This window comes from Panicum virgatum, chromosome 5K, assembly GCF_016808335.1.
Source record: "Panicum virgatum strain AP13 chromosome 5K, P.virgatum_v5, whole genome shotgun sequence".
Classification (NCBI taxonomy): domain Eukaryota; kingdom Viridiplantae; phylum Streptophyta; class Magnoliopsida; order Poales; family Poaceae; genus Panicum; species Panicum virgatum.
In genome coordinates, this window is record NC_053140.1 from 52403268 (window position 1) to 52537226 (window position 133959).

At 47.4% G+C, this 133959-nt stretch overlaps 19 protein-coding genes and 2 long non-coding RNA genes across 30 annotated transcripts in view; 8 read left to right on the top strand and 13 right to left on the bottom strand.

The window, feature by feature from the left end:
• The first annotated feature begins 5584 nt into the window (after nt 1–5584).
• On the top strand, nt 5585–7565 carry LOC120708444 (non-specific lipid transfer protein GPI-anchored 2-like). The gene is made up of 3 exons (XM_039993686.1): nt 5585–6173; nt 6553–6651; nt 7194–7565. Exons 1-3 carry the CDS (start codon nt 5804–5806, stop codon nt 7316–7318), a joined length of 594 nt encoding a protein of 197 aa, XP_039849620.1. The 5' UTR covers nt 5585–5803; the 3' UTR covers nt 7319–7565.
• A 606-nt stretch (nt 7566–8171) lies between these two features.
• LOC120708441 (type I inositol polyphosphate 5-phosphatase 10-like) lies at nt 8172–13571 on the bottom strand. Of its 4 annotated transcripts, none has more exons than XM_039993684.1 (12): nt 13026–13571; nt 12562–12635; nt 12405–12480; nt 11738–11797; nt 11565–11631; nt 11373–11477; nt 10428–11064; nt 10161–10354; nt 9965–10073; nt 9372–9520; nt 8713–8915; nt 8172–8591 (listed from the first exon to the last, which is right to left on the bottom strand). In XM_039993684.1, exons 2-12 carry the CDS (start codon nt 12589–12591, stop codon nt 8557–8559), a joined length of 1665 nt encoding a protein of 554 aa, XP_039849618.1. In that variant the 5' UTR covers nt 12592–12635; nt 13026–13571; the 3' UTR covers nt 8172–8556. The 4 variants fall into 4 exon arrangements, with proteins under 4 accessions (XP_039849618.1, XP_039849617.1, XP_039849615.1 ...); XM_039993683.1 differs by having other exon boundaries at nt 8719–8915; nt 11565–11634; nt 13026–13551; XM_039993681.1 differs by having other exon boundaries at nt 11565–11634; nt 13026–13550.
• A 150-nt stretch (nt 13572–13721) lies between these two features.
• LOC120708440 (putative pentatricopeptide repeat-containing protein At5g40405) lies at nt 13722–16470 on the top strand. The gene is made up of 3 exons (XM_039993680.1): nt 13722–14977; nt 15298–16171; nt 16291–16470. Exons 1-2 carry the CDS (start codon nt 14021–14023, stop codon nt 16123–16125), a joined length of 1785 nt encoding a protein of 594 aa, XP_039849614.1. The 5' UTR covers nt 13722–14020; the 3' UTR covers nt 16126–16171; nt 16291–16470.
• Nucleotides 16471–16563: 93 nt separating this feature from the next.
• On the top strand, nt 16564–17172 carry LOC120708445. The gene is made up of 2 exons (XM_039993688.1): nt 16564–16819; nt 16919–17172. The coding sequence occupies exons 1-2, from the start codon at nt 16564–16566 to the stop codon at nt 17155–17157; spliced, it is 495 nt and encodes a 164-aa protein (XP_039849622.1). The 3' UTR covers nt 17158–17172.
• Nucleotides 17173–17272: 100 nt separating this feature from the next.
• Nucleotides 17273–20382, bottom strand: LOC120708443 (dentin sialophosphoprotein-like). The gene is made up of 3 exons (XM_039993685.1): nt 19766–20382; nt 18736–19163; nt 17273–18227 (listed from the first exon to the last, which is right to left on the bottom strand). The coding sequence occupies exons 2-3, from the start codon at nt 19126–19128 to the stop codon at nt 17628–17630; spliced, it is 993 nt and encodes a 330-aa protein (XP_039849619.1). The 5' UTR covers nt 19129–19163; nt 19766–20382; the 3' UTR covers nt 17273–17627.
• Nucleotides 20383–22272: 1890 nt separating this feature from the next.
• LOC120708446 (cysteine synthase-like) lies at nt 22273–30684 on the bottom strand. Its single transcript, XM_039993689.1, has 13 exons — nt 30266–30684; nt 28499–28608; nt 28356–28413; nt 28012–28275; nt 27763–27900; nt 26982–27033; nt 26813–26862; nt 26658–26717; nt 26460–26540; nt 25259–26378; nt 23534–25174; nt 23279–23444; nt 22273–22823 (listed from the first exon to the last, which is right to left on the bottom strand). The coding sequence occupies exons 1-10, from the start codon at nt 30512–30514 to the stop codon at nt 26289–26291; spliced, it is 1152 nt and encodes a 383-aa protein (XP_039849623.1). The 5' UTR covers nt 30515–30684; the 3' UTR covers nt 22273–22823; nt 23279–23444; nt 23534–25174; nt 25259–26288.
• Nucleotides 23316–25515, bottom strand: LOC120710228 (F-box protein SKIP24-like). Its single transcript, XM_039995876.1, has 4 exons — nt 25259–25515; nt 25001–25174; nt 23573–23696; nt 23316–23444 (listed from the first exon to the last, which is right to left on the bottom strand). The coding sequence occupies exons 1-4, from the start codon at nt 25513–25515 to the stop codon at nt 23316–23318; spliced, it is 684 nt and encodes a 227-aa protein (XP_039851810.1).
• A 258-nt stretch (nt 30685–30942) lies between the features above and the next one.
• Nucleotides 30943–37128, bottom strand: LOC120708447 (NADH--cytochrome b5 reductase 1-like). The gene is made up of 9 exons (XM_039993690.1): nt 36878–37128; nt 35810–35951; nt 35624–35714; nt 35438–35515; nt 35167–35247; nt 34990–35079; nt 31985–32050; nt 31449–31535; nt 30943–31322 (listed from the first exon to the last, which is right to left on the bottom strand). Exons 1-9 carry the CDS (start codon nt 36987–36989, stop codon nt 31230–31232), a joined length of 840 nt encoding a protein of 279 aa, XP_039849624.1. The 5' UTR covers nt 36990–37128; the 3' UTR covers nt 30943–31229.
• A 7711-nt stretch (nt 37129–44839) lies between these two features.
• On the top strand, nt 44840–47052 carry LOC120708450. Of its 4 annotated transcripts, XR_005689373.1 has the most exons (5): nt 44840–45057; nt 45189–45526; nt 45609–45666; nt 46188–46350; nt 46451–47052. It is a non-coding gene; the product is annotated as an uncharacterized LOC120708450 (long non-coding RNA). The 4 variants fall into 4 exon arrangements; XR_005689371.1 differs by having other exon boundaries at nt 45189–45666; XR_005689372.1 differs by lacking the exon at nt 45609–45666.
• Nucleotides 47053–50731: 3679 nt separating this feature from the next.
• LOC120708448 (uncharacterized protein At5g19025-like) lies at nt 50732–52229 on the bottom strand. Its single transcript, XM_039993691.1, has one exon. It carries the CDS (start codon nt 51618–51620, stop codon nt 50967–50969), a length of 654 nt encoding a protein of 217 aa, XP_039849625.1. The 5' UTR covers nt 51621–52229; the 3' UTR covers nt 50732–50966.
• Nucleotides 52230–69656: 17427 nt separating this feature from the next.
• On the bottom strand, nt 69657–71550 carry LOC120708459. The gene is made up of 3 exons (XR_005689375.1): nt 71201–71550; nt 71017–71078; nt 69657–70189 (listed from the first exon to the last, which is right to left on the bottom strand). It is a non-coding gene; the product is annotated as an uncharacterized LOC120708459 (long non-coding RNA).
• Nucleotides 71410–75189, top strand: LOC120710229. Its single transcript, XM_039995877.1, has 6 exons — nt 71410–71535; nt 72508–72865; nt 73127–73167; nt 73242–73361; nt 73908–74611; nt 74715–75189. Exons 1-5 carry the CDS (start codon nt 71410–71412, stop codon nt 74211–74213), a joined length of 951 nt encoding a protein of 316 aa, XP_039851811.1. The 3' UTR covers nt 74214–74611; nt 74715–75189.
• A 163-nt stretch (nt 75190–75352) lies between these two features.
• LOC120708458 lies at nt 75353–76004 on the bottom strand. The gene is made up of 2 exons (XM_039993702.1): nt 75926–76004; nt 75353–75832 (listed from the first exon to the last, which is right to left on the bottom strand). The coding sequence occupies exons 1-2, from the start codon at nt 75984–75986 to the stop codon at nt 75528–75530; spliced, it is 366 nt and encodes a 121-aa protein (XP_039849636.1). The 5' UTR covers nt 75987–76004; the 3' UTR covers nt 75353–75527.
• A 13586-nt stretch (nt 76005–89590) lies between these two features.
• LOC120708453 (zinc finger protein VAR3, chloroplastic-like) lies at nt 89591–93774 on the top strand. The gene is made up of 5 exons (XM_039993694.1): nt 89591–90110; nt 90205–90322; nt 90657–90931; nt 91236–91334; nt 91425–93774. Exons 1-5 carry the CDS (start codon nt 89695–89697, stop codon nt 93412–93414), a joined length of 2898 nt encoding a protein of 965 aa, XP_039849628.1. The 5' UTR covers nt 89591–89694; the 3' UTR covers nt 93415–93774.
• Nucleotides 93775–94028: 254 nt separating this feature from the next.
• LOC120708457 (60S ribosomal protein L24-like) lies at nt 94029–96716 on the top strand. 2 transcript variants are annotated; one of them, XM_039993700.1, is made up of 6 exons: nt 94029–94145; nt 95043–95088; nt 95268–95343; nt 95434–95535; nt 95962–96110; nt 96300–96716. In XM_039993700.1, exons 2-6 carry the CDS (start codon nt 95078–95080, stop codon nt 96445–96447), a joined length of 486 nt encoding a protein of 161 aa, XP_039849634.1. In that variant the 5' UTR covers nt 94029–94145; nt 95043–95077; the 3' UTR covers nt 96448–96716. The 2 variants fall into 2 exon arrangements, with proteins under 2 accessions (XP_039849634.1, XP_039849635.1); XM_039993701.1 differs by lacking the exon at nt 94029–94145 and adding an exon at nt 94216–94237.
• Nucleotides 96717–96852: 136 nt separating this feature from the next.
• LOC120708454 (pentatricopeptide repeat-containing protein At1g09220, mitochondrial-like) lies at nt 96853–99724 on the bottom strand. Its single transcript, XM_039993695.1, has 2 exons — nt 99556–99724; nt 96853–99434 (listed from the first exon to the last, which is right to left on the bottom strand). The coding sequence occupies exons 1-2, from the start codon at nt 99692–99694 to the stop codon at nt 97993–97995; spliced, it is 1581 nt and encodes a 526-aa protein (XP_039849629.1). The 5' UTR covers nt 99695–99724; the 3' UTR covers nt 96853–97992.
• Nucleotides 99725–107294: 7570 nt separating this feature from the next.
• LOC120710230 (receptor like protein 27-like) lies at nt 107295–108425 on the bottom strand. The gene has a single exon (XM_039995878.1). The coding sequence runs from the start codon at nt 108423–108425 to the stop codon at nt 107295–107297; it is 1131 nt and encodes a 376-aa protein (XP_039851812.1).
• Nucleotides 108426–110761: 2336 nt separating this feature from the next.
• On the bottom strand, nt 110762–111844 carry LOC120710231 (receptor-like protein 7). Its single transcript, XM_039995880.1, has 2 exons — nt 111829–111844; nt 110762–111714 (listed from the first exon to the last, which is right to left on the bottom strand). Exons 1-2 carry the CDS (start codon nt 111842–111844, stop codon nt 110762–110764), a joined length of 969 nt encoding a protein of 322 aa, XP_039851814.1.
• A 957-nt stretch (nt 111845–112801) lies between these two features.
• LOC120708455 (pentatricopeptide repeat-containing protein At5g15010, mitochondrial-like) lies at nt 112802–115728 on the top strand. 2 transcript variants are annotated; one of them, XM_039993698.1, is made up of 2 exons: nt 112802–115123; nt 115412–115728. In XM_039993698.1, the coding sequence occupies exon 1, from the start codon at nt 112894–112896 to the stop codon at nt 114442–114444; it is 1551 nt and encodes a 516-aa protein (XP_039849632.1). In that variant the 5' UTR covers nt 112802–112893; the 3' UTR covers nt 114445–115123; nt 115412–115728. The 2 variants fall into 2 exon arrangements, with proteins under 2 accessions (XP_039849632.1, XP_039849630.1); XM_039993696.1 differs by having other exon boundaries at nt 112802–115115.
• Nucleotides 115729–116263: 535 nt separating this feature from the next.
• LOC120708456 (NAC domain-containing protein 68-like) lies at nt 116264–118089 on the bottom strand. The gene is made up of 3 exons (XM_039993699.1): nt 117687–118089; nt 117144–117427; nt 116264–117006 (listed from the first exon to the last, which is right to left on the bottom strand). The coding sequence occupies exons 1-3, from the start codon at nt 117892–117894 to the stop codon at nt 116548–116550; spliced, it is 951 nt and encodes a 316-aa protein (XP_039849633.1). The 5' UTR covers nt 117895–118089; the 3' UTR covers nt 116264–116547.
• A 5141-nt stretch (nt 118090–123230) lies between these two features.
• LOC120708451 (protein MOR1) overlaps nt 123231–133959 on the bottom strand; it is a 16756-nt gene continuing 6027 nt past the window's right edge. Inside the window, exons 19-53 of one of the 2 annotated variants that reach the window (XM_039993693.1) lie at nt 133162–133274; nt 132987–133074; nt 132029–132129; nt 131692–131799; nt 131508–131613; nt 131355–131434; nt 131123–131269; nt 130946–131021; nt 130719–130843; nt 130373–130633; nt 130191–130265; nt 130024–130105; nt 129807–129928; nt 129320–129412; nt 129146–129223; nt 128058–128153; nt 127873–127974; nt 127666–127767; nt 127381–127563; nt 127193–127304; nt 126771–126847; nt 126579–126658; nt 126413–126478; nt 126201–126327; nt 125907–126026; nt 125729–125806; nt 125487–125645; nt 125251–125409; nt 125083–125180; nt 124848–125004; nt 124648–124764; nt 124449–124544; nt 124259–124330; nt 123934–124174; nt 123231–123832 (exon numbers count right to left, since the gene is read on the bottom strand). In XM_039993693.1, coding sequence (XP_039849627.1) covers nt 123591–123832; nt 123934–124174; nt 124259–124330; nt 124449–124544; nt 124648–124764; nt 124848–125004; nt 125083–125180; nt 125251–125409; nt 125487–125645; nt 125729–125806; nt 125907–126026; nt 126201–126327; nt 126413–126478; nt 126579–126658; nt 126771–126847; nt 127193–127304; nt 127381–127563; nt 127666–127767; nt 127873–127974; nt 128058–128153; nt 129146–129223; nt 129320–129412; nt 129807–129928; nt 130024–130105; nt 130191–130265; nt 130373–130633; nt 130719–130843; nt 130946–131021; nt 131123–131269; nt 131355–131434; nt 131508–131613; nt 131692–131799; nt 132029–132129; nt 132987–133074; nt 133162–133274 — 4139 coding nt within the window. In that variant the 3' untranslated portion in view covers nt 123231–123590. Of the gene's footprint in view, nt 123836–123933; nt 124175–124258; nt 124331–124448; nt 124545–124647; nt 124765–124847; nt 125005–125082; nt 125181–125250; nt 125410–125486; nt 125646–125728; nt 125807–125906; nt 126027–126200; nt 126328–126412; nt 126479–126578; nt 126659–126770; nt 126848–127192; nt 127305–127380; nt 127564–127665; nt 127768–127872; nt 127975–128057; nt 128154–129145; nt 129224–129319; nt 129413–129806; nt 129929–130023; nt 130106–130190; nt 130266–130372; nt 130634–130718; nt 130844–130945; nt 131022–131122; nt 131270–131354; nt 131435–131507; nt 131614–131691; nt 131800–132028; nt 132130–132986; nt 133075–133161; nt 133275–133959 lie in introns of both variants that reach the window. The other variant, XM_039993692.1, reaches the window with a different exon arrangement.

The following is a 133959-nucleotide window of genomic DNA, read 5'->3' on the forward strand; positions in this document are numbered from 1 at the left end:
GGAGGCCTTATATAGGCGGGCTGACCCGGTCGCCCGTGGGGGGGGGGGGGGCGACAGGACCCCCCTGTCGCCCGCAGGAGGGGCGACCGGCCCCCCTGGCGGGCCCACTGGCCTGTCGCCCCTGAGGTGGGGGACAGGGGCCTGTCGCCCGTTGGGGGGCGACAGGCCCCCCTTTTTTTTTCCTCCAGGGACTTCGTTGCAAATTTGAAGAAAAAAAAATTACATTTGAGTCCTGTCGCCCCTCATAGGACGACCGGGGTATATTTTTGAAATTTTCCAAAACCGACATATATTTTTGAAATTTTAATTTTTTTTAAATATAAAAAAGAAAAAAAATTCCCAACTTCCTCTCCTCAGCAACCGGCCCACGTTTCCCCCGCGGCCCACGACACCCAGACCCCTCGCGAGCTGCCCACCCACAACATTGGCCTGCCCTGGCCTCCGGGCTCCATCCCGTCTCCCGAGTCCCGATTCCCCCAGCCTCCCAGCGGACACGGCAACCCTAGGCTAGGCAGACGGCGGCGGCACTCGGAGCTCGGCTCCACGGGCCACGGCGGCGGCGCTCGGCGCAGCGGGCCGGCAGGGTTGTAGGGACGGAGCCGCGGAGGTTGGACGCCCGGACCGCCGGAGTAGGCTGGTAGCCGTGCCGCTGCGGGGCGCGCGGGCAACGGCGGCTGCTTGGCGCCGCGCCTCTACCTCGGCCCTACTCGGAGGCCAGGCGCAGGCGCGCACAGCGCAGCGGGCGGCGACCGGCGACCAGGGAGCAACGCAAGCAAGGGGCAAAGCCAGCAAATGAGCCACCACCGCCGCTTTGAGGTGTCAAAAAAAATAGTACTACTAAAAATTTCAAAAACCCAGCTCTTAAATTCTGGACCCGTGCTGACTGCCAGTGGCGGAGCCGGCAAAAATTCTAGAGAGGGGCCGGACGACCAACGCCGTGTTTGGTTGTAAAAATTTTATGGTGTAAAGTACTGTAGTACTTTCGTTTGTATTTGGTAATTATTGTCCAGTCGTAGATTAATTAGACACATTAGATTCGTCTCATGATTTACAAGCAAACTATGTAATTAGTTTTTTATTTCGTGTAGATTTAATACTTCATGCATGTGTTGAAAAATTCGATGTGACAGGAAATCTTATAAAGTTTTGGAATTTTGGATGCAACTAAACAGGGCCCAAGAGAAGTTGAGCCGATAGCCATAGGCATGACAGCAACCCCTCATCTCTCCGTCCCCGAGGTCTTTTTGAATGTTCGGCTCCTACTGAAATAGCTCTGGCTATAGTTTTTTTTTATAAAGTTAAGCCAAAGTTATTTAAAAAAAATATTTGGTAAACGGTTTCGTTCGCTTAGGATCACAGTAGCCGCAGAAGCTACAATTTTTTGCTTTAATCACGTAGACAAAGCCATTTTGCGGCTTATTCACGGTCCTCATAATGAAACCATTTTAAAAATGGCACTTTGACGGTGGTGAAACCGGTGAGGAAGCTCTGCCAAACAAACTTTATAGTTGTTACCTCTTGGGCAACCTAGTGGATTTTAATTGAAAGTGCAATCTGAGTTACTAGGCATTAAGGGGGTGTTTAGAAACAGGGACTTTAAAAAAGTCCCAGAGACTTTTTAGTATTTAGAAGTATTAAATAAATATTAATTATAAAACTAACTGCAGAACCCTGAGGCTAAACTGAGAGACGAATCTAATGATGTACCTTAATTTATGATTAGCGAATGGTTACTGTAGCATCACTGTAGCAAATTATGAATTAATTAGGCTCATTAGATTCGTCTCGCGAAAAATCACTCAGCTGTCAAAAAACATTTATAAACAGATTTTATTTAATAATATGAAATAGTAAGATTCCTTTTGATGTGATAGGGACTTTTGGAAAAAGTCCTGGAGCCAAAACAGGCCCTAATTATATTTGCCATAAATAAGAGGGGGAATTAATATTTTTTGCACTATTTTTTTGCACCGTTAGGGGGGGGGTGCGGCGCGGCCCCCTCGCTCCGCGCTTGCTGACTGCTGACCATCACTGCCGCAGCCATGGCGAGCCACAGCGGCTCCCGCTCGGCTGCAGCGGCATGCAACATCGCCCTGCTGCTGCTGCTCCTGCCAGCGACCAACCCCGTCATGCTGGAGCGGCAAAGGCAGCCGCACGTCGAGACGGCCGACGCCGGCGGCTACAGGACGTACATCATCCAGGTCGAGCGGCCTGCCAAAGGCACTATGGCCGTGTTTGGATGTGGAGGGGTAAATTTGCCCCAAGGCAAATGTTTTATTCCAACCATTTTCCCCAACAATTTTACCCCATAAAGATGTTTGGATTAGGGGCAACTATGGTTGGAGAATAGCATTTAATTGGTCATTTTACCCCCATTTGACATCTAAAGAGGGGTAAAGGAAAAAGGAGGAGTAAAATATTTACCTCAACAAGTTTTACCTCATGTTTGGATGTTTGAGGTAAAAAGTAAATATTTTTACCTCTTTTACCTCTCCATCCAAACAGGACCTATGGATGCCGCATGGCACCACTCCTTCCTGCCCTCGACTATGACGGCCCTTGGCGAGCCAAGGCTGCTGTGGTCGTACCACACCGTCTTCGACGGCTTCGCGGCGTGCCTGACCGAGGAGGAGCTCAAGAACGTCCCCGCCAAGCCCGGCTTCGCGCGCTCCTTTCCCAACGTCATCCTCTACCCGCAGAGGACGTACAAGCCGGCGTTCGGCGCAGGCCAGCAACGGCGGAGCCAGGGGGCTAGCATGTAGGGTTTTTTTCCCAACCGGACACGGTTTACCGGACCGGTTTGATCGGTTACCGGTAGAAACCGGTCAAATTCAAATTTGAATTTAAAAAACTCAGTTCAACCGGTTCGTACTGGTATACCGACCGGTTAGACCGGTTTACCGGCTGGGTTGACCGGTTTGAATTCAAATCCAAATTTAAAATCGCATGTGTAACCGGTTTGGACCGGTATACCGGCCGGTTTGACCGGTTTACTAAGTGTGCCTTAATGGGCCGTCTCATTTTTTTTCTTTTTCTTTTTTCTTTTAACTTTAAATGCCCGAAAAATATGTTAAACGAACGATTTTTGAGAAAATTTGACACCATTAGATTCGTCGCACCTTGAAGTATTTTTTGGGAATTTTTCATTTTTTTTGAATTCAAATTTGAATTTTGAATTTGGGCCGGTTTGATACCGGCCCAAATCGGAACCGGACCTGACCGGTTTGACCGGTAACCGCTCAAACCAGACCGGTTCCCAACGGTAAGGTGAACCCTGCTAGCAGGGCCACGCCCCCCGCTCTCTCTAACGGTGCAAAAAATTATTAATCCCCCCTCTAATTTATAGCAAATATAATTAATAGTAACTCACATTGTACTTTCAATTAAAGTCCATCAGATTGTTCAAGAGGCAACAACTACAAAGTCTGTTTGACATAGCTTCCTCACCGGCTTCACCACTGTTTAAGTGCCATTTTTAAAATAGTTTTCCTTATGAGAGTCGTGAATAAGCCGCAAAATGACTTTGTCTACGTGATTGAAGCAAAAAAATGTAGCTTCTGCGGCTACCGTGATCTTAAAGGAATGAAGCCATTTATCAAATATTTTTTTAAATAGCTTCGGCTTAACTTCATAAAAAAAACTACAATCGGAGCTATTTCAGTAGAAGCCGTAGATTCAAGAAGACCTCGGAGACGGGGAGACGAGGGTCGTGAAGGGCAATTTCAAACATGTTGCGTGTGGAGGCAGGAACGCCACCACGCGTCTGCGTCGTTGCTGTCGCGACTATGGCTATCAGCTCGCCTTCTCTTTGTCGTCCGGCCCCACTTTAGAATTTTTGCTGGCTTCGCCGCCGCAGGGAGATATCATCGGCGTCGTGGATGGAGCCATGGACCGGCCGCCGAAACAATGATCGCCGTTGTCGGCCTGGGCACCCCTCAGCAGTCCTCGCCATGGAAGCTGGACCATAGTCACAAAGTTCCTGGGTCGACCGGGTCGAGGAACGGGGTCGAGGGTCGAGGGTCGTCATTTCATAAAATTGTGGTATGAAGGGGGTATACATCTATGGAACGATAAATTATTATGTGGGACGCGACCCTAATTCATCGGGGTCGATATCTTCGGGTCGATAAAGACAAAAACTATATATGTGCTACTAATGAAGAAACTAATCTGCACAAGCATATAAGAAACATATAAAAGAGTATATTTAGACCATGCTACACGTACTCAGCTCATTGTCTAACAAAAACCACACCAATCCATTGTCCTTAACCTCCTTATCCCAATTAAATCTGCTAGCAATGGGGCTGCGATCCCTTTCAAACCGGGACACGATCCAACTTTGAATGGGACACTGACACTCTTCGACCCCGACCCTCGAATCGGAACGACGTTCCCGGGTCGAGGGACGAGGCATCGACCCCGAATCCTGTGACTATGAGCTGGACTGATGGTCAGGATCGCCATGTCGTCCATGCATGTTGAAATAAGCTAAGGGGTCCAGTTTGTTTGTTTTCAGGGATCTCTGTCATATCAAAAAAATTATTCAATCGCGAGACAAATTTAATAAGTCTAATTAATCCATAATTTGCAATAAATAATGCTACAATGACGATCCACTAATTATGAATTAATATATCTCATTAGATTTGTCAAACAGTTTAGTTCCGAAGTTCTACAATTAGTTTGTAATAAGCTTTTATTTAATATTTTTAAATAGCAAAATTCTATTATCTGGATTCAAACACCACAGTCACCTTGTGTTCGTTGTTTGTTTCTATTTTCTTTGCTGCTAGCTAGCCGATCGAACAGACACGGCGCCGACCAGCTGGCATTGCTGGCGGTGTGGCGAGTTTGCCTAGTGCCAACTCCAAGAGATCCACTCTTCTGATTGCCAGCTACTTGTACATACTCATGTCAAATCCCAGCACCACATTACTTTTTCGCTCCACGGCGGACGCAATGCTGTCGCGGCTTTGGTCGTGCCGACATGCCACTCCGCCTGGAACCTCCCGATCAGGACGGCGTTTGAATGCCGCCAGAGAAGCCGAGATTTCTTGCCGGATTCCCCTCAACTGATATTTCTGGCGCACACTAATGGCGACGCACGCGGCGCGCTTCCCCCATCCGCTTCGGCCGAGCAAGCTCGCCGTGCCGCCCCGCCGCGCGCGCGAGCAAGCCGCCTGCCTGCCTGGCCGCCTGGAGTCAGGGCGACCGCCGCGCGCATTGATGCCGCGGCATTCAAGGTGGGTGCGCGCGCGCGCGCCGCACCTGCACGCACGCACATGGCACCGCCACACCGGCGCCGGCACGGGCACCACCCTGCCTGCCTGCCGCAGCGGTGGCCAGCGCCAGCGCCGCGTGCTGCCACTACCAGGCTACAGCAACCTACTCGTAGTGCAGCGCAGCCGCATTCATATCCGCATTCATTCCCGCGCGGGGGCAGCCCGGCCCGTCCCGGGCGGCTAGCCCTAGCCGGCGCGCGAGCGGCGGTTGGTTTGCACTGTACTGGCAGATGGAGATCGGCCTGGACCGGTCGCCGTCGCGGCATGGACCCAACCAACCGGGTGCTAGCACGTAACCTGGCAACGTTTCCGATCAGTTGGAAATCGCGGCTGCGGCGGAACACACATTCTTGTGACACCGGATGCACCAGGTATAAGCATACGCACCGGCATAGGAGTCACTTCTCGGCAAGCACCAGCCACAGCCAGCCACCAGAGGGACGCACCAAGCTTAAGCAGCAGCACACAGCGCCACGGCCTCCTCGGCTAGCCGGCCGGTAGCTCCTAAAAGTTTCCAGATGGCGATGCTGCAGCGGTCTACGGTGCTTGTGGCGGTGGCGGCCGTGGCGCTGGCGTTCGCGATGGCGGCGGCGGCCCAGGGCCCGGCGGCGGCTCCGGGGCCGGCGGCCGGGATCAGCGACGAGTGCCTGAACGCGGTGCTCAACATGTCGGACTGCCTGTCGTACGTGACCAACGGGAGCACGGTGCGGCACCCGGACAAGGCCTGCTGCCCGGAGCTGGCGGGGCTGCTCGAGTCCCACCCCATCTGCCTCTGCCAGCTGCTCGCCGGCGGCGCCGACTCCTACGGCGTCAGCGTCGACTACAAGCGCGCGCTCGCGCTCCCCGGCATCTGCCGCCTCACCGCGCCGCCCGTCAGCGCGTGCGCAGGTACGCATTCGCATGTGGCCATGACCTTGCATTCTTCCGACAAAAAGTTTCAGACAAAAATCTCAGAGTTGCATAGGAGAAGTAAATCTTCAGACCATGACAGAAACAAGGCGAAACGATGCAGCTTTCTGTTTACACCATGAGAGAAATCTGGCCAAAAGATGCATTGTTATCGGTTTTGTATAGTTACAAACAATCCCTGAAAAGTTTTCATGAAAAAAGAAGATCCTCCTCCTTGCTCATGTCACCCTGTAACATTGCCTTTTGCAGTGCGATTACGCAATCTACTGTAATTAGTAAGATGATGATGATGGCATGTGTTTGCTGCTCATTTGATTACGTCTCCCAATTCCACTAACCTACTACTTTTTATCTGCAGCATTCGGAGTCCCTATACCTGCAGGACTGGTGCCTACTGCAGCGCCCTCGCCCATGTCATCAACAGGCCTCTCTCCTTCCATCGGCCCAGAAGTGCCTGGTAACTTGCTACCATTTGGTTGATCTCCAGTCCTCCACTACCATAGATACATCTTCGCTGCAAAATCGACACTGCATACAAGTGAATAGAGGGTATCAGCACTAAACGCCCATCAGAGAGGCAGTGACAGCTCTTAACTCCTGTTCTGCTGTAAATACTGAACAGAGGCCCTGTTATTAGGTGCCCTCAGTAGTCAGTCGGTCACGCTCACACTCACACATGGCCTTCCTGCGCTAGTGAGTACTATAAAACTTTGACCGCTAATTACGGTGTTAAACAAGTTTTAAAAAATTACGGTGTTAAATAAAGTCAGTTTACAAAACTAACTCCAGAACCCCAGCTCTAGTAACCCTGAAGAATCTAATGAGGCATTCGACCGTATGATTAGAAGATGGTTACTGTAGCATCACAATAGCCAATTATTAATTAATTACCATTATTATATTCGTCACGAAAAATTATATTCATCTCTAAAAAGATTTTACAAATAAATTTTATTTAGCACTCTCGCCTCTTACCCCATCTCGTCTCGTGTCCTGCAGCGAACACGCCGGCCGGCTCGGCAGCGAAGTCGACGAACCACGCCCCGGGCCGCGCCGCCGCAGCCGGCCTCGCCGCCCTCGCCGCGCTACCCCTCGCCGTCGCGGCCGCCGCCGGGATGCTCTAGACCGCCGCCTCTGATTTCTTTCTCCATTCTTACCACACATATGGTTGTTCATTACTATGAATTACTAGACACCTACGTACAGACAGTTGTTTCCACGCGCGAGATTCTTCCGGGTTTGTTTGTTTGTTTTTTCCATGTATTAATTCCTTTCTTTCGGTGTACTGTAATTTGCTACTAGAGATCGTGACGCTGTGTCGGGATCATTTTCTACGGTTTGATGAGAAGACTGATCGTGACTGAGTAGGCATCGTCTTGGAATCTTTTCTCTACGGTTTGATGCTGCCCTGTTCGTCTCTGCTCGGGGTCACAGGTCACGATCGGTGACAACGGAGCAAATGCTCTGCAGTACTAGCGAGCAGTGGCGGCGATGCATTGATGGGGTTGCGCTGTCGAGAGCCGTGTGGGGAACGGGGAAGGCCGGGAGGAGCGTTGGATGGATCTGGCGGTCGGCAGGCCGGCCGTCGGGGGCAGCTACACTGATTCGGCCCCGGTGATCAGTGTCCATCTTGGCCTTGGGCGCTGGCTGTTGGAACATCAATGGCCGCGATACCTTCCGATTCCAATCAATTCCGATCGTCCACTGCTGACTGTTCGGCGCGCCCCATGCGATGCATTTGCGGCTACAATAGTGGCAGTTTCTCTTGGGACAGGGTCACGGGTGACAAAGATACAACAAAATTATTGCTCTCTAATAATAATTGCAGTACTTGGTTGTGTACGCCGGACATCTGGCAACTCAGCTGATTCAGGGGTTACAAAGGAAATCAGAGAGGGCAAAATGCACCATGATGACTTTGAGCTTTTACACGGTTGAAGTTCCATACTTCCAGTGAAGCCAAACACGAGCAAGAGAGGAGCCATAGAAAATGAATTCTGCTATTTTTCAAAACAAAAATTGTTTTTGCCTCAGTGCAATTATGCTTCCGGATAATTCAGTGCAATTATGCACATATTTTTTTTTGCAAACCTAAACATGACCTACCTCACACTGAACATCGGGCGGTAAACATGATATCGAATATATATGACTAACCATTTTCGGGGAAATACAGCCTAACTTTGCTATACTGGTTAAGCAATGTAGTTCTTGAACTGAAAACATTTTTGCTAAGTCATCAAGCACACAACGCCCGTTTGGGTGAGGGGGCCATTCGTTGGGTTTACCCCTCATACAAACAGGCGTCCTTCTTGAGTGCTTCACCTTTTTCTGGTACCAGGGTAAGCTGTATATATTCTCATCATACTCTAGGAAAGCTCACATTTCGTGCAGTGCCTGCAATTTGGAATGAATAACACGGATTATTAGAACTGTTGTTCCGATACTCTTTTCTTAATAACTACCCTAACATAGAAAACTGACAACATTAACCGTTTAAGCAATAGGTATAGGTTACCTTTACCCTTGCTCGTTGGTAAGAGCTCTTCAGCACCAATTCTCATGTCAGCATTTGCTGAGCGCCTCTTTGCCCTTTGGTTAAATACCTCAACCTCAACAATGAAGGTTCCACAAACTGGACGATGGTCAGAAAATCTAGACTCCCCACGGTAGTAGGATGATTGCACGATACCATCCCCACGCCACAATATTCTATCACACCTGAGCAAGTTCAACTACTTCAGAGGGACGCAATGCAATAATGATTCAAATTATGGTTCAGAAGCAAAAACATTTTCATAGCCCAATACTTGAAAGTGGAAAGCAAACATGACCAAATAGCACCATAAACTGAACAAATTATAGGAACAGATGTAATCAATTGGAGTCTATTTGAGCTTTCTACCTAAACAGCTTGTACAATATGAAAACTGCAGGATCTTGTGGGTTTCATTATATTGTTGAAATAGAAGTAATAAGAATGCCTCATTTCTTACATGGAATACCAAATTAAGTTGTCTTTGACACTTGGAACAAACAGGAATGGAAGTAGCATTACGTGCTATGTTTATACCGATTTATAACCCTAGAAGGGCAGCACAACTTAACATAACTGCATTCTCAGTATAGGTACTTTTGTGTAATAGAAACCTAGATTCTGGTACAAGCAATACATACCATGCTGGTGTTCTCCTCTTTTTCTTTGATGTTGCAGTCTCACCAGCATAAGCATCTGAGTTAAATGAGTACTTGTACGTTGGAGCAAAATATATCTTCCCCTCATTCCAACCCTTAAAAACTCGCCCAGCATCTCGTTCAATTTTAAGCTGAAGGAAAATACACACTACATAAGGCAATGTGATAGCTTGCTTGACACGTGGAAACTTCTTGCAGAGGGATCAACTATCAAAAGATAGTACCTCTTTGTGCTAACAAGCACTACAAACAAAGGAATTCTGAAGAAAAAAGTTCAGATTTCCTTTGTTTGTAGTGTTTGTTAACACAAACAGTACCATTCTAAACAAACACATTAGTAACTCTTTCTGCCTTCTTTCAACGAATGGCAATTAACTTATTTTTTTGTATGATGAAGTTGCTTGATGTGAAGAATATTTAGAAATGGCGCCATTCCTCCAGTTAGTTTTTTTCCCTAAAAGAAAGATTGCCCTCAAGCTCTAGCAGTCACTAAAGAATCAGATATAGACCCAAAGCCGTCCTACAGGCAACCCCACCAAGGCACTGGCATGTTCCTGACGAGATAGAAAAGTTACCTGATCCTTTTCAAAAAGGGCATCCCAATTATTTTCCATTAAAAGTTTCTTGGTGTCCGCATAGCTCAGTGCAATGCGGTAGTTCAGATCCCCAAGCCATATCACCTTGCTGAAGTCAACAATATGCATAAATTAGTGAGGAAAACATTTTGAAATGAACATATATTTACAATTAAACGTAGCACAATATTCTTACTCATGATCAAGAATTTTCTCTGGGATTTTTCTTCCAGATCTCCGACAAATCCTAGAAAACATTGTGAGCCTCAGTATCTCTAGAACATCCGAGTTTCTCCTGAATTCATCACCTTCTTTCTGGCCTGAAGCCAAATGGCTGCAGACAAAACAAAAGCTCGTCTGGTGCAGCGTCATGCTTACTGATATACATCCCTGCAGCAACAGAAGTGCGGTCAGGAATAGAGTAATTACTTGCAGGATAACATCAATTTAATTCTGTCCTGACCTTGTTTCCAAGACAGCCCAGAATTCCGCGCCCTATGCAAGATTTTCTTAGATGGCCAATATGCTGTACTAGTTCTTTTTTCACCCACACAGTAACAAAAATGCCAACCATTTGTTTGCACGCTATGAGATTATATTTTAGTTGATCCCTTGCAGCAGGAGCAGAACTAATTCCATCTGTCACAGAGCCATAAGAGTCCCTTGATTTCTCTCTGTCCTTCACGTCCTCTTCTTCATCCTCTTCAGAGGAATCCGTCTCATCTGCATAGGCTTTGGGACACCGAAAGCAAGCATCCCTGTAGGATGTTTTGGTCATTTCTACCGGGCAATTGCAGGCCTTAAGTTGTTTTCTGCAGACTGGCATGAAAGATTTGCTAATGGCTTTTAGCAAGGACTTTTGGAAGATTGTGGCACCACTTGCTGTTTTTGATAGGTCAGAGAATGAAGTATCTAGACTTGATGAAGCTCGAGAGGAAGAAGAATCAACAGAGGGAGATGGCTCATGCTGAAAGACATTGGCATCAACATCAACTGGTCGGTTTAGTGCTTGGTTTATAAGAACAAGCCATCTAGCAGCGGGTTCATTGTCTTCTATGACAAGCACGTTACCAGCATTGAGAGGAACAATTTCCTGAAAACTGTTCAAATGTTAGACAAACAAAAGTAATGACACAATGATGTCAGACCTCAGACTAAAAGATCTATTAAATACCCTAGAAATACCAAACATGTCAATGCATCAATGCAGTTTATTACCACACTACCATGAAGCAATCAAGTAAAACTTCACTATTTTATCATTTTCAGCTGTGCATTAGTACTATCATATGTGAAAGAAGCTGGACTCAAAATAATTAAAAAATGAAAACAGAAAACATCAGCGATATAGGTAATGACATTGGAATAGATTTTCGTAGATATTAAGAAATATGAATTAAAAACCTACCCCAGAACATAAATATCAGACTTGTCATCGGATGGAAGAAAATCGTCAAGGTTCAATGCAGCAGTTGGGGTTTTTCCTCCAACATTCCAGGTGGAAACAAATATTCTGCACCATGAAAGTAGAGAGTGAAAACTTTGATCTTAGCATGAAATGGATGCAAGGATGGTAGGATATGGAACTTAGCCATCATGCCTGAGGGGTTCAATTGTAGTGTTATTGGAAGATTGGGCGAGGAAATGGCTGAGACGCATGCTCCTAACTTCTGGTTCATTTAGTTCAAACAAGCATAAGGCAACCAAAATGACAAAAGGTTTATTTGAGGGATCAGGAAAAAAAAATACTGGACTTTGCAGACATTAGAGTACCTGAAAGTGTTCTCAAGGGGGAAGATAATGCCACCTTAGAAGAACTTGGCCCAGGCTCAGCTGTTGTTATATAGGAAGACCCAGAAAAGTTAGTTGCTGGTTGCATGGTCTTAGGAACAACTAGACATTCTTATTCTTATTATAGAACCATTAGCACTACTTTTTGCTAGACATTAGCACTCAGCAGCAGAACAACTTGACTTAAATTTATGGAAATGAAGAGAATAAATTTTGTGCTAAATTAGTGACAAGAACTAATGACGGCAGGGAGTCTGGTCTTCAACTGGATAGTTACGACTCAGAGATGAATAAACATTACATGATTTCAGGCCAGATCAGAAGTGATAGGGGGATGAATTGTGGTGACATAATTTTATTTGTAAGATGGAATATTATGGAACTGGGTACAAATTCTTGGTTTCAACTGTGAAGTGTCCAAACAGCCAATGAAGCAGTTGTCTCCCGTTCTACAATTTCAGGCCCTGTCCGGAGATCCAAATGGGTTTTTGTTAAGGTCAATTATGACAGCATATCATGAGTTCGTCTAAATCTAGAATGACCATTGATAGTTACCTCGAGGTCTATTTACGTGCAAGGTAAATGAAGAAAATTTGAGCTGGTGTCCATAATGCTATTCTGGTATTGGAAAATAAGATTGTGAACCAACCAGCATGGCAGCTCGGATTGTCTGTGCTCGTAGCAGCTTTCTTCCCCTTTGCCTTGAAAAGTTTTGGGCCACAACCCTGGTAAGGAGTAGAAATAAAAGATTTAGTGGCGTTTCACTCCTGCATAATGCAATGTTGGAAATGCAACCAACTTATCACCTTCATTTTTCCCCCACCGGTGGATGCCATTATACGCTGAACCCGGTAGAAGGTTTCCTTAATAATATTTAAGTCTGAATGCAAATGCAATTTAATTAAGAAATCCGCGAGTTAGCGAATAGTTCATAACAGTAAACAAGCGGCTAAGTAAGAAAAACTTAAGGCAACGACGCATGCATTTTCCACCAAAAAAAGGGTCATAAGAATGCAAATTTTGAACCAAGGAAAACCGATGTTTGTTCATACAAAAAGCCAAAATTCTGTCAGGCCATAACGAGAATAGGCGATTCAAAAGAAATCACCCCGCTGCGACAGAGGAGGATCACGCAAACAAAAATGGTTAAAAAAAAACTCTCAACGATTGCCGTCAAAAGCAAACCAATATACGATTTCTCAATCGCCAATCCTTCCCATCCAAAAACCCACGCACCCGAAACGCGCAATGCCGCATCACGCATACCCACCTTAGCCTGCAAGAACCTTATGCGAAGTCGAAACCTTTGTCCTCTCCCAGAATCCCAAAACTCGCGGGCAGGAAGCCGCCCCAGCACCAACGGCGCCACTCACCAATCGCCACCGGCAAGTCCTACCGGCCAGGAAACCCAGCTGGCCAGCTCCGCAAGCCGACGCCGGGGCGCGGCCCCTCGAATCCGGCAAGGGGTCGGGGGAGGCCGGGTAACGCACGGCCATTGGGGGGTCGGTGGAATCTTTAAGCCGCGGGAGGGGACAACTGTCGCACGGAGGGGAATAGTTTAAGGAAGGAGCACCTCCCGATACAATGGCAGGCGGCATTCGATCCGCATCTGCATGCGTCGCGTCGCGGGAGCCGCCGGCTCGGCGGGGTTGACCGGGGCGGCGGGCGAGTTAGAGGGGCGCACGTGCGTGCGGGGAGAGGGGTTGGCGAGGGCGAATGGAATGTGGGTTCCCGGGCCGGGGAAGGGGAGGAAGGGGACGGAGTAGGGGAGGCCGCGGTGGCCTGGTGGGGAGAAAGTGGGGGAGGAGTTGGAGTGCACGCACGAGCACGACGCTGTCCGCGGGCAACGGGAATTCTCGCTGGATTCGGACGTGATCCCCGTTCTGCGGCCGCGCGGCGGGGAGCTGGGGTGTGGGGCGCCAGTACGTGGCGCACACGACACGACGAGGACACGCCGAGCCCCCGGTCTGTCTGTTAGATCTCCTGCCTGTTTGCTGCTTGGAAGCAGGGACTAGCCTGATGGAGTTAAGAGTCACGTGACGGACCAAATGTTTCCCAGGGTGGCCCGCGGGGAGGGTGGTCCGGCCACTCCCGCCGTGATGTGCGCGCTGCGAGGGCGCCCTTGTACTACCTGTGCTGGGATGACTGGGGGGCCGCGCTGCGCTGCATCTCCCACGAGCCGTCTCGGGCTCTCGGCCCCGTCCCGCTCCGTTCGTTCAGTCGTGCCCTGCACACGAGCTGCGCCGCTGCCACGTCTCGCATCGCATGCGCCTGCTCACACCGCAGGAGGCCGCCACCCTCCCGCGCGAGGCCCTCGAGACGCACATCGTCTCGCTGCTGCGCCGATGCCCGGGCCTCCTCGCGCTCCGCGGCGCGCACGCGCATCTCCTCCGCCTCCGCCTCCCGCGCCTCACCGCCGCGTTCGCGCTCTCCAAGCTCCTGGCTTCCTGCGCCTCCATCAGCGACGCCGCCGCGGCGTCCTCCTCCTACGCCCGCAACCTGTTCGACCAAATCCCGGACCCGACCGCCTTCTGCTACAACTCCCTCATCCGCGCGCTCCCCGCCGCGGGGCCCGTCCTGGCCGCCTACCGCCGCATGCTGCGCGCGGGGTCCCCGCGCCCCAACAGCTTCACGCTCGCGTTCGCGCTCAAGGCGTGCGCGGCCGCGCTGGCGCCCGCTGAGGGTCGCCAGCTGCACGCGCAGGCGTTCCGCCAGGGGCTCGAGTCCGGCGCCTACGTGCAGACCGGGCTGCTCAACCTCTACGCCAAGTGCGAGGAGGTTGCGCTCGCGAGGACCGTGTTTGACGGCATGGCCGGGGACAGGAATTTGGTGGCGTGGAGCGCGATGATCGGTGGGTACTCGAGGGTGGGGCTGGTGAATGAAGCTTTGGGGCTATTCCGGGAGATGCAAGCGGCAGGCGTAGAACCGGATGAGATCACTATGGTCAGTGTAATATCCGCGTGCGCCAAGGCAGGGGCACTTGATTTGGGGAGGTGGGTGCATGCTTATATAGATAGGAAAGGGATCACCGTTGATCTGGAGCTGAGCACCGCGTTGATAGATATGTATGCAAAGTGCGGGATGATAGAGCGGGCGAGAAGGGTGTTTGATGGGATGGTGGAGAGGGATATAAAGGCATGGAGCGCAATGATAGTTGGATTGGCAATACATGGACTCGTAGAGGATGCGCTGGGGTTTTTCTCAAGAATGCTAGAGCTCAAGGTAAAGAATGCTGCACTGATTTGTTTATTGCAATTAGTTGGTCACATGTTGGATTTGTTGGTTATATAGGTGATAATGAGGTCACATGTATCGACTTGCATATGTAGTTCAATACAAATGACCAGCAATAGAAGTGATTTATACTGAAGTGCCGTTTGATTTTTATCTCACATGCTCAACTTAGTTCCCCACTGGTAGTTCACATATTCACCTTAGTTTCCAAACCATTAGTATTGCATATATTGTCTTCACAAACCACAAAGTTGCCATTACAATTCTCATATCTCACCTAAGTTCTTGTGTGTACTGCGATATTCCAGGTGCGGCCTAACAATGTCACCTTTGTTGGCGTGCTGTCAGCCTGTGCTCACAGTGGGCTAGTGGATGATGGGCGACGGTATTGGTCTACTATGCAAAATTTGGGAATCAAACCTTCAATGGAGAACTATGGCTGCATGGTTGACCTTCTATGTCGATCCGGCCTTCTGGATGATGCTTACTCCTTTGTTATTGGTATGCCTATCTCTCCAAATTCAATAATCTGGAGGACTCTTCTTGTGGCTAGCAAAAGCTCAAACAGGATGGATATAGTGGAATCAGCATCAAAGAGGCTCCTTGAGTTAGAACCTCTTAATCCAGAGAACTATGTGCTGCTCTCCAACTTGTACGCGTCAAACTCCCAATGGGATAGAGTGAGCTATATGAGGAAAAAGATGAAGGACAACAATGTTACTGTTGTTGCTGGTCGTAGTTCAATTGAAATAAACGGCTACTTGCATAAATTTGTGGTGAGTGATGATTCACACCCTGAAATCAAGGAGATAAGACCGGTTCTGAGAGAAATAGCCGACCGGGTGCGACGGGCTGGCCACAAACCATGGACTGCAGCCGTTCTACATGACGTTGGTGAAGAGGAAAAAGAAGTTGCCCTTTGTGAACACAGTGAAAGGCTAGCCATTGCATACGGATTGTTAAAGACGAGAGCCCCTCATGTCATTCGAGTGGTGAAGAACTTGAGGTTTTGCCCGGATTGCCATGAAGTGGCAAAAATAATAAGCAAGTCATACAATCGAGAAATCATCGTTAGGGATCGTGTTCGCTTCCATAAATTCATGGGAGGCAGTTGTTCTTGTAAGGACTTTTGGTGATTTCTTAGTTACATAAAGGAATCGCAGTGATGCAAAGTTATTCTAGGTACATAGTACTCTAAGCACATATGTTAAATATTTTGCTCTAGAAATTTCCTCTGTGCTAACCCATCATACACACTCTTTCATGCCTAAATTTATGACAAAACACTTTTTTTTCACTAGGAGAGGTAACAGAGGGCCTGCCCGGTGCCAACGCGGGGGATCCAACCCCGGTCGCCGGCCTGGGGGCTGGCTCCAGGAGCCACTCGGGCTCACCAGCCCCACTCACCGCCTCACCTTGCAATTCTTGATATTATTGTTTATTTATCGGAATTTCCAATATTCTCTCATTGTCCCACGTGATCCGGTATCCGGCCTCGTGCGGTGCTCGTGGTACGTGCGCCAACCTGGAACCCGTCCGTCGTTGTGGTCTACTCGGACACGTTACACGTATATATGCCAAATCCGGAGCGTTTTACGGATTCGATTTTTCCGATCCAAGCAACCAACACGCAGCGTCGTTGTGGTGACGAGGCGGAGTACAACGAGGAGAGTACCTGGCCGTCCCCGGCGTCCGCTTCGCCCCGACGGACCACGACCTCATCGATCGTCCACTACCTCCGGCGGAAGCTGCGCGACGAGCCGCTCCCCACCGGCACCGGCCTCGTGATCGGCTGCCGCGACGCCTACGCGGAGCACCCCAAGAAGCTCGGTGGGTCGATCGTTCGTCGACAGCTTCACGTACGGCGCAGCCCATCGTCGTGTGTCTTCCTAGTTCTTTCCGCTCATCTTCGTCTTCGATCTCCTGCAGTGACCAAACTTGGCGAGGGCAGCAACGGCGCCTGGTACCTCTTCTCGCCGCGGGACACGGGCGACGGCGAGGGCGAGGGCCACTGGAAGGCGGTCGAAGCGGAGGTCCTCGGTGGCGCCGAACATGAGCGTAATTCCTTTCGTTGGGCACGTGAGACGATATTTATCTCGATATATGTAGAGTGCAAATATATATTATTACAGCAGACCCACTGCAATTTGCTGTTACGTTCAAATTAGAGACAGCTTCGAACGTGTTTGCCTGTTTGGGCAGCAAGAGCGTCAATTGTTTGACCAGTCAAGACGGACATTGGTAGCAATGGCATGTCCGCAACGTTTAACATGACACAAAACCGAACCAATCCCCACAATGTAATAACGTGCAAATAGTACAGCATGGTCTCAATGTAATGGCAAACACATAAAAATAGATGAAAGATACACGATCAAGTAAAGAATAGAACAGAAGCTCAAACACACAGTCTTGAGTTTTTAATAACAGCAGCTCTTCTGCCTGGTTCGTTTCAAAAAAAGAATCTGAAACATACAAGTACTTTGCCTGACAATTTTCGAGAACGTGATCTCTGGAGTTTCAGAAACAAACCAAATAAACAGTGCAACGAAGAGAACGATGCAAAACGACGAGCCTCACTGGTACCACATGACTAGCAATGAAGACTCCCAAGTGAGCCCATAGCAGTGACTGAATATTAAGCCAGTTGGTTTTGGCTCCAAAAGGAGAACATCCCCTTGTACCTTCCCGGGGAAAACTGACGAGGCAGCAATGCAAATGGCTTCTCCTTGCCGCAGCTGGTAGCACATTTGATCGGCTCCGTAGTCTTGAGTACGGAAACTATCTCCGGCAGCACGGCAGTTTCAGCTAGCACCAATGAAGATACCTTAGCAGATTCTGGAACACACGTCACAGTTCTGCCGCTACTGATCTCCACACCACTGTATGGCTTACGATAATGAGAACTACTCGTATCAGTTCTGTTGCTGCCACTAGTACTGGTACTGCGGGAAGAATGCTTCCTGTCCTTTTTGCTGCTGCTGCTGCTACTGCTGTGGCGAGAATGCTTCTTGTCCTTTTTGCTGCCACTAGTACTCCGGCTGTTGGTGCTGCTCCTCTTGGAGGGTTTGTATTTATAGTGGCCCTTCCTTGAACTCCTCTGGTGCCCTCTCACAGTATGCGAGTCAGAAGTAACAGGAGGATCATATACATCAGGGGCCCATGAAACGCTTAACTTTGTCATGATTCCCTGCTTTGCACGGGTTCCCTTCATTGCAGAAACCAGCCTTGGAGTGCCCTGCATGGAAAGATAATTTATACATGTTAACAAAAACAAATTCGGTTTGTGCTTCTTCTTTTTTCAGTCAGCAGGTGCAATATGGTAGTAACCACCCTCCAAGGTGCTAAACCTTGATGGCTGTCAGCTATAATGAACAAAGAAATTGCAATTCCAACATCAAACCCATATACTACGACAAATATCAAGGTTCACAGTAATTAACAATTTAACATCAAACTTATACACCATCAATTTGTCATCAAGCAACCATACCACCAGCTACCAGGAAAAGGAATTAAAGCTCCATTGTTCTTCTATTATCAAACGTACTAAAGCACAGGTAGGATAGATAGCATCTATGCCTAAATGAAGTCCTTAATAATTGCGAATATTTTTGTGAATGAAAATAGAGCTATATAGCTACTGAAAATATGGTATCAGAATAATATGCATACGGAGCAATATCTGACCAGGAATATATAAAAAGAATGAAAGAATCAACACTTTAAACTAATTATAAACTTACAAGAATTGAAGACTTCTCATCAAGTGATTTGCTAATTGATGATTCCGATGCATCACCACTAGGAGAGGCAGATGATATGACCAATTCAGAGTCAACATCCAATAAATCATCGGTTGAATCAGATTCCATAGAAAGAATAAGGTCATCATCATCATCATCATCATCATCGCTAGAATCCTCATCCAAATCTGGCCCTTCATCATTGTCACCATCACCATAGGCATGTATCACTTCAGTAAGAGCCATTCCAATTTCCTCAACCACCAAATCATCTTGCTCATCTTTCAAGCAAGCATAGCTGTGTTCCCAACCTGGTTTTTCACAGGTGTTGCGGCAGAGACATGAGCTGCTGCTAATACCTTCAGCAGTGAAGTCTGCCAAGGGTTCGCCCATCCACAAGTTTAATTCCAAATTACGAAGAGAAGTTTCTGTTGAAAGGAGAATGGGCATAAGTAATAAGTATTTTTTTTACGCAGATTTGGGCTGCATGAGAGCGATCCAGAATTACTGGATACAATTATGAAGACTATGCAGAAATAGATGATGTCGCAACCATATGCAGACATATTGTTCTTATATTTGAAGCTGCAAAAACGATTACTTTTTTGTTAATCTAGAGGGGCAGCATGGGAACATGAGATTCATAAAAAGTATTTTGTTACTTGCTCACTTTTTGGTATGACTATTCTTGAAGTGCCTGGAAACAATAGCCCTAGGTCCATGGATCACACGAACCAACTCAAACAATGAATAGCTGGATGCTGATCCAAGAGGCAAGCATAGTGATTGAAAAAAAAATTGGTTTCAAGCACTTGAAAACACAGCAAAATTATTTATCTTTTCATCAAACTGCTAAGTGAAACATATATGTGACAATTTGTGTGCTAATTGGATTAGACATGCAATTATATCCTACAAAATGTTATAAACATCAAACTTCACAGCCTATTTACACAATCGTTAAATGATTCCATGGCGCCGAATAGCAAAGTTCCAGCTAAGAAACATGAATGGTGAAGTTCGTTAATACCTCTTTTCTTAGGAATGCAGATCACCACGACCAACACCCCCAAACTGCTTCCCTTCCGAACCTGCAGATCGAACCCAGACACCAAACTCCGACAACCCGGGAAGCGCGCGAGATCGAGCACGGAACCCGCACAGTCCAACAAGCCTCGGATCGAGCACAACCAGATCGACGACGAGGGGAAGGCGATGGTCAAAGACAATTACTACTACTACTACTACTAAAATTACTACTAAAACGATGCTTGAGGCGGTGGGAGGAGGGGAAGGACGAGTTCCCGGAGACGATGGCTGCTGCCGCGCGGAGGCTGGCGAACGCGGCGAGCACCGCAGGCATCGTATCCTCGCCGGACGCCCGCAACGCTGTTATGCCTCGAGATCCAACTCGGCTGATCCCGGCGACCAGAAATGGTTGGCGAAAGGGGAAGGCGGCGGCGAGAGGATCCTCCGAGGCTACCACGCTCCGCGCATGGACAGGATCACAGCTGCGCTCCGATCAATTTGGCTCGGAGAAGACGACGACGAGGGCGAAGGATTTGGGGGGAACCGGATCAGGGCGAGGAAGACGGAGAGAGGCAAGGTGCGGATTGGCTCTTGCCTCTTGGTGTGGCTTTAGGCCGCGGGGGGGGGGGGGGGGGGGGGGGGGGGGGTGGGTCTTATACTATTTTTAGGCACCTGACATGTGGGTGCGGATTGGGTCCCAGTACGCGGTGAAACGGGGTACTGGGACTCCGAACCGGACAAATGGGGGTAGTTCCTGGATTTGGATGGCAGGTGGGGCCGCAGCGCGGGCCTCGGACGGGAACGGGAGAGGGAAAACGTTCGGGGTCAAAAGGTGCGCGCGGCAGCCGGGAGGGTGCGGCACGGAAGGCGTGCCACGTCGGCCGGGCGGTTCCGACGAAGGATTACCTTACCGGCGATGGTAAATGCATTTACCAGTGACCTCCGGTAATAATAATCGATTGATAATTACTAAATAATCGTCAAAATCGATTGGTAAGAGGAATCAAATTCAAAAAACGAAAATCAGTTGATAATCGATGCAAACCGAACAATTTATCGCTTCGCCAACTAAAAATATGTTTTGGTAGTGAAAAAAATAGAAAAGTTTGATAACATTTAATTTTTTAGGTTATGTATAATATTCTATTAGATAAATTACACATAAATGCACAATTTTATATATGGAATTGCCTAAGAAATAAACATGTTTACATATTTTGCCCATGAAATTGCATGAAACACATGAATTTGCACATATATACAAACCACGAAGTGCATAGTCCATATAAACAAACGAGTGCATAGTCCATACAAACCTCATAGTTCACACAAAAAAAAAGAATGCATAGTTCATACAAACCTCATAGTGCATAGAAATAAAAGAGTACATAGTCTGTACAAGCCACATACAAACTAGCAAGATCATAGTCTATACATGAAGACATTCGGCATATCAATTTAATCATTCTTCGTTCTCTTCTTGCTAGTACGTGTGATATCCATAATAATATTCCTAAATATTTAAATGAACTCAAATAAGAGGGGAACACATATCGACGCCACGATCACAGCTCCCTGGCTCCCAGCTGCAGCAGCATCGATAATCGCCGCATATCTATTGATTATCGGCCTTAATCGCACGACAACCAGTGGATGGTAATGGATCGTTAGATAAAATTATTTTTCCCTCACCAAATAATTATTGCTTTCATCATGTGACAGCATTCTGGAATCAAGAGAAGCTCTAGTTTTTTTATAAAAATAAGTTCTCTATTTTTTATGAATTTTTTTAAATTTTTGAATTTTATATTAAAATCCATCGAAATTCCAGTCGGTTTTTATTTTCAGCTAGTATCGATAACGATAAATTTTACCGATAATCACGATTATCGACCGATTTTGAATTCCCTGGTTCCGACTCCAGAATTCAAGATGGGGGAGAGAGGTGGCGGCGTCCGTCTTGTGTCCTGGTCCAATCAAAACTGGGACCGGTGGTCTGGTGGCTGGTGCTGCATTGCAAACGCGTTGACCGCTGGTCATTTCTACTCCTACAGATATTTTCCCGCCCATCCGTCCGTAACTAAAAAACGTTATTCGTTGATTGCTCGAAAATCTGTAACAAAGATTAACCAATCCTGTTCTGGCGCGGGCAACAGAAGAGGAATTCAACCTTGTCTTACATAGCATCTTTATTAATTTTATCTATTAATTTTATGGACACCATCCTATTAGAAAGTAGAAAGGTTGGACGGATTTCGGTCTTGAGAAAGATTAACCAATCCTGTTCTGGCGGGAAACAGAAGAGGAATTCAACCTTGTCTTCACCGTGAAGATCTTGTCAGAACAAGAAAACTGAGGGAGCAGATGCTGAGATGCACGCTTCCTTTTCTTCCATATGATATGGGCAAAATATTTGGAGATCTGTTTCCCCGGTTTTGTCACTGTGCTTAACACCAGAATTTGACGTTTTGCACAGATCCAGTAATGCATGAAAGGGACATGAGGAAGCGAACAAATAATTCGGTCACTTTTCTAATACGCCCGAGAGCATATAAAGCGATACTGATAGGTTTCTTTTGGATTTTCATGGAATGGAAAATAGAAAAAATGTGTACGAATGGTATATAACATACAAGATGCATTACTTGCGTACAGGTTACAGTTTTCAAAGTCAAATCTGGCAAAGCTTCAGCCCACAGCTTTGTGAAGGGATAAGCATCAACGGCAGACTATTCTGGGATAGAATAGTCGGCCCCTTTCTGCCACAGAATCATCTAGCCGGCGGACGGTGAGCAACATGCGCGAACGAGATTCTTTCAGCGATATGGAAACACCAGAGGTGCTTCCTGTCATGTAGCATCTTCGTGCCAGGCAAAGCGGCAAGGAAGAAAGCCACGGCCATAGCCTACAGCATCCACGATTGCACATGGGCAGGAAACTGAGCGCATGAAGTAGAAGCCTTGATGTGCTGTCCAATCTGCGAGAAATCAGCACCTTCCCCCTGGATGGATGCACAATGCATTAGCCCTTGCCCCTTGGTGTCGTGCAGGTGTTGCTATCTGGGCAGAACAGAAATAGCGGTGTAAGTAAACACATAACAATACCAGTTATCCAATCTGACGATGGCAATATCTGATGATGTAAATGAAGGCAATGATAATTGCGTATATTGATTGATGATTAGGGTTACAAAGGGTGCACTTATATAGAGCAATCTCAGATAGGGTTTATAGAAATAGAATCCCCTGAGATTGCCTACCCTATCACCTAGAGGTCTCGGATGAGCCGCCCATGGGCCTGGGCGTGAGACATCCCAGGCCAAGGATACGCATGACAATCTATTTGTCTAACAGTAAAAACAATCAGCTAATATGTGCACATGCATAGACATAAAAGGTCAGAATAAAAGTATGTGTCAGGAAAAAGTTTACTCTTATTGCAAAAGCAAAACTGTCAAGTATATTCCATCAATCTTCTCCATGGATTTAGAATAATTATTAAGAGCTATTGGTACCTTGAGACAATGGAGGACTTGAAGGCAAACAGTAGGTTTACTTCAGTTTCTTCCTCTTTGCACGTGGCTCATTGATAACTCCGCTTGTATGGCTATCCTGCAGCGGATGATATTTTGCTCTTTTCAATGCTTCCTCATACTCATTCAGCTTGTGCTTCTCCTTGTTCTGTCAGTGGCAGAAAAAGACACAACTATTGTAAGGCTAGTCTTGTTTTTATCTTGCTCATTTGTAGTGAAAAACAGGTGATCACATACATAACTGTTCTTATAAGTTGCTATTTGTTGCTTACAAACTTTCAGCTCCATGTTAAGATCACTAACACGAGAATTGACAGAAACCGTGCATTGCTGAACCAACTGCTTCTGGCGACCACGAACAACTTGTGGTTGCCATACATTTAATGCCACAGAAGCTCTCCTGTAAACATATCAGACAGCAAGAAATTGTCCAATCAGAATATACTGATGGTAAAGAAATACACATCCATGAAGTAATGGAAACCAGAAGCCAGTTACAAATCTGTCCCAGCACTCCAAGCCACGGATGCCTGAACATAGACCAGATGGTGCGCTGATGACAGAAGAGCTAATCATCAACTGTGGAATGGAAAAACCATCTAACAAGCAAAATATTACTAATATTGTTCTGGTCCTGATTACATGTTTACAGGAATGCTTTTGTTCATATAAGGCAGAACTGTAGCATTAGGCAAGAAGCAATGTGCTACACAGGATCCATCGTGTGGCCAGATGATAGAGATGCCGTTGCATGATATCATCCTCAGATTGAATACCGGTTGGCTAAGGTGGGCCCCTCCTATCTCCAGAGAATAGCAGAACTTCTAGCCAATCTTCAAAAGGAACGAGAAACAAGAAAGGGGCTCAATACACTCAAGAGGTGGTGGAGAGGATTGGGTTGTAACCATAAGTTTCCAATTAAACTGTGCTGGACTGAAGATAATCTATACACTAATTTTAGACACAGCTTGCTTTTTCTAACCAGTGTGCCATTTGGACCAAATTGCTTTCTTGCTGATGTGCACCAGTAACAATCTGAATGCTGAATACAAGCTATGATTTTTATTGTGCATCATTTGAATGCTTCCCTGTAACAGGATAAATAGTGTTGCCATACTCCAAGAAAATCTTCTGTTTGGTGGATAGGACAATTGACCATGGATCAAACATATGAGATAACCGAATTCTAACGTAATGCACCACAAATGGGAGGGCAGCTATTCTTTGTTGAAGATGTGAGCCAAGTGAACAATCTCATGCAGAACAGATCATACAGCTTAACAAAACGCAGCTGCTGAACACTGCTGCAAGACATGGTACATGGAGAACAGGAGGCTTCCAAATTGTAAGGATAGAAGTATAGAACAAATAGAATCAATAATGACATGATATAACCAGCCATTTATGTGGTCCAAGAGAACCTTGGCCTGTCTCTTGTGCAAACAAGCACCTCTATCAATATTTTCTGCTTGTGCACTGATAACTAAATTACCGATCTGCTTAAATAGCTGGTTATCTGTGAGCAAATTAGCACCTCATACTCTATTGGTTCGATGCTCTTTAGCTCCTCTGATTGATCTAGGTTCGACGATTGATGTGTGTTTTCTAATCACACCAAAATTGTAGTGGTGAGCCGGAGAGAAATGATAGAATGGAAAAAAAATGGGGTAAGAAAATGTATGGCACGAAATCTAACGAACCGACCTGACCCTCTCAAGGTTGTCCAGCTCCTGCGCGGCGGCTTTCATCCTCTCACCCTCTGCCCGCATCGACTCCTCCAGCTCCGCCAGCCGCCTCTTTGACGCAAGCACCCGCGCCTCCGCCTCGCACACAGCCCGCCGCCTGGCCTCCGCGATCCGCACCTTGTGCCTCTCGAACCTAAAACAAAGAGCATCAGTCGAGCAAACCCGCACGCACGAGATGAAAATAACGATCGAGGGAAAAGGTTAGGAGGGAAATTACTTGGTTTTGTAGAGGGATTTGGGGTGAAGCTGCTGCTGCTGCTGGGAGGTGGAGGTGGAGGACGAGGAGGGTTGGGATTGCCAGGGAAAGTCGCGAGAGAGGAGCGCCGACCAGAGGGCGGGGTGAAGCGAGAGGCGTCCGAGGCGGCGGGAGGCGATGGCGAGGCAGCAGAGGTCGCGGAACCCCAGCGCGGACGACGCGGCGCCCAGCTCCAGGACGCGCGCCCAAAGCTCGTCAGGAAGATCCGACGCCGACATGCCCTCCACCCCCTTGGGCTGGGTGGGGAGCGCTGGAGCGCAAATACTGCGACGGCAAGGCGGCTAGGAGAGCGCGGCGGGACAGAGAAGAGCTACGCCGTTGCACAGGCGCCGCCACCGCTTCCCCTCTCCTGGACGTGTGAGTTCAGGATTCCCCGACGGACTAGAGGAATCAGGAACACACAAAAAGAGAGAGGCCGAGTTGGTCCCTGCTACTGGGCCCGCCTATGAACGCTCCGTTTAGCCTGAGCTCTGCGAATAACTCACTAGTCTTTGCAAACTCGAGCTCTGATCGTTTGCAGAACAAAAAATGACAATCTTGGGGCTTCGCAAGAACTAGAAACTAGAAATCCAGAGGCCCAATAAGAAATGAAATAATCAAACTTCAGAAGGAAAAAGAATGTGCGGACAATTGCTTACTAGGATCAGCTCAAGTGCGTGTCAGTCTATCAGATTACAAGTCTGGTTTGTCCCCAGTCCTAGCTAACTGCAGCACCCCATTCTGCATGTTTCAACAAGGTTGTAGGCTTGTAGCGGCAGGTTCTAAACGTGTGAGGCAGTCTGTCCTGAACCAAGCTGCGGCCAGCAGCTCAATTGACAGAAACTCTATGCAGCTTCAAGGCCCTATGATTGGCGTTCTCCCGGTTCAAACCTTTGTACCCTGCTTGTTGCAATCTATCAGGGTCTTCACTCTTTCATGTTTGTCACGCCGTGGAAAGCCTGTCAGGTTTAGAGGAGGGAAGCGTCACTCTATTTAAGTTGTAAAAGGCTGGCTATTTCTTCCTCATTCTTCGAACTGAGTCATATATTGGGCCGAATAGGATGCTGGAGATATATCTCTCTCCGAAGCTGGGGAAAATGACCTGCAAAAGTGTGTGGCTAGTTAATTTTCTGAGTCATGGAAAAATTTCATAAATGAACTTAACTTGAAGTTATGCTCTCACCGCAATCAGCTTTCCAGCATTTTCAGGTCTTCTGGCAACATTAATAGCAGCAACTGCTGCTGCGCCTGAAGAAATACCAACCTGCAAATAAACCCCGTAAACGAATCACAGATCACATAAAGGCAAAACTGAAGTAGATGTTATAATAATAAGAAGAAAAAACATAAAAAGCAATCCATGTTACAGTGCACTACTCACCAGCAAGCCCTCTTTTAGTGCAAGTTCCCTAGCAGATTCGACGGCTTCTGCGGTGCTAACCTGCAAATTCAACAGTTGTAATGACTCAGCTGACTGTAAAAATTGTCAACAAGATCTGATGACATAATCAAAGTTCTAAAGTTAGCATTGCAGACCTTCACAACCTCATCAATCAACTGAACATCTAATATACTTGGAATGTAACCTGTTGTTTATTGACAATAACCAACAGTATGTCAGTGACAAGCAAAACGTATTCAACAGCATTGTTTCCCCAGTATTGTCAATTGTGTATAGCAATGGGACCAATGGGGAACGTGTTACCTGGGTTGTCATCAGAGATCACACTATTTTCAGCTGGCTCTACCCCAATGACCTAATATGATAGGAGGAAAGTTAGGCCCTGTTTAGTTCCCAAAAAATTTCGTACAGTACCCGTCACATCAAATCTTTGGACACATGCATGAAGTATTAAATGCAGTTGAAAAAATAACTAATTACATAGTATAACTATTTCAAACGAGATGAATCTTTTAAGCTTAATTAGTCCATGATTAGACATTAATTGTCAAATAACAACGAAACGTGCTACTGTACCAAAACCCAAATTTTTTCGCGAACTAAACACAGCCTTATATAAATAAAATCAAACAGTTTCTACGAGTATGAAATATTAATTCATTCTACTGCTTACAGAAATCACAGATAAATTGACATCAGCCTTGTGGAAATCAACTGTCTTTCCCGAAATTATGATAGTTGAACGACGTTAAATTTGAAACAATAGAACAGAATGATGGTGCCACTATACTTTTGCTAGAAACTAGTTTGATGATAATGCCTATGTTCCTATAGAAACAACTAATTTGTACGTACATAACAGCAGTAAGGTTAATAGTGAGAAGGAGAATTATTGCAAGGCTCAATTTCTGTTAGAAATTATGACCTTGACTTTAATATGAAGGCTTCAAGGAGCTCAAAAGGGAATAAATTCTAAGCGCAACAGCATCAGACAAGATACATAGAATTATTAAGCTGAGACAATACAAGATAATCCAATTAACGCAATTATCCTTCAGGAATTAATCAAAGCAAAAATAGGAACCTTAATATCCTTGTTCATCCTTTTCAAGTAGCGCCCTGTGCCAGTAATGGTACCACCTGTCCCTATGCTTGCAACAAGTATGTCAACAGTACCCAGTGTGTCTTCCCATATTTCTGGGCCTGTGGTTTGAAAGTGGATCTGTAATTACCCAAACGGCATCTCAATAGATCTTTAAAGAAAAAGCAAATGAATTCCGCATTTGCTGCATTACAGGTATTGAATGAGTAAATGATAAAGATCAAGTTCAACCTCACTATTTGCCTCGTTGTTGAACTGCTGAAACATATATGCATTTGGTGTCCTCAAAACTATTTCCTTTGCTTTATCAAAAGCTCCTTTTAGTCCTTTGGTAGGATCAGATAGCACAATCTCCGCTCCAAATGCACGTAGAAGAATGCGTCTCTCGACGTCTATTGATGAAGACATAGTAGCTATCAGCTTGTATCCTCTAGCTGCAGCCACAGAAGCAATGGCTATACCAGTATTGCCAGTGGTTGGTTCTACCAAGATGGTCTGCACAGGTACAAACTATCTCCATAAATTACAATATTGGTGACAAGAGCATTGCAAATAATATAAGAATGGTCTATAACCTTATTTGGAGAAATTAATCCCTTCTCTTCAGCATCATTAATCATGCTTAACCCAATCCTGTAGACATACTCATGAGTTGGCACACAAATGATTGCATCAAGGGCATCAACCATCAAACTATGCTGCAATCTCAATTATGTACCTATCTTTGACGCTTCGGCAAGGCCCCATGTACTCGAGCTTTGCAGCGATATTAGCAACACAACGGTCAACAACATTATTGAGATACACCATTGGTGTTTTCCCAATTAGCTGGTAAACATAACACAATGATTTTATCAGAAATGCAATTAGGCACACTGAAAGTGAACAAAAAATGTATAGATTTAGCCAAGTATCCCATATACAGCTGCCAATTCATGAAAAGTAGGTGAAGCATGTTCGGTGAAACCACCAGAATTCGAACCCCAGAAAAGTATGCATAGTCATCAGCTGATTCGACAGGGGGGTTTTACATTTTTACCATTATAACGAATGACACTCATCAGATTATCATCTTTATATTGGCACCTACAACTATACCAGCAGAGAGAAGTTTAACTTACAATTTTACCACTTTTGCACATGTGGCAAGCCACGCAGGCATGACACGCTGGCACCCAGTCAGCTCGCTGGTGTCAAATGTCCTTCCTACCCCTAACCTCCTCTCTCTCACTCCCTCTCCAACAGCTGGGTCACGCAGATCGTCTCACTGACAGGTGGACCCCACTCGTCAGATTCATCCCCCACGACACCGACCACGACACCATGGTGGCCGCCCTTGTGACGCGCGCGCTGCTGCCGTCCGCCCTCCCCTTCTCCCCAATCGCCTTGGTCGCCGCCCCTCGCCATGGCCCCGCGCGGACGCGCGCACGCCACCGCTCGCCGCCGTACGCCGCGGACGCACGCCACGAGGCCTTGCAGGGGCCCTGCGTGCGCGCCGTCCTCTGCCGGTGCGAGGAGGGCCGCCGTGGAGGGGCGGTTCCTCCGCGTGAGGCCGCCGTGCGCAGGCCGCCGCGGCCGCACGCTCGCCCCGCGGCCTGGCCGCCGCCATGGCCTGGCCGCCGCGCGCCGCCATGGCCGCCGTCACCGGCCGCCGCCATAGCCACGAGAGAGGGGCACCAGAGAGGGAGGAACGAGGGAGTACAAGCACGCCGAGCCACCGCCGCCGCCGTGCTCGTGGGCCGCCCCGAGCCGCTGCAGACGCCGGGCGGGCCGTCCGCCGCGCCGCTCCTCGCACTGCCCGGCCGGCCTCCGCTCCGCCTCGCGAGTCGCTCTGCCGCAGCCGAGCGCCGCCGTGGCCCCTCCGCCGCCGGGAGGGAAAAGGCGCCATCGAGGAGGGCCGGAGGGGCGCGCCGGCGAGGAAGGTCTGAGGGCCGGAGGGGCGCGCCGCGGGCCGAGGAGGCGAGGCCGGCGGAGCGGCCGCAAGTCGGGGAGGACGCGACACCATGGTGGCCGCCGAGCGCGAGGCCATCGCGCGCAGCTGACGGCCGCGCTCGCCATGGCCGCCGCCTTCGAGGTGTCTCCTACCATAGGTGGGAGATGAATCTGATGAGTGGGGTCCACTGCCAGTGAGACGATGTGTAGGACCAGATGTCAGAGAGGGAGAGAGAGAGGAGCAGGTCAGGGATACGAAGGACATTTGACACCAGCGAGCTGACTGGGTGCCAGCGTGTCATGACTGCGTGGCTTGCCACATGTGCAAAAGTGGTAAAATTGTAAGTTAAACTTCTCTCTGCTGGTATAGTTGTAGGTGCCAATCTAAAGATGATAATCTGATGAGTGTCATTCGTTATAATGGTAAAAATGTAAAACCCCCATTCGACAGCAATCACTAAACACCTTCCCATGAAAATCCGGAACGCAATACACTTCACATGCCCAAATCACTATCCAAAGCATGTGGAAAAGGTAAGGACGGGAAGCGCACCTGGGTGACGTCCTGCGCAATGTTCACCGCGTCCATCTCATCCACGTACTCATCCTGGATTTCGACAGACGCCGAGGCCGCGGCCTTTGGGGACCATGCCGTGGTGAGGTGGCGGCGAACGGAAGCGGAACGCGGGGAAGGCAGGAAACCGGGGGCCCGCGGGTTGGAAACGGAGGTGAAGGCGGCGGAAATGGGCGCAGCGGCGGCGACCCGGAGGAGCGGGCAGGCGGGCGGCGGAGCCACCGCCATGGCCGCGTCTCTTCGCTCGTGCTGTGTGCTGGTGTGTCGGCTGCTCGGGGGTTTTAGGAGAGAGTTGTTTTCAGGATAAGGGAAGCGGGGTTTGGGCTACCGGGTACGGGTCCTCCAGCCCGGTACAGTTCCGCTTTCCTTGCCCTGGTTGGTTTCTGGAGTTTGGAAAGCGATTGTGGATTCTGAATGGCGTTCTCTCCAGGATGTGCCTGAGAATTTTGAAAATTTTACTTTTCAAAAAAGAATTTTGAAATTTTTCTCGTTTCCATAATTCCTGTTGGAATTTGGAATCGTTTCCAATGCCACCGCTTGTTAACAAGAGCAATCCGGACTAGTTCGGTGATTTCTGGCGAGCGCCAAACAAATACTGTACTTTAGGCCTCAGTGGCATTCTCATCACGCCAAATATCGTGAACATGAAATGCCAGAATTCCAAAAGTACAAGGTCCCATGCATAGCTCATCTGTGGTAATGTGATGTTCCTTATAGCATCCAATGTTACACATTTCAAATCAATAATAGTAATAATGGAGTCTCTGCCAAGGTGGGCTCCCTCGAGGGAGGTAACCTTTGCCCTAAAAAATGGCGATTGCACAAGTTGCTGGCTCAATACTAATTGATCATGCAATCCTGAATTCCTAATGTCAACAAACGGTCAGAAACCATTCCGGAAGAACCATGCCGGTCGCCAATTATTATTCGAGCTCAGCGTTGCTTAGAACTGGAACTGCATCTCCTTTGTGTAGTTGAGCTCGTCAAGGTGTGCAGCCATTGCCTTGTTCATCGGTGGAGGACCACATCTCAGGATCTGAAATAAGCAAACGCGTACCTTTGTAAACCTCCAGGTTGGATACAAGAAAATAGCGAAGTTTACCAGAAGCAATCAACCCCGTAGTGAACCAAGAGGGGGAAAAACACTAAGACTCAATATTACCTGAATGTCATCAGCAGGCGCTGGGCAATGGGATTGGATCATTTCCTTGGACACAAACCCAACACCACCATTCCAATTTTCAGGAGGCTGCATATGTAAAAAAAAACTGAATATGTCATATATGTCTTTGGATAATATCCTAATTAGTGGAATGCAAAGCTGAAATTCAGCATAATAACTCAAGAAAACAGAGAACAATGTATCAAGGAAATTTGCTCGAATATGATATATACAATCAAAACATTTTTAAACCCTACTATTACTGTTTATTAGTCCAGCAATCTTTTAAATACGTGTACATATGGTTATTGCTGTTTGCAATTAGCGAGGCATGTTGTGGTGTTCAACAGCACAGAAGTTTCAGTTATAACAGGAATTCAGCAGTCATTTCTAAACATTGGCATTCGATATAAAAATGGAGGCTTTGTAGTGGAGCCTTCTGTTTTACAATAACATTTCTAATGTATTCCTACACACAAAATCAAGAATGTTGATGCCTTAATCTCTTCAAAATTTCAAAAGCATATGAAGTAAACCTGATTCAAAACATAGTAGATCTTAAAGCGATCAGGATAGGTTTTGGCCATGTTGTCCAGCTCTTCCTGCATGAATTGAACAGAAATTATTATATTCAGCATGGCAGCCCCTCATAAAGAGCATGTGCAATTCAGTCTGACAGATTAAAGAAAATAATCCAAAAAAAATGTACAGAAAAACAATATCATAAAGTGAATAATGGCTAATCTTGTCGTAGTAGTAACAATAATTGGCAATGGAAACCCTTTCCAAGCATATGTTGCCAGCAAGGATTAATGCCATTATATCGTTTTATATTGGCTATATTAATATTCAGCATTCGAAGAAAATTCTCAGAAAGCTATGAGTTGCATGTTAAGCTTCAGCTACTGAATTCAAGTGTGCAACTCACTGCTATTTTGTGCCGAACAATTTTTTAAGTTTAACACTAACATAAATTAATCCTTGCTAGGAGGGAGGATAGACGTGATTGCTTAGATTGTAAGGTGATACCTGGGGAGTGTGTTGTCCCTCAACACAAGCTTGTGGTGGCGGACTTTCGTCTTCGGGTACGTGTCCACCGGGACAAACGTGCCAAGATTGCGAGAACAAAGTGGTGGAAGCTTAGAGGGGAAGCGGCACAAGCGGTTAAGGAAAGGATGCTAGGTGAGGGGCCTTGGGAAGAAGGAGAAGACGCAGATGACATGTGGCTAAAGATGGCAACATGTGTTCGGAAGGTGGCCTCAGAGGTGTTTGACGTGAGTAGGGGAGGCAAACAGGAGGGGAAAGACACCTGGTGGTGGAATGACGAGGTGCAAAGGGCTATTAAGGAGAAGGAGTGTTTCAAGCACCTCCACCTTGACAAGAGTGCAGCCAACATCGAGGACTATAAATTAGCGAAGAGGGTTGCAAAGCGAGCTGTGAATGTAACAAAGGGTAAGGCGTATGATGACCTGTATCAGCGGCTAGGCACGAAAGAAGGGGAGAAGGACATTTATAAGATGGCTAGGATCCGCGAGCGGAAGACAAGGGACATCAACCAAATCAAATGCATTAAGGATGGGACAGATCGACTGCTAGTGAAGGATGAGGAGATCATGGATAGATGGAGAGAGTACTTCGACAAGTTGTTTAATGGGGAGAGTGAGGGCCCTACCCTTGAGTTAGATGACTCTTTTGACGATACCAACAGACGTTTTGTGAGGAGAATTCAGGAGGTAGAGATCGGGGAGGCTTTGAAGAAGATGAAGGGAGGTAAATCGATGGGCCCTGATGGTATCCCCATTGAGGTGTGGAGATGCCTAGGAGATAGAGCAATAGTATGGTTAACTAAACTTTTTAATCTCATTTTTCGGTCAAACAAGATGCCGGAAGAATGGAGGAGAAGTATATTAGTACCTATCTTCAAAAACAAGTGTGATGTTCAAAGTTGTACTAACTACCGTGGGATTAAGCTGATGAGCCATACGATGAAGCTTTGGGAGAGGGTTATCGAGCATCGCCTAAGAAGAGTGACAAGTGTGACCCAAAACCAATTTGGGTTCATGCCTGGAAGGTCAACCATGGAAGCGATTTTCTTAATACGACAATTGATGGAGAGATATAAGGAACAGAAGAAGGACTTGCACATGGTCTTCATTGACCTTGAGAAGGCATATGACAAAGTACCGAGAAATGTCATGTGGTGAGCCTTGGAGAAGCACAAAGTCCCAACTAAGTACATTACCCTCATTAAGGATATGTACAAGGATGCGGCGACGTTTGTCCGGACATGTGATGGCAACACCACTGACTTTCCTATTAACATAGGCCTACATCAAGGGTCAGCATTGAGCCCTTATTTATTTGCTTTAGTGATGTATGAGGTCACAAGGGATATACAAGGTGAGATCCCTTGGTGTATGCTCTTTGCTGATGATGTGGTGCTAGTTGACGAGAGTAGGGCAGTGGTTAATAGGAAGTTAGAGCTGTGGAGACGCACGTTAGAGTCGAAAGGGTTCAGACTTAGTAGGACCAAGACCGAGTACATGATGTGCGATTTCAGCGCGACTAGGCATGAGGGGGGAGACGTTAGTCTAGATGGACAAGTGGTGGTCCAGAAGGATACTTTTCGGTATTTAGGATCGGTGCTACAAAAGGATGGCGACATTGATGAATATGTTAGGCATAGAATTTCAGCTGGCTGGTTGAAATGGCGGCAAGCTTCTGGCATCCTTTGTGACAAGAGGGTGCCACAAAAGCTAAAAGGCAAATTCTATAGGACAATAATTCGTCCGGCGATGCTATACGGTGCTGAATGTTGGCCTACAAAAAGTCGACATGTCCAGCAACTGAGTGTAGCAGAGATGCGGATGTTGCGGTGGTTTTGCGGGCACACAAGGAGGGATAGAGTCCGGAACGAAGTTATTCGGGATAGGGTCGGAGTGGCACCAATTGAGGAGAAACTTACCCAGCATCGGCTGAGATGGTTTGGACATGTCCAACGAAGGCCTCCTGAGGCGCCGGTGCGTAATGGGGTTCTTGAGCGGGTCGATAATGTAAAGAGAGGTAGAGGTAGACCTAAATTGACGTGGGATGAGTCGGTTAAGAGAGACCTTAAGGATTGGAATATCTCTAAAGAGATAGCTTTGGATAGGAGCGCTTGGAGACTAGCTATCAATGTGCCTGAACCTTGAACTTATTTCTTTCGGGTTTCATCTCTAGCCTACCCCAACTTGCTTGGGAAAAAATGCTATGTTGTTGTTGTTGTTGTTGTTGTAACACTAACATAAATTAATGAAAACTTATGCTGAAAAATATGCTAAGTAGAGCAGAAAGAGAAGATGGGTGATTGAATGTTAAAAATTGATGTATGCATAGAATGTTAAACATGTCCACAACAATCAATGAAATCATATACACCTCAGACGGTACGGCTGATGAAATTCTAAACACCAAATCAGCAAGAGAAAACCCATACATTAATTATGTTATTTGAACTGACTTCATTACAACCACCGCAAATGAAAATAAGGTTGATTTTTACCTTCAGAAGAATGTCTTCGTATGTGACATTAGCATAGATTAAATGAACCTTGGTGTTGTCATTAGGGTTCTCAAGAATTGCTCTGGCAACCTGTAGGAACAGAACAAAGACCATTGATCACTAGAAGTGCTTTGTAGCATGATCAATCACAATATAGAACTCTGGTTTGATTGTTACTTGGAACATTGGAGTAATGCCTGATCCACCAGCCAGCATTCCAAATGCTCTCACTTGGCCAACTTGGTACTTGAAACGACCCTACATCAGAGAAGAAGTCATATTAACCTCCTAACTGAAGGAAAATGTGCATGCAATAAAAATGTGGGCCTCACACAGGAATTAAAGAAAATTCATTTGAATTAGCCTCAGCACTCAGTAACTAATGTTTTCTGTGGAAATGAAAGAAACGTAAGCTGGGTAGATCAGAAGCTCAGAACATGATGATCACCTTAGGTCCCTTCACAGACAAATAATCACCAACTTTCATCTCACGGAAATGATGGGACATTCTCCCTTGAGGATACATCTGCATTATGGAAAGGATTGAAGAGCTTGTGATCAAAAAGCAGAAAAAACTGTCCAGGTTTGTCAGATAATATGTCCACACAATAGAAGTGTCAATATAAATATTTACCTTTATGACAAGCTCAAAATATCCAAGATCAGAATCCAAGGTAGTAGGGGTATAAGGCTTCATTACTTCTTCACCTGTAGCATCTTGTCCTCTGCATAAACATAAGGGAACACAGATATAGTTAAAACAAAATAGTGCGCTACAGACCTATAGTAGCAAAATTTAGAAGAAAGGCAGAATCAAAACCTGCAACTTATATGTTGACCAATTGGAAGGCCCAATACAGAAGTTGGAGTTGGAAGAGCGAATTTGAATTTGGCGACATTATGACTTATCTGCTTCTTTTCAACAAGTTTGAACTTCTTGAAGTTCTCAGGATTCAGGCAACCTGAGGGAAAAATGATAGCATAAAAATCAAATTGAGCTGTAACTATTGAACTTTAGTTACAAAATACATGTCTAAGAAAAAAATAATGATACTCAAAATAAGTGGTGGATGCTAGGAACAAATTGCAAGTACAGCAAAAACTAACGTGCAGGATGCTAGGACCAAATTGCGGGTACAGCAAAAACTAACGTACAGTGTACTTCAGAAGCCTATTTAAACAATGAATTATAACAATATTACCGGGAATCAGTATCTAAGTCGCTAAAACTACACCAGAACCATGAAAAGTAGGCATTTTCTTCTATGCAGGTAAAACATGCCATTTGTTTTTGTCATGTGGTTCGGGAAGTTGGGGAACAGTTTTTATCTGTATTTTTTTCTCAAAATAACGTGCTAGGATCTGAGCTACCAAGACAAGATAAGGAAATGCAGCTCAATGCTCCACCTCGGCCATTCATAAAAGGAGCAGTCAGTCAAAACAAACGTGGCCTGAGAAATTACCAAGTCATGAGAAAAAGGTAAAAACTAACTGTGATTCATATGTATCCGGTGAAAATTAGTACTTGTTTGCCAGCCTCCTACAAGCGGGACCGATACTTCAATGCTTCCTGTCGATGAGGATAAATAAACTTGTACTAGCTGTTCTTTCGATTTTTTTTGTCACAACGAGCTAGGAGGCTCCAAGTAGAACATCTACAGATCATCTCCAGCTATGTAATAACAACTCTACACGCTGACGCACATGAGCCCCAGCTACAGTCACTTTCCAAAATTGGTAACTGAACTAACACGCTAAAATCGCTAGTAGCAGCGCTGCTACTGTGAGGCGCGGAGCCCGCTGGCAACCAGATCTTACACGGAATACACGAACCGGGGACATCTCGCAAACGCACACCTATAATAGTAGGGTGTATGCATGCCCATACCCTTGCTCTTCCCGGATCGGAGGAGGAGGAAGGCGGCGCCCGCGGCGACCGCGACGACGGCGACGGCGACGGCCACCATGGTCTCGGTGCTCTGCCCCTGCAGGAAGTCCATGGCTGCGCGCTGCCTCGCCCCCTACGCTACCGCGCGGCGGAAATCAGTGGGCGGGTTTGGTTGGGCCGCGGGGGTTCAGTGGGGAGTGGATTTTAGAGGTGGCGAGGCGGAGGTAGGTGTGGCCGTGTGGGTCTGTCTGTGTGCGCGGGGAGGAAGGGCGGGCGGAATGGCTGGAGGCGGAGATCGCGAGGTCTTCGCATTGCCCGTTTTGCCCTCGTCGTAAACTATTATTATCTATGTTTCAAACTGTAATTCGTTTAACTTTTTTTAACTCTAAATTTAACCGCTCGTCTTATTCAAAAATTTATTCAAAAATTTATGAGAACATTATTAAACTTAAGTCATTCTCGATGATCTTGTGTTGATAAAACAACTCACAATAAAAAAAGGTGATATTTTGCATAAATTTTTGAATAGAACGAGAGACTAAATTTGGAATAAAAAAAGTCAAATATCCTATAATTTGAAATGATGGGAGTACTGCTGAGGCCAGTCTCAGTGGAAGTTTTATAGGCATAGTTACCTAGACCGAGAATTAAGTAACTGTGTCAGATGAATTTCATAGTGATGAAACTCATCAAGAAATTCTCCTCGCGTTCTATGAAACCATATCCTTCTCTCTCCTTGTCATGTCAACAAAATTGATAATATATATAATATTATGAAACCTCCATTGAAACTGGCCTGAAGCAGTGGGAGTGTTATTGGGTGTCATAGAAATTAAATTTGCTGATGTGGCAGTCTTATTATAAAAAGAGAGGAGGGAGAGTGTCATGAGATATGAGATGTGAAGGAGTGTTATCACTGTAACACTTCTCTGGCTCAGTTATCTAGTTTATAATTTTAGTAATTGTGTTAATAATACTTTCGTTTAGGCTCTCCGCACTCGTCACTCTCCAAATTCACTCTCCAAAAGGAATATTTCTGCCTGGTCATCGAGATTCTCTTCTCTATATTCAGTTTCTCCGCGTTCATTCACTCTCGATATCTACTCTCTATACCAACTACCATCCATGGGACCCACTTATCAGAATAATTTTATCTTTATCTTTCCCTTTCTCTCTCTCTCCCCTTTCTCCTCCACTCCCGTCTCTCTCTCCCCCCTTCCCCCTTCCGCAGGTGGCCGAGCTCGGCGCCGCCCCCTTCGCCGGCAAGGGCGGAGCTCGGCCTGGCGGCGGCCTCTCTCTCCCTCTTCCTCCCACCTCTCCCTCCCCCGGCCACGACGGCGCGCGGGACCGCGTGCGGCGGCGACGCAAGCTCCCGTGTGGCCTCGTCCCACCTCCCTCCCCTGCGCCGGGCCAAGACCGGCGGCCGGCGGCGGAGCTCCACCTTTCTCCTCCCTCAGCGCGGGGCCTCGCCGCGGTCCCCCTGCCGCGCGTCCAATTCTGTGGCGGGCATGCGGGGCGGCGAGCGCGGCCCCCCGCGCGGCGTTGGCCGCCCTCCCCGCGACGGCCCTCCTCCCCCTGGATGGCGGCGAGCGGCGGAGCTCGAGCGGGGGCCAGCAAGCTCTCCGGCGCGAGGGATCTCGCCGCGGTTCGACGCGGACGCCCGCGCGAGGGCGGGCCTCCTCCTCCCTCCTCCCTGCGGCAGCTCCTCGCGCGGGGCCTCCCTCTTCCCCCTTCCTCGTCGGCGCCCCTTCTTCCACTCCCTCGCCGGGCCCTCCGCCCCTTCCCTCTCCTCCCCTGCCTCGCATCCTCTCCGCACGCCGCTCCCTCCGCTCGGTCACGGGCCGGCGGCAAGCCTCGCGGCGGCACAGTGGAGCAGGGGCCCTGCCCTCGGCAAGATCCAGCCCAGGCCGGCGGCCCTCGGAGGTCTGTGGGGCGGTGGAGCTCGAGCGGGGCGGGAGCCGTGCCGGCGCGTGGCGGTCGGGCTGGGGCCGTGCTGGCGTCGGGCTTCCATGGCGAGGCGGTGGCGGCGGCTCCGCCCCGTCGCGCGCGGATCCCGGCGACGCCAGCAGAGCGGGGCGTGCGGAGCTGCGGCGGCTCGAGCTCCCCTTCCTCTCTCTCTTCCGGCGAGATGGCCGCCACCTCTGCTCATGGACCTCGACGGCCGCGGCGGAGCGCTGCGGCGGCGGGCGCGGGAGGAGGACGCGGTGCAACGGCCGGTGGCGGGTCCCACGCCAACGGCGCCGCGTTGCAGATGGCCGCTACCGCGCTAGCTTTGGCGCGCGGTAGCCCCGTCCGCAACGATAGCGTGCGGGGTACAGAGCACCGCTGCAGCAGAAAAACTGCGCTATGCGTGCGCTATATCTTTACCGCATGGGGTAGAGAGTCCCACTACGGAGAGCCTTAGACCGGCGGCCTGAGTGAACTCTTTCTCGCCACTGTGTTCAGACTCGTTTTTCATTAGAAGAAGGGAATGAACTGAGGCTGTATTTAGTTCGCGAAAAAGTTTGAGCTTTGGTACTGTAGCACATTTTGTTGTTATTTGATAAATAATGTCTAATCATGGACTAATTAGGTTTAAAAGATTCATCTCGGGCTAATCAGTTAGACTATGTAATTAATTATTTTTTCAACTGCATTTAATGCTACATGCATGTATCAAAAAATTTGATGTGACGGAAAATATAGAAAAAATTTTGGGAACTAAACAGGGCCTCAACTTTGAAAGACTGAAAATCTACTCCCCCGTGACAAGAGTATTCGGAGTTTTCTCAAGAAAAAAAGACAAGATAATATCCACATCATTCTTATAAAAAACAAGATAATATTCACATTCTTCTTATAAAAAATAAAATGTATTTTGTAATTTCACACTATATATTGGTTTGCGTGTCCGTTTTTGATGTGCAAATATTATGGAACGGAGATAGGACACCCCGGCGAGCCATCTAGGCATCTAGCGCACCAAAACACCAACCACTTGTCTGGTTGACTGGTTCACTGTCAAGCCTGCCTGATCCACCGGGTCCCAGCCTCCCAGGTCATTGCATGTGGCTTGACGATACGGCGGTGACTTGAGCCCATTGTTTTCCCCATTTTCCTGTGGTCGGAACTCGGAACGCAGATCAGCGGCGGCGGGTTCGTGGTATGCAGCGTGCCACGATGCTATAGCCACGGCAGCAACAGACCAGGTGTGGAGTGGTAAAGGGAGTAGCAATACAAGTATACCACAGTGGCACAGTCTTGTATTGGCCCGTCGTGACTCGTGACACTGACAGTAGTAGACTGCTACTTCATCGAAGTAGCAAAAACGGCTACCGTGGGGTTGTTTGATTACAAAGGCTAAATTTTAGAATATGTCATATAAAAAAATCTTTATATTTATTAGTATTAAATAAAGTCTGATTATAAAACTAACAGCAGAACTCTGGAACTAAACTGTGAGACGAATCTAATGAGATATATTAATTCATAATTAGCGTGTAGTTACTGTAGCATCAATGTAGCAAATCGTGGATTAATTAGACTTATTAGATTCGTCTCGCAAATTAGCACCCCTTCTAAACAAATTTTATTTGATACTCTTAAATGGTAAAATTTCTTTTGATGTGATAGGAGCTATTAAAAAAACTTCTCAAACCGAACAACACCTATATCACCATAGAAGATCAAAAGCATGAAGTGGTTGTGAATGCCCGTTAATGTGCACCGGTCACTTAGTCAAGCACTTATTTGATTCATTCTTTAAACAGAATTACTCCAGCTTTTATAGAAAGCAGATGCACGGGGGCCACTTATTAGGTTCATGATCTGTATCTTTTTTTTTCCAGCAAAGAAGATCGAATGAGCACCGAGAACCGTGTGTGTCTCCTGATCTGATGGAGAAAACTTTGGATCTGGGAAAAATACCGGTATCGAAACCCAAAAAGTGTCGTGCACTGGCAGTTTGTCGTGCAATCTATTTGGCTGACTGTGGCCGGTGGCTGGTGCTAATTTAATAAAAGAGAAAAATATTATTGCTGGTTGCTAGCAGAATAGAGCATGAAAGACAGCTAATAGCCCTGTTCATGAAGAGCCATGACTCAAGGGTATAATCACGTTGGGAAACATCAACTAAAGGAATTGGAAAACAAAAACTAAAGAAATTGGGAAACAGCAAGCAGGACATTTACAAATAGAGCAAATTGAATATTTGTATACATATTCTGAAGTGCACCTGTAAGTTTACCCTCATTTTCTCTACTTTTTTTTGAAAGATTATTTTCTCTACTTTGTCATTTTGCCTCTTTTAAAGAACGAAATTGCCATTGCCCCAAGTTTGAGGTCCAGTTCCTTCCCCTTCTTTCTCAAGTGCTACAGTACACCAAGGCAAAAGGGAGGGAGACGCCGCGTCCGGGGCCGATTCCGGCGGCCTCCTTCTTTTCCGGCGTCCGGTGCCGGAGAAGAAGGAGAGCGAGGAATCGGCCGCCGGTTGTGTTTACTTCCTAGGTAGTTTGTAGATCTAGGGTAGTTAGGTTTAGCTCGTCGTCATTCGGTGACGGCGGTGCTACAGTTCCGGGAGCGGTGGCGTTGGAGGAGCTGTTCCGTCGGAGAATAAAGTTCTTTTCCGACGACGATGGCGGTCTTGGCGTTGTCCTCGGAGGTCTTTTGCTGAGGTCTGTGCACCTCTCCTCTGCCGGCGATTTGGTGCGGTTTCTGTCGGCCGATTTAGGTCGTTTGTTCGGGGATCCGTTGGATCTGCTACGGCCGCTTTTCCTTGGACTGTTTGGGGCTGTCGGCGCTTCTGCGCCTGCTGCTGCTACCGATGTGGCGGAGTAGATTTTGTTTCTGGTCTATCTGCTACCACTGGCGATGGGGATAGATCTTGGGTGCTTCCCCGGGGGCTTTGGTTTCTAAGCTGGTGATTTCTTCGCTAGCGGTGGATTATCTGCTGGGCTACTGCTTGCTTCTTAGCCGACGCGATGGTGCCAGCTCCTTCTCCGGCAAGTCTGCAGTGATGAGCTTGGAGATTACTCCTCTTCTTCCTCTGTTGGTGAGACTACTGAGGTTCGTTCAATGTTTTACATCCACCTTGGATGGTCTCAGGTGGTGGCTCATGCAGCTTAACCAAGGCTTGGAGTCTGCTGATGGACGATCTGGAGGTGTGGGCATCGATCAACTGGATGATGAAAGGAAGAAGATGAACAGGATTTCTGTGACACCCCGGCCCAGGGCTTAATAGGATTAATAGGATACTCATACCAACAAGTTGCAACTTTTTTCCGAAAGCCGGTCTCCAAAGAACTCCGAGGTTAAGCATGCTTGGCCCGGAGAAATTTGGGGATGGGTGACCGACCGGGAAGTTCTTCCCGGGTGCGTACGAGTGAGGACAAAATGTGCAGAAAAGACTGGTGTTGGTCTGTGAGGACAGTCTATGTCCTAGAAAGCAGCCAGATGTAAGCGGGCCCGGCCTCGGGGAGGCGGGACGTTACAATTTCTAAGGACTTCCTTGTAATTTTCTGTTTCTTTCTGGATCTGGTTGTAAAAGGGGGATGTATTGTGCTCCACATTAATATATCTTCCCTTATTGCAAAAAAAAGAGGATTAAATGAATTAAAAGATAATCGACATGTGGCCACCTTCTCTACCTCGTGAAGATGCAGCGGCGTTGAGTACCCAACAATGTGAAAGAGTGCATAAGGCCTCCTCCACTGGTTATACATGATCCAATGAGTATAAATTTTTTCCTAAAATTCAAGCATAGTATAATTATTTCATCATAAAATTTCACCATAATTGGACCATAAAATCTGCATCTATGAATTATTTCAATTGCTTAAAAAAGCATAGATCTAAAGTTCTAGCAAAAAATTATACTAAAGCGTAATATATTATATGTTCGCTACGTAGATATAGTCATGTGGAGTCCAACAAAATTGATTTTTTATTTTATAATTTTCCATAATTTTCTATAATTTTTTAAAGATTCAGCAGAAATAAAAAAAGGAAAAAGAAAACCGCACCACTATAGCAAAACTGGGCTACATTATTCTCACATCGTCTTGACGACTCCAACGACCACACTGGTTTAATTTGAGGGATGGAGAACCCAAGAAGATGCGTAGCTACTGAAATTGTGACAGTTTGTGCCGAGATTTTTATTTTTATTTTTATTTTTGAAATTTTGTGCAGAGAGTATCACGAGGAATGAGGCAGCATAAACAGCCGAATTGAACACACGAAAATGAGTACTGGACTGGTGTTTGCTGTGGTCTTGGGGAGCTTGAATTATGCATGGCTGGCTGTCTTTGGCCGCCCAGGTATGACAATTGATGAGGAGGTAAGTAGTTGTTGAAAGAGCCTTTGGCCAAATACTTTGGTGTGGACGACAACAGAGGCAAGGAAGAATGCTGCGGCAAGTAAAGAAACCGGAGTTGGCACAGCAGCTGAACTCAGTACCATTGTCGGCTTGAATTTATTCGATCGTGAAGAGTAGCCAGAACAAACTCTATTGTGCTGAGAGTTTGTGCGTAGTCCTGGAAGTGAACAAAGTGATGATGAACATCATTTTTCTGCGTAGAGGAAATGTCTAATGAAAATGAGTTAAGCATTTACTCCCTCCATTTCAAAATGTAGGTCATTTGCATTTTTTACCCCAAATTTGACCACTATTATTCAAAAGATTAGTGCAAACATAGTCAAATTTAAATTATTCTCGAAGAACTTGTATTGATAGAGCAAGCCACAACAAAAAAATAATATTTTATATAAATTTTTGAATAAGACGAATGGTCAAATTTGAGATAAAAAAAATCAAACGACTTATAATTTGGACCGGTGGGAGTAGTTACAATGGTGGTGGGCTGGGCGTCCAGGACGATGGCAGGATCCCTTCAAAGCATGTTCGAGATATATAACAGGCATGGGTGATGCTAAGTTAACAATCTCAGAAAGTGTTCCTGGTCCCACAACTTTATTTTGTCAACAATTTTAGCAACACACCATGCGCATAAAAGGAAAAATTCAAACATCCTACATTCTTCCGCTGAAGGCAGTTCAGTTCATTGTCATAATTATCAGCTAAAGGCCCGAAATTAAGTGCCCGTTCGATCGTCATCTGAGGGTTGTGATTCTACCTCAGTTATCTCTCACGGGCGCTGGTTTTTCAACACGGAGTGTCCTGCGTTCATATTGCTCCCGCACGACGCCCCGCTCATGACCGGCAACTCACTCTAGAGGTTTCCATCCATCCAGAAACTTGCCTGCTTTTTCATCGGCCTGCTTTTTCATCGGCTTGCTTCCCTCTCGTCTGCTTGCCACCGGCCATATGTGCGCCAACTTGCTCCAGGAGCCTCCCCATCTCGTCCCGCACCTCGAGCTGCCATTTCCCGGGCCGGCCGAGCCATTCCCCGCCGTAATCGGCGATTCCGGCCGGGCGGAGCAGCTTCCCCCGCGGAAGCCCAGCCGCCGTCGACCCTCTCCCTCAAGTCCTCCGCCCGAATTGAGCTCCTGGTCGCGCGCTGTGCCGCCGTGTCTCCGCGCATCGGCCGTTCCGCCTGTCGCGCCCCCCGATGCGCCGCACCTTGGGGAGCCTCGCCCAGCCGCTTTCGCTACCAAGCGCTCGTCGTCGATGAGCGTCTGAACGGCCGGCGCACGAGGTCAGCCCGCCTCGGGGCACACCTGGCTGCCCTGCGGGACTCTACAAGTGAGGCTCGATCCCAGGAGACCGCGTCGCTTCTCCATGGCCACCATTGTCGCCGGAATCGCCCTTTCCCCCGTGCTCCTCTGCTTCAAATCGCAACCAAGGACCTCGGACTCCCTCGCTCAAAGGATCTGCATCTCTCCCTCAAGTCTGGATCTCTGGGTTCCTTCTCTCCCCCGTTACTCCTGTTTCCTACATCTCTGCAGGCGACGCCCCGCGGCTGACCCCAGACCCGCTGCCCCGAGGCCGACGACGCCAGCCAGCGCCGACCCCAGGAGCTCCGGCCACCAGCAGCGCGTGTACAATAGGGGCAGGGCAGGGACAGGCGAGCGATGGCCCACAGGCACGTGCGGCATGGGCTCCTGCGGCTGGCCAGCGGAGGCCGGAGGCTTGTGCGGCCCCCCCACGGGGCTCATCAAGGTGGACCGGGTCCTCTACTCCTCCGTCGTGTACCCGCACAACTATGGCTTCATCCCCCATCGACGTCCTCGTCCTCACGCAGGTGAGGCCGGTCGATATCAGGATTAATTTCAGAAGGCTTAGCATAGCCATGCCCAAACCTCCATCGTGCTCTGCGTTGTTCGTTTTTTTTTAAAAAAAAAAATCTAACAACTGCATGCCATTGGCAACCAGGAACCAGTTCGGCCACCTCCCGTCCACGGTCACCTTCAGTTTCGGCCTGTTGCCAAATCATATTAATATATGATCATTTAGATAATTGTCTATACATTTCTATTCAGCTATATTAATTGTAGACCTCACCAGTGATTGCAACGGTACCTAAAAGCAAATAGAATCACATAAGAGTATATTATAGATCTTCTTTTATTTTTTTGATTTTGGCCTAGAATATCTTTCTTTATACTTAGTCAAGTTATCTTAAAATACCATTTCATATTAGCAGTTGTACGTTGCATATTTATTTTCAGGTTTATTGAAATGCCTGCAAAGTTGAAGAGATTCCAGAAATTGTAAGATTTTCGATATGTTTGACCTTCAGTCTTGATGCTTCATTATTTTAGTTGGGACTGAAAGTTAATACATCTTTGAGAGGCTACCGATCAGGATATGCATCCTAACTGAAGCAATTCTTGGAAGAGATAGTTTCAAAGTATTGTAAATTCATGTCATTCAGTACGCTAATGATTCACTTAAAATGTGATATGAACCTGTATCACGCTAGCTATTGTACTTATCTAAAAATAGATTTCATTTCTGGGACATATTTATTTTCCCAGAAAGTTAACAAGGAACGACGGTGCAAAAGAATTATAAATTAGTTCAAAGGAAAAGTTGTGTGCCAACCATATTATCATAGTTAATTGTGTTTACATATTGCTGGGTATGCTACAAACAGCTCTTTACACAGCGACCAAATAAAATTAATCTTATCCATGCAAATGTACTAGGTTTTCGTTTCGTATCACAAATAGATCTTGCAATACAATGAGGTCTGTCCAGTAAAACTATCTAAATCACACCTGCTTACATTCAGTTACATTTTCCATGTTTCCTTTTATTTTATTTTTTCTAGAACTACCTTTTGTTTTTTGCTCATACCAGTCAATTAAGAAGCTTAGCATAGCATCTTTTTTTTGAGCTAATTGTTTACAAATGTGCTCTTATAAACAGTTGCAGGCTGTGGCCGTTTAAAGCAGATTAGTTTGCATTGAAATGACTGCATGGTTCAAATTTGAACCTTAACTAATATTATCATGGCAGCATCTTGTGAACTGCTTCAACGTCCATCGACTCATGAACTGGCGCAAAAGCAGTCAGCTGTTTTATTTTGCTGGTACGTAATACAAAGCTAATTAACTTTCACATCTTCCTATGCTTCCATGTGCATTTTTTACTATACTAACAAATTTCTTGCGCATACTGATTATCTGCAGAAATGTCATGTTATCCCGGTGAGCAAATTTGAAACTTATTACCATGTAGTTCTTGAGATGTATCAAATCTTTGACATTGGCAGGTACTATGAGCTACTTTTCTTCAAACTTATTAATTGTTTGAGTTCTATGGCCAGATTTGGTTGATGTCGGTATTTTGTACTTGAAGAATAAAATGAAGTACCATATATTATAAGACACATCTATTCTTTTTCATATATATGCATGGTTATTATTTAGTTTTGAAAATGCCATGTAGTCTTGTCTGACCTCAATATGTTCCTGAACTAAACTAAGCAGTCCGTACATACTTGGAGTAGTGTATGGAACATCAACTTAAAGTTTGTGTTTGAATTAAAAATGCAGAGTATACTTGGAGGCCTAATGCAATGTTCTTAACACATCTCGGAATTCCTGAATTAGTGTATTGAAAAGTTTGACCTCAAACAAAGATTGTAGGTCTGATATTCAATATTGTAGCAGTGCTTTGCCTTATATGACTATTGCATAATGTAATATTAAACATGGCCAGCCAGCTTGATCAATCAGAGCTCAAATAAGGGAAAAGGGGCGTAGGTGATAAGCTCCTTCAGTTTATGAAACATCATTATTGGACCTTAACCCCACAGAATTGATTTTATCTGCTCTGATATTAACTCTTTACCTAAATTTATTTTCTTAGCCCTTGGGTTTCATGGACTGAGATACTACTTGTGTTACTAATTCTAGAGAGATCAAATAATGGATAAGTTCATATCTTGCCTGATCTTTTCAGAAATCATCGGTAGGACATGCAAGCCTAACATGTAGCTCAAGTGTCCATCCCCTCTTTCTATTTCAGTTCTGATGCACACCGCTTGCTTGTTGTATTGCCTGCGCAAAGATCAAGTATACATTTTCTTTAATTAACTGCTTTTCAGTTCTCTGCATTTGCATACTCTATTTCAGCAGTACAAGGTTGAATGATTGACTAGCTAGATCAGTGGTATGTGACGTCGTGATGTGTGAAGACACAATTAGTAGCAGACAAAAAAAACTGCTTACTCGGCTGATCGCGTGAAACTAGGTACAAAAGAGTTTGAAAATAGGTACGAAAACAGTGTGAAAACATAAAAAAAATTATCCTTCGTATAATCACTAACAACACGGTTCACTGCTCACTTGCAGGTATTCGTGTTCCAAGTATGAAAATGTTGACAAGTTATGCTTCCTCTTGTCATGCTGATCATATAAATGGCCTATCATAGAAGAGTTCTTGTTCTTGACCTATGATGACATTGCACGTGTCCCACAAATTACTCCAGATCCGTAGCATACAATTGGACTTGTGCTTTTTCCAGGTTCTCCTCTCCTTGTTTACTCCGACCATATCCTCTTCTGGTAATCTTTTACCAGTACTTTGTCAAACGATTCTGTGTAAAGCAAAGAAGTCTTGCTCTTCTACAAAATCTTGATATTCCAAGATCATTCAGCTTCTATCAAACGATTTATGTAAAGTCAAGAAGCCTTGCCCCCAGATAAAATATTTATATTCCAGGATAATTTAGCTTCAATCAGCAGCGTCACCAAAGTTGATTAGTGGCCTTCGGCACTTAGAAAGGAGAAACTTTATTACCATCACATCATGTACTATGGTCTGAACATTTCTATTTATTACTATTTTATTTCTTACAAAATACACGCCTACTAACTATTTTACCAATGGTATGTTGCTCCAACACCAAATCTCACAGGGATGTTAACTTCCTGGTAAGTTCCTATGTAATCAACTGCTAGAACTCTTTGGCACGATATCATATCTTTCATTGTAATATAACTGCAACTGCAAGTACTATTATATTTTTTTTATAATAAAGCCAGTAAATTATTTTCCTCTACAATCACAATCTACTAAATTTACAAATTTCATTATTCAGATCGATGGCCAATTAACAAATAAGTTATGGTCGACTAAATTAAAAAAAAACTTGCCCAATACTTTAACGCACATGGATTGCATCTATTGTATGTACCAAGTGAGGGGATTATTGGCCCATTCAACAAATACTTGAAGGTTTGACACATTAACAAATCTCAGACATACTATGGTGGTTTTCATACAACCAATTGTGCTTTTGGATGCCAACAATTGCAGAAAGGGAAAAAAAACACGAGATACAAAGACTTTAGGAACGCGCGCGATAGCGCGCGTCATGCACTAGTATGCATGACTGTGATTACCCGTTAGTTTGCACTAGGCACTTTGGCTCATGATTCAGTATCTCTCCTGATCTGTGCAATTCTGCAGAAACCTTTGGATCTGGGAAAAAAATACTGGTACTGAAACCCACGGAGTGTCGCGCACGGGCAGTTCGTCCATGAGTGAAGGCAGTGATTCATGAACATTGGAACTTGGGAGTGAAAACCAGCTACAGATAACAGCAACTAGGCCTGTTTATGAACTGGCACGACTGAAGAGTATTATTATGTTGGGAAACAGCAACTAAATAAATTGGGAAACAGTAACTAAAGAAATCGGGAAACAGCAGCCAAAGGAAAGAACATTTTTAGAAATCAGGCGAATTGTGTTATTGCCCATGTTTTGAAGTGCAACTGTAAATTTACTCTCATTTTCTCAACTTTATGATTTTGTCTTTTAAGAATGAAATTTTCATTGCCCCTGGTTTGGGATTCCATCAGGTGCAACCAGATTAAATGAATTAAAAGATAATCGAAATGTGGAAGTATTAAATTGTCCTCCCCTTCACCTTTCACCCATCTGCGTACCTTCTCTACCTCAGTACCTCGTGAAGATGCACCGGCCAATAGAAATGTGGAAGAAAGGTTAAACTGCTCTCCCCTTCACCTTTCACCCTTCTGCCACCTTCTCTACCTCGTGAAGATGCAGGGGCGTTGGCTATGGATTATGGTGTGGATGAGCCATGTCCTGATTTGGGTATTGGCACAGCAGTTACATCGGGTTGGCGCAAGATCACTGTGGCCTGTGGTATGGGGCAGGTGCAGCTTTGCCAACCCAAGACACACAACAATGTGAAAGAGTACAAGTACTGAAACTCAGGAAGTGTCGTGTCCTAGCAGTTTGTTCATTAGACTGAAGACACTGATGAAAACTGGGACTGAAAGCCGACTAAAGATGGCAGGTAAGTAGCCTTGTTCATTCATGGTACGCAATTCATCAAGAGTATAATAGGTTGGGATACAGCAACTAGGAAATGAACATTTGCAAGTATTATAGTCCACAAAAAGCGAAGCTTTTTGCAAAGGTCTGCTGCCAGTCTATGAAACCGAATCAACTACACTATAAGTGTATTTTAGGATGGGGGAAGTAATATTCATGCACGATAGCTAATAGATTAATTGAGGAATATTCGGTGGAAAAGCAGAAAGACATGAACGGGCATTCATAACTCAAAAGCTAGGTGCTCTCACTAACAAGACAAAAGGAGAGAAATAACAGAAAGAACAAGCTTTTCCTTAAACTGGCATGGGGCAATATAAAATATGACCACTACAACCTAGTCATGAAGATTAGACCATCATAACTGGTTGATATGGTATAAAGGGTGTCGCAGTAGATAGAAAGGGGATAGTTCTTAAGTCCAAATCATAATCAAGATAAAGTGAATCAGTCTATTGTGTAAGGAAACCGCTGTGGAACATGTATACATTTAGAACTGCCAGCTATTTAGGCGTCAATAGAGGAACGAAAAGTAGCCAGAACTCTGAAGAAAAACATATTCTACTCATGTTAACTCTCTACATATATACAACATGAACTAAGTTGGTTCAGCCTTTGAGCAATGAATTTGGCATATGTAAATGTTTCTGTTGAGGGAGACATTTAGTCTTAATTTAAGTCCAGAAAGTGATTATTCAGTTTCTGGTGAAACAGTACAAACCGGTAGATACCCTCATTTCATAACATTTATATAGAAACTTCATGAAACATATTGGATTGCCAATTTAGGAGCCCTTGGAAACACATATTCTACTATACTCACAGTAGGAATGTCCAGAATCTGCAAGAATTTTGTAATCTCAACTATAATACTTGACCTCAACATCGATGAAAGAGTGGTTGCCAAACAGCCATCAAGTGGCTAAAACTTCTCCTCAAAAAAGAAAAAAAGAATCAACAGCAAAAACATTTGAAATGCGACAAATAACTAGGGTCTGAAAAGAGCAGAATAAAAGGAACTTACCGTCCAAAAATTTTGTAGACTAAGATCCACCGAAAGAGTAACCAGCTATGGACAGATTAATCCAGAGTCCCATGAAAAATAGAGAATGAACAAGTAAACGCCATATATTTCTGTCTGAAATTCCCACTGGTTCATAACACAAGGAGTATATGATGTCTATAGTCTATCTGTGATATAACTGTTGTATCATCCATTTATTTGCTCCCCTATACTTATTACTGAAATTATATATTTTTCTAGCTACTAGTTATCAGGAATCGGACCAGCAATGGACTAACAACTAGTGACCATCTGATCCTCCCCTTTTGCCCTTTTCACTTCTTGATCCGGCGAACCTTCTTGGCGCCCCAGACCTCCATGCGGCCCTTGGGGCAGCCGCAGGGCGCGCGGAAGATGAGCACGGTGCGGCCGTTGGGCGGCGCCATCTTGCGGAGCTCGGCCTCCAGCTCCCGCTGCTCGTCCCCGAGCTCGACGGGGCGCGCCCCCGCGGCCGCGAGCAGCGCCGATCGAGCGGCGGGCCCGGAGCGGCCGCGCACGCACTCCTCCGTCTCGAGCTGGATGTCGAACTCCACGGCCTTCTTGAGGCCCCTGCACCTGGGCTTCCCGCACTTGCGCGCGTGGTGGCCCAGCAGCTCCCATGCGACGACGGCCGCCGCCACGGCGACCGCGGCCCCGAAGAAGGCGGCGGCCGAGAGGCACGACGCGGCGGGGCGGAGCAGCGCGCCCACCTCGACGAGCAGCAGCCTGAGGTACGGGATCACGAGGAAGCCGAGCGCGGCGACGACGGCGAGCAGCATGACCGCGTCGACCACGGCCATCGGGGTGCTGTCGCAGAAGGAGGCGCCGCCGCCGCCGCCGGCCGCGCGGGCCCGCCTGGATCGGGAGCACGCGGAGGCCGAGCTGTCCGCCGCCCTGCGGTGGTGCTCGAACGCGCGGAGGAACTCGATGAGGCTGCGGCACTCCGCCATCGCGGCGACCGGGGAGCTGCTCCCTCCGCAGCGAGCCGGGGGGCCGGCGGGCAATTCGCCACCAATTTCCGGTGCGGGTTCGGGAAGGGAGCGCGAGCGCTGTGTGGTGGGGGCGCCGGGATCTGTGGGGAATTGGGGTGGGGGGATTTGCCGATCGGATCGGTGTGGGGTTGGGGGGAATGGGGGACTCGGCCCCGCGTGCGGACGGGTGGTGGGTTTGGCCCTGCTGGGGTGTGGGGGGAGGAGGGTGTTTGGCTCGGTCGGCGCCTCGTTCCGTGGCGTACGTCGCGTACTGGTGGTGGGGGCCGGCGCAGGCCGCAGGCGCCCGTGACGTGATGTCAAAGCCGTGGACGCGTTCGTGCGGACGGGCAGGCACCGGGCGGCGGCGTTGAGGAGGTCACTCACGTCCGGCTGACGTGTGGTGGTGGAGATGCTATGGGCATGGGCTACGCCGCTACAGGCAGAGGCGACCGAAAGGCAGCAGCCGCCGAGGCGCACAGGGCGGCACCCACGGATGACCCAGCGCGTAGCCGCAGCCCGCAGCTTTGATTGGGTGGAATGGGCCGCGGCAGCCGGCCGCACTGTGGAGGTGTCAACGGCGCCGCGCGCGTCAAGCGACCGGGCGCGTCACGGCACCCGTGGACCGTGGTGGTGCCGCCGCTAATAAATTGCTCGGCTCCGTTCGTGCTCTCTCGTCGGCACCGGGTTTGGTTTTTCCTTGTCCTGCGCACCGGCTACGGGAAAAAGGCGTCGTAGCGCACGTCTCTCGCAGGAGGAATTTGAGCCACCAAGAATGACTCGGCGACTTTCGGCACGAGCTCGACCCTTCCTTTTCGCCCCCTCGTGTGGTGGCGTCCTTTTGCATCTGTCGATGAATCCTTTCCCTGTCGCTTTTGGCGCATTGAGGGAGTCGTCGTCTCCCGTAGCCCCCCATCTGACGAGCAACTAGCCGCCGGCTCGACGTCGTCGATCGGTCGACGCAAATGGGCATGATCTCTGGTGACACTCCACGGTCATGTGTGCCATCGATCGAAGATGAGGAAACAGAGGATACCAATGGCCAAACGCACCTTCTCTTCTATCTCTCCACTGAGACGGGAAGAGTTCGGCCGGGCCTTTCTTTCCATGGTTGGTCAAATGACAGCGTCATGGTGCTGCGCATCGTGGAAGGAGAAAATAGCTCGTTATGCCCGTGAAAATCAACGGACGCGTGATCTCGCATGGTCAAGCAAATTGATTAGTGGAGGCACGCACGACCTCATGGCCGAAGAAAAAATTCCGCCGTTTCACATGGGATCGATGGATGTATGGATGGCCGGATGAGGGGCCTGCCTTTGATTCAGTGACCAACTGGGAATTAAACTAGTCCCCCATCCTCGACCGTGCTTGTATGTACGCTGAAGACAAAAACAAACCGCTACAGCCTTAAGGCACTTCGGATCCCTTTGGTTGTCACTTTGGGATGTCACGAGCGAGTAATCCATCATCGACGAACAACGATCCCCCGTGTCACGTTCTCGGATGATCTTCGTGGATCACACGGGGGCGTGCGTGATCATGTGCGGATCTAGATGGAGTTGGAGCCTTGGGAGACGTGGTCTCTGAACTTGGAACCTACCGTTTGTATATTCTTCCGAACAACGGTTCTGTGATGGACCCGGTACTGAAACCGACTCCTCCTGGGGAACGAGTCGGAAACAGCGAATAGATTAGCATAACCTGCCGTCAAGATCGCCAGTGAAGTTGAAGGGTCCTGCACCTGAGAGGCTGAGAGTGACAAAAGAAATGAAGCTTCTCCATCACAAAAGTAATCTTTGGTTGACACGTTACAGTGACGCACGGCGAAGGTACCTTGAAGGCATGAACTTGGCGAAAGACGAGCCAAGAAAGCGACTGGGGGCAAACACATGAGACTGCTGAACAGTGTGTGCGTGTAAAAAAGAGAGACTGCTAACAACTTCATTACGGACCATAGCCCGTTCACATCAGCTTAGATCACAACTGCCCCGGCCCGGCCCGGCCCGTCGCCACCGACTACATGTTCCACCCGTCGCAATGCTCCAACAAGAGCGAAACACGCCTACCACGGCTACCAAGCAGACGAAACAACCAGAAGATGGCACCACGACACCCCTGATCGATTCCCGTGGCCACACCGATTGGGATGGGAGAGGGTGGCCTGGCCACACCCCTGATCGATTCCCGTGGCCAGACGGATCAACCCCTCTCGATCCGTGATCAGCTGCGAGGGCTCCAGTACCGGGGGGCTTTCCGTTTCCATGGCATGTGAGCTCACATGGGTGGACAAATGGAGTTTCTCGCTTGACTTCGCTGGCTTTTGACGCCGGGGATGTGAGACCCCTGGTTCCGGCACGCCAGCAGCGGGAGGTGAGGTCTCACGTGGCACCGCGCCCTGACTGCTGGCTGCGCAGGGAGATTTGGTCCGGACCCGTCGCCATGACCGGTTCTTCGTGGCCGGCCGGGACGTGCCGGCACGGTCGGTCCGAGAGGATGTGGCCATGTGGGGGTAGAAAAGGACCGGGTGCCGAGGGTAGCAGTCAATGGGTGGGAAATTTTGACTGGGTTGAGGTCGAACAGTGCAGCCAGTTGCCCGGAAGTCTTAGCGTAAGATGGTGGGGATAAAGACGTTATTGACGAGTTTGAAAATGGCAATTGTATTTCCAGTCCAAAGAAAAGAAAGAGGTGTCCCTCGTGAAAAAACTGAGCTACCCAGCTGCGAGCTGGGCTGCACGGTTTGTGCTGGGCCGAATGTTCTTAAAGCTATGGGCCGAATTGGAACATTTGGGCTTGCATACCTCGGTCCTTGAGCGAATGATGATGATTTCACAGATTCCAATGTGAGATAGTTTGTCTCAAAGTTCAAATCCACACAATCAAGCGTATTAAAAGTATTCAAACCTCCGTTGACATAAAAAACACAAGGCAAAAGTCAGAAATGCAAGTTATTTTGTTTTTTTGGCAATCCTTTCGAGTAGCTCCTTAGCCGGGCCCAATAGATAAGGACTGCCTTGTTTTTACATGGATAAGAAAACACACTGGGCCGAGTGGACCCATCGATGCCGGCCCTGCAACTCGCGAACAGTGAAACAGCATCATCTCCAGAATCCTTCAAAAAATTTAAATAAGGGATAAATCACCTTTGCCCAACTCTGACGTCGGACGTTGGCAATGAAGATGTCACGAGACGAGGCGAACGTTGCTGAACAACCAACACCGTACCTTGGTCGGTTTCAAGGACTCTGAACTTACATTGAAAGGAGAAAAAAAGGACTCTGAGCTTTGGCAAGTTGAACAGTAGCAATATCACTGCCCTCCCACGGTCGAAACGATGGTCGAGAACGGTTTGTGCTTTACCTGATTCCAAGTGGCAGGGAAGGGGAAAGCTATCGCAGCCGTGTGCACACATAGATCGGACCCAATTACGCACCTAATCATTTCTGGGCGAGTTCTCGAGCCCCCGGAAATGGAGCGCGGACCACGGTTTTGGTGCAACCACAGGAGCGACAGCGAGGTTTAATTTACGACAGATTTCCTTCGATTTGTCCCAGCCGCGAGCTTCTCTCGTCCGTACACGATGGTTGTGATGGCAGGATAACGATTAACGAGAGCTCAACCGAGCCAGCGCGGTGTTAGCCGCCAGATGCTCCATCAGCTCCTGACTGGCGGAATGGCAGCAGCCAACAAGGTCCGCCGTGCTCGGTGACCTGATCGCCTGCCTCATCATTTCCTAGTTTAGTTTTTTTACCAGTTTAATTAATTAGTTTTAACTTTGGTTTCCTCTAGTTCTCCTATTCACTCTTTCCTCAATCTAGAGTATTCACTCTTTCCTCAATCTAGAGCCGCCGTGCTCCACGTAATTGTAAATTTGTCTCTACAATGCAATCAAGTTCAGGGTTGCCGTAGTTTTTCTATATAAAAAAAGATATATATATATATGAGCTGCTAGTAGATGTTCTAAAAGCAGCAGTTGTTACATAGAAGACAGTATTAGAATAATAGCGCGGAAGCGATAACCCAAGAACATAGAACCAAATCACAAGATCATACAAACGAGAATGATACCAAGGCACAATATTTTTTAACGAGGTTCGGCGATGTGCCTACATCCTCGGGGCATGACTACGGACACTCCTCCCCATCAATAGCAGCTACACCGGCATCCGGGCACCACCGTGGCCACGCCGTCACCCACGCCAGCCACCCAAGCCGTCTCACGGTTACACGGTAGTGCCCTCATATTTATGGGCCCTAGAGATACAAAGTACGACCCGAACTTATTCATAACCTACCAAATTACAACTCAAGTCGAGTCATAATCAAACTGTACACATATTCTGATACATATCTAACAGACAACAGACAGAGAGGAGAGTCGCACAGCCGTGCTATTATATTAGTACAAAAATGTCCACTAACCAGTCCCAATTCACGTGATTACTTCCGGTGCCAATTATAGGAACTGGACGAATGTTCCCTACATTTTTCTGTCGAAATCCGCGGACAGCGTCTCGCCATCCCAAGCAAGACAGAATAGATTTTGTATATGCTTTGCTTGTTTTGCTTCGTTTGTGGTCGGCAACCACTCGATCGCCCATCAGACCGATATCCGTGAGTCCATTAGTTTCTAGCATCTGATCTTTAGTGCGCGGACGGCACTAGTGAGCCACAGCCCACAGTCAATGAATGATTTAGGTCTGGTTTGGAGGAAATTTTAAAATTTTAAATAAAATTTAGCTCATTCTATGAAAGCAAGTATAATGAAAGGCTCATACTTGGTCATACGGGAGACTTTGGAAACGGCATGCAGACTTCCCAGGGTGGAGTTCCGTCACATAGAAAAGAGCTTGCGATAGTCTAGCACATGAGTTGGCTCAGCTCGCCAAATGGCTGAACCACAGCGCAGTTTGGCGTAATCGTAGTCCTGTCGAGCATCAGGTCGCTCAGGATGTAAACATTCAAGCTATTCAGTAAAGCTCTTCCTGTTCACAAAAAAAAGCTATAAGCTGATTAATGCTGAGGTGAGAAAAAGAGAAGAAAAGCAGACAGTTTAGACATAAAAACCAAAAAAATTTGTGAGAGAAACACATAGGCCAAGAAAACCATATAGTAGTTAATAATGAAAAGCCAACCGGGCTAGCCAAAGGAAGATTGCAAAGAACGTTACAGTTGTGGGACCGAAGCCGGCGACCAGAGGGGGGTGAATGGGAGCCTATCAAAATTTCTTCGAAATTTAAACCTGTCGGCCTATATCCCAATACACCGCAAACCCTCGAACCTAGCTTAATGAAAATAGTTATGGACAAGCTATCTCAAAGCCAAAAAGACCCAAGTTCCAAAACGGAAGCAAAGCAAGAAAACTTCTCAAACTGCGGCTCTGCTGAGTCAGACCGGTCTGACTGCTTGCCCGGACCTGTCAGACCGGTCGGGCTGGGATTTGAAAATGCCGACCGGTCAGACCGGTTGCTCCCAGACAGCCCGCGAACAAAAAACTCCAAATCGCAAATCTTGAGCAAACGAAGTCCAAATCTCATCAAACTTGGAGGAAAGCGACATAACTACCCCATAAACATATCCCCAAAAGATCTCTCCCGAAGGATCAACAGATCGTGAGAAATCGAGGGAGAATCGAAGAGGATTGGGGTTTTCTCAAGAACACGAAATCGCCAATCCGTGAGAACTCATGATTCCATGGGGTGTAGCACTAGGCTAGATGCATAAGAATCATTGCAAAGAGTTCATTAAACCACGGAGACAAGGATTATTCTCCTTCAAACAAGAATCGCACCAAAAGAGGAGAATTGAATCCAAAACGCAAAGGAGGAAGGGAGGATGAGATGCTCAGCACACACAAGTGAAACTTAACCAAATTTCATTCATTAAATCACGAGGAATTCACCTATACAACAGCTAGAGCCATCCGCCCATCATCCACCCACTAGATTGAAGAGGATAGCTATAATCTAACCTCTCTTTGCGTTGGAGTCCTTGGCCCTAACCTAGAGCAAAGGTTGGGAGAAGGAAAAACTCAGAGAAAACAAAAGACTCAAGAGACTCCACCAGCCACGGGCTGGTGGGGGTATTTATACCCGGCTGCTGCGGTCAGACCGGTCCAGGGGACCGGTCAGATCGGTCGGGCAGCAGCATCCCGCTGTACAGCCTCGATCGACGGCAGAGTTTCTTTCTTTGACTCGAAGTCTTTGCTGCGATGCCGCCACGTCGACGAAGATCCGGTCCGCAGTTTTGGAGGGTCCGCGAAACCCGGGTAGGTGGCCGGTTTTGAGAAAACCGCCAAAACCTCACGCGCGGGAAGATTCCCGCCTCCACGCCGTGGCCCTAGACGCCGTTCCCGCCTCGGCCTTCTGACGGCCCTAGACGCCGCCCGACGCCCGTCACCTCCTCGCCCGCAGCGAGGCCCTAGACGCCGTCGACGCCCGTCGCCTCCGTCAGTCCCGAGACCGACGCCCGTGCCTCCACGACTCGGCGTCTTCAACCGCCGTTCGCCTCCTTGGTTTTGTGGCGCAAACCAAGAAACCCGCCTTCCGTCGCCGCTTGCGCCTTCGATCCAGGAGTGGACGCCACATCTGCCGCCCGGTCCAAGCTCCGGTCCCGGCTGCCCTTCACCGTCGTCCACCGCACGGTCCATCGGCCACAGCACCTCCACATCAGCTCCCCGTCGACACTCGACGCCCGTGTACCTGCAATCCAAAGACCAAGCGAACGATCACACCGCACGGTTGATAATTCACTCATCACAAGCAGGATAGAGTACTCTCGTTCCTCAATCTCCTCCTTGATGAGTGCATTGTTAACACACCACCTGAAACTAGAGAAGTGATAAAAAGAGAAGCAAGAAAGTGAAGAACTCAAGCAAGTGACACAAAGCTCAGAAAAGCAGAAACAGTCACTTACTCGAGCAGAAATCAATCCCCTAAGAAAAGGGCAACGGCTCGACGCAATCGATCAAAAACCAAAACATGACTCAAAGACAGAGGTAACGCTCGACGCAGTCATGCAAGAAGCAGATGGAAAACGAGGAAAACCAGGAGCCAAGAATAAAGCAGAAACTCCCCAAGCAAATCTTTCACAAGTGCAACTCTCCCAAAATGATGCACTCTCAAAGCCCTGTGCACAATAAGTTTTTCAAAAATCAAACAAGTCTCCCCTTTGTTCGATCACTTCTCTCAAAATTCTCCCCCTTGTTGGCACATGCACACATCAAGTCTAAAAAGACCTAAAGCTCCCCCTGAAGCTGAAACTCCCCCTGAACAGATGCTATGCAATGAATGCAATGCAGGTGGTGTAAGTGAAAGCATTCAGGGATACAAGGATATGAGCAATATCTAGTCACAAGCACGTGTGCATCCATAAACAGGACCTGCATCTAGCTCAACAGGGTATATCAAAACAGTTTAGAGCTAGGCAAGTTCAGTTTAGGAGAAATAAAAGCATCACCCATGATCTAGCACTAACAAGTAGGAAATGGAAAGCATTGCTACTCAAACTCATACAGGTGAGCCAAACCAGCCAAAACAAGTTGCCAACATTCATTTTTCAATCAAATTTATATCAAGCAATTCTTAATGCCAGGGGTTGAAAGCTTGTCATGCTTTACTTAGCAACAAGGCCAAGCCTATGCCAAAAGACAATCAGATGCTTAAAGCACTCGTTTCAGTCATGCACAGCCTTGCCCGGGTTCTCACAAGTGCAAAGTGAGCCGTCCCGAAAGCTCGATCAGTGCGACAAGCAATCCCACCTGGATCTTTTCAATCCATTTCAAGAACAGTTCAAGCAATTTTATCAGATTTAGATCATTTCAAGTATGAATTGCTGAACGAAAAAGCCACACTAGCATGAATAAGATAGCAAAGCATATCAACACGCGCTAACATGCTAGTGGCCAAGACAGAGTGATCATGTTTTCAGATTTTCAAATCAAAATAGCTTAACTCAGATGATGCAATATACACAGTGGAGCAAGTTATACATGATCAAATTTATCAACTCACACTAGCAGGCACTAGAAGATTATAGCAATGTATACAAGAATGCTAGTGCAAGTGAGACAATACAAAATGCAAACATGTACAATGCATATGCACAATGCAGCTACCAAACCTAGAAAATCAAGAGAAGCAAAACAAAGACCTACCAAGCTAACCAAAACAAAAGACAGCGATCAAAAGGGGTAACAAACCCCAAGCTCCCCTCGCAAGCGAGCAAAGGTGTCCTGCTCAAGCGGTTTGGTGAGAATATCTGCGGTTTGCCTCTCTGAAGTGACATGGATCAGGTCTATGTGTCCTTTCTCATGGTTATCTCGCAGGAAATGGAATCGGATATCTATGTGTTTGGTTCTAGAGTGTAGGACAGGGTTCTTTGCAATGCTAATAGCTGACATGTTGTCTACAAAGATGGGAACCCTACCAAAACTCAATCCATAATCCTGCAAGGTTTGCTTCATCCATAGGATCTGGGAGCAGCAGCTAGCAGCGGCAACATACTCAGCTTCTGTGTAAGAAAGCGCTACGCTAGCCTGCTTGCGAGAGGACCAAGACACCAAAGATGTACCGAGAAATTGACAAGTGCCGGATGTCGACTTGCGATCCAACCGACACCCACCGAAATCGGCATCAGAAAAGCCCACCAAAACCAGAGAAGAATCCGCAGAATACCAAAGACCAAATTCAGGGGTGAATTTCAGATACCTGAAGATGCGTTTCACCACCTGCCTATGGGAGGTGCGCGGCGAAGCCTGATACCGCGCGCAGAGGCAGACGTCGAACTGGATGTCCGGTCGCGTCGCCGTCAGGTACAGGAGAGAGCCGATCATGCTCCTGTACTCCTTCCGGTCCACCACCTCGCCGTCCAAGTCCTCATCAAGCGCCGTAGATGTGCTGATCGGAGTCGGCTGAGGAGACAAGTCACTCATGTCGTACTTCCGCAGCAAGTCTCTAGTGTACTTGGCTTGATGGACAAAAGTGCCCTGAGGAGTTTGCTTGATCTGCAGCCTGAAGAAGAACTGCAACTCGCCCATCATGCTCATCTCGAACTCTCTGGACATCTGCTCAGAAAACTTGGAAACAAGAGCGTGAGAAGAGCCACCAAAGATAATATCATCCACGTATATCTGAACTAAAAGAAAATCAGTGCCAGATCGCATGAGGAACAAAGTTTTATCAACACATCCCATTTTAAAGCCCTGAGCCAGCAAAAAGATTTTCAATCTATCATACCAAGCTCTAGGTGCCTGTTTCAAACCGTAAAGAGCTTTCTGAAGTTTATAAACACGGTTTGGAAACTTGGGATTTTTGAAACCAGGGGGTTGCTTCACATAAACTTCTTCTTCAATAAAACCATTCAAGAAGGCAGATTTAACATCCATTTGGAAAATCTTAAAACCCTTGGAAGCAGCAAATGCAAGAAAGATTCGAATAGCTTCCAATCTAGCAACAGGAGCAAAAGCTTCCTCAAAATCAATACTCTCTTTTTGGCAAAACCCCTGGGCAACAAGACGAGCCTTGTTCCGAACAACCAAACCATTCTCACCCTGATTGTTTTTGAAAACCCACTTCGTTCCGATGGGATTACAAGCAGGTGGAGGCTCGACTAAGACCCAAACTTGGTTTCTTTCAAAATTTTCAAGTTCCTCATGCATGGCATTGACCCAATTAGAATCAGAAAGAGCGTGTCCAATATCTTTGGGCTCAAAAGAAGCAACAAACGCTGAATGAGCAAAGCCAGCGATACTTGTTACCTTGGACCTGGTGACTCGCTCGTTGAGATCACCTAGCATCTGTTGAGGTGGATGGCGACGCTGAATGCGTCTCGGTGCTTCACGTGTCGAAGTCGCCTCCTCCTCAACCTAAGCTGGTGTCTCCTCAGGTGCAGCTGGTGTAGCCTGAGTCACCTCCTCGAACAGCCCCCGGGAAGTAGACGTAGTCGGATCAGGGTCGTCGTCATCGTCTGAGCTCGTGGCAGAGATAGCTGGGTCCACATCACGCGTGGTAGTCTCAGTGTCGCCTTCTGCAGCTTCTTCCTCCTCATCTTCAAAGATGGAGGTGCCGAGCTCATCATCTCCTGCAACTTAAAAGACAGAAGAATTGCACGGTGCAGTCTCGTCGAACGTGACTTCACAAGTCTCTCTGACGATGTTAGTATTAATAATCAGCACACGGTACGCTCTAGAGTGAGAAGCATAACCGAGAAAAATGCCGTCAGACGAGCGAGACTCAAACTTATCAAGATTTCCATCTTTCAGCACAAAGCACCGGCAACCGAAAACTCTGAGATGGTCAACACGGGGCTGGCGTCCAAACCACAACTCATAAAAAGTCCTGTGCATGAAAGCACGCAAGAAAATGTGGTTGGACACGTAACAAGCGGTGTTAACCGCCTCAGCCCAGTATTTGCGAGGAGTCCTGTGCTCATCGAGCATCGTCCTCGCTATCTCAACCAGCGTCCGATTCTTCCGCTCTACAACTCCATTCTGCTGTGGAGTGTAGGGAGAAGAATACTGGTGTTCAACCTCTTGATCACTGCAAAAGGCGTCAAAACGAGCATTTTTGAATTATGTGCCATTGTCATTGCGGATCGCTCTCATGGCCTGGGGTAACTCGTTTTTCAACCTCAAGATCAAGTCTCGAACAAACTCGAAAGCCTCATCCTTGGTTCTCATGAAAAAGACCCAAGAATAGCGAGAAAAGTCGTCCACAATCACAAGCATGTACCACTTCCCACCAACAGACATCACCCTAGAAGGACCAACTGTGTCCATGTGTAGCAACTCTCCAGGGTGAGCGGTTATCACCTGATTTACAGGTGGATGTGAAGTAGCAATCATCTTCCCGTGGCGACACGGATGGCAAACAAGGTCCTTTTCAAACTTCAATTTGGGCAATCCTCGGATCAGGCCAAGTGAGCTCAGTCTCGACAACAAATCGAAGCTCAAATGTCCAAGTCTCCTATGCCACTTCCACAAATTAGAAGAAGGACCAGCCATCAAGCAATGAGAAGGGCCAAAAGGAGTTCCAGAGAAGTCAACCAAGAAAACTCGATCGCGAGGTGTAATCCGGCAAACCAAATCTCCCCTGGAATCCAAAACATGCGAGCAACCCTCCTTGAAGCGAACCTCAAACCCCTCATCAAGAAGTTGCGAAACAGAGAGCAAATTAAAGCCAAGATTAGAAACCAAAGCAACTTCTCTCAGGGTAAAGCGATCAGAAACTCGAACAGCGCCAAGTCCACGTACCTTTCTTTTTCCATTATCCCCGAACACAATGTACTCCTTTGAGCGCATCGGGGTGAGGCTGGAGAACCATTTGTCATTTCTGGTCATGTGGCGCGAACAACCGGAGTCCATGATCCACCTGTTCTCCAAGCCTCCGACCTGCACATCAGTAGTGAGACAAAGGGTGAGCAAATGTCTCAACACTGGGGTTAGCAAAGTGAGAAGCAAACCAGTGTTGAGCCATTTGCTCTACAGAAGGGTTAGCAAAATCAGATAAAGCGTATCCCCCGTCCCGTCTACCGCGTGACTGACGAACACCACCGCGAGGAAAGCGTGGAGCCTCAAGACCTCCTCCAAAGCCTCGGTCCCGTGGTCCATAGCCGTACTGAAAATGACCAGGAGCACGGCCGGCAAAGTGACCACCTGCTGGAGCACGGTAACCACCACCGTCTCCCTGACCTCCACCTACACGGTGCGCCCTAGTATCTCGCCTATCACCACGCCGAGAAGGACCATGCACCCGAGCAGAGTACATGTCCGCGTTCCGTCTCTCCTGCTCTCTCCTCACAGCCCGCTTCCTCCTGAAGCATAACTCCTCCAGGTGACCTTCCCTGTCACAGAACTCGCAGTGGTACCTCACCTCGCGCTTGGGAGGTGGAGGCCTAGCCTGCGGACGGGGAGGAGCAGCCCTCTTCTTCTGGGCAACCTGGGCTGTGGCAGCAGGGAGCGTGTCGAGGGAGTTCCTCAGCTCATTGGGCTTTGGAACCCAAATCTGCTTCTGCGGAGGTGCTTTCGGTGGTTCTTTAAGCACACCATCCGCGGGGTCAACAAGCGAAGGCTGCGTGCTCGTGCTAGCAGTGTTTCCAACAGTCTTGCCGATCTTACCATACAACCTGTCAAAGTCTGACTTCGTGTAAGTGTAACCGACCCCAAACCCATCACCACGCTTGAACTGCTTGATCATCATGCCCAACTGCGGCTCACTAGCAGAAACCCAACTAAGAATCGCCCTAAAATAGGTATTCTCATTCTCCAGGTTGGCTTTCTCTACCGCAAGATTATCCAAATCAGAGATCAAACCAGAGCAAACAGAGCAGTCAATAGGTGGGCTAGACTCTATAACCTTAGTGTCGGCGTTCCGACCCGTGGGGCCTGAATCCCAACTAGTAAATGCTGCGTGTTTCCTCGTCCCAGATGATGATGCAAGAGGCAATCACAGTAACGCACGGTTTATCCTGGTTCCGGCCTCGGGGCCGTACGTCCAACAAAGGGGGTGTGCGAGGGCACTGTATTATCTTGCACCCGAAGTGCTCGTAGTAGGGGATACAAGCGAGGCGAGAGAGGGAGAGAAGCTCCCAAGTCTCTGCTAGAGGTGGAGTTGGTTGAGAGGAGTGCTCAGTCGTGCTGAGAGTCCTCTGAGGGGGAGTTCATAGAACTTACTTCCAACCTTTGATTGGAGAGAGTTGATCAGCCTGCGCAAAAGGAAGCCCACCCCCTCCTTTTATAGTTGTAAGGAGGGGTGGCGTACATGAGTGTAGGGGCGCGGAAGTCGTCGTTTTCCCCTGAATCGCGGGTATAGTGGTCGAACACTGTAGAAAGTGTACTGTGGGAAGGCAGCGCGCGTCGCTGTCGTCCTGGGCTCCGTCCTTGGCCCTGCGAAGATTGTGCCGGTCGTCCCGCAGAGTCCCAGCGGTAGTAATGGCGTGGGACGGTCCCGGACCCCCTGGTCGGGGTGCGAGCGTGCGCACTAGAAGGTCCGGGGGCGCGTGGAAGTCCCGGACCCCACAAGAGAGAGGTCCGGGGCCCTGCCCACACATGCAGAGTGCCCCTCTCGGGAGGACACGTGCCATCGCCAGACCCCTTCCCCTGCGGGAGGTGAGTTCGGATGGTTGATGTCGGCGGAACAGTAACGGGGGCGGCGCCAACTTGTCTTGTACCGCGTTGAATGCTCCATAGTGCTGCTACAGCGGCTGGGGTGGCAGAGCGGTGACCGGGGTCAGTGGACGGGACGCCGGTCACATCCACTACGGGAGTGGCAGTCTGACGCCGCCCGTCCTTTGAGCCGTGGCGGAGTAGCTGGCCTTTAATGCCTTCGTACGGCGGTCGGTTGGGCGGCGGGGCCATTTGTCCCTTGTGCCGAGAGATGGCCTCGAGCGAAGCGGAGATTGGCCACCCGCTCGAGGGCAGGTCCGCTGTCCTCGAGCGAGGCGGAGACTGGCCACCCGCTCGAGGGCAGGTCCGCTGTCCTCGAGCGAGGCGGAAATGCGATTGCGCGGTCGAGGGTCCGAGGGGAGCCCTCGAGCGAGACGGAGATGAGTGACCCGCCCGAGGGTAGATCCGCTACCCTCGAGCGGGGCGGAGTTTGTTCGGTGGGCCTGAGAGGGGCCCTCGAGCGAGGCGGGGATTGGCCACCTGCCCGAGGGGGATGTGGCTGGGCCACATGCTGGACTTCTTGAGTCCTTTCCTTTCCTCTGAGGGAGAAATAGGCCGTGGGCCTTCGTGGGCCCAGTTGCCTTAACATATGTTTGTGTTTTTGAAAGTGGTTTTAGTACCACAATTAGGGTGTCCCTAATTGTGGCACCCGACACTTAGTCTTTCCAAAAGACTTGATCAAAGCGTTCTTCTCCTCTAGCTCCAACCTAAGCGTGGGACAAAGCTTACAAGCGCCAAGCAAAACTGACCTAGACTTCATCTCCTCTAGCTCGCACACAACAGTAGCAAACTTAGACTGCAACGAAGCTAGATCAGACTTAAAGATAGGACACTCCTCGCATTCAAGCACATCGCTAACAATAGGAGCATCCTTAACCAGTTCTAGTTCATGCTTGGCTTTAGTGAGCTCATGAGACACGTCAGCAAGCGAAATCTTAGCATCATCTAAGTTCGCGACGTTCTCATCATACTTGGCACGGAGAGCAACAAGATCATTCATGTGAGATATGCAGTCAGCGCACTCATCCTCACTAGACTTCTCCCTAGCACAAGCCAGCTCAGCCCTAATCTTTCTACGCTCTCTAGCTGCTTCCTTAAGCAGCCTCTTCTGGCTGTCGAGAGCGGCGTACAACTCCCTAACCTCTGTATCAAGCAGGTCGATCATGGAGTTTACCTCTGAATCGCTCTCCGATCCAGGAGAAGAGCAGGAGTGTGTCGGTGTAGCTTGTCCACCCGAAGACGCACGAGCACCATTGGCTTCGCCCGCCATGGTGCAGAAGCTCTTGCGCCGACCGGCCGCCAAGCAAAGGCCGATGAAGCCGGTGGCTTCCTTGTCCCGCTTCTTCTTCTTCTTGTCGTCGTCGTCGGAGATCGATGAAGAAGAGCGGTCGGTGTCGGAGCTCTTGTCGAGGTCGCTGAGCTGCGCCAGGAAGGCCTTCTCCCGCTTCTTGGCCTTGTACTGGAAGCGCTTCTTGAGCGACTCCTTGTCGAAGTGTCCTCCCCGGTCACGACTGCGGTGCTTGTGGCGCCGACGCTCCTTGTTTGAGCCTCCCTCGTCGCGGTCGCGGTGGCGGTAGTAGTCGAAGGAGTTGTTCTGGCCACCGCCGGACTTCTTGGGGCAATCAGCGATGAAGTGGTTCAGATCGCCATAGTTGTAGCACTCGGGGTTCTTCTTCCTCTGCCTGTTGTGGTAGACACGCTGGAACTTGCTGATGAGGAGGCACAAGTCGTCGTCGCCCAGCGTCTCCAGCTGCTCATCTGAAACAGAAGGCAAAGAGGCAAGAGAAAAGCCAAGAGCAGAGTTAGCGTTAGAGCTCGATCCACCTGGGCCAGTCACAAGAGCGACGCTCTTGGAAGGAGGGGCACCATTGAGCTAAGCTCGTGTCTGGTTATCCACCTCCGTGGCCTTGAGCTTGCTGAAAAGCTCGTTCACCATCAGAGTCTCATAGCCAGCAGACTCAATGATGGTGTTCACCTTGAGATCCCACACAGAGCGATCAAGTGCGTAAAGCAACTTAAGGGCCTTCTCGTGCTCTGTGTACTCAAGGGCACCAGCAGATCTGTTCGCATTGACCTTGTTCACAATCTACTGAAAACGACTGAACATCAGGTCAATGCTCTCACCCGGCTCCTGTGTGAAGTTCTCGTACTCACGCCGGTGAGTCTCGAACAGTCTGGCCTTCACCTGAGGTGTACCCTCGTGGTAGTTCTCAAGACACGTCCAAATTTTGTGGGTTTCCTGAAAACCCTGGACGCGTGAGAACTCCGCACGAGAAACGCCAGCGAACAAGGCATTGACGGCCTTGACGTTAGCCTCGTGCTGGGTCACCTGAAGAGGCGTGGTCCGAACAGCAAGCACCTCGTAAAGGTGGTTCGTGGTAATCTACCAGACCACGGCTCCCATGCTCTGCAGGAAGGCTCTCATGCGAACCTTCCAGTAGGCATAGTCCTCGCCGGAAAACACTGGGATCTTACCAAGACTCGCCATGGTCGCCGAGTGGTTTTCGAACCGGTTAAGGTACTGAAAACCTCAACCAAGCTCTGATACCAATTGTGGGACCGAAGCCGGCGACCAGAGGGGGGGTGAATGGGAGCCGATCAAAATTTCTTCGAAATTTAAACTTGTCGGCCTTTATCCCAATACACCGCAAACCCTCGAACCTAGGTCAATGAAAATAGTTATGGACAAGCTATCTCAAAGCCAAAAAGACCCAAGTTCCAAAACGGAAGCAAAGCAAGAAAACTTCTCAAACTGCGGCTCTGCTGAGTCAGACCAGTCTGACCGCTTGCCCGGACCGGTCAGACCGGTCGGGCTGGGATTTGAAAATGCCGACCGGTCAGACCGGTTTCACAGACCGGCCAGACCGGTTGCTCCCAGACAGCCCGCGAACAAAAACTCCAAATCGCAAATCTTGAGCAAACGAAGTCCAAATCTCATCAAACTTGGAGGAAAGCGACGTAACTACCCCATAAACATATCCCCAAAAGATCTCTCCCGAAGGATCAACAGATCGTGAGAAATCGAGGGAGAATCGAAGAGAATTGGGGTTTTCTCAAGAACACGAAATCGTCAATCCGTGAGAACTCATGATTTCAGGGGGTGTAGCACTAGGCTAGGTGCATAAGAATCATTGCAAAGAGTTCATTAAACCACGGAGATAAGGATTGTTCTCCTCCAAACAAGAATCGCACCAAAAGAGGAGAATTGAATCCAAAACGCAAAGGAGGAAGGGAGGCCGAGATGCTCAGCACACACAAGTGAAACTTAACCAAATTTCCTTCATTAAATCACGAGGAATTCACCTATACAACAGCTAGAGCTATCCGCCCATCATCCACCCACTAGATTGAAGAGGATAGCTATAATCTAACCTCTCTTTTCGTTGGAGTCCTTGGCCCTAACCTAGAGCAAAGGCTGGGAGAAGGAAAAACTCAGAGAAAACAAAAGACTCAAGAGACTCCACCAGCCACGGGCTGGTGGGGGTATTTATACCCGGCTGCTGCGGTCAGACCGGTCCAGGGGACCGGTCAGACTGGTCGGGCAGCAGCACCCCACTGTACAGCCTCGATCGACGACGGAGCTTCTTTCTTCGACTCGAAGTCTTTGCTGCGATGCCGCCACATCGACGAAGATCCGGTCCGCAGTTTTGGAGGGTCCGCGAAACCCGGGTAGGTAGCCGGTTTTGAGAAAACCGCCAAAACCTCACGCGCGGGAAGATTCCCGCCTCCACGCCGTGGCCCTAGACGCCGTTCCCGCCTCGGCCTTCTGACGGCCCTAGACGCCGCCCAACGCCCGTCACCTCCTCGCCCACAGCGAGGCCCTAGACGCTGTCGACGCCCGTCGCCTCCGTCAGTCCCGAGACCGACGCCCGTGCCTCCACGACTCGGCGTCTTCAACCGCCGTCCGCCTCCTTGGTTTTGTTGCGCAAACCAAGAAACCCGCCTTCCGTCGCCGCTTGCGCCTTCGATCCAGGAGTGGACGCCACAGCTGCCGCCCGGTCCGAGCTCCGGTCCCGGCTGCCATTCACCGCCGTCCACCGCACGATCCATCGGCCACAGCACCTCCACGGCAGCTCCCCGTCGACACTCGACGCCCGTGTACCTGCAATCCAAAGACCAAGCGAACGATCACACCGCACGGTTGACAATTTCCTCATCACAAGTAAGATAGTACTCTCGTTCCTCAACCGTCAATAAGCCGGCTATATTATTACTAGTCTTGGTCTTAGCACGTTTGTAGAATAAACTAGTTTAGCATTCTCCCTATTAGTTACAGGTTCGGAAGAGAAGAAAGCAGCCGACTGCTCACCGCTGCACCTCTATAGACTAGGGCACTGTTGTTCTTTATATAAAAAAACTAGGGCACTGTTCATTTCTCAGGCACGAAGCGACAGCGCCTGTGTGTGATCTGTACTCTCATTACATGATACAAGTCGACAAGTCGTTTTGAATCTTTCAATAAAAGAAACACAAGTCGTTTTGCCGAGTAATTAGACCACTATACTAACCTTCGACCAAAAGATGTTTGCTTACGCAACATCCTTCGCTCGCTCATGAGCTGACACGGTTGAAAGTGGCGTTGTATCCATTTTACAGCGATGTGCCCGGCCGTGCTTTCTACTTCGTGGCCCCAGAAGGTGGCAGGTAAACGATTCAGCGTCTCTCAGCAGGTCTCGGGCGAGCTTTCTGCAGGAACAATGATCACACATAGCGACACTGTAGCGGATGGCAACGATGTCAACTTGCACAGGCATGAAACAAACAGTAACACACAGATGACGGCAGTTCAGAGTGCAGGGATCGCTGCTAGACCAAAAGCAAGCCCCAGTAGCCAGTAGATGCGCCGTTGACATCAAGTATAGCGCGAAAACAAAGATGTACTATACGCTGCCAAACAGAGTCATCACAGACACCGGCTTGAGACTTACATTAACACATGCTTATACACTTCCACACGTAGAAAGACTAGAAAACTTCTTTCTCTTCAGTCGAGATCGAGAGGTGCAGGCAGAGAGATCGACTAGCTCTGCCCACTACTCGATCGACCTGACAGTGGACGGCGATCGACGCCGGCGAGGACCCGGCCATAATACGCTAGCTAGCTCAAGGCTCGATCCATCGCCACTGAGACGAGACGGCGAAACTACCGGACAAGACTCGTTAACCTCTACAGTTTATAGCTAGCTAGCAGTACTCCTACCGATCGAAACCCTCAAAACACCATGCTCTCTCTAACTACCTTCTTCTTCTTCTTCCCCACGCCGACGCAGAGGTTTCTTCAAGCTCTCCCGGGGCTCCTGGGTTCGTGGCGGTTGTTGGCGCCGGACCCAGGGTAGTCGTTGACCTCGATCTCCATCCTCGCTGCCACCTCGCCGAGGTTTCGCTCCGCACCCTGCGCACACGGATTGGGTTTACAATGCGTAGGAAGTTTCGTTCTATTGCGCCAGAAATGAACACAAGTTTATTATGAGATCAAGCACCCGAGTACTCCTATTTGACATCTCTAGTAAAGTGCTCGTTGCACGAACGGGCGTGACCAACTGAGCTTGCTTTTTTCTTTTGGGGGAAAGGCGTCGTGACTCGTGAGTGGGGCACGCAGATGCAACTGTGCATGCCAGTGGCCATGCATGTGAGCGGCACTATGGCCGGCCGGCAGCGGCCGGCCTAAGCTAAGATTGCATGTGATGCTGGTGGACTGCCCAGCAGGCAACCACCGGTTCTGTTCATCTGCTATCTGCCTACTGCTCCACCGAAGCAACAAGCTCATCAGTTGCAGGTGATGTAGTGCAAAAAGGAGAGCTACGCACTAGAAGCTTGTAATAAATCTGTGAGTAGTTTATGTCATCTGCTGAATCAGGTTGCTGCTTGTGCGCATGCACCCTAGCCTGTAATGGATGAGTCCTTGGTGGTATGAACTGTGGATGGCAATAGGTATAGTCGTCTACAGGAGAGCACTGAGCCTGTTAGTGCGCGCAGTTAGATGGCCTGTTCCGTCTTCGTGCCGGCACGGGAGCTGGTGGCGCCCGTGCCACGCCACGGCACATTGGAATTGGACGCGGCTGCTTGGAGAGGTCGCCACGAACAGGCAAGCGGTTCTTGCTTCAGAGCTGAGAGGCACGCGAGCGTGAAGCGTGCGTGGACAGTGCTATGCCCGGTATGCGATGAAGGAAAACTTTCAGACAGATCGATGTCGAACGAGCGAGAGCGAACGAGGCAGACCTGAAGAGGGACCTCCACATCGGCAGGGTCCGGGAGCCGGTGGTTCGCCAAGGACATGCTTCCTGAAAACATAACAAGAAGAAGAGCCGTTACTAAGGACAAAGCATGCAACAGAGAGCCGGAAAAGAAGCAGCAGACGAGGAGGAGGAAGAGCTGAAGGGGCATGGATTTGGCAGCTGCTTACTGGACAGAGGCGCAGCAGAGGAAGCCAGAGGAAGGAGGAGGATGCAGGAGAACGCGAAGAGGACGAGCAAAGCCTTCTTCTTGGAGGTGTGCTCCATCACCACCAGCCGCCCACCAGCACCACCACCACAAACCGCAGTACAGACTACAGAGCAAAGAGAAGAAGAGGCTTCTCCTCTGCTGATCGAGTGACTCTCCCACTCTTCGGCAATGGTGCTCTCGCGCCAATACGATAGGCTTGCAGTGGATGGCCAGTGGCCACGGGTGGGTGGGGGATTTTATACACAGGACAGCGAGCTGCCGAGCTCCCTCCCTCGCTCGCTCGCCCTGTCGTTTGTTTGCGTGCGTGTCTGAAAGTCAACTCGACACACCTCGTTTTGCTTTATTCAGAGGGAGGACACAGACCGAGGATGGATGCTCTAGTTTTTTTCTTCCTCCCTGGGAAATCAACTTTTTTGCTCTGGCTGTGTTTAGTTTTAATTTTTTTTCTCCAAACTTCACTATTCACCTATTACATCGAATCTTTTGTCTCATGCATAAAATATTAAATATAGGTAAATAAAAAAACTAATTGCATAGTTTTGATGTACACGACGAGACGAATCTTTTGAGCCTAGTTAGGTCATGATAAGATAACAATTACCACAAACAAACGAAAAGTGCTACAGTGTACTACAGTGTCCGATGTGACTATTTTTACCAATATTTTACGGATCTAAATACAACCTCTGTTTCCCTCTGACATCCACCTCGGTCCTCTTCTTGCGATGCTGACACTGACCCGTGCCGCGAGGGGCGAGGTGTCGCATTCGTAGGCCTGGAGTGTGGACGTGGGCGCGGCTCCGCATGTGTCCATCCACTGATCCACACCACTCCCCACCGCTAGAGCACTGCCGCAGGGCGTTCGTGCGCGCGCGGGAATGGGAACCCCACCACCTACCGCCCGCACCCCGCCGGATCTTTCGCCGCCGGTCAACGCCGCAATGAGGGGCGCCCGCTCAAGATCTTGGCAGTGCATGCATGGTGTGCGCTAGTGCTCGGCACCGGTGGTGGATCAGGGCTCGTGTAGTAGTCTAATCCCTATACAGCAAGAGACCACCGCACCTCTGGTCGCTCCGGCGCTCCTGGCGTGACGCGTGGAGCCGATTAGACTCAGCTCGCCGCTGGGCCTGATTTTCGGCCCACCCCGCTTCTCGCGTTGCTGCCTCTCCGCTTGGTGCCTAGGGTTGGGGCCGATCCCCCCTCCTGTCTGCTCCCTTTCTTGCACGCCGTACTCGCTGCCTCTCTTGCGCGCTGCCCTCGGTGAAGGGCGGGAGGGGAAGGGAGGGCGAGACGAGGGTTTGGTGGAGGTCGAGCTGCCGCGCCGCCTTCTTGGCCGAGGGTTCGGCCGGGGGTGGGGGGAGGACGCTGCGCCGGAAGGCTGCCGGATCCAATTGGAGCGCCGCCGCCGCCGCCGCTCCCGTTCCCTTCCGAGCCTCTGTAAGCTTCCTGCATTCTCCGTTTCCCTTCCATGCATCTTGCGCCTTTTGCCTCGTGCTTGCCCCGGCTGAGATTGGTGGCTCATGGTTCCTTCTCCGTGTCTCGTGTGACTGTGCTGTTTCCTTGCGCGCCGTCGTCGCCGCTGGTGGGTGGGCGGGGCTGCTTCTGCCGTGGCCTTGCTTAGGTGGTGAGATCTCCCCCCGCGTGGCTTTATTCTTAATTACTCTTTGGCGATGGTTTGATATGGTTGTCTCATGTGCATACTCCTTGCTCTGTGCTCCTGATGGATTCGGGCTGTCTTCTTCCCAAAATTTTCCTGCCTGCATTGCGTCCATACAGGTTCGTACCCCCTACTGCTACCTTTCTGTCCGAGAATACATCACCCCTGTGTTGCTTCGTTATGAATTTTTAGGTTTTTTTCCCAGATCTTTACACGCGTCGTTTGTAGGACTGCATGCTGGATCTTCAGGGACCGGTCAACAGCGCCGCGTAAACTCGCTAGATCTGTTATTCAAGTTGTTCAGGTGCGTGTTACACGCTCAATTTCGATTGCATTTGTACAGAGCCCCACGCTGAACATAGAGAATGCTGCCACTCCACCATCGCCATCTCTCCAGTCAAAACTGCAAGTTGAGCAAGTCAAATATGAAATTATTGAGAAGCCGCCTGCCATTGTTGTGGAGGTACAGATAAATATATACACCTGTGCATGACACAGATAATCTGAAAAAAATACTGAAACCTTTAGTATCTATTGCCCTTCTTTTCCTGTGACTGAATTAGGCTCTCCCTTACCATTAGCTTAGTTTAGATTGCATTTACATTTTCTTTTACTGCTGCTCCACAATGCTGCTATTTTTATTTACACTAAAACACTATGCCATCAATCCATCTGAGGAAATACAACATGCTTAAAGTAGCAAGTTAAGAATACTAAAAATTGCATGGACTTCTTTTCCTGTACCTGAATTAGGCTTTCCCTTACCATAAGCTTAGTTTAGATTGCATTTACATTTTCTTTTACTGCTGCTCCACATTGCTGCTATTTTTATTTACACTAAAACACTGTGTCATCAAACCATATCAGGAAATACTACATGCTTAAAGTAGCCAGTTAAGCATAATGCATATTTCATGCACTGTATTCCTTTTTCCCTGCTTGCCCTGTTTCTTTTTTTTTAACTACCTCTGTTGTCATTCAGCTCTCCTCTATTTCTCATTAACTGCAGAACAAAGTATCAGCTTATGTTCCTCGGCGTCTGATCCTCAAAGAAGTCATGGAACAATTAAATCTCAAGGTGCATGGTACTGGAATGCTTCCTTTTGGTTTTGACCAGTACATTGCGTGGACGTCCGTCGATCTGCCACGGCATGGTGAGGCTAGGAAAGATGGCGACACAGTCATATACAGTGATCCCTGCTCTAATTACTACGATGCAGAAGAGAATGTGGCTGAATCAGTGCTTGAGTACTACCAGAGCAACAGAAATATTGAGATCAATGACTTCAATCAGAATGTGTTAAAAAAGAAGTAGTATGAACTCGATGTCAGTAACTTCTTCTGCCAGGCATTTGAGGAGAAGATAGATGAAATGAGAGCCTATCCTGGAACCTACAGCAAGATGAGCACTGAGCAGTTCTACTCTGAGGCTTTTCAGGACAGCATGATTGATCTTATCAAGGAGCGCACCACAGAAACCAATCAATGCAAGGTAGTTCACCGCCGCATCACAGATGTTTGTCGCTCATTTTCTGATATCCTCCCAATCAAAGAAACACATCTTCCTGAAGACAGCAGTGATAGTCACAGTACTCAGCTCACTTTCACAGGAGATAAAGAGAATCCTTCTCGTGTTGATCAGCTTGCTCTTCTCCTTAGACATCCTCCGTGATGGCCACATTCATGCGGCCAAGCATGGCCGTTCCATGCATTGTAAGTACTGCTCATCTGTCCTTCAAGGAACAAAAAAAACTTTGAGCCGCTATCTTATGATTCCACATATGTAACAATTTCTTTTTTGAACTTTGACACGCAGAGATCGCTCCGGACACCATTAACCACTGTATAAAACCGCCCATCATTGGCGCAGCCTCCAGCTAGCCTGATGCATACTTTTGGGTGTTATAGCTAACACAGACCGCCTCGCCTCACTGCATCCTTTTGACCACAACATGGTGCTTTTGTTGTAGATATGCTGTGACTCAGCAAGGCCTGCTGCAGCCGATCTGAAACCCTGCTCATACAGGGCCAGCTTCTTTTGTGTTCTGCATTGTGAGCACTTAATCCTCAGCCCAGGCCAAGCAAGGTAAGCTCATCAGTTCAGGAGCAGATCCATGATTTCTCCGATACAAACAGCAACCAGGCTACTAATCGGCACATCTCGCTCTGTGTGACGCTACTTAAACTCTTAGCTCATAGATTTATGGCATGGTTGTTCATCTGTATCAAGAGTGATCATATATGACTCCTGTAGTAACATCCTATCTGCTATGAATGAAGGCAGTCACGCTATGAACATCTCATCATTCTCTTGGTGTTCTTTTACTCTGCCTGTTATTTCTGTTCTTTTATTGTGCATACTGTTCTCTGAATGTTATCGTTTGCATTGGAATCGCTGGAAACCACATGCAGCGCTTTGAGAAAATAACTTAAAATACCAAGTACCAAGTGACATGCTCTATATTGCTCGGTACATGCTGACACAAACTAGCCTCACTATGCAATACACATACACAAAATGCATAGCCAGCATCCAGTACATGACGGAAAATTAAACCTACTCTAAGATACACATCAGTGCTTACTTAGACATAGACACTCCACGCACAAATTTATTCATCTCCACATTTCACATGCTGAGCTTTGCCAGCTGCTCTGTAACATCATCCGTCCCAACTTTCAGATTCACGTTCATGGCAGAGAGCAGAGCATCTGCAGCACTCTCCTCGGCTTCATCCTTTGTTCTTCTACCTCCTCCTCTTGCATCCATCATTGAAATAGCGTCGTCTCCACCAGACAAAGGAAACAGCACAAAAACCGTAGCAGTGAAAACACCATTGACCACATCGTGATGATAGACAGAAACAGACCCGTTGAAAGCTCTGACGGCCTCACACAGGACCGCCCTCCGAGAACCACAAACAGCCTCCACATCTACAGTTACAGATCAACATCAAGAATAGAAACACATCCAAACCGAGCAAGGTGACAACGGGGCAGGAGCAGGATATGATAGGCACACCCTACCTCCGGCAGATTCTGCCATGTCGGCGTCGCTCGCCATCCTCGAATGCAAGCTGCTATCCATGGAACCAACTCTGCTGCCTTCTACTTTCACTAAACGCCTGAGTAAAGTGTGCCAACCCCCTCACCTGTATTTAACTCCACCGGCCACACTTCAGTCGTCCCAAACTTTCCAAGCCATTAATTTGGCCCAAGACCCATCAGCGCTACTGGACGCGGCGAGGCGCGCGGCCCACCTAGTATATCCTGTGCACCGAGGTGTTCCGGCCTGGGCTGTCGAATGCGCTGTCTCTTGCAGAGACCTGCACTCGCAAAAGAATGGGGGAGGAATGCGTCGTCTTTTTGCAAGTGCAACAATTGGATAGGAACAGGGGATGGCATTGCTGTGCATTGCGAACCAACTGTGACGCAGCAGTTGCCTCGGTTAGGTATCTACTAGGCGCATGCATGCCCATCAGTTGCCCCACTCGCTCGCCAAGGATGATGCCGTTCCAATTCGGATTGCAACGCGGCCGGGCTACATACATTCCCGGTTGGATCGATCTATCACGGCGGTGATCGGAAAGAGGCGGTCATCGTGCATGGAAACCAGAGCGAGAACACGTGCACGTACGGAAGATCATGCTGCGATCCACCCAGGAATTCCACGTCCCGCGGTCGTCCGCCTTGTTTTCCCACCGCAGCGCACGTACCTAACCAGGTTAAATTTTCCGACCGGTCGCCCCTAACCGACCGGGGTCCGGTTCCGGCTAACCGGACCGGTTCCGGCTAACCGGACCGGTTAGTCCGGTTACCGGTCGGAACCGGACAAACGCAAATTTGAATTCAAATTCCCCCGTTGAAACGGTTCTAACCGGTATACCGGCCGGTTTGACCGGTTTACCGGTCGGTTTGATTGGTAACCGGTCAAATTCAATTTTTTTTGTTTAAATTCAAATGCCCGCAAAGTATACTAAATAAATGTTTGTATAACATATTTTAGTCTAAATGAACCCTCCAACCATCTTTTGTACTACTTTTACATTGTATTTGTATACTTTTGTATGCACATTTTTTTGTTTAACTTCAAATCCCCGCAAACTATACTAAATGAATGATTTTTTGAGAAAATTTGACACCATTAAATTCGTCGCACCTTGAAGTATTTTTAGGAATTTTTTCATTTTTTGAATTTAAATTTAAATTTTGAATTTGGGCCGGTTTGGTACCGGCCCAAACCGGAACCGGACCGGTTCCCACCGGTTAGGTAAACCCTGACCTAACCAAGCTCTCCACCAGCGTCGTGGCCGGCCGGGAAAGGAATACGCTTTCCGTCGCAGATTGAGCTGGCGGTGATCAGCCGATGCTATCACGTTTAAGCTAAGGGTGACGATCCTCTGCGCCATTCGACGGGCGACGCGAGGACTAACCCCTTCAACACGATCCTGACCTCGGCGACTTGACATCCGCCGAGTTCCGCTGAACCAGGCTGACGTACGTACGGGCAGCACAGTGCGATCGTGGTGGCTGGCTGGCTGGCCGGCCGACACCGCGGACCGCACGTTCGCTTGATCTGGTGGACGCTCGGCGATCATCATCCCGAATCCTGGCGGGCAGTTGCCGATTGGCCTCCGTGGCAAAAGGCGTGTCTGGACTCTGGAAATGGCACGGGGGCGAGGCCCTTTTTGGCCTTTTGGCACGATGATATCGCTGACCTCGTTTCGTTTCCAAAGGGGGCATGAGCACGGGCGCCCTTTGCACCGCTGAAAGAACCTGTGAAACCTACCCACGAAAAATAAGCTCTGTGAGATCTCTTGGGGTCAAACGATTCTCCCCCTCTGCCGCTCGGGCCGCCCTCCCGCAGGCGGCTCCAGCGGAACCAGGCGCTGCCGCTGGATTTCCCTTCCCCCTCCCTCCTCCACCTCGTCGCCGCCGGAGGGGCCGCTGGAAGTCCTGCGGGCCTCGAGGAGGGCGGCGGCGAGGCTCTCCCCTGTGGAGGCTGCGCGGAATCTCGCGCGGGCGGCGAGTTTCCGAGGCCGTCTCGGCTCTTCGGCGCGGGCCGCCCCGCGGCGGCAGTGGCTCTGGGCCACAGATCCGGCGCCGCCCTGGCCGGATCCGGGGCCTGCACGGCAGGGGCGCGCGCTGGTGGGTGGGATGGGTGGCGGCCGGCGCAGGACGGCGGAGGCGGCGGCTTCGGCAAGCACGGGCGGCGGCGGGCCGGCGGCTGGGGCTGCTGCGAGTCGGTGGCCACGGCGGCGGCTGGTGTGGGGCGCGAGGCGGCGGCTGCGGCCGACGCCGTAGTAACGGCGGTGGTTGTGGCCGGGCCGCCGGTGTCTGCCGTTCCTGGCCATGATGGCCGGGAAATGGTGGGACCGGGGATGTGCCGTGCGCAGGTGACGGATACTGATGTGAAGGATGGTGCTCCCATTCCTCTCTCCTCATCGGCGATGCTGTTCCGGCGCCATCTTGGTGGTGGGGTTGGCGGGTTGCTGGTGCTTGCTAGTGGCGTCGTGGTGGTGCTTTCAGGCGGCACCGTGCTTCTTCTGGTAGAGGCGGGGCGGAAGCGACGGGGAGCCGGCTACTGCCATGGTCATGTGTATGCGGCAGGCATGGTGCTGAATCGGGCGAAAGCCTTCACTGATGTGTTGTCGGTGGGCATGGTGGCGGCGCCCTTCGGGCATCGTTTTCCTTGCTGGGGGCACCATGGCGAGGTACCATGTTCTCTGCAGCGCGGGGCTCTCAGGGTGAAAATTTTGTCCATCTTTGGACGTGCGACGGCGGCGCCTTGGCGTCGTGCCCTCGTTGGAGGTGCCCCATCTGGAGACCCGGAACGGCTTGTGGTAGTGGTGGAGGTTTGGTTGGTGGTTTCGCCTGTGTGCTACAGGATGTGCGCACGGTCCGTGTTGGCAGAAAGGTGCAGAGGGCCCATGGGTGCTGGAGGACTTGAGCTAGCGAGCAAGGTGCAGTGGTGAGCTCGGTGACGGCTGGGCGGAGGTGGTACTCTCTTTGTGGCTTCAGATATCTGAGTCCTTGGCAGAGGAGTGTGAGGCGGTGGGAGAGGCGAGGCCCCCACGCAGAGTGGCCAGAATCAGTGGTGTTCATTGGTGCTGCGACGGGCTTGTTTTGCTGACGCACCACTGGAGCAGAGCGATCGACGATCGTGTTCGTGCGGCTTGAGGGTGATAGTCCTATGGTGGAGGAGTTCGAGTAGCCGCTCGAGCTTGCAGCGGGCTGCGGCTCTTAGCGTGGCACGGCGTTGGCGACGACGGCGCAATTCGCGGCGGCTTCTTTCACTTTCTCTCCCAGTTTGTGGTGGTGTAGTGTTTTGTTGGGTGCGTTGTTTGCGTGCGTTGTTTATGTGGTGGTGTTGTTCGCTTCGGCGCGTTATGTACAAATGCTTATTCTTCTTATATGATGTGGCAGTGCTCCTACCTTTTATTTAAAAAAAAGAAGCTCTGTGTCGCGTCCATGCGCTAATGGCTGTAGGCTTGTAGCACGAGTTAATTTTGGAGTCATTGTTTTTTGTTGGGCACCTTTTTGTAGGATTTTGATTGGAACATTTTTGCGCTCTTGTCATGCTGTTTTTCTTTTTGATGGCTGTTAGCTAAACAGAGCGTCTCTGCGTCTCTGTATATATGCAAAGTAGTACTAGAATTTTTTTTAGCACACTGCAAAGTACTAGATGGGCTGTAACTACAATAGCGTGTAGAAGAACGTCGAAATACTAGATGGGCTGAACTAAGCCTGTAAAAGAACAGCGTGGCGTTTTTTTTTCTTTTTTATATTAAAAAAAATCAAAATTTCAAAAATATGTGGCTGTTTCAAGAAATTGCGAAAATGGGCCCATGTCGCCCAGTCAACGGGCGACAGTGACCTTTCTGTAATTTTTTTCCGAATTGTTTCTTCGAACAGGTCCCTGGCGGGGGACGTGGTGCAGGGGGGCCGGTCGCCCCCCCCTCCACCGGGCGACAGGGTAGGGCTGCCCTATTTAAACCCCCCTCCCCTCTCACCCCTCATTCTATTCTCTAAAATTCCAGAAAAAATATAAAAAAGAAGAGAGGGGTGAGAAGAAGGAAAGCGGTGAAGCTCTGCCGAAGTGCGCATCTGTGATCTGCAGGTATTAACGTTTGACCTTTCATTGTGATTTTCTTATGAATCAGAGTAGAAGTAATATTTATATATTGAAATATTGGATCGTAATCTTAGAATAATATTAGCTATTATTATTTCAACATTTCGCCATGGCTGCCTCTAATTTTGGAGGTTTTTTCTGCTGCGGCGAAAGATCGGTGGCTCGCGTCGATAACAGGGTCTAGCAACGAGCCCATACCTGCATTAAAACATTCAAACAAGATTGCACGATTAGTACAAAGGTAAACATACGTATAGAAACACATTGAACAATATAACACATTATATGTTTTGGATTGTGCCACCAAGCAACAGCACCGAGTCGACATAATGAACTTACAATGACTTAAATCACGACACTGAGTGCCTTCCACGAGTAATTCTCGGCAATGGTGGTCTACCCTGATTGCGGTGAGTATCTGACCTTTGTACCTTCCAGTTAGAAATGTCCCATCAATGCATAAAATCGGAAGACAATACTGAAAAGTTCTCACACATGCACCTAGGCAAAAGAAGGCTCGAAGCAGAAAGCTTTGTCCCCTCCTCACGGTTGGCACGAGGTAAGTGTCATAGAAACTTCTAGGGTTTCTAGCAACAACATAGGATAACATTTGAGGTAGGTTATCATATGATGCCTCGTATGTGCCGAACCGCATCTCGAACACCTTTTGTTTAGCCCGCCATGCCTTCAAATAACTAATACTGTACTGGTAAGATTGCTCAATATGTCGAACAATCATTTTTGGCTCATAATTTAGGTTGTCCATAATCAACTCATATATTTGCTTTGCAACAAAGTCGCATGATATATTGCGATGTGATACCTGAACTTTTGACAGCAAACAAGTGTGCTCTGTCACAATGGAATATTTCCAGTTCGACTTCCATCTACCCTTGAATGCATGTACTCGCCATGGACATCCAACATTCACACACTTCACCTCATATTCTTTACTGCCAGACTTCACGACTCTAAATTCTCGCTTCAATGATATTGCCCACATTCTCACAACATCTTTTACGGCTTCAATGTTTGGATATATTGCACCTTGCACCACCTCATTCCCTCTGTACTCCCACTCCTGATGTCGTACGTCTTCTATGACATGATTGCCAAAACCATGCTCCTTCCACTCTTTTGACAATGAGTACTGCCCGTCATCAGATGAGCCCTCATTGTGACACCTCAGGTGTCAGTACACTTAAATACAGATCACTGTACCCAATTAAAACTTAAAAGAAAAATGTGGGAAATTAATTAAAAGAGGAGAGGTCAAATAAAAGTCAAAGTATACAAAAGAAATTAAAAGAGAAAGAAAAAGGAGTGAAAATCTACTCAAAATCCAATTAAAAAATGTGCACAAAAATTTAGTTGGCTCATGAGAGGTACTTTAAATGACATGTGCTCAATTGAACTTCAGCAAAAAACCACCCAAAAACTGAATAAAACCAAAGCCCTTTTGTGCAAGTTTGAAAATTTAAAAATAGTTCAAAATGTGAGTTTCAAATGAAAATTTGCATAACAAAAAAGTTGTAGATCTTGAAAAGTTATACAAAATTGGTATTCAACACTTTTTCATTTGAGCCCTCTAAGAAGGAGATATTTTTAGTTTACCGAGAGATCCCTGAACTTTTAGAAATCACAGATAGGCCCTCACCTCCATCTCTCCCCTCTCTGCTGCTCTTTTTCGCCCGCCGCTCGCCGTACGCCGCCGGTGGACCTCGTCCACGGCGCGTCCGCGGCCAAGTGGACCCGAGGGAGCTCTCCAGCGCCACCTGGCCTGCCTCTTGGCACCTCCCCACGCTAACACGCGTCCTTGGCGCACTCCCGAGTCGCCACGCCGCTTGCTATCTCCGCCAGCTCGCCGTCGAGTCGCCACGGACCAAATCAACCTTCCCCAGACGCCGCTCCCCTCGCTCAGGACTCCTCTCGCCTATAAATAGCCCCAGAACCCCGCCGCCGCGCGACTTCCTCTCTTTCTCCCTTCTTCGACCGTCCGCCATGGCCGGCGAGATCTAGCTCCCGCGGACCGGCCACCACCGACCCACATTACTCCATTCAACCACCCCAGCAGCTTCACCACACTCCAGTTAAGCTCCACGCGCGCTGAATCGAGGCCAAACCCATCCCCGTCGCTGTTCCCCTTCCGTGCCGCCACTGGCGAGCTCGAGCTCACCGCAGACCGGCCCACCCAGAGGGAGACCGTGCACGAGAGCTACCCCAGGAGCTTCCTCACGCTCTCACGGTGCTCGTGCATGCGACGTTCCTCTACCCCGAGCCCTGCTTCGCCTACACCACCGGCGACCGAACTTCTTCTCCGCCATTAGCGCCGACGAGTTCGTCTCCGGCCATCTTCCACTTGAACGTCTACAATGGTGGGTGTTCCTCAAACTCATCTCTCTCACGCGCCTCCCCGTTGCAGCCCCAGTATGCCCTGCCTAGGAGAACACCACTGGCAAGATGCAACGGCGGAGAAGGCCGACGAAGGACCCGGTTGTAATTTATTTTTTTTCGCTCGAGGGTGTGTTTACAGGTTTTCCAGTGTTTGGCAGTGAACTTCTAAAATGCATAACAAATCACTGAAAAATCGTAAAAACACAAAATCAACTGATCTGGAATCCTTGTAACAAGATATACAAGTTTTGTAACAACCAAATCTGCAGAAACTCAACCAATATTTATCTATGGAAAAGGATAAGAAAAGCCATTAATGCATGTTCAGGAAGTTTCACTCAACAAATGACCTTGATTTTTGAATATGTTATCACTGATGTAATTTTAAGCTCCCAGTAAAAAGATGGTACCCAACTAAAACTGTTATCTTGTTTGAACAATCAAAATTCTCAAATCTATTGATGAATTTCACGATTTAATACTGGAAAACATATACATGAACTTGATCTGAAATTTCTACTACATTCATGTGTAACTGAAACCATGTTAATCCATAAATTTCAGAATTATTAGAGTTCATTTTCTATATACCATGATTAATACTTGTTTAATCCACTTAATTCATCATATATAGTTTTTATACTCAGAAAAATCTATATTTATTTCTGAAGTCTCACTTTGGTTCTGTGATCCTGCCTGAAAATTTTAATCTACAGTTACTGAGTATTGCTTTAGATAAAAATCATGCTTAGTATCTCTTGGTTAGAATTACCATTTTTGTTCTGAGTAAACTAGGCCATATCTGATCATGTTTTTTGGACATGTTCTTAGTTAGAGTATATGCTCGCTATAATAAAAATTTCACATGCAGTACTGATCAAATGAACTTTGAAAAATTATACTAACTCATGTTAAGTTAAATGCATAACTAATTTATCTGGTTGATATAAAGCTTGATAATTTTTTATGGAATATGTTTAGCTCATGACTAGGCTGTGGTAAAAATTTGAGAACCATATCCCTAGTATAACTCTCTGTAGAATTAATCTTATTTAATAGCTTGCTAAATTTGTTCATTTTGTCACCTCTGATGTATAAGTATATAAAATCTGGAAAAATTACAGTACTGAGTAGATGCTATGTAGATACTTCCGTAAAAATTTGTAGCACCAGAACCCATGTCAAACATTCTGTGCAAAAAGGTGAAGCAACTAGAGTAATCTACTTACATGAATTGTTATGGTTAATTGCTTTATGATTAGAATCTGAAATTTATACCATAGATGCTAGAGTATCTGATCTATGTTACATTAATTTTTCATCACTATCTCATGAGTAAATTTGTTGTTATGAAATAGTGAAAGTATGCTATATTTTAATAATAAAAATGAAAATCAAACCCCACACTCATTCATGAAGAACACATAGTTGTGATCACTACTCCATAAATAACTGCTGTAAGGATCGATGGACCAAGAGGGGGGGTGAATTGGGCCTTTTTCAATTTCTAAAACAAAGTAAAGCAACCTTAACCTATGCAAAGCTAGTAGGGCACCAATTCACCAACCGGATAACTAAGCTACCTACACAAGCTAAGAGAGATAAAAACAAAGTAAAGCCTAGCAAGGTAGAGCTAAGTTATGATCTCTAAGTCAAGCACATGAGTAAATTGCAAGAAAGAAAATGCTTGAATAAAGAGAGTGAACAAGAGATGACCGGATTTTTTTCCCGTGGTATCGATGTGTTGGCACACACCCCTAATCCACGTTGTGACACTCTCCAAGAGTCTTGTCACCTCCCAAGTCACCGAGACGAGGGCGCTCACTAAGAGTCTCCGTTCACCATCCCGGCGTGGTGGAGATCAAGCCACGTACAATCTTCTTCTCCGGGCTCCCACAATCCTTGGCAAGCTCCGCGAGAAAACACCTCGATCACCAAGATCGCCTAGGTGATGCCAATCACCAAGATTAACAAGCTAAGGCCTTCACTTGAGCAAGAACCGATCACCAAGAACGGATGCACACTAGCTTCTCTCTACTCAAGTCCTTAATCTTGCTTCTTGATTGATTGAATGCACAAGTATGTGAATGATGAAGCTCAAGGTGGCTCTTGACTATAGTATGAGTGTATGGATGTTGCCTGGTGTCAAGAGTGGGCGAAATGACCCATTGGAGGGGTATATATAGGCAGCTCACACAAATAGAGCCGTTGGAGAAAAGCTGCCAGAAAACTGCGTAGCGCCGGTTAATCCGACGTCCCTCCATTTGTCATCGTCGGTTTAACCGGTGAATGTAAACTGCCTCTTCTGAAAACTAGCCGTTACAACTTGGGCAGATTGACCGACGTATCATCGGTTTAACCGGTGAGTGTAGTTGTCCACTGATCAACTGAAAAACCAAGTCTCTGGACAACTGCACCGACGTTAACTCAAACCTATCGTCGGTTTAACCGGTGAGTACAACTTTTGAAATCCACTGAAAAACCATCTCACTGGTCAATTGCACCGACGTCTTGATTCAAACAGCGTCGGTTAATCCGGTGAATAGAACTTGAATTGCCCTGGAAAAACCAACTCTGGACTAATGCACCGATGTTAAATTCAAACACGTCGGTTTAACTGGTGTATTGAATTTGTCCAGATTCTGCTGACTTCGTTTAACCGACGTATAGAAAATTGAGAGCGTCGGTTAAACCGGTGTATAGACTTTTTCTGATTTTGTCTTTTCTGATTTGAGTCTTGAATGAAATCCAAATATTCTTGAGATATAGTTTGAGAACCACTTATTTGAACTTCTAGAAACCTGAGTGACCATAGTGTGCATCCATTTTCAAATGACCATGTCCATGCTCAAGTTACTAAGCCTTAACCCCTCTTAATAGTGCGATCACTACAAAACTATAAAACCTATACTAACCTAAGTGTCCTTCTCAACCTTGTGACACTTAGGACTAGAAAGATCCTTAGCTTTGACATATATAAGTTGAAAACCGAGATCGCCTTTTAGAATGACCGAAATTGAGGGGCCTCTTTTGACATATGACCAAATGAGCGATAATGATCTATTAAGCTGCACAAACTCATTAGTCACAATAATGGTTGTCATTAATCACCGAAACATACCTTGAGGGCCTAGATGCTTACAACTGCCCATGAAATAAAATTTTGAGATCACCACTGAATTAACTTTTGTTGGACTACAACTTTATCGTGAAGGAAAGAAAGATCATATCATGTCATAATAACACATCTTTGCATTCGCATATAGAATCGGTTAATCTCGCGGACGGTGAATACGAATTGGTGCCCGCGGACTCTCGTATTGATCAGGAGGTTAATTTGAACTATGCTAACGTAGCACAAGACCTGGGCCAAGCCCCAGAGGTTTCTCTGCCTGACAGTGCCCAAGAAGGCAAGCCCCAGTGCATAATCCCACTATTTTACGCATTATATTCATCTAACTATTTGTATATGTTGTAATAATTTTATTGCGCATTTACGTTTTCTAGGAGTTGATCGAAAACTTTAGGTGCATGATCCCTAGGTACCTATGTTTGTTATCCAGATCTTTTTCTCGACTAGTTGCCCCGCTAACTAGGTACGGTAGAAGTCGAGAGGTTTCCTGCCTTTCGCGAGATTATAGGAGTTGACTGACTTTAATTCCTGCTGAAATATAAGGACAACGGGCGGGATTGTGTAGTTGTGATACCCCGTTGGTGTAGTCGAAAATGGTTAAGGTCGCGGTGTGTGGCTCATTTCGTTAAGCGTTTGAGAGTACTAGCCACATGCCGAGAAATATGGTAATCGGTAAGCTTAAGTACCTGATTGGACCGGCGAGTGGAACGACCATTCACCCTCTTGGTAGAAGTAGGTTTTATTTTTGTCCGGACGTACGGGTGCAGAGTGGTCGGACTCTGTAGTCGGGGAGGGTGACCCGAATCCACGGACTGAAAAGAAAGGGGAAAAGTTGCGTGGGTGAAAGCGACGTCGATCCCCATGCGTGTGTGTTAGATTCCCCTGGCCAGGTTGAAATTCGATTCAGAATCGTCCGCCTCTCACGGCATGAGATTGATTAACATTTTCGGTCACATAGAGTAACAAGTGCAACTTGATGATGATAATACTGTTGTATGGTTAAATGATTGCTCTACCATGTTTGTATAGAGTTAGATGCAAACTTAGAACGGTTAATTCAACTAGAATATGGTAAAGTTAAAATCTGAAAATAAGGATCAACTCTTAGTGGCGTTTTTGGCAAAACAAACCCCACCAACCAAAAAGCCTTGCATGTCTAGTTATCGGACTATGTTATATCCGGTAACGGGTAAGTCTTGCTGAGTATTAGTATACTCAACCTTGCTTGTGGCACTGTTTTCAGGTACTAACTTCGAAGATCTGTTTGCGAGTCTTACTTGGCCGTGTACCTTGCCTCCGGGCTGGTCTGTTGAGTGGGATGGGCCTTCAGCTGGTGCTGACCACCCTCCCACTGAGTGATTCTTTTCGTACGGGCTTTATCGACGCGTCACACTTTTCGCTAGTAGTCGTTTACTCCTTCCGCTGCAATAATAAGACATGAATAATTTGTGTAGTTCGGACTTCTGTAGTACTTTGCTACTCTGAACATGGTTTGTAATAAATTTCCTTTCCGCTGCAAACTCTGAGATGTATGAAATGTTCTGTGCTGTAATCTCTTGGCTCACCTTCGTGTGTGTGTTGTATGTGCGATCCTGGAATAGTGTGGCTTTTATCGAGGCTTCACTCGAGGAACTACCGGTGAGTGTCAATTTGGGTTAGAGTTGCTTAGCAACAAAGATTAGTGCACCCGGGCCCAGTAGTTTTGGGTGGTTCCGCCACACTCATGTTCTTCCATCTCCATTGCGGCATGGTCTTCTGCCTCCATCTCGTCCACGATGCTATGTATCCCCTCTCCCTCATCAGCAAGGCCCTGTGGTCCGATGTTTGGGTTCTCTATCTCTTCTGACTCATCTTGCTCAATATAGTTTGTCTCCCTTTGAATACTTGGAGTTGCTTGATCTGCACCACCTCTTTGAATACTCGGAGTTGCTTGATCTGCACCATCTCTTTGAATACTCGGAGTTGCTTGATCTGCACCATGTTGGATTTCATTTCGTATCTTCTCCCGAGTTTGAACAAGAATTGCCAGAGGCCACACACGCTCTAGAGCTGCTTGCATGTACTTCTGTTAGTCATCAGTGCTTTTTATCATCATCAATTCTCATAAATCACCTTCTACCTCCCAATTCACAAGAGTATGAACGGTCATCACATGTGTCTCCGGATCAACACGGAACCCACGCTGCAGCCACTTATATATAGAACCAAAACTCCTCTCTAGAAGTTTATCTATGGCGCTAGATGTACACTTAAAGGCAGAAATGTCTACTCCATTTGGTCCATACAAAATATTACAGTTACCAAAAAACACTTGAAACTGCATCTTCCTCAACATATCTGTACATCACCAAATACTTATCGAGTCATACTCTTTACTTCACTACATTATTCAATCGTCCATACAAACTAAGTACGAATTTTAACTACAACTATGTGATAACACTCAAATTCTATACTGCATATCCAAAATTCTAGTTTAAATCATAACTAATTTATAAACACGTCTCTAATAGTACTGCAGTTGTAATAATAAACGCGTAATCTTAATTTCTTAAACTAATTTACTACTACGTAAGTAAGATATCCTTAAACTCCTACTTAAATGGTTCTACTATAACACTAATTAAATTTAGTTACTCTACAATAGCAATGGAAAAATACATAAGTTAAATATAATTACCTGCAGATCACAAGTGCGCAATCCAGCAGGGCTTCGCCGCTTCCCTTCTCCTTACCCCTATTTTTTTTTGGATTTTTGGTGGAATTTTTGGGCTCAAATGAGAAGGGAATGAGGGGGAGGCATTATATAGAGTGGGGGGACCTTGTCGCCCGAGGGGAGGGCGACAGGCCCCCCTGTCGCCCGTTGGGGGGGCGACCGGCCCCCCTGCCGCCGAGTCCCCGCACTGCGCTGTCCAGGGACCTGTTTGTAATTTTTTTTACCAAAAGGGCATGTCGCCCCCTGCCTGGGCGAGAGGGGGCCACAGGGGTCCTGTCGCCCACCTCATGGGCGACAGGGCCCTGTTGGGGATTGGACCTTCGGGTCAAGCCCTCTCCCTCAGAAATGTTCTCTAACCTGTTTGCAGGGCCACAACGAAATGGAGCCAAGCATACCCGAAGTATCGGACGAACACTAAGAAGCGCAAGTTCAAAAACCATGACCTTCGGGCCGAAGGATCTCACCTTCTGAAGGCCGAAGGTAACAGATGGCTGCCCAGAAGCGCAAGCGCAGACATCAAGGCCTTCGGTCCGAAGGGTACCGCTTCCGCCACGCCGAAGGTGACAAACGGCCACCCGGAAGCATAAACTCGAAGATCAAGACTTTCAGGAAAAGAGCCCACGACCGGGAACGAGGATGACGGCTGGTCGATCGTTGATGAAACTTTCATGGCCCAAACTCCCGGAGGTACCCGAAGGTTATTGCAACCTTCGGCGGCTGAAGACGTGTGAATAAAACATGAATATGCGAGAAGGTCGGATTTGTACACCTCCCGAATACGTGAGAAGGTCGGATTTGTAAACATCTCACCTTGTAATTTTACCCCGGAACCGGCTGAGAGTGAGCTGTAAATGAGTTGGGAGGGGGTAATTTAGGAAAACCTGGCCGAGGGCTAGGGGTATAAATAGCCCCCTCTCTCCACAGTGTAAAGTGTTGAATTTTCTGATCATTATTGAGAGTTCGACACTTACTTTCATTGCCACCTTTCTTACTGTTCATGCTCCCTGTTTGGGCACTTACAAAGCAGAGATCCCAACAGGCCCATTTTCGCAATTTCATGAAACGGCTACATATTTTTGAAATTTTGATTTTTTAAATATAAAAAAGAAAAAAACGCGAACAGTGTGCGTCTGCGTCTGGGCCTTTTTTTTTTTTGAGGGATCTGCGTCTGGGCCTGGCACGTTTGAATCTGGCCGCAGCCTACAGGCTGAAGGCCCAGTTCGGCCATCGAGTTACCAGCGACCACAGAATACTAGCCGTCCGATCACAGGCGAGATATTATCTCTCCGACCTCCGTCCGCCGTCCGCCGCACCATCGCCGATCGGCTAAACCCGGCCGCCCCCCTGCGCCCCATACCGAAGCCGGGAGCGGAGGCGCAAAACCCTCTCGCTCTCTCCGACTAACCCGCTCCTGCGCCATGGGCGGCGCCTCCAAGCTGCTCTCGTCCCTCCTCCTCACCTCCTCCCCGCTCCGCCTGCGGCCCACCACCGCCGCCGCCGCGCTCTTCCTCTCCCCGCCACACGCGGCGTCGCGCCGCCTGCTCCTGCTCTCCTCGCGGTCCCCACCGCGCACCCTCTCCTCCTCGTCCGCCGCCGCCGCGTCCTCCTCGCTCCCGCACGGCTCCAGCTCCGCCTCCCCGGCGCAGCCGCCCCGAGCTCATTTCCCCGAGTGGTCCCGCCTCGTCGATCGCCTCGCCGCCGCCGGGTACGCCTCCCGCGCGCCCAGCCCCGCCGACGAGCTCGCCCTCTCCTCCGGATGCGGCCTGTCGGACGGCGCAGAAACCGCTGTCTCCACCTGCCTCGCCTTCGCGCGCGACCGGCCTGACCTCCTCAGGTGAAGTGAATCGCTTGTCCGGCTAGCTGATTGATTGAGCCTTTGGCGGGGGTGAGGGAGTTTTAGTTGCTCACTAGTTCCGGTGTGTGTCCAGGTCGCTTCCAAGGAAGGATGTGGAGGTCCTGGTGGCCAACGCAGCGCCGCTTCTGTTCAAGGATGGGGAGGCTTCAGCGCAGAGGCTGCGACGCTACCTTGCCGGGGAAGAAACCGATGTGAGTTCTTTCTATTTCCTTGGTTGGTCGCATTGCTTCATTGTCGGTCTAGTGTAGTAAATCTTAGTTCAATCATCTATTGTTCATCAGTCTGCTCTAACAAGATCTTACTGAGCTCTAGTTACTGTCTGAGTAGGCATATGGCTTCTATTGGTTACTACTATGTTTTCAATGAGACACTGAGATGCATAATCAATTTGCGGCCAGTCCCTGAAAAAAAAATCCAAATAAACATTCTGTATGTTGGCCGCATTCATACTATGACGCCCAATCTAATTTGTTCAGAGAATGGAAGGTACTGGTCAACACACTAAACATGTGAAAATTTTGCCAGGTCACTGTTTCAGAGAGAGCTGAAACTGTTGATATCGTTCGATATCTGTTAAGTTACACATACAGTTCTTCTGACAGCTACTCAGAAGACAAGGAGCTTATTGATTCAGCTGTGAGAAATATCATGGCTGAATTAGTAAGTTTTAGTGGTCTTTTCCAGTCTTCGAGTTTCGCGGAATCAACTCCCAAGCAAAGTTCTTTGAGTCAACATGGACGAATTTCCAGGCCTCCTGGACAAAATATCAAAATGAAGCGAGGTGACTGGATTTGCACAAGGTATGCCAATTCTATTATTCATTTATTCTATTTGTTATTTTCCAGTTGTGCTTCGCTCAGTGCCTCACATTAACACACGAACCTACGAATTAATTATTTGTAACTAGATCTAGACATGTACCTAAATGCATTCTCAGATGTTTTCCTTCTACTGTTGCAAAGTAGCCTAGCACAAATTTGCACCTATACAATCAGTTTAGTTTTTACAATGAGCCACCGCTCTCACACTAGCTTGTAACTTTCAACCTGTTTTTCTCTAATTTTTTTCTCTACTAATTTTAAGTGAATGTTCTGCAACTTTCAGATGCAGCTTCATGAACTTTGCAAGAAATGCTCGGTGCCTTGAGTGCAATGAGCAGCGACCGAAGAAGTTGCTAACTGGTGGAGAGTGGGAATGCCCTCAGTAAGATCTGACACTCAACACTCTAGTTGCTAAGTTTTCTGAGTTATATAACTTTTATCACCACTGACTTTGTTTTGTCCTTTTGGTAAGGTGTGATTACTGCAATTATGGAAGGAATATGTCGTGCTTAAAATGTGGTTGCAAAAGACCAGCAACAATCCCACCAAATCCTTCATCTGCTGGTGCTGGTTTAGGTGGTGTGGCGCAGCTTCTTAATGTAACCAATGTTGGTAAATCTGAAATTGAGAGAAAACTTGCTGAAAATGATGAAAAGGCTGAAAGATGGTTGAGCAAGGTTTCTCAACTCAATGATTCTGCTGATTTAAGTAGTCTAGCTGAAGATGAGAACTTTCCTGAGATTATGCCTATGCGCAAGGGGGTGAATAAATTTGTGGTTAGCACCCGCAAAACACCACTTGAGAGAAGGTTGGCAAATGCGCAGTACAGTAACAATGGCCCTCAAGCTGCATCATCTGACTCAAAGATCAGTCAAACTTTAGACAGGATACTTGGGCGTTCAAATTCTACTGCAGCCTCAAACAATCAACCTGGAACTGGAGATGCTCTGAAGAAATCAACAGACCAACTTAGCAGTGTTGATCCTGTTCCGTTTGTGCCCCTACCTGCAGATATGTTTGCTAAACCACAGAGTAATAATGAAGAGGGAAATTTGGATGACCAAATAAATGCAGAAGCTGACAGTTCCATGGAGAATCGCACAGTGCCTTTACCTGAAAGCCAATATGGAATGGAATCATCAGATACTGCTGAGAAATGGTCCAAGAAAGTAGCAGAACTTGACAGCATAAATGATGTCACAAGTGTGACTTCTAATGAAAATGTCCCCGAGATTATGCCAATGAGGAAAGGTGAAAACCGGTTTGTGGTTAGCAAGAAGAAAGACCGTTCACTGACATCACCACAGTACAAAAGGCGCAGTTTGCTTGAGCATGATGACAATTCTGATTTTATCCCATTTGTTCCATTTCCTCCTGGTTACTTTGCCCAGAAAGATAAGCCGGTAGAGAGTACTGGAGAGACAGGAATAGTGTCAGAAGGTTCTCCAGCGTCTGGAAAGTGCATGGAAACAAATGCTTCATCAGAAAAGTTCGGAAACAGATCAAATACTTCACAGGTGGTGGGTAGTCAGCCCAAAGGTAACATGAATATTGGGAAGTGGAACAAAAATTACTCTCAGCAAAACTCTAGTTCTGGTGGTTATGGTGAAAGCAACAACCATCAGCATCAATCACAATCTCATGGGGCACAATCCTGGCCTAGTGGTACTGCAAACACCGGTACTTGGAACACAGGCCACTCTCAAGGGCACTTTAATGAGAGCAGAGGCGAATCTACTTACAATGGAGCTAACTCTGCACAACAACCTTATAATTCAGGTTATAACAACAGCAGCAATTCTTGGAGCAATGAGAAAAATAACAGCAACACTGCTTGGACCGGCAACAGCAATTATAACAACAATAGTGCTTGGAGGGGCAACAACAATTCTAACAACAATAATGCTTGGAGTAGTAATACTTCCTACAGTAACAGCAGTACTTGGAACGGCAATGACAGCTCTAACAGCAATACTTGGAGCAGCAGTCACGGTTATAACAACAATGCAATGTGGAGCAACAACAGCCACAATGCGTGGAGCAGCAGTTACAACCATAACCAGGGTGGCTCATTTGCTGACAATAGCAATGCCACTAGCAGCAGTGGTTCCATGAACGCTAATCAGACAGTTCACAACTCAGGTGGTTATGGAGGAAGCTCAAATAGAGGTTATACTGGAAAGAGCTTAGAAGGATCTGCTGTGAAGGATCCTGATCCTCTGGACATGTCCGAGGAAGCCAAGGCTGAGAGATGGTTCAGGAGAGCAGCCCAGATAAAGGACATTTCTGAGCTTGCCAACATTCCAGACGAGGACTTCCCTGAGATAATGCCGATGAGGAAGGGAGTGAACAGGTTCGTGGTAAGCAAGAGGAAGACACCTCTGGAGAGGAGGTTAACATCTCCCCAATACAGAAGGAACCTGCCAGTTGTCAGTTCTGAACCGGAGAGAGATGCTAGCTGAAAACTCAGACGTCATGACTGCGTGCACACGTCAATCACGACTGGGATGCAACTGTACCATTTTTACACCAGGGTATTCTTTGGCACCTCTTATTCAAAAATATTCTTACACCTAATCGTGACATTATAAGCCAGTGATTGGAAACAGAAATCGTGAAAAGAAAAGCCCAGGAAGATTTTTCTACAAGGTAAAAAAATTTGTCCGCGACCAGGGGTCTGCTGAATTTTGTTTGTTACGTGTATCCTTATACGAATGTGTTGGACTAATACCTTCAATACTGAACATGTGGTCTGTGGATGAGATGATCAAAATTTTGGCTTGTCCATTATCAAAATTGTCTGAGTTTACACATGTTGTATACTTGTATTCCGTCATTGAATTTGTCCATTAAATTCGTATTTATACCATATAATGTATTCTGGCTCCTGGTTTGGACGTAGCAGAATATGCACATCCTCCGGGTACTGCAATTATGCATTACGATTGTTTTGCCAAAACACCATCACGGACAGGGAAAAAAAACTCAACAAAATGGAGAGAAATCGACTTTTTTTTAGACGGCCTATTAATGCATGTGGGCCTAATTAACGGGCACAGATAGCCCACTAGCCCAAAAATTCCTCTCCCAGCCCACTTCCGAGGTCATCAAAACCCTACCCCTTGCGGCAACCCATCCTCCCCCCAACCCTAGCCGCCGGGCCGCCGCCGCTTCTTCTCCTCCTCGCTTGAAGGTATCTCCCTCTCGCTCTTCCCCTCTCGTGCTGCTCCTCTTCCGTGAGCTCGTAGATTAGGTCGTGCGTCAGTCGATTCCTCCCCTTGCTTGGTACTTCTACACGTCTCTTTTCTTCCTGTGAGTTTCTTGTTAGTTTCATATGTGCTGCAAAGCCTCTGCGGCTCTTGACATAGTTTGTGTTTATTACTGCATTTCTCTCTGATCGGGATGCGTTCGTTCATGCCGAAAAATGCTTACTCGCGCATGCCCGTTCGGTCGTTGCCATGGATCTTAGAGTTCTTGTTCAAGTAGCGTTTTTGTTTTTCTGTGATCTGACATCTGAGTGTGCTTCTGGCCTTAAGCACAAGGAAATCCTATTGAAACTGTAGCTTACCGTATGACGTACATAATCTCTTGCCCAAATACTGAGGCTACGTAGGTAGCTCTAATTCTGTGCTGGCATAGGCCTAATGATTATTGTGCAAGAGAGACATGGGCACGCAGTTTGCAGCAGTTGCTTCTTTGTGTTTCTGCTGCCAGTAGTTACCCAACAATCACCCAGTTTATTGGCTTGTGGACTTGTGGTGGTTAGTGTTCTTGTGTAGGTAGCTTACTACTATGAAAAAACTTGTTGTTTTGACTAGGTTCATTTGGACCAGAGCACAAGTACTGAGGCGCTATTGCTATTTGGATTGCATAGTAGCCTATTTTTTGTGTGCTAGAATGACAAGGGAACCCGCTTTGCAGTAGAGATTTTGACTCATGTTTTTACTGCCAGTAGTCGCCCAATAATTGCCTGTCTATATCCTGAATTTGCAAAGTTTTTGTTAATGGAGGGTTGTGGAATATTTTTTTTGTTCTGTTCTTTAAAGATATAGAAGTCGTGGTTCTCATATTTATTTCTTATGGCATCCAGGCAGGAGCTTGTGAAGGGTCCATCAGACTGACAAGATGGTTCTTAAGTAAGTTAATTCATTTTATTAAATTGTTGCAATGTGTGTTTCATTGTTGTTGTTAATTAAATACCTTTATTATCCCAGGATAACATCCAATGTTTTTGTTAATTAATTACTAGGTGTTAATTTAGCATCATTCTATCTTGACCACAATGATCTCAGGAATCTCTTTTCTTTGTTTGCAGGACTGAACTTTGCCGTTTTAGTGGCCAGAAGATATATCCAGGGAAGGGTATTAGGTTCATTCGTGCTGATTCCCAGGTACCTTCTTTCTGATGGTGGGTGTCATAACTACCATTACAAATGCTTGGAAGTTTATCTAAAAGATTTATTTTCTTTTCCCTCTGGCAGGTTTTCCTTTTTGCTAACTCAAAATGCAAGCGTTACTTCCACAACCGCCTGAAGCCTGCGAAGCTTACCTGGACAGCTATGTACAGGAAGCAGCACAAGAAGGTATTTAATTTAAGCTGTATACTCCTATGTTTATACATGCTGTGATCCATTTTTCTAATATGCATTCAATGGATCCAACCATTTTATACTTCTGAAATATCATTAAGATGGCTTTGTGGTGATTAAGCAGTAACAAGCTTCATTAGCAATGGAATCATCATTTTGAAATACCTCTGGCATTTGTCATTTGGCATTTCCCCTTGTTGGAGTTTTCAGTTGATTACCATTAGACATGTATTTTTGTTTGCCAAAATGAGGACTTCTGCAGTGTATTTCGAAACTTAGATGTAATGTTCAGTTTGGTTGAATTTTATTTGATGACTGCAGTATTATGCTGAGTTAGCTGCAATGGGTGACTAGAAACATTGTTTGTTTCTGCCATGCTGTTTTATTCCTTAGATGCTGTAATTAAATGTGTAACTGCAGGACATTCATGCTGAAGCTGTCAAGAAGAGGCGTCGCACCACCAAGAAGCCATACTCACGCTCAATTGTTGGTGCCACTTTGGAAGTTATTCAAAAGAAGAGAAGTGAGAAGCCTGAAGTTCGCAATGCTGCTAGGGAGGCTGCTCTACGGTACGTTTTCCATCTTTCTACAGAGCTATGCCATACAATTTTATTACTCTGGGAAATTTGTATAGAAGGCTGGTAGTGCATATTGGGCCTTAAGTACATTGTTTTAATCCTTGTGGAAAGCTATTTTGCTTCAACATGTATCCACTTAATTGTCTGGCATGGTTTTTTATTTGGTGTGTAAATTTTTAGTGAGATCAAGGAGCGCATTAAGAAGACCAAGGATGAGAAGAAGGCCAAGAAAGCAGAGGTGGCGAAATCTCAGAAGACACAAACTAAGGGTGCAGCACCAAAGGGTCCTAAAGGCCCCAAGATCGGTGGTGGCGGTGGGAAGCGCTGAATGCCCATTGCATCATAGAGATATAGTTCTGTCAACTAGCCTTCTCTCCAATCCTATCTTAGACCTTGGTCAAGTTAGTCTGCCGTCTTGAGTCTTCACCTATCTGATGAGATTGGTGTCCTGAATGTTTTGGATTATTTCTGGAGTTGATTTACATTGGCACTTATGTCAATTATTGTTCAGCAAGTTTTGTCTTCGATTGCCGACAAGTGATAACCAAATGATTTTGCATGCCGTGTGTTGTTCAAACTGATAAGATTATTTTCGTAGCCTGTGTTTTTTTCTTTCTAAAGTGATGTATACTGATGATTTCGGGGGAAAGAGTACAAATCACATTGTTACCATCTGGTGAATTCCAACAAAACAATTAAAGTCGACACAGTATCGTGAGTTTTATCAGAAAAGTAGGGGACAATGCTATCTATTCTCATAGTAATGAATTGATCATGCAACATGAGCTGATTAGTGCATTAAACAGCGCGGCAACACTGGCAATACTGGCCACAGACCTCGTAATATTACAAGCACGACAATAATATGCAACCTTATTCTAGCTAGCTGGATCAATTACACTGCAAGCAGTAATGCTTCATCGGTGGTTCCAAGTTGTGGACCGATTTCATGCTTTCAAAGTTGTCAAGGCATTCCTGAGCCAATTGCCTGATGGCACAGGCGATCAGCACATAGAGGAATGGAACCTCATTTGGTCTGAGACATTCAGTGAGCATACTGCGAAAAATGTTTCTGTGCATTTGGCCTAATATGATTGAGTTCCATGACAGGGTGTCCTCTTTAAATTCTCTGAAGACTTTTAGCACCAGCACGGTGCACGCTCCCGCACTTTGCATACATCAGAGGGTTGTCAATAATAATGTCAGCTTTGATTCTGTTGCTCACATAGTCATGAATGCACTTACCAATACCGAGTGCAGACAAGTGTGTGCAAGCATAAAGTAAATTGGCAATCACGATGGCAACTGCTTTCACCTTGGCGCTCTGCATCTGCCTGAAGAGCTCCAGAGCATCAGAGAAAGCAACGAGCCAGTGAGTACGTACATATCATAAAACTCCATGAAATCAAATCTTTTTACAAACTTTGATTCAATAGTTTCTTCGTTGAGACCAAATTCCCTCCTTTTGTGTATCTGGTTATCATTGCATTCAGTGTCATGGTGTTCTTATCCTTCATGTGAAAGCTAACCATGCAATCTGCCATGTTTCGATCTCCTAGATTGTTATAAAAAAATAATTCTCCTAGACGAGTGCAAGCTGAAATCACCTTGAAGGATTGACCATTGTAACCTTATCAACTTGGAATTCATCTTGCATTGACTTGAATTGCCAGAACCTCTTTTAGCCTATGTGCTGGCAGTATCCACCTATCAAGGAATTCCATTATACTACATCCTTAACTAGCATCTCATCAAAGACAGATCTTTCGTATATCAGATCACCGCAAACAGCATATACATGAATCAGTTGCAACAAAATGCAGAGAGCTTCTTCCAATGTTTGGTTCTTATTAGACTCAACAACTGATGCTGACTACTGAATTTCACCAACCAAAGCAAGCCCAGGAACCTTAACGGTTTTCCTCTCATCTACTAGCTTTCGTGCTTGTTCAGCATCGCTGAACCAACCAAACTCATTAAGCATATTAGACAACACCGCAAAATCACCTCCAGATTCTCTTTCTAAGTTCAGTATCTTCTTTATCGCCCTCTGCCCCATCTCAACTTCTCCATACTTACTGCAGCAGCCCAACAGTGTCCTCCATACAACTACATTAACCTCCACAGGCAAACCCTCTATTATTTGCTCAGCCTCACTCAATCGTCCAGCCCTACCTAGCATGTCTATGATGCACCCAAAATGCTTGACCTCTGGATTGATATTATACTCGTAAACCATGCTTTTGAAAAATGCTAATCCTTTCTCCACCAGGCCCCCATGGTTGCAAGCATTGAGGACACTCAAGAAGGTGATTCTGTTGGGTCTAATCCCTTCTCTTCTCATCTCCGCAAACAGCTCGACGGCCTCAGTTGACCGCCCATGCATTGCAAAACCTGAAATTATCGATGTCCATGACACCAAGTTTCTTCTATCCAGCATTTCATTGAACACCTTTAGTGAGTTTTGCACAGAGCCAATCTTAGCATACATGTCTATGAGTGAATTCCCGACCCGGACATCTGACACGAGACCATTTTTCTCACAATAGCCATGCAGCATCTCACCCATAAGGATCCCTCCAAGATTAGATATTGCAGGAATCACTGCCAAAACAGTTATCTCGCTCGGGCTAATGCCTCCTGCCATCATGTGGCGGAACAGAACGACAGCCTCCCCATAAAGACAAGCACGTGTATATCCATCAATCAGTCCGGTCCACGAGACAACATTCCTGCAGGGCATTTGCTGAAACAGAATCCTTGCGTACTCAACCTCACCCCACGCAGCAAATCCAGTGATCATCACATTCCAAGTGACCACATTCTTCGTGGGCATTTCATCGAACGCCCTTCGAGCTTCCTCCAAACACCCGCACACAACGTACGCACTGGCAAGGGAAGTATGCACGTAGGCCTGAAACTCAAATCCCTTCCTGATCAGAAGCCCGTGGAGCTGGGCGCCGGCCCGTCGCCACCCTAGACCCGCGCAAGCTTTGAGAGCGAAGGCGAAGGCGAATGTGTCATCAGCCAGGTACCGGCGCGCGTGCCTGAAGAGGTGCAGGGCCTCCTGGGGGAAAGGGCCGCGGGAGTAGGCCTGGAGGAGGGCGCGCCACGGCGCGGGACTTTGGCCGAACGCCTGGTGGGCAACGAGCTGGGCGTGGATCTGGAGGAGCTGGCGCCTCCCGTCTTGGTGCCCGAGGAGGAGGGCGAGTAGGCTGTGCAGGTGGGGACTGGCGGCTAGACGGAATGGTGGCCTTTGTTGCCCCAAGAGCTGGGAGGGAGGGAACCGTGTCATGGAGGCAGCCAGTCCCAGACCTATGAACAAAGACACTATCAACTGTTGTCGTTTGCCTGCTCATAAAATAAAATAAAAAACTGTTGTCGTTTGCCTTTTCTACCGAGGAACCGTGGCCAGAGAGAACGGCGCATCAATTACCCGGCAAGCGGCGGCTGGCTCCTCCTCGATGCCGCGCAGGGTCCTCGCGAGGGCGATCCGCCGATCCCACTCTCCTCCACAGGGTTGCCCAAACCGCTAAGCCCGCCTCTTCTCCACGGTACCTCGCGCGTTGCAACATTTTTCCGGAGACAACGTCCAGAAGCTCCCTTCTCGGCGAGGATGACCCCTTCTCCTTCGAATCCCTGATCACCACCACCAGAAGCTCCCGCCCGACGCCGTCTGAGGGGTGGACTCCGTCGTCGAGGCGGCCGGGGCCACGGCCTCCAATGCGGCGGACGCCGCGCGGGCCCTGGACCGGTGCGGCGCCGAGGCGTCCGAGCCGCTCGTGGTAGCCGCGCTTCCGCAACAGTTGCGTCGCCGCGCACGCCGCGTTTCGGTGCGCCACAGGCCGCGGCGGAGGCCGGGTACGCGCCGGGGCGGCGCGCGTCCCACTCCATGCTCTCCATCCTCCCCAAGCACCACCGGTTCGACGGCGCACGCGCCCTGCTCGATGAAATGCGCCGCGCGTCGACGGCCTCCACGGCCGTGGTTATCCTCCTCATCCCGGCGCCACTGCGCTGCACGGGACGTAGCTGCTGCGTCACCGCGTTTCTCGTGATGCCGAGCTTTGGATTGTGTCCTGACGTCGCGGAATTCCACTGTCTCCTGAGCGCGTTTTGCCGTTTGGGAAGTGGAGCACCTGCTCATGTACAGCTAGAAGGAGTTCCCCTTGGAGACCAAGAGCTTCAAGGTCCTACTCAATGGATGGTGCAACATTGTTTGCAGCGTGCGGGAGGCAAAGAGGTCGTGGAATTCCATGGAGAATTTGGGCATTGGCAGGGACGTTCTGTGGTACGGGACCACGGGAGCATGATCTCATGCTTCTCTAAGACTGGGAAGCTTGGACTCTGTCATCTGCATGGAGGTTGGCATTGCACTAGATCAGAAAGTGTACATGCAGTTGTGTATGCGCTTGCAAAGGAATATTGTGTGGAGGACACAAATATGTTTGTCTGGACTATGGATAAGGAGGTTGCACTGGACACATCCACTTTTAACTCTCCCATTGGTCCTCTTTGCAAGGTTCTTCGTGGTCAGGAGGCAATGGGAATTGTTGTGGTTTGTGGAGACTCACAGCCGGGTGGCGTAGTGCACCCGCCTAATCCCAGAGGGTGAGTACTCGGGAAAGCGCTAAGCGATTCGGCAGGTCTACCTAGGGAGCAAGAACACAAGAACACTCGAGGATTTAGAGTGGTTCGGGCCGCCGGAGCGTAATACCCTACATCCACTGTGAGTTGTATTGCTCTTGCATATGAATGAATCTATCATCTGCCCAGGCTGGGTACTGGTCTCTGCCGGGACTTCTTCGGCCTTGGCTAAGTCTAACGGGCGTCCCCCTTTTATAGCTCAAGGGGACGCGTACACAGGCGTTGAGACCCCGACAGGTGGGTCCAACGCGGATGTATAGTATACTGCGCAGAAGGCATTAATGGTGCTACAGTGGTTGAGAATCTCTCCCCGGATACGTTTCATCGCCCTGTGGACTCTCTGACCGAGGAGTGGATTCACCTGTCCCGTCGGCGAGGCGCCCGTTGAGGTAGTGTAGGTTGTGGCGTAGACTGTTGGGTCTACCGCGTAGGCGTCATGATGGGCGAAGGCGAGCCGTCCTGTCCAACTGGCGTAGCAGACTGACATGCGTGGCGTGGGCGGCGCCAGCGGCTGTACTGTGTGCCTTGGTAATGCGCGATCAACAGTGCAGCCTAGCAAAAGTCGCCTCGGGCTCTGCTGTGGCAGAGCGCACTTACGTCTCCCGTATTGAACGCGGTAGGTGGGCGAGTCTTTCCGAGGAAGCTTCGCGGCCGCGCGCGTGCCTGCGCCTGCGGACACGTGGCGGCTCCGGACCCCCCCCAGGCGGGGTGTCTGTTCCCTCTCCGCTGAGGGGTCTGGATAGTTTATGGGGGTCCGGGACCCCGTGGGAGGTCCGGGGCCCCTAGCTGTTTTGGCTGAGCGCTCCCTTCTCCGGGACCCGCGGCGTCACCGGACCCTTCCCTAGCAAGGAATGGGTCTGGGGCCGCTGACCGGGTGAGAAGGGCTTCGGACCGCGGGGGTCCGGCTGCTCAGGCCGTCAGCGCGTAGTCAAGGATAACTACGAGGCTCTCGCCTAGACACAGCAACACCTCTGGGACACATGGTGACACCGGACCCGTCCCCGAGCGGGAAGCGGGTCCGGGACCGTTGGTCCGGTGAGATGGAGTCGGACCTAAAGATGGCAACGGGTAAAATCCGCGCGGATATCAACTTCATAAACCCGTACCCGCATGCTAAAATCCGCGCCCGCGCCCGCGCCCGCAACCCGCAACCCGCAACGGGTAGAAAATGATACCCGTACCCGCTATCCGCGGATACCCGTATACCCGCGGGTACGCCCGCATACCCGCAAGTTTTAGAAAATCAAGCACACAATCACATTTTAATAGCATGTAAATATTAATATGCACCTCTATATCTCAATATTAATAAATTATAACCTAAAAATCAACACGTCAACACTATTTGTTTGAGGAAACAAATAAATTTTGGCAAATAAATGAACTAGTCTTATACATAATACATCACAAGAGTCATTATTTGCGGGTTTGCGGATTCAGGTATCAATTTTTCAAACCCGTTTGAAGATATCCGTTGGGTTTAGAGTTGTACCCGCGCCCGTACCCGCGGGCACAAACTCAAACCCGTATCCGCGCCCGTCGGGTTTGGTATCCGCGGGTACGCGGATATTTCGTACCCGTTGCCATCCCTAGTCGGACCCCAGGGGTCCGGCTGCTCAGCTCTTTAGGGCGTAGTTACGGATAACTACGTGAGTCTGGACACAGCAAGAGGGGGTACCCTAGTCCAGAGGTACCGACAGGAATGTTCGATGCTGTTATGAAGGGGAATGTCTCCTTCGATAAGCACCTTTCATGCGCTGCTTAATGTGGCTATGAACCCCACTGAGGTGTTTCATCTGTTGGATAAGATGAAAGAGTTGCAATGTGAGCCATAGATGGACACCTATATTATGTTGATTAGGAAATTCTGCCACTGGAGGCATTGTGAGAGTGCTTTTTAGAAGCTACGGAGTGCAATGCCTGCAGATGGGCAGCCTGATCAGAGTGCTTACATTGTTTTGATACACCGGTTCTTCCTAAATGGGAGACTAAAGGAGCCAGCAAAATATTATAAAGAGATGAAAGCCAAGGGGCTTTCACCAAGACTCAAGCAACATACAGGCTAGGCTTGCAGGCAGTGAGCTTGCTAAAGAGTCAACTTCAGTTTAAGGGTGGTTCGGTATCTCTTAGACTTCCCAGAAAGTGATAAGGTTAAAGTTACCTCTAAACGGCGACTCATTAAAAGAAATGAATACAGGATATGAAGGTGCTGATTGTTATTTCTGAAGATCTGCTCAAATTTCGAAGTAACACTTGGCTGCACTGTTTGGGTCTATGTATGACTCTTTTCTTCTTCTATCAATACAATGATACGCAGCTCTCCTGCGTGTTCGAGAAAAAAAAAACTTGGCTGCACAGAAAATGGGGGCAATTGTATGCTTAGCCTAGTAATTTTTCACTCGATTGATAAGTTGAAAATTGGGATTACAATGCCAAGCCATGTTCAGCTTGTTCAAACATAGGTGGATACATGTGATTTGTTGTATTTCTTTGCACGTACCCTTTTGTCTGCACTGACTACATGTTCAACTATTGGCGCACAAAGCTTTTCATGAGGGTACGTGCAAAGAAATACATGTGATTTGTGGATACATGTGATACTTCCATTGACGTAGAAGGGTCAGTGCATGTCATTTTGCAAAGGGAAATCTGGGAAACTGAGATGGAGAAAGGAACAGCTTGACACTGCTTTCTTATTTGAAGGTTTTGCTGCTCATGTTTCTTGGATGCTTCAAACCAAAGCTGCAGATACCATCCTTAGATCCATTAGTTAGCAGATTCCATGGACAGTACTGGGTCGAGCTGCTACCGAAATCGGACTCGCTCCACATTGTACGGGGAAGTGATCTTGAGGACATTACAAGCAGAAGGGTTAGTAGCTGTGTCCACACTACGTCTGTTGTTTAGTTACCAGGAATGTGCTTGTGAAGCCAGCCCCCGACTCTTAAATTGTAAGCAGTTTCCACTTTCCAACATGTTCATACTTCCACTTACTATACATCAGTTGAAACTTTTTTTATTGGAAGAGATTAATTGTGGTCAGAGACATTTATTGACTGCTTGAAAATCTCTATTGAGCAAGAAGGCTGATTTTTCATTTGGATAAGAAATTTTTAAGTATTCTAATCATCAAGAAAAATCCATAATTGAAGTCTATTTTGCTGTTCGTACACTTTAACAGTATCTGCAGTATTAGGGTTTCTGTTGTAGTGCTTATGCCTTGTGGTTTCAAAATACGCAAAAACGCACCTCTGATTCCATTGATTAGGTATTAGGGTACGGTCTAGAGGCATTTTTTGTACTAGACTAGAGGTGTGAAATTTGTTTACGGGGTTGTAGGCAAACCCTATTCATGTATTTCATGCCTCCAGACCATACCCCAACTCCTGATTTTACTGTCATTTGTGAACTATTATGTAGTATGTTTCCCATGTTCATTATATTCTTAGAGCCTTTCCATTTAGAATCAGCATGTCTTTCACGCACTGTAAAATAATACCTGTATCTACACTTTCATTTGTTTGATTTGACACATAAAGCCTTGCGATGCATTGAAGGTATTAAGATCACACAACCATTCACCTCCATATCTGCAGCTTAACAAGCATTTCTATTTTCTTTCTCTACTATACCCACATCATGGTGTGGGCCAGATATTGTACATATGTGGAGTACAAGATATTTTCAGCATATAAAGCTAAGAATCATCTTGCAAGCATAACAACACCAGCTATCACATTGCTGTTTTTTTGTTTGTGGCTGAGAAATGAGGATACACAGTAGCATTAATACATCAACATCATCAACATAGTCTTTTTTCCCAAGCAAGTTGGGGTAGGCTAGAGATGAAACCCGAAAGAAATAAGTTCAAGGTTCAGGCACATTGATAGCTAGTCTCCAAGCGCTCCTATCCAAAGCTATCTCTTTAGAGATATTCCAGTCCTTAAGGTCTCTTTTAACCGACTCATCCCACGTCAGTTTAGGTCTACCTCTACCCCTCTTTACATTATCGACCCGCTCAAGAACCCCATTACGCACCGGCGCCTCAGGAGGCCTTCGTTGGACATGTCCAAACCATCTCAGCCGATGCTGGGTAAGTTTCTCCTCAATTGGTGCTACTCCGACCCTATCCCGAATAACTTCGTTCCGGACTCTATCCCTCCTTGTGTGCCCGCAAAACCACCGCAACATCCGCATCTCTTCTACACTCAGTTGCTGGACATGTCGCCTTTTTGTAGGCCAACATTCAGCACCGTATAGCATCGCCGGACGAATTGCTGTCCTATAGAATTTGACTTTTAGCTTTTGTGGCACCCTCTTGTCACAAAGGATGCCAGAAGCTTGCCGCCATTTCAACCAGCCAGCTGAAATTCTATGCCTAACATCTTCATCAATGTCGCCATTCTTTTGTAGCACCGATCCTAAATACCGAAAAGTATCCTTCTGAACCACCACTTGTCCATCTAGACTAACGTCTCCCCCCTCATGCCTAGTCGCGCTGAAATCGCACATCATGTACTCGGTCTTGGTCCTACTAAGTCTGAACTCTTTCGACTCTAACGTGCGTCTCCACAGCTCTAACTTTCTATTAACACCTGCCCTACTCTCGTCAACTAGCACCACATCATCAGCAAAGAGCATACACCAAGGGATCTCACCTTGTATATCCCTTGTGTCGGTACCCTGCAGCCGGGGTACCCACTCCTACTGTGCCAAGACTCGCGTAGTTATCCGTAACCACGCCCTAAGGAGCTGAGCAGCCGGACCCCTGGGGTCCGACTCCATCTCACCGGACCAACGGTCCCGGACCCGCTTCCTGCTCGGGGACGGGTCCGGTGTCACCACGTGTCCCAGAGGTGGAAATGCTCAGCACCTGTGGTCGCGGACCCGGACCCCCGCAGGTGGGTCCGGGACCTCCACGAGCCATCCGGACTCCCGCAGATGGGTCCGGGACCTCCACGTGCCTATCCGGACTCCCGTGAGCTCTCGGCTCAGCTAGCTGCTCGGGAGGGGTCCGGAACCGCCACGTGACACGCAGACGCGGGCGCAGGCGCATTAAGTGCGAGTGGTTGAGGCAGGCTCTGCTGCCTCTGGGCACGGGGCAGCTTTTGTCAGTCCACACTGTGGATCGCCAGTTACCGAGGCGGCTCGTCAGTTACCAAGACAAGCATTAAAGACTCAGCGTCGTGCGCATGGTCGACGAGTCATGATGACCAGCTACTGACTGGAGCAACAGTGCACGCTGCTACAGTGACTGAGTCAGTAGTTCGGCGCTTCATCATGACCTTGACGCGCGGCTGCAGAGGCTAGACTCTACTCTGACAGGACAGCTCAAGACCATCCCTGGTCAGAAGCTACGCACGAAAGCCGACGACAAGATCTCCGGATCTGAGGCATTGAAGGCTAAAGTATAGTTTATAATACATCGCCGGGCCTACCTGTCGGGGCCCCGCTCACTATACGTGCTCCCCTTGGACATATAAAAGGGAGAGCACGCCCGCTAGAACACAGGCTCTCCAGACACACAAGCTCTCGCGAACTCTCTCGAGACAAGGCAATACAACACACAGTGGACGTAGGGTATTACGCTCCGGCGGCCCGAACCACTCTAAACCCGCTGTGTTCATCGTGTTCTTGAGCGAGATCGAACTAGGACTAGCTAACCCCTGAGTACACACCCTTGGGGCTTAGGCGGGTGCCTTCCGCCACCCGGCTGTGGTTTGCAGCACCACGACACCTTGTGACCTCATCCATCACTAAAGCAAATAAATAAGGGCTCAATGCTGACCCCTGGTGTAGGCCTATGTTAATAGAAAAGTCAGTGGTGTTGCCATCACATGTCCGGACAAACGTCGTCGCATCCTTATACATATCCTTAATGAGGGTAATGTACTTAATTGGGACTTTGTGTTTCTCCAAGGCCCACCACATGTCCTTAATGAGGGTAATGTACACAGTAGCATTAATCACTAGCAAATTTCAGGAGCTGCACCCACTCCTAGAAGTGATGGTAGAAATGGTGGACATGCAGCAACAAAGAGTCAATATGTGTGGTAAACCATTGTCTCCCTCGGCTTGACAACAGCAAGTATCCAGTCACAGCTGCCAAGCCACAAGCAACACCTAACTCAACAGACAGAACATTCCAGTTTGCAGAATCATTGTCGTCGTCATCTCTAATTCTCGATTCAGGCCTGTGGCACTGACGAGAAAGTGGACTCCCACACAATCCATTGTTCCATTCATAGGACGTGTTTGGGAAAGTCAAGAACTGACCAGACTGTGGAACCGGCCCAGACAGATAATTGTAAGAGAGGTCCAATACGGCAAGAAAAGTAAGGGATGCCAGGCCTGAAGGGATCTCTCCTGAGATAGTTGCGTGAGAGGTCCAGTGATTCCAGCTGCACCAAACTCGACATCCGGGAAGGGATACGATCTACAAATGCATTCCTTGATAGGTTGAGCACTTTGAGAAGTTTGAGGTCACCAATTTCGCTGGGTATGGTGCCATCAAAGCTGTTGTTCGAGACATCAAAGTATTTGAAGGTATAGGATCCTTACAAGCGTCAAATCCAGTCCCTTGACCATCACAGTGACAGAGTTCTTGTAGTATGTGTCAATCGCATACTGGTACCCAACTGTCCGGGCCTGGCTTTCAACTTCAGAAGAATTAATCATTGCTTTCAGTCTCTTCAAGCACTGTGGCGGTATCCCACCATTGAAACTGTTAGAAGATATGTCAAAGACCTGTAACATGGGAAAGAAATTTGTTCCATCGACAACGGTAATTGGGCCATGGAACCTATTTGATCGCAGAACAAGCACTCTCAGCTGAGGGAGGTCTCCCAACCAGTCTGGAAAAGTATCCACTATCTGGTTGTCCCCAACATCTAGAACCTGTAGCATCTTACAGTTCACCAGAGATTCTGGCAGCTTGTCCTCCAGCTTGTTGTCATTAAGATTTACTGTCTCGAGTGCGCATCCTCTACTGATATTTTGGGGCAGTGGTCCCTGGAAAATATTGCCTCTCAAGTTTAAAACAGCAATGCTCTTGTTCTCCTGTAACAAGCAGGGTGGTATTAAGCCACCCAAACTATTGAATGAAAGATCAAGAACCTTGAGATTGCTTGTATTGCAGATCATCGGTGGGACTTCTCCTGTGAGCATATTGTTTGACAATGACAGGAAGTACGCGTAAGTCAGGCCTGACAGAAACTTTGTTGGAATCGAGTGAGTGAAATGGTTGCTGGAGCAGTCCATGAATGAAGTGTTCAGTGGGGGGTTCGGTAGTGAGCCCTCAATCATGTTATTAGAATGGAGATCTAGGTAAAGGTATGCAGGTGCTAAGATATTCCCCTGGATACTGGTGAATAAATTATGGGAGAGGTTGACGTAGTAGAAATCATTTGCTCCAGCCTTCCAAATCCAATCAGGTATGGGCCCGGCAATGCTGTTGTCTGAGAGATCTAATCTTTCAACTTCATTCAGGTACATCAAGAATGCAGGAAGCTTTGTTAAGTTGCACGATGCCAGCCCCAAGGACACAATATTGGGATATCCAACATAAGACCTGGCATCACCTTTCTCAAGAACAGACAGCCTGTTGCGAGATAGTTGAAGAATAGAGAGGTTCGTCAAATTCTTGAGCAGACTTAGATCCATGGTACCCGTAAGATTGTTGGAAGAGAGATCCAATCTTGTGAGTCCTGAGAGCTTGGACAATAACTCCGGAATCTGCCCTTGCAAATTATTTTCACCTAGAAAAAGATGCTGCAACGTAGAAGATGCATTTGGATGCAACAGAAGGTGTCCAGTGAAATTATTGTGGGTGAGGTCCAACTCCAGCAAACAAGGGTGAGAAAACAAGTTCACAGGTATCTCACCAGAGAGTGAGTTATTGCTAAGATTGATCCTGGTGAGGTTATGTAGAGCACTGCACCCATCCGAAGGTAATGATCCAACGAGATTATTATTTGACAAATCAACCTCCTGGATCATCGTCCATTGAGCAAAGGATGGTAGAGCTCCATAGAAGAGGCAACTGGAAAGGTCCAGTGTCACGAGATTATTGAGGGACCGAAAATGCGACCGGGGGGGTGAATGAGAGCCGATTAAAAAAATTCACGACCTGAAGTGATTTGGTCAAGTCCCAAGTGAACACCCAAACCCTCACTTCTAGAATGTGCAAAGTGTAGCTATAGCAGAGCTAGACACCAAGCAAAAACTCTAGAAACAAGCTGCGAAAAGATCGGATCAAGAGCGACGAGTAAGCACCAAAAACAGCACGGTATACTAACACCGGTTAAACCGACGTGTGAAGAAGTACTCCACCGGTTCAATCGACGTCACAGAGCCGGCAGCAGGGAAAAAGCACTCACCGGTTAAACCGACGCTACGGTTTAAACAGCGTCGGTTCAACCGACGATGGTGCACCGGATAAACCGACAAAATCCAAAACGAACACTGGTGCAGTTGTCCAGAGAGGCAGCAAAATGAATCCAACAATGCACCGGATGAACCGACGTTGAGGAAGAACAATACGCTGGTTAAACGAGTAACTGCACACGCGTGGGTGTCGCTAGTGATCAAACACCGGTTGATCCGATGCCCGTAAAGAGCTAAAGCACCGGTGCAACAAGTGAGCAGCAGAAAACCCTAACAGACGAAGAACCTACTCACCGGTTGAACCGACGCAACATGACTACAAGCGTCGGTTTAACCGGTGATAAGTAAAAACTCTGTTCGAGTCCAGAAACGATTTTCCAGTCCGCACTTCGCCCAAAAACTCGATGATCGAAGGATCAAATCAAGTCCAAATCTTACCAAAATTCGTAGGCACGATCACAAAGTACTTTGTGAAAATGACCACGGAAGGAATCGACGAATCACTCCATGGTTTGGGAGGAATCGAAGAAATTCCGAGCAAGAATGGGATTTTCTCAAGAACTCAAAAACTTTGATTCGAAAGAGCTCGTGAATCCAAAGAGATTTGTACTAAGCAATAGAGCGTGGATTCACACAAAGATTTCAGAGAACCACTACAAATTCGTTCACCATGAACACACAAACGGAAATAAAAAATTCATCACAAAGAGCTCATGAGACGAACCGAATTGAACGAAAACAAACGCCCCGAGGGCACAAGGAGGGAAGGGCCTCCTTTCCCAGTCAATTCACGTACAAAAACTCAACAATCCAAGGCTAAAATCCCTAGTCCTAGAGAGGAGAGGGAGAGAACCGAGAGGGAGAGAGGAGGACGCCAGGAAAGGGCCGCGTGCTGTTCTGGGCGCCAGCAGAAAAGCCAGGGAGAGGGTGTGGAGGGAGAGAGATATTTATCCCCCACTAACTCTAGACTAAAAGACTAAATAACCCCTAAACTTAACTAGACACTAGAAAGCCCGTAGGGGCAAAACCGAAAAAAGATACAGGGACTCATCCGACGGTCGAGGTACTTTCTTCGAGTCGAAGTCTTCTCCGCGATGCCGCCGTGTGGATGAAGATCCAGTTCGCGGTTTTGGGGGGTCCGCGAAACCCGGGTAGGTGGCCGGTTTTGAGAAAACCGTCAAAACTCCACGCGCGGGAAGATTCCCGCCTCCACGCCGTGGCCCTAGACGCCGTTCCTGCCTCGGCCTTCTGACAGCCGTAGATGCCGCCCGACGCCCGTCACCTCCTCGCCCGCAGCGAGGCCCTAGACGCCGTCGACGCCCGTCGCCTCCGTCAGTCTCGAGACCGACGCCCGTGCCTCCACGACTTGGCGTCTTCAACCGCCGTCCGCCTCCTTGGTTTTGTGGCGCAAACCAAAAAACCCGCCTTCCGTCGCCGCTTGCGCCCTCGATCTAGGAGTGGACGCCTCAGCTGCCGCCCGGCCTGAGCTCCGCCACGGCAACTCTCCGTCGACACTCGACGCCCGTGTACCTGCAACCAAAGACCAAGCGCACGATCACACCGCACGGTTGACAATTCACTCATCACAAGCAGGATAGAGTACTCAACATTCCTCAATTATGGAGGTTGGTAATAGATTCTGGTATGTTTCTGGAGAACATTGTGCCGGAAAGCAGCAAACTCTGTAAAGCACTGCCTGGCATGAATTCAGGCAGCTCTCCATGCAGCATGGTGTTTCCTGACAAGTCGAGCACTTTCAAGGTCTTGATGGAAAATATCCTTGATGAAGGAAAGGTTCCCATCAGCCCAGAGTTGCTGAGGCTAAAAACCAACAAGGAAGACAATTTTTCAAACCCGGTGAAGGAATTCGTCATAGGATGGCTAAATATACAGTTTTCAAGGATCAGTTTTGAGAGCGACCGTAATTTTGGAACAAGAGAACTTGCAATAGGCCCGGTAACCCAGCAGTATGACAGCTTCAACTCTCGGAGGGAATGCCTGGAACTGGAATTATTGGCATCAGAAACAGAAATGTTAACATAATCGATGTATAGTCTCTGGAGGCTGCTCAGGTTGGTGATCAGGGTGTCAAGAGTGTGTTCTTTTAGCTCCAGGAACGGCGTCGCTTGGTTCTGGACAGTGTCCCAGGTGAAGGCACCAGCGAGATGAAGGGTCTCCAAGTTGGGGAGGCGGGCAATGCTACTGGGCACTTGTCCGACGAAGCCACAATCGGAGAGGTTGAGGTACGTGAGCCTGCTGAGCCGCTCGAATCCGTCGCTTGGCAGCGGGATCCCCAGGAAGTCGTTGTTTGCAAGGCTAAGGAAGCGAAGCGACGTGAGCGCGAAGAGGTCGGAGCTGAGGTTACCGGAGATGGTGAGATCGGCGAGGTCCAGTGAAACAACCACCTGGGCGTCTGGCGTGCCGGCGTCGCCACACGTTATGCCTTGCCAGGTGCTGCAGTCGGAGCTCGCCTGCCAGGAGGGTAGCTCCGAGAGCGCGTTGTCGAAGCGGAAGCCCTTCTTGAGGCGGAGGAGAGCGCCCCTCTCGTCGTGGCGGCATAGGCCATCTCCGAGTTTACTGACAACAACGATGATGATGGCGGCAACCAGAACCAGTCAACCAGGAGAGGGTAGCTGCCGCGGCTGCGAGGATAATAGCGAGGCATGGCTCCGGTTCCAACTCGAAGAGAGCGCCATCGTTATATAGTTGTATTTCTCTTCTGTACTAATATTCCGGATCATCAGATATTTTCCTAAGCACTACGCCTGCACTGTCAGGCGTGGTGTGAAACCTCGATTTGCTAGGTGGACCAACACTAGTGTAAATGCCGTCTCTGCTTTTCCACTGCTATTAATTGGACATATGCACACGTTCTACAACTTTGTGTCCCATTCACTGACTCGGTGGTAATTTGACTAATTTCATAGCGATTTCGTCAATAAATATGGTGGGTGGGTGGGGGGGGGGGGTCCTTCCTTCCAACTCTCGCCAAGTCGCATTCTTAAACATTTTTTAGAAAATGTAATGCTTCATCTGTTCTAAACTATAGATCATTTTGAATTTTGTAGTTATATCTAAATGCAAGTAAAACACTATGCATCTTTTAAAAAGTTAAAACAATCTATGATTCAAAACGGAAGGAGTATCTCCAACTATTGCATTGAACAAATTTGCGAATATGAGCTAGTGGTGCAAATTGGTAACTCTTAGTTGTACTTTCCACCATCTTTAGTTCAAATATTATTTTGGGAGCACCATCCGGAGCTCCCCTTGCAATGTGTTGACGTCAGCCCTTGCAACAGATCCGAAATGCTTTCTCGCCAGGCACCCACACGAGATACACTCAATGGGAGGAAGGGTGAGAGGCTGCGCCTCGTTCTGCTTTCGTTGAACGTTTTACCTGTTTTCTTCTCTCCTCTATTTAGGCCCAACTAGGTGCTCTGATTTTATTTTGAATCTCGCATGGCTGGCCTGATTTCCTTGACATGTTCCCTCTAAATATTGGTGCAAAAATATTGGATTTAGATGTTTTCAAATATTGGGTCGTGATCCATAATCGCAATCCAAATCAGTGGGTATTATGCAAATATTTAACCCCATATTTATAAATAGACCCCTAAATCGGACTACGATCATTTCGTAAATATTCCCTCCATTGTTTTACAAACGATCCACACCGAGGGGGCTTTTCGAAATTGTTACACGGTGACGCCTGAACAGCCGGCACGAGCCCGCGCCGCCGGCGATGTTGCGCAGGGTCCTCGCGAGGGCGATCCCACGCTCCGCCGCCTCCACCGGGTTGTCCAAACCTCTAATCCCTCTCTTCATCGGTGCCTCGCGCCTAGCCACTTCTCCTGGAGACCACGTCGCAGATGGCGGCGGCGGCGGCGAGGATGACCCCTTCTCCTTCCCGGACCAATATCTGCAGCAGCTCCCGCCCGACGTCGCCCGAGGGGTGGACTCCGTCGTCGCGGCGGCCCAGACTAATGCCTCCAGTGCGGCGGACGCCGCGCGGGCCCTCGACCTGTGCGGCGCCGAAGCGTCCGAGCCGCTCGTGGTGGCCGCGCTTGCGCGCCTCCGCAACAGCTGCGCCGCCGCGCACGCCGCATTCCGGTGGGCCACGGCGCAGCCCGGGTACGCGCCGGGCCGGCGCGCGTCCCACTCCATGCTCGCCATCCTCGCCAAGCACCGCCACTTCGACGACGCGCGCGCCCTGCTCGACGAAATGCGCCGCGCATCGACGGCCTCCCCGGCCGCGGTGCTTCTCCTCATCCGGCGCCACTGCGCCGCGCGGGACGTCGCTGGCGCCGTCGCCGCGTTCCGCGCGCTACCGAACTTCGGATTCCGACCTGGTGTCGCCGAGTTCCACGGCCTCCTGAGTGGGCTATGCCGGTACAAGAACGTTCAGGACGCGGAGCACCTGCTCATGTCCAGCCAGAAGGAGTTCCCCTTCGAGACCAAGAGCTTCAACATCGTGCTCAATGGTTGGTGCAACATTATCGGCAGTGTTCGGGAGGCGAAAAGGTTTTGGAATGCCATGGGGAATCTGGGCATTGACAGGGACGTTGTGTCGTACGGGAGCATGATCTCATGCTTCTCAAAGTCTGGGAGTTTGGATTCTGTCATGAAGCTCTTTAACCGCATGAAGGAGGCTGGCATTACACCAGATCGGAAAGTATACAATGCAGTTGTGCATGCACTAGCAAAGGGACGTTGCGTGGAGGAGGCAAAGATGCTTGTCCAGACTATGGAGGAGAAGAAGGTTGCCCCGGACACAGCCACTTTTAACTCTCTCATTGGGCCTCTTTGCAAGGCTCGTCGTGTTCATCTGGCAATGGAAACGTTTTATGCTATGTTAGGAAGGGGTCTGCCTCCTTCAGTGAGGACCTTTCATGCGTTACTTAATGTGGCCACTCCCACTGGGGTATTTGATCTGTTACATAAGATGAAAGAGTTACGCTGTGAGCCTGAGATGGACACTTACATTATGTTGATCAGGAAATTCTGCCGATGGAGGCAGTATGAGAGTGTGGAGAAGCTATGGAGTGCAATGCCTGCAAATGGGCTGAGCCCTGATCGGAGTGCATACATTGTGTTGATACATGGATTATTCCTAAATGGAAGACTAGAGGAGGCGTCAAAGTATTACGAAGAGATGAAAGCTAAGGGCTTTGCACCAGAGCAGAAGACTCAAGAAATGATACAAGCTTGGCTCGCGGGCAGAGAGCTTGCCAAGGCATCAGCTTCAGGTTGTTCAAAGGGTGGTTCAGTGTCTCTCAGACTTCCCAGAAGGTGACAAAGTTAAGGTTAGCTCCGAAGGGCAATTCATAAAAGGAAACGAAACAGGATAGAAGGGTACCTATTATGATTCCCGAATAACTCATAAGTTCGAAAAGATACTTGGCTGCACGGAAAACTGGGACTACTGTATGTTTTTCGTAGTTATTTGTCACTTGATTGATAAGTTGAAAACTGGAATATGGCAAGTCATTTTCAGGTGGATGCATGCTATTTGTATTTCTTTGCATTGAGCTTTTAGTGGGTACTGACCAGATGTTCGATTATATTTTTACAAAACTTCTCCTGAGCCATGTAGGTTTTAAGCCCACCTGAACGCTTCCTTTAATATCTAAGGGGCACTACAGGTGATTTTGCAAATAAAATCAGGGAAAATGAGATGGAAAAAGCAACGAGCAGATTAACATAGCTTTCTGATCTGATGATTTTTGACATTCTTGTTTCAAGAAAAAGCTGCAGATACCATACAGAGATCCATTAGGCGGTAGATCCCATGGAGGACAGTAGTGGGGCCTGAGCTGCCACTAGAATTGAGCTGACTGAGGACATTGCAAGGGCAAGAGATCTCCAAGTCTCTTTTTTCAAGCAGGAGTTAATACTTGTTTCCACCCAGCTGCTGTTCTGCAGGACCACTGACCACGCTTCCGAAACCTACCTGGCGCTTGAACTGTAAGCAGGTTCAACTTTCCACCATGTTCATTCCTCTCATTCTGTATGGTTGGAAACTCAAAACTTAATTCTTATGTTCCACACTATGATGTTTTAGTTTCAGCAATGTCATTGTATATAGGGCCCGCTGGCATATCATCATATACCGAATTTTGTGTTATCTTGTTCTTCTGGATGATACATCATGCACCACTATATATTTCTTTCTTTCTTCTCGGGTCTGTTGCGAGTTTGCAACCGATGTAGTCATTACAACCTTTTTTGACGGCATTGCTTCTTTGCATGTGCGTATGAAGAATCTGACGACAAGATCACATTGGATTTGAAGCTGGGAGTGGGTGCTGCCAGCCTGCTATTAATCAATGGCCATTATGCATGGATTCGTTCTGACGATAGGGCTCATCTCGTCTCTGATATGTGAATACATCTAATCTATGAGATACCCTTTAGATTGCTACCTTGTGGTTTAAAATAATGCCTTAGCAGCTGGCTGCTTAGATCATACTACTAGTAGCATGGTCCAAGTCAAAGAGCTTATCCTTGTACAGGCTGACGACCTTTCTGTCATATTCTCAAAGTTATACGCATCTCAACTGGATCTTTAACGTTTATCTTCTCGCACGCCTGAACTCTTCTGATATGTTATATGTACTCCAGAATTTGGCGTTATCTTGCAAACATATGCAAGTTGCTTTAAATTGTACAATGTAGATTATAGATGACGCATTTCTTGAGGAGGAAAACGATATCACTTCCTGTGTGCGACTCAACTGGCTTATCGCATATGTCAATGCCTGTGTTCAATGTCTTTTTCATGGCATCTCTCTAATCTATGCAAGTGTCACTAACTCGTGTGGGTCATGAGTCATGGCATGATGACAACTGACAAGACTAGCATTAGTGGAACGGAACAGTGAATGGACCGTCCCGGTTTCAGAATTAGATTTGGTTGTTCGACATCACCTCTTCTCTCATATGCAAAAGATGCTACTAGGAAGATAAGGAATGAGGTTATCCTACAGTAAAACTAATAATAATTCGTAGTTTGATCTCAGATGCATCATGAGACTGGTGCATCTGTCTCTCATCTTACTCGTGTACAGAATGGCACCATGAGATAAAGTCCAAAGGAATTCCAAGACCAAATGTGCTGTAGAATAATCCTTAATAAATCTCAGTTCAGACTGAACATATATATGACAATCCTACTAGCTTCATAGTTTGCTCAAGAACTGAAAAGGTAGATGCTTTTTGCTGGTTAACAAATGCATAGATAGATCTAACGAACGAATAAACATTACAAGACTACAGCAACAGTTATGCAGAATTATACCCTCCAAACTTTCAGTTTGTTGTTTCTAAGTCCTGTCTAGCCACTCCTATTGCCCCATTATTTACAAGAGCACACGTCTTTCCCTTTCCATGTCAACTCTCAGAATGGTGGCAAGATTGTCTGCCACATCTTCATCGACGGCGAGCTCATCGACTGCAAGTAGCCATGGCCTTGCCCAGCTGCCAGATTCATCGTCTGGTGGACCGGGATAGGATTCACCATCTGCGCCATGCTGTAAGGCGCCTGCAGCTCATCCAGGTTCAGGCCGGTGAACCAGTCGTTGTCCTCCTTCACCGTCACGGTGCCGAGGCCGTTCCGCATGGCCGGCACCCCCTGCTGCGCCATGTTCCCGAAGCTGTTCTGCATGCGAGAGGCGTTGTCGATGTCCGAGTCGTGCGTCTGGAAGCTGTCGGACATGGAGTCGTCGAGCGCGTCCATGACCTCCCCCGCGCCCTGCCGGTGGTGGTGGTGCGCCGCCGCCGCCTCCAGCTCCTCCACCTTCACGTTCTCCCAGTTGTTCTTCTTGTTGTACAGCCGGCACAGCACCCACTCGTCCAACTGCAAGCGCGCACGAAACAAAACAAAAAAAAGGACGTCAGCAATTCAAGTACCAACAGGGAATGCGCGGCGCGCGAACACCGAGCAGCAACCATGGAATGCAACCGGATGAATGAGAGTGGCCCATGGCCGCGCACCTTCTGGGACCCCTTCTTGCCCGGGGCGCGGTCCGCGTCGGCGAGGCGGTACTCGTGCATGATCCAGTCGGTCTTGACGCCCCGGGGCGCCTTGCCGGAGTAGAACACCAGCGCCTTCTTGATGCCCGCCGCCCTGGCGCAGCCCTTGGGCGTGATGGGCTTGTCGGCGCCGGTGGCCTTCCAGTACCCCCTCCCGGCGGCGCGGTTGGGGCGCGAGCCGTTGGGGTACTTGCGGCCCCGCGGCGTGAAGAAGTACCACTCCTTGCGGCCGAACAGCGCCTTCTCTGAAGGAACAGAACAGCGAGGTCAGAAACGCCATTCATTCGGTTTCGATTCTCCAGATATTCGGACGAACGAATAATAATCCATCAACAACAAGAGGGCGAATAATAATAATTTTCCCTTTTCTTTCGAGGACAAAAAAAAACAAGTGTAGATTTTCCTTGAAGCCATGATAAATAAAGAGAATGACAAAAAAAAACGAACAGAGAAAAGCAGAGGAAGGAGAAGAAGCAGAGGAAGAGATGGGGCACGCATACGCACCTGGGAGATCCCAGGGATCGAACTTGTAGAGGTCGACCTCGGCGATGATGGGCACGGGCAGCTGCTGCCGCGCCACCTTCCGGCAGAGGTAGTGCACCACGAGCTCCTCGTCGGTGGGGTGGAACCGGAACCCCGGCGGCAGGTTGAGCTCCGCCTCCGCGTCCCTGCGCCCGCTCCCCACCGCCGCCGCCGCCAACACCATTGCCATCTTCCTCCTCCTGCTCCTACTCGAACTCGAGCAATCAATCCCCCAAACAGCCTGATGGATGGATGATGGATCGGGCGCTCTCGATCCCAGGCTCCAGACGAGACCGCGTCTCCTCCCTCCTCGTGTGTCCGGTTTCGAACGGCGGCTGGCTGGCAGCCGGGAGATAAATCCTCGCTGCCCGTGAGCTGTTTCCGTGGCGACCAAGGCGGTTCCCCGCCCCACGCCGCCTTTTATATGGGCTGCGCGCGCGCGCGGCCCAGCTCGGTGGCCGCCCGCCGAAGCCTGACGTGGGCCCGGCGTGGCCCCTCCCCTCCTCGTGGGCTTTGGATGACAGGATGAGGATGGGCGAGGCTACCGCGAAGGTTCCCGCGTGGAAAAGGGTCTGAGTCTGACCCTGTTCGGCGGCGGTGGTGGCCGTCGACGACGGCGGCAACCCCCGTAGCTGCGTAGCAGAAGGGTCAAAAAGATTAGCGGGGGCGGGGGCGGGGGCGGGGCATTTTCCGCGCGGAAAATTGTAGAAAACCCCGGCGATCTGCCGATCTCGGCGAATGAGACGCCGGGGTCGGCGCGACGGCTCCATCGTTTCTGACTCTTTTGCACGGCTGGTGGCTCGGCTGCCTCGCGCCTAGACCTGGGCATGGGTCACCCGACCCGAACAACCCGACCCAACCCGCCCGAAAAAAACCCGACCCGACCCGACCCGAGCTACGTGGCGGGTGGGCGCGGGCCGTATTTTTTGACCCGCAACAATCAACGGGCCGGGCACGGGCCGTGATTTTTGACCCAAAACCCGACCCAACCCGAAAAACCCGACCCAAAGGCCAAAAAACCCGACCCAACCCGAAAAAAACCCGACCCGACACGCCCGCGCAGGGTGCACGGGCCAACCCGACCCGACCCGGTGATAGGTACGGGTCGGGCACGGGCCGTCCTATGCGACCCGTGACCCGACCTTGACCCGACCCGAACCCGACCCGACCCGACGTTTGCCCAGGTCTACTCGCGCCTCCTGCTGCCGCCGGCGCCGTCTCCATCTAAGGTCTGCGACACGTGCAGATCGTGCCATGCCTTGTTCGTGGCAGGTGTTAAGGAAGGGTCCTGCCTGCGGCAGAGGGAGTGCCACGTGTGCGGGGTTCCTCGGAAAGTTTCTGTGTAGTTTTGGGCTGGAGATTTCCATTGTGTTTGGCTGGCTGGTGCTGGTGGATGGTGCTGTTTTTTTATGAGAGAAAAATACTGTTGGCTGGCTGGTGCTGGTGGCTGGTGCTGATTTTGTATGACAGAAAAATACTATCATCAGGCAGCAGGCGTTGATCTAATTTGGAATGTATGAGAGTGATTTGATTTGATCTGCATTGAACTGGCGAATAAGATCGCGCGTTCCCCCGGTCCAAACGTGATGGTGCTCCGTCTCCCGGTGGACACAGCTGCCTAACCAAAATTAAATGTGGGTGATGTAAGCCGCGTGTTCCTTTCGATTTGATATGAATGCGATGATGATGCTCTGTCGACGAACTGTTTCCATCCGCGGACCATTTGAGATACAGCCATACAGGCGCCTCTGACTTCTGCAGCCAGCAGCCTGTCGACAACACAGGGATATGCTTGGAATATTAGAAATCCACCAGCATCAGCACGCATACTTTCCAATCTATACCTAGGACCCTTCATACGGACGGCCCCCATGCGTCCACCTATTTTACTCGCAGACAGGCCGCCAGACAGCCAGTGGACAGTACAAGGTGGGTTCATCTCCTCTGTTCTGCTGCTGCGAAAGGAAGTTGCCATTCAGCACGTGCCCGGTGGATCAGCCTGCCTGCGCTGGACGTACGCTATATCTTATCCAGGTGCGGTGAACCTTGCCGGGGGTCCGGTGCCGGCAACGGTGGCGAGCACATCCGGCGGGGGTTGGTAGGCCCGCCGCCGCCGCCGACGGCGGATGCGTCGCGCTCGATCGCCCGGCGGTGGACTGCGGCATGGAATTCGAGTGCATCGCCGCTGAAAAGGACGGACTGCTGGACGGAAAAACGCGGACTGAAAACGATTTTTCCACCCTGCTTGTCTGCTTCTTTTAGAAAAAAAAAAAAGAGGGTGAGAGGATCGTTGTGTTTGGCTGCAATTTTCCTTAATTAACAATTTGAGGGGTCTCACTCTTACAGCTGGGTGATCCCTGAAAGTTTTCTTGATAAGAATATAGTGTGCGAGAGATTAAGATCCTGTTCGTTTTATGGGACTTTTGCATAAGTTTTTGGGATTTTTGGGGCTAAAGACCCAAATAAGAGGGACTTTTGGGGGCTAAAAATTTGTGTGGGGCTAAAGAATGAGAAGTCCCTCTGGAGAAGCATTTTGAAACTTTTAGCCTACATCAATCTACTTTTCCACCCTAGTACCCTCTACATCAATCTACTTTTTGGAGCTAATAGTGAGCTGGACGCATGCATGCAGGGATACTTTGGTCCTTTCTACACTTCATTTAATGATCTCTAGTCCCTTTAATATCTCAAACTAAATAGGAAGTAACTTTTTATTTTAGCCCAGAAACTACTCCATGTGCTGCCGTGGGGGTGGGAGGGGGACGGGTGGAGAAAGAGGAGAGAGATTGTGGGGGGCCATAGGGGTAGGGTGGAATCCTAGCTAAGTTGTAGGCTAAAAGTCCCCAAAAAACCTTCTCACGAGGGACTTCTCATTTTTTTTAGCCTCTAACCTCCTTTTTAGCCAAAAAGCTCCTCCTGTTTAGTTCCTTAGCTCCAAAAATCCCAAAAATTTATGCAAAAGTCTCATTAACCAAACAAAACAGCCCCTAACAGCTTTGTGTGCTGGGATGTCGGCTTTGGTAGTGTTATTACTTGGCTGTCGCAAAGTTTTATTATTTATTAAAAGAAGTATATATACAACGTCGCTGGTAGACTACTTAAAATAGATTTGTGTGTTCCGAAATGTGAACATGTAGGTTATTTCCTTTTTCATTGGTGTTAGATTTCTTGATTGATCTGTGCGTAAGGGTGGACAAAGAAAGAAAAATATTGGACCGCGGCACAACTTTCAGTAAAGGGACGGACACCCGCGCGCTTGTTGCCTCATGCCTGTGACGCCCATTTCATCACCTACTCCACAATGATCCCATTGTTGTGGTGTGTGGGGGCGCTCAGAATCGATCGCTGTCAACTCGAACCAAACAGGAACTGGACCGAACAAAAATAAAGATATGCCTTTCTAGTTCCATGTTCCCACACAGCCACCGCAGAATGGCGGACGACGACATGATCCGCCGAGGATCGAAGGTCAGAGATATCCACCGTAGGGAGAGGGGTATCCAGGGATTGCTGCCTGGCTTTTGGTCAGAGTCTCAGCGAGGGCTGTGTTTAGATCCTGTAAAATTATCACTGTAGCGAATTGTAGTATTTTTTATTTGTTTGTGGTAAATATAATTCTACTGTAAGGTAATTAGACTCAAAGATTCGTTTTGAAATGTACATCTAAACTGTGAAATTAGTTATTTTGTTTATCTACATTTCATACTTCATACATGTGTCTTTTGATAACATTTAATAATTCGATGTGATGGAAATTTTGGAGGAAGTTGGGAGAACTAAACACAAGCGATGTAGCCCGCCGTAGGTATATCCAGGGACGGGAGGAAGAGACATCAGATATCCACCGGACGGCGGGTGACGCGGTGACGCCAGTGCCGACGCGAACCCGGCCGGCCAGCTGCGCGCTGTCCGTCGTCGTGATGCTTCCTTGAGCGCGAAGGCGGCCGTGTTTGTTTTTCACTAGCATAGCATACTACACATTTTTCGAGAAAAGAATCTTCAATGCATGGAGTACTAAATGAAGTTTATTTGCAAAAAAATTTTACGGATGGGTATAACTTTTCACGACGAATCTAATGATAGTAATTAATCGATGATTGGCTACAGTGATGCTATAGTAACTATCCTCTAATCGTGCGGTCAAAGGCCTCATTAGGTTCGTCTCGCGAAGTAGTACAGCGTTGTTGAGTTAGTTTTGTAAATTACCTTTATTTAGTACCTCTAATTATTAGTCAAAATTTTTGTACTACTTGTGCTACTCTGTTCCGAACAGGGCCGCCGTCACCGCGGCCGTGCATGCGCGCCTGTGTCCTTGACCGGACCAAATCCTGGCAGCCTTTCTTCGCATGGTCATCGTCATCCGATCGACCTACCCCACATCCCAGCTGACCAACCGTACGTGCGCCCGGCCCGGTCATAGCGTCACGTGTGCGCCGCTGCGTCGCAATTGCCTGCGGCTGAGGTGTCGACCGGCGAAGCTGTGTGAGGTTAACCATTCCGCTTGCACTGTTCGGAATTTCGTTTCTTTGACTAAAATTTGACTTTTATATTTTTGAATTTGAAATCTAAATATACAACTTTCCGGACCGAAATTTCTGCCCCGGTGACTAGCGGAAACGGAAAAAATGACCGAAATTTCGGTCTTTCCATCCCTACTCCCGTGACGCTCTGTGGCTGCGGCGCCGTCGGTACGTCATGGCCCTAGTCGTCTGTTCTGAAGCGCTGCGCATGAGGTGCATGAATGAATGAGCATAGCCGGCCGGACCGGCGCGCGGACTCAAGGCACGGGTAGGGACCTAGGCACGGGCTCTCACGGGGCCCGGCGGCTTTGCCCTGCGGACTGTCAACGGCAAGCTGCAGTATCCGTTCCTTCTATAAATTACATGAGCCCATATTGACATTCTTTTTGAAATCCTCAAACTAGATACAAGTTGTAGTATCTAAACTCACACCACACACGATATACACTTTCTATCTAACGAAAAACTACAACCCATACACACACCTACTGAGTGCAAAATGACAGATACGTCATCCCATTGTGATCCACAGCTCCACCAAAAGATAACCTGAGAAAATCCCGACCAGGTGCGGTGCGGAGGTAAAGAATACATTAGAATATTTGTCCGGCGGTCCGGCCACTCTACCAGTTAGTTTTATAAATTATAGGAGCCAAGGATACATTAGAATATTTGTCCGGCGGTCCGGCCACTCTACCAGTTAGTTTTATAAATTATAGGAGCCCGTATTGCGAATATTGATTTGAATACACCTGGGAGAAACACATCCAACTTTGAAATCTCAAATAATAAGGTATTGTAAAAATATATCGATGACTTAGCTAACAAAATTTTCGACACCAACAAAAACATAATACATTCTAAAATATAAGTTGTTTTGACTTTTCTAAATTCATAGCAAATGCTATACATCTAGACATATGTTATATCTAAACGCATAGCAAACACCAAGAATATAGAAAAGCCCAAACAACCTATATTACATTTTGAAACGGACTATGTATTATTATGCATGCATCATACAGTATATTTCACAAGTTCCATCTTGCAATTAATTTAAAAACTCAAATTCTATTGCTGTACACCACAAGAAAAATCAACGCATGGCGGCAAAATGTGTCAATAGTAAATACTAATTAACCCTTGCTGGACTAGCTACTACAAAGAAAACATCTGGCTAGCTCTCACCTAAAACGGCACCCAAAGGCTCTGCAAGAATGGGTTGACCCGGCATGGGGGTTACGAAATGTCGGCCCCAAGCCGTTTAGTGCATCCGACATACCTATATCTACAAACAACAGCATCACTATGCCTCAAATTTACAATGAATTACAATGGTTGGTATTTCTGAGTCTTGTTATCGTATCTATAGTGGCTCCATAGACCCACTCTTTAGCCTCTCCATCCGTGCTTGCAGCCCAGAAAGAGCTCGTTCATCCATGGGCGGAATATTACTTTGTTGCTGGGGTTCACCATCCAATCGTGTTCCCCCATGGAGCATGTTACTTCCGTTCATACTTGGCAGTGGCCGAGCCTGAGCTCCATCGAAATGACCTACAGCTGCGGCTTGAATACTTTTCATCCTTTCCCTAAGAGCATCCAATGTCCCTGCTGGCAAAGAAATAATAACTCCAACATCAGATGGCGTAAACATTGACAGCATATACAATTGTGCATGCAGCTGCATTGAGGCAATGTAGGATGGGGACCTGAGGTCTGGTATCTGTCAGTTGGTTGGTCCATAGAATGTAGTCTAGCATCATCTCCTTGGCTTCTGAAGGCCTGTTGTGTCTCAACGCTGGCATCTTCATTTGAATCTGTTCTGCTACCAATGGATTTTGTTTGAACAGGAGATGGTGCAAATTTTGGAGAGGGTATGGCTGCTATTGGAGGAGGCGTGGATAATGGAAGACTAGAGGGCGTTCTTCCAGCTGCTGCATTTTTCTCCACCTGCATTAATGATAGTGTAAATTAAATTGGACCTCAAACAATACTGTCAAAACAAGCTCAAACTCCATGACGGAGGATTCAAACCTGAGCTAGCCCATCTCTGATATAGGTTCTAAATGCTTCACTTGCATTCTGAAGCTGAGCAAATATGTCGACCTGAGAGTGATGGTCCATCAGGTAGGAACAGAATAGAAAACTTAAAACATTATAAACTTCAAAACGAAATATGCACTGTACATGATTAAAATCATCAATGTAAACCGATTGACAATACCTTTGGGTAGAGCTGGGTTATTCGATAGAGTTCATACAGACCAATTGTACATGTCTGCTTATCACCAATTTTCTTGAAGACGGCAGCAAGCTCTTGCTGTTCATACAGACCAGGAAGATAAAATAGCATGTGAAATCACCGCATTAATATTTTTGCTTGAAAAAAATGTGTGGCTAAGAAAAATTGGAGATGGTTGCACCTTCAATTGCGCGTCAGCAGAGTGAGTAGATGGGTTTGGATTGTTCGATGCAGCGTCACCCCAGTGAGTTTGTCCCATAGGTCCAGATGGTGTCAACATTCTAGCTGCTGCAAGGGTCTAGGATGACCAAACAATATGCTTAGCAAGTTAAAAAAAACACTGAATGAAGGTCAAGGTAATAGTGGATTTGCATGTTCTACCTGAAGATTAAGATCAATGTATGCTAGAATTATTGGCTGAGGTTCAGCATCTATAGGAACCATTGAAAGGTGACCTTTAATTGCTGTCCCACGAAGCTTGACAAGTTCATGCAAGACAGTTTTGACCATTCTTAATGGCTTATCATCAGCACCAGCCCTACAGATTATACAAAGTATCTATATAAACACAAATCCCAAAGAAATAGTTAAAAAGCTGGACAAGAGAGATGCAGACCTTCTACGTATTTCTTCCATTCCCAGTTCTTGTAAATAAATATGAATGCTCTGAAGAATTCGATCAAGATCAACTTCATAGATTGTACTCTGAAGAACCTGAAAGATGGAATACTGACTGTCAGAAGTAATGTCCTGTGGAGATTAGGGCAGGCAAATAATCACGTACCTTTGTCAACTTAATTAAACATTTGACAACTAAGTCTGAAAACTTCTGATTCTTTACAGCAAGAGATTCGGTTGGTGTAGGCGACGGCCATCTTGAAGGGTCCAAAGGCCTCAATAAATTAATTAGCACAACAAACGAGGATGTTCTTTCAGCATTATCCTGTTGATGAAAACAGAACCATTGAAGAAAGCACAGATGACGAACAAAGGAAAGCATGAAAAAAAAAATTTACATACCAGGATCTTAAGCATTAAAACATTAAGTGCTTTGAGCAATTGACTGCCATCATCCATAAGAGGAACTCTTTCATCTAAAAGCCAAAGAAGTAATTCTGTAATAAGGTTGTCTAGGGTACCCTCCTTCACAGCATGAGCAAGACGTTTGATCTGAAACGTCTGCCAAAATAACCAAAATTTTAGATAAACAAAATTCAGCATAAGATTACAGCAAAGGGCCAAACATTAACATGTCAACAAACCTGCATGAGCGTATTTAAAACATATTTACAAGACCTTGAAGATGCCCCAGACAGGCTAAAATTGAAGGTCTTTGGAACCTGCAAGATTTCGTGATGAAAGTAAGAGATAGGAGAGTGAAGTATGTACTCCATGAAAATGAAGAGAAAATGTAACATGAATAGCACAGCAAAGACTAACCATAACAGCCAAGCATGAAACTAATCTGTCAGCTTCCTTAATTAGATCTTCAAGCACCATGCTTTCAGGATCAGCTGCCTGGGTTAGCTCATGGCATATGACTTTCATTCCTTCAACGGACTGCTGAAAACAAAAGGTCTCAGGCCAATGTCTGTGTTTAATAAGTGAATGTAAAGCTATAATGACACCAGGTTTTAAAATCTTGAAACCACTACACATCATATGAAGACAGATGAAAACAGGGCCTCAGAATGATGAGAAAAAGTGTCTATGGGAAATGAGCAAAAACACGACCTGCTCTGGCAAACCCAATGCAACAATCTCAAGAGCTTCACGCCAGTCTGCAGGACCAGTTGCAGCTGGCATCTGCCTAGGAATCATATGCCTATCCATATGAGCATCAGCATATCCAAAATTGTCCCTATTGACAGACAAGCATAGAAAAGTTGTGTTATGTGATGGTATATAAAATAAGTATGAAGAGCAAGATAAGACACCTGCAGCACCTTGAGATCATTGACCCTGCAACTGAACGGGAAACCACTTCTCCGCTTTGTTCTGCTATGTCAGACCTACATCCACAAAATGAAGTATGAATACTTAAAAATAAAAATAACATTAGCTTTAAAATCAGGGATAAACAAATGGCATGATTCAGAAACAAAGACAAACCCATTCTCTCTAACTGAACGCCTCAAAGCTGCTCGAGCATCACCAGGCCTTCCTTCTCTCCTTTTATCCATTTCTCTAGCCTGACATACCATCAGATAGAATATGGTAAATCCTTTGATCGTATCAAGTGGTTATTGTAACTTTGTGCTAAAAAATAGCATAATCTGATGTTGTTGGCTCATAGAAACAAACCTTCCATTTAAACCTATCATCAAGCATGCTTCTTTGGGCATCTGAGAGTTTTCCAACATATCGCCATACATCATCCCCTGTTTGGTCAGACATATTAATACTTGAGAAGTTGAGATGCTTGCAAAGCAATAGTATAAAGTGTTGCAGAAGAGGCAAATCCTCCTAAATTCAGTATACGCGGTGATTTATTGCTTGTTCAAATACATGAATACACATCTCAAACCAATCAAATAAATTGCCTGGGAGTATCGGTATGGAAAGCATGCAAATATTTTGATCTTGGACTGGATAAAAAGAGACCATGAAACTGCAAATTTGCAAACCAGCTAAAGGGTTCAATTGTGAATGCATCAAAAAGGAGGTTATAAACATACAGTGAAATATCAGCTACTTAAAAAAGTAAGAAAAACATGGGGGCATACCAAGGTTTTTGTAGGCAGTTGCAAGTGTATTTAGAGCAGCTTTCCTGATCTCACCATCACGCTCTGCTGTCAGTGCTGCAACAGATGGCAAGTTTTTCATCAACCCACCAACCTGCACAACAGAAACAAGTATGCTATAAGTAACACAATAACATCTAATTGGCACAGGAAGGGGTAGCTATTCAGACCTCAGTCCCATGATGGTCAATGAAGTATCCAACAATATCTACACATTCTATCCTCGTCCGGTTATTCTTGGAGCGGAGTCCCTCCAAAGTATAGGGGAGTAGTTTGGGAAGAGAATAAATGTTGACCATTTGCTTTATCAGCTCTCCCATTTTTTCCCTTACTTTTTCAATGTTATGACCAGACTGCAATGCAACAAGAATTTGGTCATGAAAACGAACTGCGATAACATATAATATGATATTTTTTAACAAGCAATTTTTGTACAGCTGAAATATCCATGTTACCTTCTCTACAAGGCAAGGAAGAAAAATTGCAGCTTCAGCTTCTGTTAACATGTAAGATTGGTCTTTTAGAACATCAAACAGCTCAGGAAGAAAGTCAAGGACCTACAGGTAAATGTAGAACACAGTATAGAAACTGATTAGGTTAAAGTGCTGCAACAAAAGCAGAAACGGCCAACATAATTCTTAACAAGGGTGCTATGCATTTACCTTCAGCAAACATGTTGTGTTAGATTCACAAAAGCGTAAGACAAACCACCTTAATAGTATGTCAAGAAGCTCAATTACTTCTTTCCCACTCGATGGAAGTGCCTGCCCAATTGCAACAGCATCATGAAAAAAAATTATACAGGAAGAAGCTATGTTTAATCACCCACTATTATTCAACTTCTAACCTTTTGTAGCAATTCGATACCATCTATTTGCCTCTTAAAGTCTGAGTTCCACAATCGCAAGCTTACATCTTCTCGGAAATGCTTAAACAAATCAATCTGCACACACAATGTTATTCCAAGAAAATCAGTTGATATGTCCATGCAGTAATAACCCATAGCACATAAGGCAAAAGCAGGGGGGAAACAGAGAAGATGTGTAAAATCATCCTGACAATCAAATGCAAACATCCATCTGAACATATCAAACACAATGAAACATTGCATTCCAACACATCAAAAAAAAAAGTGCATCCACCAAAATTGCTCTAAAAAAACTAATATTAGCAGGACAGATGCATTCCAGATAGTATATTCGCAGCCAAACATAGTATGTTTCTCTTCGATTAATATAATTATCTACACAAGCAAAAAAAAACAATCAGTAACCGTGTTTCTATGATTTCTCAGTGATCATCTGGCACTTGTAACTTCAATAGAGACCAATTGTTCTCCTAGGAAACACCCAAATCAGAGTTTTAAACACCCACACAATTTCATCCTGTTTCAACATAAAGCTCATATAAACTGTATATCATATCAGTCAATTAAAATCCAACTTCATTTTAAGAATTGCAATCTTGATTCTATAAATTTCCAAAAACTTTCAGGCTACTGATGGTTGGTAACCAGTTAGGCAGAGGTTTTTTTTCATGCTATGGACCACGGAGTCAGCCTTTGCAACAACATTATCTAGTACTACATCACAATGCTTTACGGCTTTGTTTCTTATGAATCTTTTATACTGATAAAAAAAAAAGTTCAGAACTCCGCTTCTGCTACATAACTGTACAGCATCTACACTACCGTGCATGTGATCAAGTTCTATACAATTGTTACCATAGGATTTTGTATGCAAGCATGAAAGTGTAACATTTACTGTTCTAGCCTAGTCCTCATTGGCTTCATTAAGAGCACTTTGCTAGATGCAACAATGGTCACAAGGAAAATGCCAGCAGACGAGCTCTCTACTGGAACATTCAAAAGTAAAGGAATATAAAAGGACTTAAATGTAACAATGTTTAAGTGGTTCTCTTCTACACAATACAAACCTTTAATTCATCAATCTGCTCTCGGCGCGGTTCTTCAAACTTGAATTTTCTAACCAAAACACGTCTCTCCCGCTCTTCCTGAAAAGCAGACTTGTATGAGACAAGAGCACAACCAGATGTGTTTTTTTTTAAATGAACAGCCCAGAGATGTCGCATGGCCCTATGATTGCTAACCTTGTTTGAGTCCTTTATGTTAAATAATGACTGCGATTGGGCATGATCTTGCGTAGAAACCATAGTAACGGATGCTCTTGCTGGAAGACCTCTCTGATAGTGGAGCATGATAGTTAGAAAACAGGTATGATTTTCCAGGTGCGTATCAGTTTTGAAACGCGGAACATCCATAGTTCATCTTATGACATAGTTCAGATCAAAATAATTCTAGTTTAATTCAAACAAAAACGACAGAGTTCGAGTAAATATGCTGGACAAACTATCTAGTGTATATTCACCAGGAATGTCATTTTGTACAAATTAGACAATGAATTTGAACCTCAACTTTAGCAATGAGGTATATTGTAAGATGAACTGTAGATGTGCCAAGTTTCATTCTTTTTGAACTTCAAAGTGAGCTTTTGAATGAATTTTCATCATTTCAAAAACTAGCACATTTTCAGTGAAGCTGCACTCCTTGCCACAATGACAAAGATAGGACACATACCTGAGAGACAGGTTTGGCCACATTAGAACCACGATCGTTAGCACCATGTTTACTGCTCTTCAAACCTGCTTTTGATGGCAAGCTCATGCTTGTTGTCACCATCTTGACAGATTCAGAATATCCTGATGTAATGCAGCAATAGCAAGTCAGAACAAAAAAAAAATCAATGACTACAGAAAAATAACTACATTGCAAAATAAGATCCGTTGGGCACCACCTTCATGTATAGTAGTCAGTTTCAACCTCTCTGCTACAATGGCCAAAGTAGGTGATGGCAAATCTTTTAGGTTCCTTCCAACCTACACCAAACAATAATAGTTGAAGGAGAAAGTACCAGCACTAAAAGTAAAAACAGATTAAAAGGAACAGGCAGATGAACCTTACCACTTCTTGGCCACATATTTTGACAATTTCATTCATAAAGGATTCAGCAGCTTTACGGACTTCAGAAGATTTATCCTTTTAAAAAGAAAGGTATACCATTATATATTTATATTGGACAACAACATAACTATAAAAGTACAGATCAAGCGAACACTACTCAAAAGATCAATTTCAACTGGTACCATCAAAGAAGATGCTGAGGGCTTCAACAAAGGCAAAGCCTCAGATGGATCGCCCATTTTTGAAACATGCTTAGATAACCAATCAAAAAGATCTTTTCGCCCTTCTGAGCCTGTTTTCTGATCACCCAAAGTCACAATAATATATGGAACCATCTTGTCGAGTTGAGCAGCAGCAACCCATGAATCTAAAGCAGTCAATGTGCACTCTCGCATGTGCTTCTTATTGTCACCAAGACACTTCAGCACATCTGCCAAAATACCCTTCATAACAAACAGTTCCCAGTTATTGTAGTGGCCAAAATATGCATGCAGAAGTACAGAGATAACATGAGAGTTAGTTCCAAACCTTGCTTGATTTTTCAACAGAAGGGCCCATAGCATATGCAAGGCCACCAATGGTGGACAAGGTTGCCATTACTAAATTTTTGTTGCTGTCATAAAGACGGCCTCTAAGCGCAGTGAACAGCTCAACTGCAGTGATAAGATGCCCAAGACAATTTAGTACAAGTTAGGTGAACATAACTCAACGGGTACACATTTAATAGTTGATTGAGATAAATATAAACGGTGGACCTGTTCCTGTAGGCTGGATGCGTTTATGGGCCTCCTCCACAATTTTATTGACTGCATCAATGGACTCCAGTCGTACCTGCCAATTTGCATATTGCATAATATAAATATCACAATAAAATGCTAGACAACTTAGAGAAATCAAATAATTTAATGAGAAACCAGATAAGTGGCCAATACCTTCCAGTCAGGACTGGCCAAATTCTTTAATAAAGGTGTTATCTTAGCACTAATGTCTTCCCGTGGAAGCCCATCAGACGGGCCAGCAGATGTAGAAGATGAAGTATCCATAACTCTTACTGTTCTCTTCGGAGCAACAGCGGCACCCTATCAATTGTACCAACTTGTGTTAATGAAAATCTAAGTCACAAAAAGGACGCATTTTTCAAACAGTAACTGAGACACAGCATACCTCAAAAGGATTTTTCTCATATTCAGCATCCAGGGCACTTAGAAGTGCAGGTTTGACATCACTTAAAAAGCCCTTGATGTCTGCAGGAAGGTTTATTTCAAAAACATGATCTTGCAATATTAACATGATGAAATTCGAGAACAATAAGATAACCTGGTCCCACAAACTTATGTAGCATCCCAATTAGTTTTATAGTTGCATTTCTTGTTGCAGCAGCACTAGATTGAAGACCGATGTCTTTGCAAAAATCAATCATGTCCTGGAACAACAAAGACAAATTAGACCAAGAGTGTGGTAAACCTGCAAGCATAGCGCAAACATGTAGAGGAAAGTGCACCTTTAGCTTCAAATTAGAAATCCCAAAGTCTTCTACAGCAGAGACCATCCAAAGAATACCCTCACTAAGAACCTTGGGATTCTTATGCTCCTTCATTATTTTGTATAGCTACAAGAAAAATAATACATAAATTATAGGGGTTGCCAAACATCATCCAAGCAGGGGCTTCGATGCATTCAATCAAAGCACAGAAAAAAAACTTGAAAAGACATTCTACAATGCATGCATTTATATATGTAAGGTCAGTGTAATAACCTCGGCAAACTGAATCAATTTAATAATGTATAGGACTTTTTTGAACAAAAGAAAGTAAGAATACTGTAATGTTATCTCTTACCCTGTCAAACACAAATCCTGGACCCACAGCCTCACAAAAGGCAGTGAGGCATTTCATTGCATGGGCCCGTGTTTTAATATCAGCAACCCTTTCACTTATGCCTGAGAGAAAACAGCAATTCAGGAAGTTAACAATTTTACTAAAATCAACAATGTATGACACATGACCAAGAAATAAAAGTGCAATATAAATTAAAAAACCAAAATATGATCAATAGATCAGAACAACAAAGGGTATATGGAACCAAAGATAGTGCATCTTATATGTTGCACAGACAATACAAGAACCCCCCTCCCCCCCCCCCCCCCCGGTCCCCCAAAAGTTATGTGTGAACATTAACAAAAAAAAACTGCACAAAACAAGATTCACGGAAGTAGCTACACATGTTACATTAACTCTGAATAAAACATCCCTCTAATATTACAGTAAAATCCATAAATAGAATTTCATGAAGGAAGCCCCATTGACTGTTTGATAAGTAATGGTTTAGAATAGAAATCAAGATGTACTGAACATCTGGTGGGATTTAACTTCAAACTATAGTTCAAATAAAAAGGCTTGTAACATCTGATGTGGCCATTTAACTTTGAATTCACACATTGATTTTGAGAAGCCGCCAGAAAGCTAAACGAGAATACTATGACCTATGTCAAGGGAGCAGCTGAAGCATCTATTCGGAGATCCTAAGAATTCATAAATAAGGTCTTAAGCCTCAATGTAATGTCCTTAGCCTGTGTTTATGAGCCCACCAGCAAAACTAGGGAATGAAAAAAAAAACTTTGCTTCAACCAGCAGTGACATCATGATTCACAGCGGCACCAAGCGTACAAACTTGTGGTTTCAAGGTGTTGTCAGGTTCTTAAGCCTAGGTGGGCTCATGCTCTGACAAAGCCAAACTCAATCTCAACTTTCTGCAAGATACATAGCTAAATTACTGGAGAAGAAGAGGAGCTCATACCAAGAAGGCATAGGACCACACATCGCTTTGGAAATTTGTTAACAGTCGAGGAAATATGGGTGATGACCTCTATAACTTGTTGCTGAACCTGTTTCATTCAAAACTTACATGAAATTACTTCCTTAACGAAGGGATATTTCACCCCACAAAAAAATAGTTAGCAAGCAGTAGCTACCTGAACATTCTTTTCACTCCATCCAGGCACAGCACACAACAAACGAATCAGAAGTTCAGCAGACTTATCAAGTTCTGTAAGACTTTCCACCTCCTGCTTGAGCATGCTAATAGCTGCGACCAATAGCAACATTACCATATATATCAGACGGTTGAACAGAAAATAGGAGCAACTTTATTTTCCAGAAATGAAGGGATGAGACATAGCTGACAGACGAATCAAAATGTGTACAAAATTTCTCCAGTTTAAATTTAGAACCAGCAGGAGAATTGTGTATCCTAATAAGCTGATAAAAATGGTTACCAGATACAGAATCGAGTTAACAGGAAAACAAATGAAAGCACCTAATGTTATAATCTCACTGCAGATGTTAGAAGCTTTCAAGCTCCAGAAGAGAAAATAAACGCAAATTTTCTTTCCAGAAAGGAACGAAATAAGTGTGGCAGCCAAATCAAATTGTGTTACAAGATTTCTCTGTTTTTTTTGTTGTCTCAAACAAGCAGGAGAATTGTGTCATTCTACTAAGCTGATGAGCAAACAAAGGAAAAGAACATTACTACATTTACTAGGATACAAAGGAAACAATCGCATCCACACACGCACACTCCTTACTCAAACAAGATATCCTCATTCATGATGAGCAAACAAACGAACAGATGGGGCATAAAAGAACAACAATAGTTGGCCTAGGCCAGAGATGAAAAGTTGAAAACCAACAAAGGGCACAGAAAAGGGGATATGAGATTTAAAAGGGAAAGAAGAAATTATTTAAGTTAATCCTTCCAAATAAAACAAAAT

What these genes read in the sequence shown, in the direction of transcription:
- LOC120708454 (XM_039993695.1), bottom strand. Translation starts at nt 99,694, where the DNA reads ATGTTGCAACGCGCGAGGTACCGTGGAGAAGAGGCGGGCTTAGCGGTT. An exon ending in AGCCAGCCGCCGCTTGCCGG is followed by an intron (nt 99,435 to 99,555) that starts GTAATTGATGCG and finishes CTTTGTTCATAG; the next exon opens with GTCTGGGACTGGCTGCCTCC.
- LOC120708444 (XM_039993686.1), top strand. Translation starts at nt 5,804, where the DNA reads ATGGCGATGCTGCAGCGGTCTACGGTGCTTGTGGCGGTGGCGGCCGTG. An exon ending in GCCCGTCAGCGCGTGCGCAG is followed by an intron (nt 6,174 to 6,552) that starts GTACGCATTCGC and finishes TTTTATCTGCAG; the next exon opens with CATTCGGAGTCCCTATACCT. An exon ending in CATCGGCCCAGAAGTGCCTG is followed by an intron (nt 6,652 to 7,193) that starts GTAACTTGCTAC and finishes CGTGTCCTGCAG; the next exon opens with CGAACACGCCGGCCGGCTCG.
- LOC120710229 (XM_039995877.1), top strand. Translation starts at nt 71,410, where the DNA reads ATGGTGCTCTCGCGCCAATACGATAGGCTTGCAGTGGATGGCCAGTGG. An exon ending in GCTCGCTCGCCCTGTCGTTT is followed by an intron (nt 71,536 to 72,507) that starts GTTTGCGTGCGT and finishes CCCTCGGTGAAG; the next exon opens with GGCGGGAGGGGAAGGGAGGG. An exon ending in GCCGTGGCCTTGCTTAGGTG is followed by an intron (nt 72,866 to 73,126) that starts GTGAGATCTCCC and finishes CGTCGTTTGTAG; the next exon opens with GACTGCATGCTGGATCTTCA.
- LOC120710228 (XM_039995876.1), bottom strand. Translation starts at nt 25,515, where the DNA reads ATGTCGGCGTCGGATCTTCCTGACGAGCTTTGGGCGCGCGTCCTGGAG. An exon ending in AAATCCCTCTACAAAACCAA is followed by an intron (nt 25,175 to 25,258) that starts GTAATTTCCCTC and finishes TCTTTGTTTTAG; the next exon opens with GTTCGAGAGGCACAAGGTGC. An exon ending in ATCTTAACATGGAGCTGAAA is followed by an intron (nt 23,445 to 23,572) that starts GTTTGTAAGCAA and finishes TGCCACTGACAG; the next exon opens with AACAAGGAGAAGCACAAGCT.
- LOC120708458 (XM_039993702.1), bottom strand. Translation starts at nt 75,986, where the DNA reads ATGGATAGCAGCTTGCATTCGAGGATGGCGAGCGACGCCGACATGGCA. An exon ending in CATGGCAGAATCTGCCGGAG is followed by an intron (nt 75,833 to 75,925) that starts GTAGGGTGTGCC and finishes CTGTAACTGTAG; the next exon opens with ATGTGGAGGCTGTTTGTGGT.
- LOC120708448 (XM_039993691.1), bottom strand. Translation starts at nt 51,620, where the DNA reads ATGGCGGAGTGCCGCAGCCTCATCGAGTTCCTCCGCGCGTTCGAGCAC.
- LOC120708456 (XM_039993699.1), bottom strand. Translation starts at nt 117,894, where the DNA reads ATGGCAATGGTGTTGGCGGCGGCGGCGGTGGGGAGCGGGCGCAGGGAC. An exon ending in CGATCCCTGGGATCTCCCAG is followed by an intron (nt 117,428 to 117,686) that starts GTGCGTATGCGT and finishes CTGTTCCTTCAG; the next exon opens with AGAAGGCGCTGTTCGGCCGC. An exon ending in GCAAGAAGGGGTCCCAGAAG is followed by an intron (nt 117,007 to 117,143) that starts GTGCGCGGCCAT and finishes GCGCGCTTGCAG; the next exon opens with TTGGACGAGTGGGTGCTGTG.
- LOC120708457 (XM_039993700.1), top strand. An exon ending in ACAGGAAGCAGCACAAGAAG is followed by an intron (nt 95,536 to 95,961) that starts GTATTTAATTTA and finishes GTGTAACTGCAG; the next exon opens with GACATTCATGCTGAAGCTGT. An exon ending in GCTAGGGAGGCTGCTCTACG is followed by an intron (nt 96,111 to 96,299) that starts GTACGTTTTCCA and finishes GTAAATTTTTAG; the next exon opens with TGAGATCAAGGAGCGCATTA.
- LOC120708445 (XM_039993688.1), top strand. Translation starts at nt 16,564, where the DNA reads ATGCCAAATCCGGAGCGTTTTACGGATTCGATTTTTCCGATCCAAGCA. An exon ending in GGAGCACCCCAAGAAGCTCG is followed by an intron (nt 16,820 to 16,918) that starts GTGGGTCGATCG and finishes GATCTCCTGCAG; the next exon opens with TGACCAAACTTGGCGAGGGC.
- LOC120708453 (XM_039993694.1), top strand. Translation starts at nt 89,695, where the DNA reads ATGGGCGGCGCCTCCAAGCTGCTCTCGTCCCTCCTCCTCACCTCCTCC. An exon ending in GACCGGCCTGACCTCCTCAG is followed by an intron (nt 90,111 to 90,204) that starts GTGAAGTGAATC and finishes GTGTGTGTCCAG; the next exon opens with GTCGCTTCCAAGGAAGGATG. An exon ending in GGTGACTGGATTTGCACAAG is followed by an intron (nt 90,932 to 91,235) that starts GTATGCCAATTC and finishes TGCAACTTTCAG; the next exon opens with ATGCAGCTTCATGAACTTTG.
- LOC120708441 (XM_039993681.1), bottom strand. Translation starts at nt 12,591, where the DNA reads ATGGCATCCACCGGTGGGGGAAAAATGAAG. An exon ending in CAATCCGAGCTGCCATGCTG is followed by an intron (nt 11,798 to 12,404) that starts GTTGGTTCACAA and finishes ATATAACAACAG; the next exon opens with CTGAGCCTGGGCCAAGTTCT. An exon ending in ACCAACGAGCAAGGGTAAAG is followed by an intron (nt 8,592 to 8,712) that starts GTAACCTATACC and finishes TCCAAATTGCAG; the next exon opens with GCACTGCACGAAATGTGAGC.
- LOC120708447 (XM_039993690.1), bottom strand. Translation starts at nt 36,989, where the DNA reads ATGGACTTCCTGCAGGGGCAGAGCACCGAGACCATGGTGGCCGTCGCC. An exon ending in ATTTTGAGCTTGTCATAAAG is followed by an intron (nt 35,516 to 35,623) that starts GTAAATATTTAT and finishes TCCATAATGCAG; the next exon opens with ATGTATCCTCAAGGGAGAAT. An exon ending in GCATTACTCCAATGTTCCAA is followed by an intron (nt 35,080 to 35,166) that starts GTAACAATCAAA and finishes CTGTTCCTACAG; the next exon opens with GTTGCCAGAGCAATTCTTGA.
- LOC120708440 (XM_039993680.1), top strand. Translation starts at nt 14,021, where the DNA reads ATGCGCCTGCTCACACCGCAGGAGGCCGCCACCCTCCCGCGCGAGGCC. An exon ending in CAAGAATGCTAGAGCTCAAG is followed by an intron (nt 14,978 to 15,297) that starts GTAAAGAATGCT and finishes GCGATATTCCAG; the next exon opens with GTGCGGCCTAACAATGTCAC.
- LOC120708443 (XM_039993685.1), bottom strand. Translation starts at nt 19,128, where the DNA reads ATGGGCGAACCCTTGGCAGACTTCACTGCTGAAGGTATTAGCAGCAGC. An exon ending in ATGAGAAGTCTTCAATTCTT is followed by an intron (nt 18,228 to 18,735) that starts GTAAGTTTATAA and finishes CTTTCCATGCAG; the next exon opens with GGCACTCCAAGGCTGGTTTC.
- LOC120708446 (XM_039993689.1), bottom strand. Translation starts at nt 30,514, where the DNA reads ATGGCGGTGGCTCCGCCGCCCGCCTGCCCGCTCCTCCGGGTCGCCGCC. An exon ending in TTGCGCAGGACGTCACCCAG is followed by an intron (nt 28,609 to 30,265) that starts GTGCGCTTCCCG and finishes TATGTTTACCAG; the next exon opens with CTAATTGGGAAAACACCAAT. An exon ending in GATCTCTGATGACAACCCAG is followed by an intron (nt 26,863 to 26,981) that starts GTAACACGTTCC and finishes AATAAACAACAG; the next exon opens with GTTACATTCCAAGTATATTA.
- LOC120708455 (XM_039993698.1), top strand. Translation starts at nt 112,894, where the DNA reads ATGTTGCGCAGGGTCCTCGCGAGGGCGATCCCACGCTCCGCCGCCTCC.
- LOC120710230 (XM_039995878.1), bottom strand. Translation starts at nt 108,425, where the DNA reads ATGGATCTAAGTCTGCTCAAGAATTTGACGAACCTCTCTATTCTTCAA.